Source organism: Suricata suricatta, chromosome 14 (assembly GCF_006229205.1).
Source record: "Suricata suricatta isolate VVHF042 chromosome 14, meerkat_22Aug2017_6uvM2_HiC, whole genome shotgun sequence".
NCBI classification, from domain to species: Eukaryota; Metazoa; Chordata; class Mammalia; order Carnivora; family Herpestidae; genus Suricata; species Suricata suricatta.
The window spans coordinates 80,019,584-80,137,628 of record NC_043713.1 but is presented as its reverse complement, the minus strand read 5'-3'; the positions used below and the strand labels follow the sequence as shown (position 1 = coordinate 80,137,628).

At 46.3% G+C, this 118,045-nt stretch overlaps 2 protein-coding genes and 1 pseudogene across 3 annotated transcripts; 1 reads left to right on the top strand and 2 right to left on the bottom strand.

The window, feature by feature from the left end:
- Nucleotides 1-653: 653 nt before the first annotated feature.
- RPL6 (ribosomal protein L6) lies at nt 654-4,193 on the bottom strand. Its single transcript, XM_029922627.1, has 6 exons — nt 3,933-4,193; nt 3,741-3,839; nt 2,521-2,664; nt 2,172-2,220; nt 1,156-1,340; nt 654-836 (listed from the first exon to the last, which is right to left on the bottom strand). Exons 1-6 carry the CDS (start codon nt 4,191-4,193, stop codon nt 684-686), a joined length of 891 nt encoding a protein of 296 aa, XP_029778487.1. The 3' UTR covers nt 654-683.
- A 16,649-nt stretch (nt 4,194-20,842) lies between these two features.
- Nucleotides 20,843-104,218, top strand: PTPN11 (protein tyrosine phosphatase non-receptor type 11). Of its 2 annotated transcripts, none has more exons than XM_029921750.1 (16): nt 20,843-21,071; nt 43,002-43,124; nt 47,719-47,913; nt 50,448-50,640; nt 54,838-54,954; nt 55,641-55,754; nt 71,053-71,149; nt 73,926-74,005; nt 74,129-74,287; nt 78,300-78,431; nt 82,850-83,004; nt 84,403-84,470; nt 84,958-85,109; nt 97,361-97,473; nt 99,252-99,353; nt 100,248-104,218. In XM_029921750.1, the coding sequence occupies exons 1-15, from the start codon at nt 21,058-21,060 to the stop codon at nt 99,319-99,321; spliced, it is 1,782 nt and encodes a 593-aa protein (XP_029777610.1). In that variant the 5' UTR covers nt 20,843-21,057; the 3' UTR covers nt 99,322-99,353; nt 100,248-104,218. The 2 variants fall into 2 exon arrangements, with proteins under 2 accessions (XP_029777610.1, XP_029777609.1); XM_029921749.1 differs by having other exon boundaries at nt 82,838-83,004.
- LOC115278537 lies at nt 46,416-46,500 on the bottom strand (annotated as a pseudogene).
- Nucleotides 104,219-118,045: the final 13,827 nt, after the last annotated feature.

The window sequence follows — 118,045 nt, the reverse complement described above, 5'->3', positions numbered from 1 at the left end:
ATGGGTAGATCCTTACTCAGCCAAAAAGGATTCTCATCAGCTACTCCTCTGTGTACATGCCTGAACTTATTTACTACCTCGTATATGATTACAAATGACAAACCCAAACATCCATATAATGGAAGACCATAGTCTATCAGTGAAGATGGGACTTTCTACAGAGTGACCAAAGCACACGGTTTGTCATCTGTGTAATAGCATGTACAGCATATTAAGTTTTCAGTAAAAAAAAAAAGATGGTAATTATATTCATTTGCTATGTATGCTTTTAAAAACTAGATACACAGGATTGCCACAATGATGGGGGAGGACTGGGACCTGGACTGATGGGGGAGAAACGGGCATTAATCATTCAAAGGAAGGAAAATTTGTGGCCTGAAGAGCCGTTTCTTGTCCACGTAGTCCAGCACTGACCTGCCCCGTAACGACTGGGGAAATGTTCTTTCACACTGGAGGGTGCTGGGGGGCTGGCCACAGCAAGGCAGGCATGAATGCTGACCCGAAGCGGAGGACAGAGCGGCGCTTCCCCTGCAGCTGGGGCCACTCTGCCAACCCCGAGTCCTCTTAGCAGAGCCTAAGGTCCCCACAAGCACCCAGAGCCAAACCACATCCCTGGGCAGATAAAAATTTTAAAAAAGACACAGAGATGGAGCTGTTATTTAATCCGGTTCTTTATAAGACACTTAGAACACCAGTTTGTGAGGGTAAAGCCCATTCGTGAGAGCAAACACAGAGCGGAGGTAGCCCTGAAGCTGAGGGACAGCTTTGATTTTTGGCAGAATTTGCGAGTCCACAGCTTTCTGATCCACCTTGCGCTGCTCTGTGATCTCATATTTCTAGGGGGAGGGAGAAAAAAAAGAAAAAGAAAATCATTTAAAAGTAGGGCACAAGTACCACACTCCAGTCCTCTCAGGAGTCCTGTCTCATGAGTACTCAATCCCAGGAATATTCAGAACGTAATTTTAATGATCTTTTCCTGGGAAAGCTGTGGAATAGAACCTGCATTGGATAGAATAAGAATGCAGCAGCATCGGAAACATTATTCCCCAGATATTCCTCATTACTGACCACTTTTCCTCATGGATTCTTAACTCCATTTTCACCCCCACCCAGGGGAGCTGGAGCGATCAGAAATGAAGACAGAAAAGAGCTTACTTCTTTTTCGGTATCAAAGATCTCCCCTTCCTGGTGTCTGGGTTTACGCAGCTTCTTCTTCTTAAAATAAGCATCTGTGAGGTGTTTGGGGATTTTTACAGTGCTGATATCAATTTTGGTGGACGTGGCAATCACAAATTTTTGATGTGTTCTCCGCAGAGGAACACGATTGAGGGACAGAGGTCCTAAAGGGAGGGGGAAAAAAAAATCAATATACTGGGGGAAAGAAAAAGCAAAGATTCAAAAACAGACTTTGTGTCTAAACAAACCCAGTGAGTTGAATTTTCTAATTCTTTTTCTCTGGATCTGGAGAAATCACAAACTGCTTCTTCTACTTCCAGCATCCAGACTTTTTCAAGATCTATTTGTAAAAGGCTCCCCGCTACTCAAATTTGAAGTCACCCAAATTAGGAGACAGCACAGTCACTCAAACACACTGGTCAACACCACAGGCTCCTGACAAATTTAAACTGAGCGCTGCTTTCCAGAGGGAACAGTTAACTTTCCCGTCTGGCAGCTGCACTTCGGCTCCACGCGGCGGATGAGCACGGTCTCCTGCGCAGTCACCCCTGGCGGCTAACAGCCAGCCAGCCTGCACTGCAGCTGGCAGAAACTCGGAGGTCCGCTGCCACCCGAAGTTTAAACACTGGCTTCCTTAGAGCTCAGGTAGAGGGATGATGATGAGATGAGACACAGAATCTCACTGCGCTGAAACTTCCAGGATAGGTGGTGCAAAAGTACACTTAAAAATGTCAAGTTTCAGGGCGCCTGAGCGGCCCAGTTAAGCGTCCAACTCTTGATTTCAGTTCAGGTCATGATCTCATGGTTCCTGAGATGCAGCTCCGTGTCGGGCTCTGCACTAACAGTGTGAAGCCTGCTTGGGACTCTCTCTCCCCCTCTTAAAATAAATATATAAACATTATTAAAAAAAAAAAAAAACAAGAAAAGAAAAAGAAAAAGACAAGAAAAAAAGAAAAGGCCAAGTTTCAGAGTATAAAATCCAAGGATTTTCTTACCAGTCACAAGCAGCAAACCACTGCTGAGTTGCTTCAGAAAAACCACCCTCTGTAAATAAAACAGAAATGTCAGACATTTTTGCAACTACACACTTCTGAGTTAATCAAATCATAGCTGTGTCTAAATTTAGCAGAGGAAAATTTCTAAATATGTATCTGCTTAGCAATTCTGGAAGCAACTATACCAAACTAGCAACACGGGCGACCCTTGGATACGAGCAATACTTTTGGGTACTTCTGGTCTTGTTCCGGGCCCCCCACCCACCGAGAACCAGTCGCTGCAGGCAAATAAAGAGCCCCTACCTGGGGTGGGACTCATGACAGCCATCACCGGAGGCGCTCTGCTCACCTTGCCCCTGTGGCGCCCGGTGAGGATGATCAGGATGGTCCCCGGCGTGATGCTGGCTCGCAGTTTCCTCACGTGCTGACTGAACGGTTTCTTGCCGTGGCTCAACAGCTTCCGAGGCACGTCTTCGGTAGGGTAAGACCTGGGCTGTAGAGGATCCACAGGTCCGTCTTACTGAAACAAGCTCGTCAGATTCGTAGGGCTCGTGGTCTCGGCGACCCTTCCCACCTACTTAAAACTCTTTATTTACGCTATCACTGTTCGCTTTCACTCCTCCTCAGTAGATCTTAAGTTTGGAAAAGGTCAATGCTGCTTATCCTTTCTGTGCAAAACACAGGATGGAATCCATTTAAAGTAATGGAGCTGTGAGTCTGGGCAGCAAAGATCTGGGATTCATCATCAATCTGGGATTAAACCAAACCTCAGGATCACACCGCAAGCTCCGCAGCAGTGATTCCCAAGCTTTCTGGGGTCCCTGGCCTTAACCTAAACCCCGCTTCTCCAGAAACCACACGTCCGATACACGTTTGAGATTATGAAGGAGACATGGCTTGTTTTTCAATTCGAATTGTGTTCACATCCTCCACATTAACACGCATTACTCCCATTTTACCCACAAAGGACAATAAGCCAGTTGAGATCCGGACCACCAGCTTACTGTAAAAGCAAGGCCCCCCACAAAAGGCGACTAAGGGTGTGACGAGGAACTCCCAACCACCCCTTGCTTTTCAGTATCAGCACCTAATGGGAAACCCAGCTCACAAAAACCGAGACAAGGAACCAAAGCACCACTTGCCCTCTGGGAAAGCAATTCTCAACCGTGGGGACTGTGACACATCCGGGAAGATTTCCAGAAGGAAAACTACAGAGCAAACAGTGAGAAAGAGTTGGGCCTTGTGTGGGACGACAGGAGGAGCCAAGAAACCGCGCTCGGGCCTGAAAATGTTCTCTGCCTAGCGGCGCCCTAGGCTTCCTGCCCTCAATTCTCACAACCGCCGCGGTGAGGCAAACCTTTATTCCCGCTTCGCAGCCGAAGAACCCAAAGCACAGAAAGTTAACCCTGCTTAAGCTCGAACAGCAAACGTGTAAGGCCCAAATGTTTACAGATGCTTGTCAACCCAGAACCCTGCGTTAGCGATTCTCTGGCAGGTAAACACCAACTTCTAAAACCCAGAAAGCCCCTCCAGCTATTCAAACATCCACCTGTCTCTTCCCAACCTTACCATCTTGCGGAGTTTAACCACTCGGGTACCACCATTCTTGTCACCACCGACTGGTTTTGTGACCGTAGCAAGAACCTTCTCCTTCTTTTTCTTTTCGGTCTATCAAGACACAAAGGCATCAAGGTCAGAGGCAGACAAACATTTCCAAGGTTAAGGCAGAAGTAAGGGCCAGGGACTCCCCTCCCCCCTTACCCTCGATTTAGCTGCTGAATACTTCCTCTTGTACATGGCCTTCCTTGAATACATAGCAGATCGGGAGTACCTGCCAATTCCTCTCACTAGGACTGGGTTTCGGCTGCAGTGCGGCTTCCCCTTCTTCGGCGTTTTAGCCTTAGGGTTACCCTTCTTGACCTTGCCACCAGCAACAGCCTTCTTGGCTTGGGGTTTCTTCTCCTTCGCAGCTGGCTTCGCAGCTGCCTTCGCCGCTGGCTTCTCGGCTTTTTCGCCCGCCATCTACCAACACACAGATTCAAACGAAAGGCATGTCACCAACTACCTTATAATAAAACAGCATCTGAACTGTGCACTGACAGGCTTCCGAGGAAATGAATCCTCACTTTCTCTGTCCAAGTCCGTCTAACCTTTCATCCCTCCCCTCTAAGACAGGTCTTCCTCCAAGACCACACACATCTGCAACAACCCTCTGAATGCTTATTTTTTGGGTCGTCTCCCTAATACACTATAACATTTGTTTTTTTTTTTTAATTTGAAGAGATCGTACAACTGTTTGCTGAATATTTAGTGGTCAAAAGTCCCCGTTCCATTACCTCACTCTTCCTGTTTTGGGAACTAGGAAATCTGACAAATCCTCACAGATAAGAGGCAGCAACGCTGGACCCTGAAACTGTTTTTGCTCTTTTCAGGCCACTGTCTCATTCAAGAAATTTGGCCTAGGCGTCGAGGACACAGAAACACTCAGCCCAAACTCAGGCCAGACTAAAAAGAAGCGCAAAGACAAGAGGCGACTTCCGGTCGCAGACGTGGTTAAAAGGAAAGGTAGCATTTGGCCTCAGCTCCAAATCCCAACGTGGCTCAGACATTTCAGCGGCCTATTTTCGAACCCGAATACGGGATTCCAGAGCGCGCGCTGGTCGCCGTGGCCCCTGCGGCCTCACTATTCCTGACGGATCCCGAGGGGTCCTGGATCCTCAGCCCAAGAGGGTGGCGAGCAGCCGGAGTTCCGGCGCCTCTACGGCCCTCCCACCTCACCCTCTCCGTGCCTCTCTGGAAACTCAAGCGAGAAAAATGAAGCGTCTGGGAGGCCTCTCAGTTAGCCCCGAGCATGTCCGACCCCTGCAGTCGTCTACTTGTTTCCCTCTCGGTTCGGATGGTGAAGGATTAGGCGTCCTGGAATCGAGTCTTACAGAGACGACTCGCCATACTTACCTTGCAAGATGGGAAAGAGAACTAAGATCCCGGCTTCCGGTCTATAAGGGAATCACGGGAGATGGCGAATCTCACTTCCTTCCTGCTCTGGGGCATTGTGGGAAGTGTAGTCTCTCCTTTGACAGTGCTACTATGGAGAGCTATTTTTCCTTTCACAGTCAAAAGCAAGGAACATTTTGAATATGTTTCACTTTATAGACCAATAAAATTGTCAAAATACTTCTGGAAGCCGACGTAAATTACAACGTTTTATTTTGCTTACTAAGGACTTTAGAAGGGATTGCCATTTTCAATATGAGAAGAGAAAGAGGAAAGACCAAATCTCCAAGGAAGGCGAAATATTTCCCATGGAAAGCTAACTGGCGCCTTACACGGACATTTTCTCTGAAGTTGACTTAAAGTCTATATCCCCTAATTAGACTATAGACTATGTTCAGTGGTGAGAGTCGTGGTGGCTAGAATTTTTTTTCTTGCTTTTTTTTTTTTTTTTTTAAGAATGTGAGCAGGGGAGAGGCAGAGAAAGAGAGAGAAACAGAATCCAAAGCAGGCTCCAGGCTCTGAGCTTTCAGCACAGAGCCAGACCTGGGGCTCGAACCCACAAGCCGTGAGATCATGACCTGAGCTGAAGTGTAACGCTTAACCAACTGAGCCACCCAGGCACCCCTAGAATTTAAAAATGAATAAAATAGCAGTGCCTGGCTGGCTAGTCCATGGAGCTTGCGACTCTTGATCTCGGGGTGGTGAGTACCAGCCCCACGTTGAGTGTGGAGATTACTTAAAAAAAAAAAAAAACAAAAAACTCATGGGGCGCCTGGGTGGCTCAGTCGGTTAAGTCTCCGGCTTCGGCTCAGGTCAGATCTCACGTTCGTGGGTTCGAGCCCCGCATCGGGCTCTGTGCTGCTCTCTAGCTCAGAGCCTGGAGCCTGCTTCTGGTTCTGTGTCTCCTTCTCTCTCTGCCTCTCCCCGTTTCATGCTCTGTCTCTCTCTGTATCAAAAATAAATTAAAAAAAAACATTAAAAAAAATCTTAAAAGGGGCACCTGGGTGGCTCAGTCAATTAAACCTCCCAGGACGGCTCAGGTCTTAATCTTGTGGTTTGGGTTCATGCTCCACATCTGGCTCTCTGCTGTCAGCACGGAGCCCGCTTAAGATCTTTGGTCCCCCTCTCCGTGCCCCTCCCCTGCTTGCTCGTGCTGTCTCTCAAAAATAAATAAACATTAAAAATTCATAAAATCCTTAAAAAAACTTAAAATAAAAAATAAAATGAATAAAATATATTCCTGCTTTCACAGAACACTCATTCAAAGGAAAAACAAGTAGAAAAAAAATAATTATAATCTATGTCTTCCGGGAGATTTAGGAAAGTTTTGCAAAAAGTTGGGTCTTGTGTTGTATTTGGAAGAATACATACAAATTTGGCAGATGAAATGGTAATTGGAAGAAGAAATGGAAGAGGTACAGAGGAAGAGCAGGGTTGTTCATTCCTTCTACAAGTATTTCTGGCTACTTTGTGCTTCATTTCTTTTCTTTTGGAAGTTGTATTCTACTTTATTTCATTTATTAAAGTCTAGTTGACACACGTTCATTAGTTTCAGGTATCGTACTCTGTTTCTTCATGTCTAAACGAGGGTAACAATATTACCAGCCCCACAGGGTTTTTGGAAAGATTAAGTAAGTTACTATATACAAAATCACAAAGAACAGTATTTAAGGCCTGATAAGTGCTAGATAAATGTTAGTTCTTGTTAACATCACCCCACCACCGCCGCCGCCACGTGCACCACTGTTGTCATCATCATCAACATTATAGTTGTGGATGAGATCTTACAATGTGCCAGGTATTCTGCTAAAGATTATGCACCAGGGATAATAAGAGCAATGTAGTGGGGGTGCCTGGATGGCTCAGTTGGTTAAGTGACTGACTTCAGGCCTGGATCCTGCTTCGGATTCTGTGTCTCCCTCTCTCTGCCACTTTCACACTTGGTCTCTCTGTCAAAAATAAATAAAAGACATTTTTTTTTGAAATTTGAAGAAAATCAAGGTGAAAAGCTCTAGCCACCAGCAGCAAGCACATTAAAGAGAACTGGAAAAATTCAAGCCAAAAGGTGTCACAAAAATGTACATGTTGCCTTTGGGGTTTTGATGCAGTAAAAAACTATAAGGTACAGTGCTTTGTTTATTTTGCAAATGTAATGAGTATCTCAGAGAGACAGCATGAGCAGGGAAGGGTCAGAGAGAGAGGGAGACACAGAATCCGAAGCAGGCTCCAGGCTCTGAGCTGTCAGCACACAGCCCAATGCGGGGCTTGAACCCACGAACCACGAGATCGTGACCTGAGCCAAAGCCGGATGCTCAACCGACTGAGCCACCCAGGTGCCCCTCTTAATTCTCATATGAGCAAAGAACTCTCTTATTCATCTTCAGTATATCTCTTTCATCCTTACAGAGGATGGTTAAAAGTGCAGTCTCTGAAATCAGATCCATGTTATGAACAACTTACTTAACCTCTTTTGTTGAGAGGATTATTGAAATAAAGCAAGGCACATAACAGTTCAGTTCTAAGCACGTAGTGCTGGAGTCCAGCTCCTGCAGGTCCAGGGTTCCCCCGAAGGATGAAGGAATATCAGCGGCCTCATCATTAGTTATTACCCTTCTAACAGCCTGGATCAGCCTGGATACGAAATCCTCCTAGCTCTCATCTGAGCGTTGCCTAACCTCGCCTAATGCGGCGGCCTTGCCCATGTGATCGGCAGGGCTTGCCATGCATTATAAGCACATTCTGTTACCTGTTGTAAGGTATCTTTATCAAGATACATTTGGGCCTGGGCTGTATCAAAATCGCCCTCGCCTAGCAGTTTGTCAATAGTTATGTCCCTTTTATTTGATATTTTATTAATTGCTGCCTTTTTTTTTTTGCTAGATCTTCATATTCTGCTCTCCATAGCAGATATTGTCCTCCCGACAGGCATGCTTTTGTAATCTGAGTCCAGTCATAAGGTGTCATCCAATGGGATGTCGAGGTCTCTAATAATCTAAGTGTATAAGGTGCAAGCAGCCCATACTCTGCACATGCCGTTTTCAATTCCTTAATAATTTTATACGGGAGGGGTTCCCAAGAGAAATTCTCATTAAACTCTCCTTTGAATACTACAGGGAAGAATCGAACAAACTCCATGTCTCCTTCCTTTTTTGCTTCCATAATGGCAGCCCGAAGGCTGGTCTCTTTTGGAAATGGCACGGGGGGAAGCGACCCACGTAAAGGGAGAGACCCAAGGGCCAGAGGGAAAATCCCAGACGTTTGAGCGGGGAATGCCAAATTGTTAGAGGTTAGATTTGAAGCTTCCATTGTGGACGAATTAGGAACAGCCCCAGAGTCCAATTTAGTCTCTTTGCGGGGGGGGGGGGGGGGGCTGTGGGCTTAGCAATAGCTCCAGAGCTGTCTCTAGTGGAATTCAAAACTTCTTTTAAGAAGAGTCCACAAGGAAATGGCCTCAATGGACACCTTTTGGGACTCCTGAGAGGCATAACACTGTTCGATCTTATCTCCTACCTTATTCCAAGTTTCTATATCCATAGTTCCCTCCTCTGGGAACCATGGACATTGCTTTCGTACAAAACCTAAGAAACGCGCCACTTGTTGGAGCGATGTTTTGACCCCTTTCTTTGAAAGCAAATTATGAATAACATCTATAAAGAGTCTTCTCTCTTTAGACTCTTTACGGCCCATAGCTTTGCTCTTAATAATGTCAAGAAAGAGTCCTCTTTCTTTAGACTCTTTATGGCCCAAAGCTTCTCAAAATCTATGCTCTTAATAATGTCAATAAGGAGTCCTCTTTCTTTAGACTCCTTATGGCCCCAAACTTCTCAAGTTCTGACTGTCCACCACTCTACCCCTGCCTATCTCTACAGGGGGGTCTGCAGCACCCGACGGTGGAGTCCTCACCGTCCCAAAACACTCCAAGGAAAAAGGGAAGGGGATTACCTTCAGGTCCCTGTTCAGGCGCCACTTGCCGGAGTCCAGCTCCTGCAGGTCCAGGGTTCCCCCGAAGGAACAATGCCAGGAGCCTTTTTACATAGGACGCATTAGAGCTCATTCTAAATTGCCTTGCCCCCTCTCTAAAAATGCTTTAGCTGACTTTCACACTAACATCGCTTGTTTAACTATGGATCCTGTGCATGAAGCCCAGGAGAGTCACAAAATTCATCATCAAGGCTCTAGAGCTCTGAGGCTACAATTTAAGGTCACTCAAGAACAGGCTCGACAAATAGTTAAGAACTGTCCTTCCTGCTCACCTACTAATTCAGGGGTCTCCCATGTGGGCGTTAACCTTAGAGGCTTAAAACCTAATGCTTAAGGCGGATGTGACTCATGTTAATTCTTTTGGAAAACTGTCCTTTGTCCACATCACGGTGGATACTTATTCTCATGCGCTTTTCACATCTGCTCGAACTGGAGAGGCTTTTAAGGATGTTCAACAACATTTATTTCAATGCTTCTCTGTATTAGGAATGCCTTTTAAAATTAAGACTGATAATGGGCCAGCATATACATCTAAAAGTTTTAAAAATCTCTGTGAACAGTTTCGCATTGAGCATGCAACTGGGATTCCTTACAATCCCCAAGGCCAAGCTATTATTGAAAGAACCAATCAAATTTTAAAAAATCAAATAGTCGGGGCGCCTGGGTGGCTCAGTCGGTTAAGCCTCCGACTTCGGCTCAGGTCAGATCTCACGTTTGTAGGTTCGAGCCTCGCATCGGGCTCTGTGCTGACAGCTAGCTCAGAGCCTGGAGCCTGTTTCCAGATCTGTGTCTCCTTCTCTCTCTGTCCCTCCCCCTCTCATGCTCTGTCTCTCTCTGTATCAAAAATAAATAAAACATTAAAAAAATCAAATAGTGAGAGTTCAAAAATCAGATTTTAAGTAGGCCCCACCTCATCAGATCCTAGCTCATTGTATGTTTGTATTAAATCACCTGACTCCAGATAATTCCGGGAAAACTCCAATGTTTCAGCATTGGCAAAACAAACTGACCACAAAGCTCCTGGTAACATGGAAAGATGGGCTCTCAGGAACTTGGAAAGGCCTTGATGTTTTACTAACTGCGGGTTGAGGTTTTGCTTGTGTCTTCCCACAGGAAAGTGATTTGCCTGTTTGGGTACCAGATCGTCTGGTCCGATATGCCTCCACGGCATCGTCATCGTCTGACCCGTCCCCAGACTACGTCAAGAAAAAACGCCAAGAACTTGAGGAGAGAAAGGGGGATAATTGATTTGAGTATCAGCCGCAGGCAACTCCCTCACATAACCGCTTCGCTCTCAATCGAATATCAAAGCTCTGCGACTCTTAAATGAAAAACTGTCTTGCAAAGAGATTTATTGCTGCCTTAATATTAGGAATAACTGCATTGACTTCTATTATTACAGCTGTTAACTGCTTCTACTGTTACACTGGTTAAGAAAAAGTACACACTGCTTCTTCTGTCAATAATTTATCAAAAAACGAGACTTTAGCTCTTACTACTCAGGAAATTATGTCCTAGAAAAAGCACTGTTGTACAGTGGCAAACCTTAGGTAATATTGCATGGGTAAATGCTGCAACTGCTCATATACATTTGCAGTCCCTAAAGTTTTAATGTTTTGGTATAAGATCATTACTTAACACCTTTAGTAATCAAAATGTAAGTATCACTAAGTTTCTAGATTTTGTCACAGAACGTGTTTCTTTTTCAAGGGAAGTTGTAAAAGGGACTTTTGGGACGAATATAGTATTTGACATCTTTTAGATTAATACTAAAATGGGTAGAAATTTCTAGAGCTAGAAGCTGCATTCAAGCTGAACAAGAATTAAGAATAAAGGATTAAGTGAACTGATAAAAATTATGGTTTTGTAACTCTTGTTGAAAATATTGTTGGTCCTTTAATGTTTGATTATCCAGATTAGGAAACTTTCTTTTAAGATATTTATGATATTCAGAAATATCAAAGTGTTTGTTTGTCTAGAACATTCAACTTTTCTCTCCACTTAAACCATCTGAAATTCAAAAACTTAGTGAATATTCTTTCTTTCATGGCCATTACAATTGTTTGCATAAGTTCAATAAGAATCTGTTCATTTTATAGTAGGACACCATTGGAAATACTGGTTACTTTACCAAGGCTTTGACTGGAATGTCCTGTTTGAGAGTCAGGCATAGGCTCAGAGATGACCTGACAGCTTTGAGGAACTAAGGTTGACTTTATGGAACATGGAGCCATAAAGCCTCGTGGAAATGTTGGCTGGATACCTTGCTCACAGAGTTCCAAGTAGCGTCCCCAGGTGAGTAAAGAAGGTCACTTCCTGCCGGGGGCAGGATCTTCAGCACATGTTGGGAACCTCAGGAAGAGGAGTTTGCCCAATTTAACAGGTATTGCAGGCCTGTCTGATGGAAAGTGCTTGCCTTGGCTTCTGGCCCAGAGCGGCTACTAAAAGTTCAACCTGGAGATTCCTTATAAAAGGACCCAGTTATAAAGTCCTCATGAACAATCTTTATTCTTGCTGAGCTTATGTAAATAATTAGGCCAGGGTTGTTAAGAATGGACTCGTTCCACCTGTGCATTAGTCTCGATTTGGCTATTTCTGATAATGGAGGTTTTTTTAGAGAGAAAACTATGTTTCAACAACACACCATTATAGATGTTAAATTCTAGCTCTGATTGTCTTTGAATGCTTGCTGTTTGCCTAAATTAGACAACTTGTGGTAAACTTACAAAAAATTGTTACAGTATTTCATGTATACACAGTCTTCTGTGATTTACTGTGGGGATACCTAAAGGATGGGGGTACCGCTTTCAAAAACTTAGAGGTGGACTTCACACATATGCAACTAAACAAAAAGTTCAGCCCTTATTAAAGTTTCAGATCTCTCTCTGGAGTTAAGTGGACCAACTCAGAAGAACCCTCAACCTGGTGAGGTGATCCAGATCCAGTCAATCAGCTTGAACTGATCCTCAAAAAAGACTCTTGACTCTGGAGAATCTCCGGCCCTGCTCCAGCCACACCCCGGAAGCTGGCTGGCCTAGCATGGCAGAAGCCTGAGGAATCACCGGCAGAAGCCTGAGGAATCACCAGTCCAGTAAAATAAACTGTCCTGTCTCTTTGCCATCGGACTGACAAATGTCGCCCCAGAAAGCTGGGGAAACAGCAAAAGTTCCTGATTGCGCTAACTTTCCTCTTATAGATAGGATGTTCTGTTGGTATTAATTGCCTCTACTCTGGGCATGGGATTTCAACTAGGCAAAAGGTAAGGAGAGCCTACGCCTCTACCACCAGACTCTAATGGGGGGGGGGTCCTCGAGTGGCCACTAGATGGCTCACCAATTTGGCTAAGGTTAGTAATGTAGAAAGAATCATAAAGGCGTATTGCACTTATATGCCCAAGGATCCTGAACAAATTGGCTGTCATTTTTACTTTTATAAACCAGACAGTGCCAGATATTAGAAACCCTAAAAGAGACCCTTACCAAATTAACCATGGAGACTGGCAGAAATTGAGTAAACTCTCCTCCAGTATGCCCTTTACAGGGTAAGAAATTCCCCTTACACCAAGTAGGGCTATGCCAGGCTTTAGGGGAACAATGTTACTTCTATGCCAATAGCCCAGGAATTGTACAGGATAGTCTAACCCTGTTACCTAATGTTAAAGTTAGCCCGATTGTTAACTAACTGGAATATAAATAAAAACGTAAAAAGAAAAAAAAAAGTTAACCCGATAGTTGCCAAAAAAGACCCTAGGCTCACCCTGTAGTTGATTGATTTTGCAAATCTCATCGGAAATTTCAGTTTTCTTTCTACGATGGTTACAATTGGCATGTCCATAACTATATTATTGTTGATCTTATTTCTTTCAAGTAAAAAAGGGAGAAATGATGGGGCCCAGTAGGCAAAAAATACCCTCAAACAATATTTGGCCTCCTGGGCCGCACATGTGGCTTCTGTTCATTCTATGATTTTCTCATTGCTTTGCAAAGAGGCATATACTTTTAGGCTTTGAATCAACTTGGGTCAGTCAGTGACCTTCTCTTACTTTATTTTCTGGCTCTTTGTCTGCTGTTGGGAGTGAACATAATCCTCTGCCAAAAGATTTGCTTATAAAAGGATGAGCATCTTACCCTTGAATAACTGATGAAGGGCCTTAGGGAATGTATATCTCCTCATAGAATTCTTCAGGCTTGTCTTATGCTTAAAACCAGACTATTATTAGGGGATTCCTCTTTTGTAATGACTTAATCCTGTTACTTACTACTGTCCTGATAAGAATGACTTTTTCCGGAGCATGTCTTTACTTCAAGGACCTTGAACTATGTAACCATTAAAGAAACAATGTAATCACCCATGGTATATAAGACCCTGGCTATCTTAATAAAGTGTGGCTTTCCCACCAGAAAAAAAAAAAAAGAATGGAAATGTCAGCAGCTTTATTTGCTTAGTTTCCTGAGCAAAACACTTCCTAGCAACAACACCTTTGGAAAAGGCATCAGAATTAACGAGTGCAGAGGTGCTCACTGTAGTCCTTGAAAATTGACAATCTCAGGGGCACCTGGGTGGCTCAGTAGGTTAAGCCTCTGACTTCAGCTCAGGTCATGATTTCACAGTTTGTGAGCTTGAGTTTGAGCCCCGAGTTGCACTCTGTGCTGACAGCTAGGAGCCTGGAGCCTCCTTCAGATTCTCTCTCTCTCTCTCTCTCTCTCTCTCTCTCTGTCTCTCTCTCTCTCTCTGCCCCTCCCCAGCTTGCCCTGTCTCTCTCTCTTAAAAAAAATGAAAAAAAAATTTAATTGACAATCTCAGAAACTTTTATCTAGTAAATGCACCAAAATGTTTGTTAAATGACCTGCCATTGAAATAAAACCATAAATGACCCCCCTCTAGTGTTTCATTATGGTACTGCAAATTTTACCGTTCATCACTTGGGATAAGTTTTATCAAAGCAGACATTTTTGTAGACACTAAATCATTTTAAGCCTCAAGACAACCTCCCCCCCCCCCGGGAAGTAGGAATTTAAGATGAAAGAGGCACGCCTGGCTGGCTCAGTCAGTGAAGCTGTGACTCTCTATCTCAGGATTGTGAGTTCGAGTCCCATGTTTGGTGTAGAAATTATTTAAAAATAAAATCTTTAAAAGAACTGAAGCTCATTTACAATAAATGATTTATTGAAGGAGCCTGGGTGGCTCAGTAGGGTAAGCTTCTGACTTCAGTTCAGGTCGTGATCCCACGTTTGGTGAGTTTGAGCCTTGAGTAGCTCTACAGGACTGACAGTGTGGAACCTGCTTGGGATTCTCAATCTCTCCCTTTCCCTTCCTCTCTCTTTGCCCCTCCTCCTCTCTCTGCCCCTACTCTGCACACGTGCTTGCTCTCCCTCTCAAAATAAATAAACTTAAAATAAATAAAATAAGTGATTTATCCAATGTCACACAGACACATTAAACCGTACATCTTTGTGCCATGGAAAGACAGAAAAGCAGCAGGCTGTTTATGCTGCAGAGAAGGTGCTGACCTTGTAACCTGGAGCTCACTTGCTATATGATCTTGTGAGAAGCTTCTTCACAAGAGTTTTCTTATTTATAAAATAGGGATGGGGGCTCCTGGGTGGCTCAGTCGGTTAAGCGTCCGGCTTTGGCTCAGATCATGATCTCACAGTTCATGGGTTTGAGCCCCACGTTGGGCTCTGTGCTGACAGCTGAGAGCCTGGAGCCTGCTTCAGATTCTGTGTCTGCCTCTGTCTCTGCCCCTCCCCTGCTCATGCTCCGTCTCTCTCTGTCTCTCAAAAATAAATAAAACATTAAAAAATAATAAAAATAAAATGGGGATGATATTGACCACATTGGTAATACCTCCCTACTATGTGTCAACATTGGGATTCACTCATTCACTCAATAGTTTTCTCATAAGAAAGTTCATGGAGGGGCACCTGGCTGGCTCAATCAGTAGAGCATGTCACTCTTGATCTCAGGGTTGTAAGTTTGAGCCTCACATAGGGTATAAAGATTACTTATAAATAAAACCTTTTTTTTTTTTTTTAAAGGAGGGGCGCCTGGGTAGCTCAGTCAGTTAAGCCTCTGACTCTTGGTTTCATCTCAAGTCATTATCTTGTGGTTCATGAATTCAAGTTGAACTCCCCACTGCTGACAAGGATTCTCCCTCTCTTTCTCTGCCCCTTCCCTGCTTTCATGCTCTGTCTCTCAAAATGAATAAAACTTAAAAAAATAAATAAAATAGAAAAAAGGCCTATGTGTTATGTATGTGAGTGTAGGTGTGGGATATATGTGTGTATGTTTGCATAGGTATAGAGAAAAGTGGAAGGGTGATGCCAAATTATTAACACTGGTGGGGTGTGGAGTAAGGAATGCATATACGTGAAGGAGCAGGGAAAAGTACTATTTTTATTTGGCTTGTAAGGAATTTGTATTGCTTTTGTAGCTGAGAAAGAAATAAAAATAAAAGTTCCTCTAAATGAGAATTTTTCTTTTCTTTTTTTAGTTTAGTTGTTTTCGAGAGAGAAAACACAAGGGGGGAGGGGCAGAGAGAGGGGAAGAGATGGAGAGAGTATCCCAGGCAGGCGCCATACTTTTTTCCTAAATGAATATTTCTTTTTTATTTAAATTTTTAATTTAAAATTTATTTGTTTATTTTTGAGAGAGAGAGAGAGAGAGAGAGAGAGAGAGAGAGAGAGAGAGATAGGAGAGACAGAGCACAAGTGGGAGAGGGGCAGACGGAGGGAGAGAGAAAATCCCAAAGTGGGCTCGAACCCATGAAACCGTGAGATCATGATCTGAGCCCAAACCAAGAGTTGGATGCTCAACTGACTGAGAATCCAGGCGTCATAGGCTCTGGGGATATGAAAAGAAAGAAGGGGACTCCTGGCTCACTCAATGTGTGGAACATGCAACTCTTGATCTCAGGGTTAGGAGTTCAAGACCCATATTGGGCATGGAGCCTACTTAAAAAAATAAATAAAATAAAGATGAAGAAGACAAAGGCTTTGTTCTAAAAGGAACTCACTGGGCGTCTGAGTGGCTCAGACGGTTAAGTGTCCAACTTCGGTTCAGGTCATGATCTCACAGTTCATGGGTTTGAACCCTGCGTTGGGATCTGTGCTGACAGCAACTCAGACTCAGAGCCTGGAGCCTGCTTCAGATTCTGTGTCTCCCTCTCTTTCTGCCCCTCTCTGCTCACACTGTCTCTCTCTGTCTCTCAAAGATAAATAAAAAAAATAAAAAATTAAAAAAAATAAATAAAAGGAACTCATAGTCCAGGGAGTCCAGGGAAAGAGACAGAAGAATCAACCAACAACGATGTTAAACTGTGTTAAGGGCCTATAGAGGGATGAATAGGGAGCCCCCAGAGCACAGGGGAGGGGGGCTCCATTTTATCCTCCCCTGGTTTTGGGGCGTGTGCAGAGAGGAGTTAATTGAATTAGAGCTGAATTTTGTCTGATGCTTAGTTTTCCAGATGGAGATGGGTTTAAAGGGTGTTTCACACAGAAGGAACTAAATTTAGGAAGGCAGGATGCAAGAAACAGCAAGAGGCCTTTGGAAACCGCCAGATTATGTGAGGGAGTGGGAGTAAATGGAGCTAAACAGGTAGGCATAGTTCATATTTAGAAGGGCCTGATGGGCTAATGGAAGGTTTTCATTACTAGTGCCAAAGGCTTTGGACTCCCTCATAGAACAGGAGAATGACAGGATTAGATTTGGATTCTCCCGTCCAAGTACTAACCAGGCCCGACCCTGCTTAGCTTCCGAGATCAGACGAGATTGGACGCATTCAGGGTGGTTTGGCCATAGACTAGATTTGTATTCTCGAAAGATCATCCCAGCTGCAGAGTGTACAGAATGTAGGCAAGACCGGGCTTACGGTTTACTTTGGAAAAGAGACTAGTGATAACCAGCATTTATCAATATTTATTTGACTGGCACTAAGTACTTTATACAAAGCAAATCTTTAATGCTTCACCACCTACCTGTGAGGAAGTCTGTTATTCCCTCCATTTTATAGAGAAGGGAATGGAGACACAGAGAGGTCAAGTGACTTACCTATGGACACCCAGGCAGCAAGGTTGAGCTCTGGAATCAAGAACTTAGCCCCCATATAAGATTGTGTCTTAGGCTTGCAGTGGCTTGTGTTCAGTTCTAAGCTAGGATAGGTGTCCTGGGGACCCTCTGACCCGGACCGGGAGAACCAGGTAAGTCTTCATATCCCAGAGGAGATGATTTCTAGCCCGAGATCTGAGGAGTAAATTAGGGTTCATGAGGAATGAGGTCAGAAAGAACCTCTAGGAAGAGGGAGCTGATTGTTTAAAGGCCCTGAGCTGGGAGAGAGTGTGGTATATTGAGGAGAGCCAAAGTCCCTCAGCAGGGCTGGGTCATCGAGTGGGGGGAAGAAGGGCCGGTGACAAAAGCAGGGGCCAGACTCAGCAGATTATTAAAAATTTTTGTGACTTCATCCTAAAAGCAATGAATAGTCACTGAAATATTCAATTAGGGAGTGGCTAATTTTGCATTTTAGATGATTCTGACTGTTATCTGAAGAATGGGTAGGAAAGACCAAGCCTGCAGGCCGAAGATCAGAGTGTTGTTTGAGTCATCTAGGAGGCCAGGATTTAGGGGATCTGGAAAGAAATAGACTGGGAAACTGCTTACGAAAGGCTCAGGACCTAAATGACATTGACATATATTAAAGACAGATTTTATAAGGATTTTTTTTTTTCGTATTACCAAAGCTAAAACAGCACACAAGAAGAGAGTTCTCTGTAGGCTCGCTCCACGTGGGTCCAGTGTGTTGTTGAAGTCTGTGAGCCCGAGTTTAGGTTGGCCGGGCCTAAATTCATAACAAAGCCCTTTGCTTTTGCATGTGTGATTCGGTCTCCCAGGTAATCTCTGGTTTTAGGGGGCGATATTAAAATCTGGGTACACATATGGGGGCTCTCCCGGGATGTCCCCCCCCCAGAGCTCCTGGGACCCCGACACGTTGGCCTAATCGCCGGCGGGTGAGTGCACTCATTTTCTTGTCAGTCTGTGACTCAGTCTTTCTTGTTTGTCTGGTCAGTTCTTTGTGTGCGCGGGCCCTTGGGCGCAGGGCCTAGGCAGGAGGTGGCCAAAACGACCTCTCTGGGGTCCCAAAGGAGCCAGGTGGACGCGCAGTGTTAAAGCTCGGGACCGCGGGTGCCAAGAGACGTCTGGACCCACTGTGGAGGAAGGGAGGTAGAGAATAAGTCCTCGTGAAAGACCGAGGCAAAGTGTAATTCCTCCTTGGCGAGGGGTGGCCGAAACAACCCCATTGTTGAAGCCCAGGGGGCCAAGGGGGGCAATTGGAGTTTGACTCCCTTGGTCCAGGGGGTCCCCACTGGTGGCAGCAGTGTGACCCCTTTAGGTTTCGAGTCCAACGCCTTAACCACTCGGCCATCACAAGCCCCGTAGTGTGACCCCTTTAGGTACAGGGGAGACTGGGGCAGGTCTCCTCTTATCGGATGGATTCCAGAGTATACACGGGTGAGGGCAGGTTCCGTGGCTCTGGTGTCAAAACGCCCTGCTGGCAGGGGGAAACTGGGGGTGGAGTAAGTAAGTCTCCTCTTGCCAGGATTCTGGTGGTGCGTGAAAAAAAAAAAAAGAGAGTTCTCTGTATGAGAATGAGGAGGGGAGCATTGGGAGGAAAAAAAATATGCAGATTTTGAAGCTACCTAGATGTGGGTTTGAATTCTGACTCTGCTACTTACTAGATCTGTGGCCTTTTATGAGTCATAAGGGCCGTCATCAGGTAAAAGCTCTACCTTCTCATTCTGGTCTCAGCTACCATCACCTCGAGCCTGGAATATTACAGCACGCTAGTATTCTGAACTAGTCTGTTCCCAGACTTGTTCTCTTGATCTGATTCTAACAGACTACCCTGACTTTATTACTTTTACTTTATTTTTTTAAGTTTATTCATTTTTGAGAGACAGAGACAGAGCATGAGTGGAGAAGGGGCAGAGACAGGGAGACAGGGAGGCAGACAGAGAGAAAGAGAGAGAGAGAGAGAGAGAGAGAGAGAGAGAGAGAGAGAGAGAGAGAGAGAGAGAAAGAGGCTCTGGACTGTGAGCTGTCAGCACAGAGCCCACCATGGGGCTTGAACCCACAAACTATGAGATCATGACATGAGCCAAAGTCAGATGCTTAACCAACTGAGCCACCCAGGTGCCCCTATTATTTTACTTTTAAAATAGGGATTATATTCCTTCTCTGCTAAAAATCTTTGAATGGCTCTCCATTTTACTGTTCATTTAATAGCCTGCAGGACTCTAGGTCATCTCTACCTTGTTCTCACCTCATCTCCTACTGCTCCCCCTTCCGCCCTCCCACCTCCTATTGTGCCCCAGCCAGAGACCTCTTCATAGTTACTGGAATACTGGAGGCAGCCCGTTGCCTCAGGGCTTTTGCACTTGCCTCTTCCTATGCTTGAAATGCTGAGTTATTCCCATTGAGTGCTCCAGGATCAGATCTTTGCTCAAGTTGTCATCTTCAGTGAAGACTTACCTAACTATCCTATTTAAAATGGTAACATAGGGGCACCTGGGTGGCTCAGTCAGTTAAGAGTCCAACTTCGGCTCAGGTCATGATCTCACAGTTCGTGGGTTCGAACCCTGCGTTGGGATCTGTGCTGACAGCAACTCAGACTCAGAGCCTGGAGCCTGCTTCAGATTCTGTGTCTCCCTCTCTCTCTGCCTCTGCCCCACTCATGCTCTGTTTCTGTCTGTCTCAATAATAAATAAACATAAAAAACTTAAAAAATAAAAAACAGTAAAATGGTAATATAAAGGGATATGGAGAAAAGACAAGAAAGGAAGATGGAAGTACAGTATTGAGTGTTTTGGCAGGGATTTTTGTCTTCTCAGTTCACTACTGCATCTCCATAGTTTAAAACACTGCCCACCACAGAGAAAATTTTCAACAAATGTTTAATTAGAATGATGATTCAGGGGCGCCTGGGTGGCTCAGTTGGTTAAGCCTCCGACTTCGACTCAGGTCAGATCTCACGTTCCTGGGTTCGAGCCCTGCATCGGGCTCTGTGCTGACAGCTAGCTCAGAGCTTGGAGCCTGCTTCCGGTTCTGTGTCTCCTTCTCTCTCTGCCCCTCCCCCTCTCATGCTCTGTCTCTGTCTGTATCAAAAATAAATAAAACATTAAAAAACACACTATTAGAATGATGATTCAGCTAACAATTACAAAGCACTTATTAAATAGGCCAGGGCTAGTTCTAAGCATTTTGCATATTTAATCTTAATGATAATCCCACGAAAAGAATACCATGACAGTACTATCTCCATGTTACAGAAATGGAGAAAACTGAAGCTCGACACTCAACAACTGAGGCTCAGCAACTTTTCTAAGGTTACACAGCTAAAAAGTGGACTGGCAGTTTGTGGAACGAAATGAATGAAATTGAACTTGGCAGCGCAGGGACGGAAATGGACACGGTGGGAGCGAATGCAAACGGGTCTGGGGAGTTAGCCCAGCAGTGGGGACGCCACGCGCCTTGCAGTCCAGGTCCAAAGGAGGGTGAAGGGGCTCTGGGAAGGGAATCGCGGCGGTTCCATCGAGCCTAGGAACTGCTACTAGCGGCCGCTGCTCAGTCCCGGGCGCCCTGGGAGCAGGAAGTGGCGGCGGGCGTCGCGCGGGATGACGTCACGGAGGCGCCGGCGGCGATAGGCGGGGGAGGAGGAGGAGGAGCGAACCGGGTTTGGGGGGCGGCTGCACAGTCTCCGGGATCCCCAGGCCTGGAGGGGGGTCTGCGCGCGGCCGGCCGGCTCTGCCCCCCACGTCCGGTCCCGAGCGGGCCTCCCTCGGGCCAGCCCGATGTGACCGGGCCCAGCGGAGCCTGAGCAAGGAGCGGGTCCGTCGCGGAGCCGGAGGGCGGGAGGAACATGACATCGCGGAGGTGAGGAGCCCCGAGGGCCCGGCCCGGGCCTCTGCCCGGCCCCCGCGGCGTTCGATCAGCCCCGCCCGGGAGGGGGCGCCCCGGCCGGGCTTCGGACTGCCGCCCGGGGTCGCGGTGGCAGGCTCTCTCCCAACTTCCAGTCCTCCCTGGGCGGGGGGCCCGGCGCCACCGTGCCCCCACCTCTCGGGTCCCCATTCATTTCCTGCCTCCCCGAGTTCCGGCTCCCGCAGCCCTGGGGATGCCCGTCACGGGACGGGGGCAGGTAGAGCCGCCCGGGGAACCGCGGACGCCAGCGGCCCGGCTCCGCGCCGCATTCCTGACCCATTGCCTCATGAGAATTGCCTCATGGTGATTCCGAAATAACCCCGCTCGCTTGGGGAGGCTCCTCGGCCCGGGACGCAGGAGGGGAGAGGAGGGAGTTGCTCGGGGCCAGGCCCCCGACGGTCGAGCCGCTCCGGGTCACTGCCTCTCGCGCGCGTTTGGGGGCTTCACTCAGGAACTGGACCCCTTTTTGTGGCTCTTTGCACCTCCTCTCTCCCCCACCCCTCACGTGCCAGAAATGGAAAAACTGACTGTATCTGCTGCTATTAGAAGTATTTCCTTCCTCCGCGGTCTTCGCTTTGGGAGATGGGAGGGAAGGGAGCTGTATCTCTAGTGAATCCTTAACCACAACCTTAAAAGTCAGGTAACGTTCATCGCCCCCGTTTTACGGATGTGGAAACTGAGGCTTAGAAGTTCCATGCTAGTCAATGACAAGCACCTAAGAGTCCGAAGGATGATTAGTGAATTAATGAGATCCTTTGAAAGTTCGGAGTAATAATACTGCTAATAGCTAACGTCAATTTAGTTGTTACCGTAAACCAAATACGTTTAATCCTCACTATAACCCTATGAGAAGAGGAGTTATTCCTCTTATTATTATTATTACTATTATCCTGGTTCTAAAGATGAGTAAACTGATTTTCAGAAGTTAGGCAACTTGCCCGAGGTCACTCGACCGGTAAGCGGTAGAGCCCGAATCGCACTTTAATCACCATGTTGCCATTATTTATTTTATAACTATTGTTAATCATTTGTGAACCTTATTTTGTTGCTAAACTTTAGTGTGACTTACTGTTTTCAGATAATGATCCTGTTATTTTGCATTGCCACTCTTTATATACGATTCCACATAAGACCCATTGTTTGGTCTTCTCCTTGATTGCCATGTAATCGTCACTATCTTCGACATTTGTGAACTGTCTCAAGCTGTTGGGGGTTTTTGAATGAGGGAACTTTCAAAATATTAGGAATGTCTTCTCAAAATACACCTGCACATTTTTCATTCATGGAAGGAAAAGAGGGAGAGAAAAGAAAACCAAAAACTCTTAGGAAGTGAGCGATTTGGACAGGTCTCTTGGCAAGTGCTTACAGATCTGGGTAATATGTGACTGCATTTCGACAGAACAGTGTATAGTCTCAAATGTTCTAATTCTTTAGGGAGCTTTTAAATAGAACAGTTGTCTATTCTTTAATCTGTCAAATAGTCATTGAACCTTTTGTTCCTTGTGTCTGCCTTTCCAGACAAGTAAGGATCTGCTTCTTTAGGAGACAAAAAAGACTGGGGGTTGGGAGTGGGGAAGGGGGCCGGGTGGTAATAGACCCTACATTGTCCAGCTTGGTCGTGTAGACGCAGGGAAGTGGGGGTATAGCCTAAGCAGCAAGTGGCAGACATCATTCCTTTTCTCTGGCCCTCATCTGTTATCGAGAAGAAATGTGTGCCACCGAAAAAGTCAGATTGGAAATTATTATTTTTTCAAACTGTAGGTCTCTTTCATTATTTGTAACCACCTTTATTGAGGTATAAATGACACATAATCAATTGCATATATTTAAGTGTACGGTTTGATGCTTTGACATGTGCATACACTCCTGAAACCATCACTACGGTCAAGGTCATGAACATATCCATCATCCCTTGTGATGTTTCTTTGTGTCCTTTTCAATCCCTTTCTTGTCAAGTGACCATGGTTCTTCTTTCTGTCAGGACACATTAGTTTTTACTTCCTAGAATTTTATAGAGGTGGAACTTTATGTCTGGTTTCTTATGCTCAGCATAATTACGTTGAGATTCATGTTGCAGCGTGCGTGCATGTGTCATAAGTTCATTTCTTTTTATTGCTTGGTAATATTCCATCGTATGGGTGTTTCACTGTTTGTTTATCCATCCACCTGTTGATGGACCCTCTGGGTTGTTTCTGGAGTTTGGCTATCATGAACTTGTGAATGTGAACAAGAGGTATTTAACAAAATACCTCTCAGGATAGGGGGCATGATTGGATCATACAGTAGATGTATATTTCACTTTTTCAGAAATTGCCAAACTGTTTTCCAGAGTGGTTATATAACTTGCAGGCCCCCCCCCCCCCCCCGTAACATATGAGAGTTACAGTTACTCCACATCTCTGTCAGCACTTGGTATGGTCAGTTTTTAAATTTTAACCATTTTAGTGGGTGTGTCACTGCCTCATTGTAGTTCTAATTTGTATTCTTGGTGACTAATAATGTTGATCATCTTTTCATGTGCTTTTTTTTTTTTTGCCATCTGTATATCTTCTTTGGTGATATGTCTAATTGATCAAGTATTTTCCTCCATTTTTTATTTCTTTGGTTTTTTATTGAGATTCAAGAATTCTTTTTTCTGGATACAAGTTCTTTATCAGAATTGCAAATGTCTTCTCTGAGTCTGTGGCTTGTCTTTTCATTTTTTACCAGTCTCTTTTGAAGAACAGAGGTTTTTAATTTGGAAGAAGTCCAGGTTTTCAATTTTTAAAATTTATTTATTATTTAAAAATTTTCTTATTTACTTATTTGTTTTTGTTTGTTTAATTTTGAGAGAGAGAGAGAGAGAGAGACAGACAGACAGAGCATGAAGCGGGGTGGGGGCAGAGAGCGAGAGGGAGACAGAATTCGAAGCAGGCTCCAGGCTCTGAGCTGTAAGCACAGCGACCAGATCATGACCTGAGCCGAAGTCGGACGCTCAGCCGACTGAGCCATCCAGGCGCACCTATCAATTTTTGTAAAAGTGGATCATGCTGAGGAAGCTTGGCTTACCCCAAAGTCTCAAATGTTTTCTCAAAGGTTTTAGGTGTATGACCCACTTTGAGTTAATTTTTGTATATTGTGAGGTGTAGAGACATATATGTATGTATACACATATATAAATTTTTGCATATGGATGTCTAGTACTTTTTGTTCAAAAGACTGTCTTTCATGAATTTTTACCTTTGTTGAAAATCTGTTGTCCATTGATGTGTGGGTCTGTGTCTGGACTCCAGTCTATGTTATTGATCCAGTTGTCTGTGCTTATGCCCATACCACATGGTCTTGATTACTGTAGTTTTATTATACAGTTTGAAATCAGTGTTAGTCTTCCAGCTTTGTTCTTCTTTTTCAAATTATTTTAACCTCAGTATTAATTCAGTCAACAAATAGTTATCGAACCAGGGTGGATAAAGCCAGAAGATTGGCAAAGATGCTATTCTTTTGGTTGAGAGAGAGAGAGAGAGAGAGAGAGAGAGAGAAAAGAAACATACGAATGAATATCACAATTTCGGGTAGTAAAAACTGCCAGGAGGAATAAAAAACAGCAAGTGGGGATAATGTGGTTAGTTTGATGAGTTTAGGGATGATCTTTCTTGGGGCGCCTGGGTGGCTCAGTGGATTGAGCATCTGACTTCGGCTCAGGTCATGATCTCAGGGTTTGTGGGTTTGAGCCCCGCGTCGGGCTCTGTGCTGACAACTAGCTCAGAGCCTGGAGCCTGCTTCAGATTCTGTGTCTCTTTCTCTGCCCCTCCTCTGTTCACACTCTGTTTCTCTCTGTCTCTCAAAAATAAATAAATGAAAAAAAAAGGAATGATCTTTCTGAGGCGGTGATCATTTGAGTGGAATCCTGCATGACCAATATTATTCTCAATTTTGCTTTGCTTAATTTAAATAAAAACAATTCTTTGTGGCATGCCTAGGATTTTGTATACATTCAGCAATTAAAATGTAAGTATATTCAGTATACTGGTACATCTCAACATCACAGGTAGGGAAATGAAGGCAGTGAATAGTGAAATGACTCCCCCCCCCTTAATTTAGCGGTCATGGTACCGAATTTAGCTTTTGAGGTTGCTTGTGTGCCCAATTTCTGCCTCGCTCAGCTGACAGAACTGTCTGTATTCTAAACCCTCTTTCAGCATATGGTGCATCCTTTACATTTACTTTTGTTTTTCTGAAAGATAACGTACGGTGACTTGAGCCGAGAGGAGCAGCAAATGGAGCTCGTTCTCAGACTCCAGGCTTTTGGTTTATCTGATGCAGGTCAAGTACATTTTGTCCCAGGCTCTCCCTGGTGGCCATGTTTGTTTATCTCCTGTGGGAGTAAATAAACTTGCCTTGCTGAAAAAATGACAATTCTGTGCCTCTCCGATTGCGCCTGGGGTGTCTTTATTAATGCCGTGTCCCCGTGTAAGCTCAGAATTTTGACCAGAGCTGCTCAAAAGCAGGGACCACCGCTAAGATTACTTACCCTTAGTGCACACGGTCAGCATGGAGACTGTTGGAGAGTCGCACAAGATCCTGAAAAAGCAGAGCCAATTCACGTTTGTGATTGTCGCTAGTGGGCCTTGGTGGACTTTGTTAGGCAGCCACAGAACAATAGGATGCTGTGCTTATTCTTCTTTCCCTTTGGGACTGAGGTGGCACTTGCCATCCAGTGCTGGCGTCTCTAAGGTGAGGCAGATCCTGCCTTACTTTTAGGGAAAGGCAGACGCTGATGCTGTGGGGGAGTGGAGTGCTGCAGCCGGAGCGCTGGGTCGCTGATCTAGATTCAGACGCCCTCAACTGCAGCTCAGTTCATGACGGAGTTTTGGAGGGCTGAAGTTGTGTGTGCTGCAGTCCTTGACAACATTGAAATATGGACAGTACGATTCATGTTTGCAAGGAGCATTGAATTCAGAGAGGGAGACAGACTCGTGTGCTGGCATCAAATGAGTCTGATAAAGCTAGTACTAAACTGAGATAGAAATTTACCAGTATAGAATATTCTGTTTAGAATACATGTGTACTTGTTTGCTGATATATATACACACACACACACACACACACACACACGCACCCCGTGGGTCTGTCTATACGACATAAATATATACGTACATACATGTGTATATATACATACAGACATATCATATGTTTTTGTAAAGGTGATGTATTCCAGATTCAAGTCTTTATCATCCCATTAAGCCATTCTGTTGAACCGTGGGCCCGCTCACTCAAGGACTGTTGTGGGACTGCTGCATGCCAGGCGCCACGCTAGGCCCTGGGGGGCTGTCCGGGCATTGGGTAACAGCAAGTGTGCAAGCGCTGAGGCGGGGAAGTTCTTGGAGCACTTCAAGAGCACAAGGGAAACTGAGGCGGAAGGTGGGGTCTGGACCACACAGGAACTTGTAAGGCCTTCCGATGTCGTGTGGACCACGGAGAGGAGTTTGGATTGTATTTTAAGAACAGTGTAAAGCCATAGAAGGGTGTGATCAGGGCAGCGGCAGGCGCTGGTCAGTTTAAAAATATCCCTCTGGCTAGCCTGAAGGAAGGGGTGTAGGAGACATGAGTGGACTGGGGGGGAGCAGACGAGTGCGAGAGAGGCTTTGAACTAGGGCAGGAGCCATTTGTAGAAGAACTCTGAGGCCGTCTGCTTTTATTGCCTTGTCATCAGAGTTGAGATGCTGACCAGTAAAATTCCATGAGAAGATATTATAAAGACAGAGCTATTCACTACCATTAAAAAGCTGCCTTAACTTTTTTCTAGCTTTTGTTACTTAGAATGCTGGTCCCCATTGACTGCCCTTTCTTCATGACTTATCCTTTTCCTACAGGATATAAAAATTTAATTAGAAAAGAGGAATATTCTTGTAATCTGCAGGAAGTACCAAACTATAAACTTTCTCCCTAAGGACAAAGATAATGATTTTTTTTTTTTGGAGCAGCTGGTAAGAAAGATATACCCAATGTCACTTTATATTTAGTTAAGAAACTGAAATTAGACTTTGGATCCCTAGTTTAAATTCTCTTCTTAGCATGGCAGTCTTGAGAATAAGTTCCTGAAATTATCAGCCTACTTGACTGTTGCCCCACACCACTGGGGGAAGAGGGTGCCTAGATAAAACAAAAAATTCAGCATCATTGTATTTTCTCTTTGGTTTGTCAGCATTTTTTTAAAAAACTCACTTGACATAAATAAGTTCCTAGCTGCAGAGAACTAAGCCTTTGTAGAATCTGCGTTCACGGACGGGGGCAGGGCGGCGGGAAGGGGGTGTTTAGATTTCTGGTGTGATTTCCCAGAAAATCATGTGGGTTTGCAAACTCTCCTGCAGGTAGGGATTCTGTCTTTTGTTTCTTGAGGCTCACTCAGGCTCATGTGTTTTAGGCATTTTGTTTTATTTTATTATTATTATTTTTAAAATTCTTCTAACGTTTACTTACTTTTGAGACAGACAGAGACAGAGTGTGAGCAGGGAAGGGGTAGAGAGAGAGGGAGGCACAGAATCAGAAGCAGGCTCCAGGCTCTGAGCTGTCAGCACAGAACCTGACGTGGGACTTGAACTCACGAACTGCGAGATCATGCCCTGAGCTGAAGTTGGAGGCTTAACCGACTGAGCCACCCAGGCGTGCCCCTATGCATTTTGTTTTAGACATGGGTTTGTGGTAGTGGTATGTGTGTATGTGCACACACATACAGTCTCAGCTCTTTCTAAGGGATGGGTGTGGTCCCTACCTAGAGCATGTATGAGCTGAGATCCTTAGTAAATAATAATGCTGGAAGCTGGCCAGTTAGAAGGTTTCATCAGGGGCCGACAGGTATGTGTGTTAGAACGAGCAAAAGGGGGACACTCTTCCTTCCCTCCCCCGCCCATGGGACTTTTTCTCTGTCCCCCTTTTCCCCATGTCTTTTATCCTACCTGTTTTTTATCCTTCCTCCAAATTCAGTCAACAGCCATTCATCAAATGCCTACTATATACAAGGGAGGACTGGAAATTTATCTGTTTCTTTTCATCTTGTCTGGACCCACGATATTAATCACCTTGTTGATAAACTCAAGTGGAGTTACAGTAATTTGCCTCCCGTAGCACAGGTGCATTTACATTACCTGTTTTTTTGATTTTTGATTTTTGTTTTTTGTAGACTAAACTCTCCCATTTACATCCATACCAGGTGGAAGATAGGGCCAGGCATAGAGATGTGTGGCCTTAGTTCCTAATATTTCAAATGTCTGTAATCCTCGGGCCAACCCTGTAATATTAGTCTTGTTAATTCTACTGTTTGTCTTTACCCTCACTAAGAATTAAGGGTTTGAGCGAACCCTACCTTCTCCTTATTTGTGATAAGCATCCTGCACACCACAGAATTTTCAGTGATTGAACACAAATATTACATGTAAGTAGGAAGAAGCTTTCAGTGATTACAAGTGCTTTTTGAAAAAAAAAAAACAGCTAAGGAAGAAAAGTTTAAAATGTATCAAAGCTCAAGTAGATAAGATATAGACTAGAACTTTTAATTTCTAATTATATGCTGTTTGAAATAATGCAGGGGCAGCCCCTGAACCCTGAAGTTACGTTTATTAAAAGGCAGAGTAACATAAATGATACATATGTCAACACGGCCTGCTGTGATACTGACATAATTATGCATGGGAAGAATCTCTCCTGCTGTGAACCACCAGTAATAATAGTGGTAACAAAGGTGAGAGCCGATGTTTATTAAGCCTCTGCTCTGTCCAGCCTTTGTGCTAAATGCCGGTTACTGAGTTCCCTCTGTAAACACCCCCCTTCCCTGTTCACTCTTAATAACATGATAGGTATAATTGTAAGTTGTAAATGAAATAAGAGTTTATTTAATAAAGGGGTTAAGAGACCACCATCGGCCTTATCTCCTGTTGCCAGTCTACCTGGCGGGTGGGGCGGTGTTCACCCGGCGTCACCTCCAGCAGGGGAAGTCACTTCCGTGATGTCTTCTGCATCCTCAGCATCCACAGGATGCCGCGTAAGCGTTATTCCTGTAAAATATGCAAAGGTGAGAACGTGCGGTGGCGATAGGACAGTGTGGGGGTTTAGATCCTGCTCTTAGAAATGGTTAGAAATAAGTAACAGAGGGGAGTGGTTGGAAGTTTGATTTTTGGAGTTTCAGAGTTGGCGCATGGCCGCCAGTAAACGTGGCAGTCATTTTTATCAGCCATAACACATGAAGGCAAATACTTCATTACTTGGCCCTTGCTCTCAGAGCTGGTGCACAAATGCTGAAGAAAGGCATGTGTGATCAACGTGGAGAGATCTTTATTCATAATTCGTGCGTTCTTATTTAAATATATAGTATTTTTGGTGGTAAAATTATAAATCTGTCCTCTTTCTGTCCCGACAGTCTATCTCAATATAAATTCTCATCTCTGTCTTCTTTTTTCTCTCTGTCATCCCTTTTTTGGTACCGAGTACAGCCACCTTCAGGGGTAAGGAGCGATAACTTACTGATGACGTAAGTCATGCTGGTGACTCTAGCACGTGGACATTCCAGCAGCATTTTAAACAATCTTTGTTTTCTTATTTGGGATTCATTTCAAACTTAGAGAAAAGTTATAAGAATAAGAATAGTACAATTCAGAATACAGATGTAGACGGCGTACCATTTACCCAGACTCCCTGCTGTTAACTTTCCATCCCATTTGCTTTACATTCTGTGTGTGTGTAAACACACATATAGAATATTTATAATTTTTCCCCAAACAAAATTTGAGGGTAAATAACATATATCATAATCCTTTACCCTTAAATACTAACGTATTTATTCTAAGAATAAAGTTATCCTGGGGGTGCCTGGGTGGCTTAGTCAGTTAAGCATCCGACTTCAGCTTAGGTCATGGTCCCACGGTTCATGTAGGGTCTGTGCTGACAGCTCAGAGCCTGGAGCCTGCTTTGGATTCTTTGTCTTTCTCTTTCTCTGCCCCTCCCTCATTCTCTCTCGCTCTCTCTCTCTCTCTCTTTAAAAATTTTTTTTTTTACATTTATTTATACTTGGAGAGATAGAGTGAGACAGAGCATGAATGGGGAGGGGCAGAGAGAGAGGGAGACACAGAATCTGAAGCAGGCTCCAGGCTCTGAGCAAGCATTCAGCACAGAGCCTGATGCCGGGCTCGAACCCACCAACTGTGAGATCATGACCTGAGCTGAAGTCGGACGCTTAACCACCTGAGCCACTCAGGGACCCCTCTCTTAAAAATTAAACATTAAATAGAGAATAAAGTTATCCTTTAAAAATTAAAAAAAAATTTTTTTAGTGTTTATTTATTTTTGAGAGGCAGGGAGAGGAGACACAGAATCTGAAGCAGGTTCCAGGCTCTGAGCTGTCAGCACAGAGCCCGATGCAGGGCCCAAACCCACAGAACGTGAGATCATGACCTGAGCTGAAGTTGGTCGCCACCCAGGTGCCCCTAAAATTTTTTTAAGTGTGTTTATTTCTTTTGAGAGAGAGGGAGAGAGAGAGCGAGAGTGAGCAAGAGCATAATGCAGGCACATGTGCGGGGAAGGGGCAGAGAGGGAGAGAAGAGAATCCCAAGCAGGCTCTGCACTGTCAGTGCGCAGCCTAACATGAGGCTTGATCTCGCAAACAGGGAGATTGTGACCTGAGCCGAAGTCAAGAAACACGCTTAGCCAGCTGAGCCACCCGGGCGCCCCTCTCTAATTTTTAACTGTAGGAATCTTCCCATTCATAATAATCCTTTCATCTGACCTGTTATATTGCAGCTGTGCCAGTTGACCTAATAATGTCCTTTATAGATTTTTCCTCTTCTAGTTTAGGTTCTGGTTGTTTTTAGTTGTTAGATCTCTTTAATCTGAAATATTTCTATAGCCTTTTGTTTTTTTTTTTTTATTTCTTGAGAGAGAGAGAAAGAGAGAGGGCAAGCACGAGGGTGGGGAAGGACAGAGAGAGAGAATCTCAAGCAGGCTCTGCACTGTCAGCACAGAGCCTCATGCAGAGCTTGAACTCACAAACTGTGAGATCATGACCTGAGCCAAAATCAGGAGTCTCATGCTTCCCTGAATGAGCCACCGAGGCGCCCCCATATGGCCCTTTATCTTTTGTGTTACTGATTTTTGGGAAAAGGACATCTCTTTCTCTTTAAAAAAAATTTTTTTTAATGTTTTTCATTTATTTTGAGAGACAGAGAAAGCACTGGCAGGGGAAGATCAGAGAGAGAGGGGGGTTACAGAATCTGGAGCAGGCTCCAGGTTCTGAGCTAGCTGTCAGCACAGAGCCCGACGTGGGGCTCGAACCCATGAGCTGTGAGATCATGACCTGAGCCGAAGCCAGACGCTTAATTGACTGAGCCACCCAGGCGCCCCTCCCGTGGCGCCCCTCCCTTCCCCTTTTAAAATAGAAGATTTCTCATTTTAGTATTGTCTGATAATTTCATCATTATTGGATGTCACCCTGAGAACTATGTAGATGATATTGTGTCCTTTTGATATTGTATCTGGAGGTACACAATGTCCACTGATGACGTTAGTCATCATCAGTGGTCACCTGGTTAAGAGTCTGTCCGATTTTTCCTTTGATTAGAATATTTTCTCACTTGTAACTAATCAGCAGTTGATGAGGAGACAGTGTGAGACCACGCCCGCCCGTATCCTCTCCTCCAATTTCTCCCTAGGTTTAGAATCCATTGATGATTGTCGCCAAATATAATCTTTTCTGTGATGCTTGCTGATTGCATAGTAGAAGCGTTTAACGTTATGCTTCAGCTTTTTACAAGGAGTAGCTTTTTAAAAACAGATACTGAAATGTTTTTACACATTTTGAAATATTTCTTTCCAAATTAAAGTGCAAGATGTAGAAACATAAACTTGTGCCTTATTCTGAACTTTTTCAATCCAAATAATTAGGAAGGGAAAGGAAATTTAATATTTTACATTTTTTTCATGCTATGATGGGTGGGCTTATTTCATGTTTAAAAAAATGCAACTCAGTGGCACCTGGGTAGCTCATTCGGTTAAGCGTCCGACTTCGGCTCAGGTCCTGATCGCGTGGTTCACGAGTTCGAGCCCCATATCAGGCTCTGTGCTGACAGCTCAGAGCCTGAAGCCTGCTTCAGATTCTATTTCTCCCTCTCTCTCTGCCCCTCCCCAGATGGTACTCTGTCTCCCTCTCTCTCAAAAATAAAACATAAAAAAAAGAAAGAAAAATACAACTCATGTTAGTGAATAAAAAGTTTTTCTTTTTTGATGTTTATTTTTTCTTTCAACGGTGTATGCTTATTGGCTTTGTTGAAGGGAAAAACAAATCCAGAACATATGTGTGATTTTAAAAAGAACTCATTTAATAGAAAAATTATATTTTCTTCTGACTCCTATTAAATTAAAGCTTAAAACTAAACAGTGTATATTCTATCCACCATAGACCTGGTAGAATGGTGCCAAACTTTGTAGAGATGTTTAGGACTTTGGTTCTTTTCCCCTAATGGCCCGATTAAATGTAAAATTTCATTGCTTTAAATGGGTTCTGTTTATAGGGCTACCCAATATGGTCTTCTTCAGCTTACAGTCCTGTAGAAAGAACCCTGAGCAGCTGTTTTCTCTTTTTTTTTTTTTTAAATGTGTGTTTGTTGCCCTGGTTACACACACCTGCACGTTTACAGGTGCGGGGCACAGAACACCGCTGGGTGAAGCGCTGTGCAGGTGCCAGGGTGGTAACAGAGATGAAGAGAGGTCGACCGAGAGTTCTTTGCCCACCGATATTAACTTTGTTCAGATATCAACATGTAGTGTTTTCAAGGACATGAGGAGGCTTTATGACAAGTTTTTGTCTTATGTGCTGGTGGACATTTGCTTTGGAAATTCTTACTAAAATTGCAAGAGCACATAGATTGGGGAAGATAAACTCCTTTACAAATTGGATAAGAATTGACTGAGTAATAGACATACTCATCTTTTTCTTCAAATGAAGAGTTGATGGGGCAGGTCTGAGAAGAGCCTTTGCCGTCTGACCCTTGCATTTCTTCTGACAACCTCTTGTGACACCACCTATGACCTGTGGGTGTGGGAGAGCGGTGACAGGCTCCCCCCACGCCCTCGTCCTTCCCTCGTAGCCACAGATATTTGAGGAATTGGGTGTTAGCTCCTTTGCTTGGAGCCGGAGGGACATGTTACACATTGGTGCTAAAATAGACAGGCTCCCTCCCTTGAGAGCTGCCTTTCCAGCCTTTAATCTGATGCTTGGAGGGATATGTGAATAGATTTCTTGTTGATACCACCTCGGGGAGGCTCGGGGTGCTGGAAGAAGTTCGGGCGGGAGCAAAGTGGGCTCGGCCGCACGGGCATCTTTGGGGAGAACAGAGAAGTCACCAGAGCAGGAGAGGTTGGGGCCACACATTGCAGGGTCCTGGGAAATTCTGTTCCTTTATGGTGAGTATTTTATTCTGACTAAAAAGTAAACTCCTACTTCCAAAGGTGAAACTATAAGGGCTGCTTCTGTGCTAAGCATTTTATGCGTCTTATTTTTATCTCACAGCAGTGCTGTGAGTTAAGTTGTTCTAAGTATAGTGAGCAACCCAGAAATCATAAAGGAAAAATCTGATACATTTCACCATGCCACGATGAATTTCTGTGGAAAAAGAATACCACAGAGTGAAAAGTGCAAAAGCTAAGATGAATATTTGCCACACATAAAATAAAGAATCATTTTCTGGTTGTATCACAAACTCCTTCCTATAAATCAGCCGGAAGAAAAAAATGCAAGAGAAAACGAGGTGTGACCAACTGACAACTCATAGAAAAGGAAGAAAAAGGGGCTTTGAAAATATGAAAAAGTGCTTAGTCTCATACGGGAATGCACACTAGAATGGTACTTTTCCCCCCATGAATCAGAGCAACAGAGATGAAAAAATTTGGTAACATATGCAGTCTTGTCAAAAGTGAGAGAAAACAGGGTCTTTCATGCTCAGTTTACAGGAGTCGAAACTGGTACCTTCTTTTAAGTGCAGTTGGGGAGATTTGTCAAAGTGAAAGGCAAACTCTTGCCAAAGCAGTTTTCTGAAAATGTAATTTGGAGATGTACTTGAGAAAGTGCATACCGGTGACTGTGAAGGGTATGTTGTGCTGCATTATTTGTAATAACAAAACCTAGGCATAAGGTAAATGTCCTATAATAGTGATTAGATTCTGGGTGGTATATTCATACGGTAGAATAAAGTGTAGCCATTAAAAAGAACGCACTGCTATTGAAGGATCTTGAAGGATCTTCAAGTTGTAGTAAGTGAAAACATTGGGGTATAGATCAGGAGCATGCTGTGTGTGTGTGTTTGTGGAGGCAGTAGATGAGTTAACAGTGAGACGAAATAGCCCGTGGCCACACGCAGCTGGACTGTGAACCAGGGCCGTCTAGCTGTGCCCGTGTTCCTACCCATAAGGCTTTGCCACCCCATGCCAGTGATTCCCAGCCTTTCACCCCACAGGGTCTCCTCTTTTTATTTTATTTTATTTTTTAATAGTTTATTGTCAAATTGGTTTCCATGCAACACCCAGTGCTCTTCCCCACAAGTGCCCTCCTCCATCACCACCACCTCCCTCCCCCTCCCCCTTCAGCCCTCAGTTCGTTTTCAGCATTCAGTAGTCTCTCAAGTTTTGCGTCCCTCTCTCTCCCCAACTCTCTTTCCCTCTTCCCCTCCCCCTGGTCCTCCATTAGGTTTCTCCTGTTCTGTTAGACCTATGAGTGCAAACATATGGTATCTGTCCTTCTCTGCCTGACTTATTTCGCTTAGCATGACACCCTCGAGGTCCATCCACTTTGCTACAAATGGCCATATGTCATTCTTTCTCATTGCCATGTAATACTCCATTGTATATATATACCACATCTTCTTGATCCACTCATCAGGTGATGGACATTTAGGCTTTTTCCATGTTTTGGCTATTGTTGAAAGTGCTGCTGTGAACATTGGGGTACATGTGCCCCTGTGCATCAGCACTTCTGTATCCATTGGGCTCTTTTTTTTTTACACATAAACTCAATATTCTGAAAAAAAAATGTTTCCAAACTTGCATTTATTATATAATAATTGGTTTTCCCTTTCTTCTTTTTTTTACTAGAAGGCAGCATTATGTCTTCTGAAAAAAATTGTTTCCAAATCTGCATTTATTATATAATAATTGGTTTTCCCTTTTTTATTTTTTTTGTAGAAGGCAGCATTATGCCACCCTGCTTCAGACTACCACACCAAGTAACATAATTGTTTTGCAGCCACAAGCAAAAGGCATTCGACATTTTAATTAGTTTATGTAGGTAGACAGGTGGGCAAGACTTAAAAAAAGATTTTTAAAGTAATCATACTGAATGCAAAAGTATGGGATGCTAGGATGATAGGTATATAAATTAAGGTTGGGTTCTCCATGGGTGAAATTTTATCTTGATTGTCTGACAGGCTCTCAGAGGGAGTAAAATACAAACTAGCATTTTTTCCTTTTGTTCTGAGCCCTGTGATTTTTTCCCCCCTAGGCCAGTGAGAATCATGTCCAGATTCTCCTAAAACACTAGTGAGATGGTACAGGAAAAATTAAAAATAAAATAAATTTCTGTTAACGTAAACAGCAGGCATGCTGATAGATTACGTGTGCATTCTTGCCTCTTCTGATTATTTGTTGTCAGAACAACCTTATTTTTATTAATATGGCTGTCAGTAATATCTAACATTTTGTACTTAGTGTGCTCCAACTCGGATAACTAAGCATCTCAAAGTCCACACGTACCATCTCTAACACTTAATTTTCTTCACCGCTTTCCATATCTCCAGTCCTCTAGTTGACTAGGATCCAACCTAGGAGTCATTCTTACTCCTTCCTTCCTTCCTTCCCATCCCATGTGTATCCCTTAGGAAATCCCATGGGTTCCCCTCAAGATATTCCTAGTTAGATTCTTTATCACTCCTCCTACTCTGCCCCCTTGGTCCTTGGTCCCATCATTTCTTGTCTGGGTTATTTATCACAGTAGCCTTCTTAACGGACTTGGGCGCTGTCCCTGCATGGTAGTTTGAAAGGCGATTTAAAAATATAAGTTACACCCTGTCGCTCCTCCACCTAAAACTCTCCAGTCCTTTCGCATTTTACAAAAAATAAACGCTGACATTTTTACAGTGTCTCCGAGGCCCTCCATCTTCTGGTTTTTCTTGACCTCACTGGCCTCATCTCCCGGTCTATCCCTTGCCTGTTCTGCTCCAGCCCCACTGGCCTCTTGGATACATGTCAAATAGTGTCCACCCCTGTGCCCTAGATCTTGCTCCTCCCCTTACCCAGCATGCTCCTCTCCTACACGTGGGCGTGTTGCTGCCTTCTTCCAGGTCTTGTCACATGTTACCTTATCTTTGAGGCGCTCTCTGTGTATTCTGCATAAGTAAAGTAGCATCCTCCTCGGGGCACCTGGGTGGCCCATTTGGTTGGGTATCTGACTCCTGATTTCAGTTCAGATCATGGTCTTGCGGTTTGTGGGTTTGAGACCTGTGCTGGGGACATGTGTGTTCTCTCTCTCTCTCTCCCTCCCTCTCTCTCCCTCTCTCTCTCCCTCCCTCTCTCTCCCTCTCTCTCCCTCTCTCTCTCCCTCCCTCTCTCTCCCTCTCTCTCTCAAATAAATAAATAAACATTAAAAAAAAAGTAGCATCTCTCTCATTCTCTATTCCCCTCTTGCTGCTTCTTGTATTACCATCTGACATTTTATGTATTTGCTTTTATTTTATTTTTTGGTTTTTGTCTCCTCCATTATAAAGAAACCATCTTGAGGAGAGAGATGTTATTCTATTAACTGGTGTGTCCTCGGTGCCTATATATAAGTATACAGTTCTGGGGCGCCTGGGTGGCTCAGTTGGTTAAGCGTTACACTTCAGCTCAGGTCATGATCTCACGGTTCGTGGGTTCGAGTCCCACGTCGGGCTCTGTGCTGACAGCTAGCTCAGAGCCTGGAGGCTGTCTTCGGATTCTATGGCTCCCTCTCTGTCTGACCCTCCCCTGCTAATGCTGTCTCTCTCTCTCTCTCTCTCTTATAGATAAATAAATAAATAAATAAATAAATAAATAAAAAACATTAAGAATAAGAGTATACTGTTCATTGGTTTTTAGTATATTCATATGCTGCATTATAATTTTAGGACATTTTCATCACTCAAAAACCCTGTACCTATTAGCTATCCCTCCTTTTTTTTTTTTTAAAGTGTTTATTTATTTTGAGAGAAAGAGAGAGAGCACGAGAGAGGGAGGGACATAGGGAGGGAGAATCCCAGGCAGGCTCCACGCTGTCAGCATAGTGCCCGACGTGGAGCTTGAACCCACAACCTGTGAGATCATGACCTGAGCTGAAATTAAGAGTCAGACACTTAACTGACTAAGCCACCCAGGTGTCCCTAGCTATCTCCCTTCCTAAAGCAAGCACTAAATCTACTTTCTGTCTCTATGAATTTGCTTATTCTGGACATTTCGCATCAATGGAATCTTCCAACACGTGGTTTCTTTAATTTAGCAGAATATTTTCGAGGTTCATTCAAATTGTAGCATTTATCAGTACTTCATTCCCTTTTTTTCTCTTCAATGTTTTTCATTTATTTTTGAGAGACAGAGAGAGACAGTACGAGCAGGGGAGGGTCAGAGAGAGAGGGAGACATAGAACCTGAAGTAGGCTCCAGGCTCCGAGCTGGCAGCACAGAACCCGACGCGGAGCTCAAACCCACGAACTGTGAGATCATGACCTGAGCCGAAGTCGGACACTTAAGTGACTGAGCCACCCCGGTGCCCCATTACTTCCTTCCTTTTAATGACCAAACGATATTATGTTGTATGGATTCTCAGTTTGTTGATAAAACAAACTTCAGAAGTGTTATTGCTGTATTGTGGATGATAGATCAGCGGTGGAAAGAACTTGCCCAGGTCACTGAGCTAGTCCGTGGTAGGGCTCAGTTTTGCACCTAGCTGATCGGAGTCCTAACCATACTGCTGTGGAACCTTCCATGTCCGTAGTGCACGACTTGCAACAGCTTTTCACCTTTGCTTTCTCTCTCTTTCACGGTTGTAAAACCCTCTCATTGGGCCAATGTTTATTGAGAAGTCTCTTGAAAGTTCATTTGAATATAAGTACCAGGACTCTATATTTAATAATTGACTTATATTCCTGGGAGTATTAAATTAGCCTCTAAAGGTCCTGGGTAGTTTGACTTCAGAAATTACTCTTTTTTACCACAAACATTGGTGACTTTTAGAATCCACAAAGGAAATCTTACTGGAAACTCAACGAGGAATTCTTTGAAGTGGGGGGCATTCATGGTGGACTTTGTTACTGGTATGTGTTTAAAAATTTTTTATTTTGAAATAATTTCAAATTTATACAACTACTGTAAGCATAATGTAGCTTTTTTTTTTTAGTTTTTACCCAGATTTTCCAGCTAATACTCTATCACATTTGCCTCCCCCCAGGTGTATATACCCTGTATAATTTTATTCTGAACCATTTGAGAGTAAGTTGCAGACATGCTGTCCTGTTACTATAAAATACGTCAGTGTGTAGGGGCTCTGGGTGGCTCAGTTGGTTAAGTGTGACTTTGAGCCCCGGGTAGAGCGCTGACAGCACAGGACCCTGTTTCTGATTCTCTGTCTCTTTTCTGCCCCTATCCCGCTCATGTGCACGCGCACGCTCTCTCTCAAAAATAAATAAACATTAGAAAAATAAAAATAAAATACTTCAGTGTGTGTTTCCTAAAAACATAGACGTATTTATAGTACACTTGTCAAAATCAGGAAATTCACATTATAATGATATCATTACATTATCCATCTGACATTGTCGAATGTCACTCATTTGGGATTTGTCTCATGTGCCTCATAATTAGATGAGATAATGCATTTTTGGCGGGAATATCACAGAAATGGCACTTGTTCTTCCCAGTGCATGATGTCAGGAGGCACGTGATGCCAGTTTAATCCATAACTGGTAATGTTTACCTTTATCAATTGGTTAAGATAGTTATCTGTCAAATTCCCCACTGTGAAGTTCATGAGTATTTATTGATTTTTATTGTTTTTTTTTTTTTTTTTTTTTTTAGAGAGACACACACACACACACAGAGTGTGAATGGGGGAGGTACAGAGAGAGAGGGAGACACAGAATCTGAAGCAGCTCCAGGCCCTGAGCTGTCAGCACAGAGCCCGATGCGGGGCTCAAACTCAAGAACCGTGAGATCATGACTTGAGCCAAAGTTGGATATGTTACTGACTAAGCCATCCAGTTACCCCTGAGTATTTTTTTTAATGTTTAAAAAAAAAGTTTTTTTTAAATTTATATTTGAGAAACAGAGAGACAGTGTGAGCAGGGGAGGGTCAGAGAGAGAGGGAGACACAGAATCGGAAGACAGGCTTCAGGCTCTGAGCTAGCTGTCAGCATAGAGCCCGATGTGGGGCTTGAACCCATGAACAGTGAGATCATGACCTGAGCCAAAGCTGGACGCTTAACCGACTAAGCCATCCAGGCGCCCCACCCCTGAGTATTTTTTATGTGTTAATTAACAAGTAATTAATAAACATTTCGTGGGGAGGTACTTTGAGTTGCTGTAAATACCCTATACTTCATGGAGCCCCTGGGTGGCTCAGTCGGTTGAGCGTCCAACTTCGGCTCAGGTCATGATTTTACGGTTCGTGGGTTCAAGCCCTACATTGGGCTCTGTGCTGACAGCTAGCTCAGAGCCTGGAGCCTGTCTTCGGATTCTGTATCTCCCTCTCTCTCTGACCCTCCCCTGCTCACGCTGTCTCTCTCTCTCTCAAAAATGAAGAAAAACATTAAAAAAAAATTTTTTTTTTAGTGTTTTATTTATTTTTGAGACAGAGAGAGGCAGAGCATGAGCTGGGAGGGGCAGAGAGAGAGGGAGACACAGAATCTGAAGCAGGCTCCAGGCTCCGAGCCGTCAGCACAGAGCCCGACGCGGGGCTCGAACACATGAACGTGTGATCATGACCTAAGCCGAAGCCGGACGCTTAACCGACTGAGCCACCCAGGCGCCCCAAATAAAAACATTTAAAAAAATTAAAAAGAAAAATACCCTGTACTTTCTGTGATGTTCACTCACTAGTTTTAGTGTCCTGTGACATTTTTGCCTGACCTATTAATGTTACAGTTACCAAATGGTGCTTTCCTAATTGTTACTCGTATATTTATTATATATCATTCTTTGTGATCCTACCTCCAAGAGCTCTCTCTTTGTCCCCATGTATTTTATTGCAGTTAAATATACATAACAGAAAATCTGTCATTTTAATTATTTTTTAAAACTTAAATTTTTTAAATATTTATTTCTGAGAGAGACACATACATACAGCGTGAGCAGGGGAGGGGTAGAGAGAGAGAGAGAGGGAGACAGAGAATCCAAAGCAGGCTCCAGGCTCTGAGCTGTCAGTATAGAGCCCCATGTGGGGCTCGAACCCACAGACCTTGAGATCATGACCTGAGCTGAAGTCAGATATTCAACCAACTGAGCCACCCAGGCATCCCTAAAACTTTAAAAAATATTTATTTATTTATTTATTTCGAGAGAGAGAGAGAGAGAGTGTGCTAGTGGGAGAGGGGCAGAGAGAGAGGGAGACAGAATCCTAAGCAGCGCAGAGCCCGACATGGGATTCAATCTCATGAACTGTGAGATCATGACCTGAGCCAAAATCAAGATTCGGATACTTAACCGACTGAACTGCCCAGATACTGCGTCATTTCAGTGATTGTTAAGTGGCAGTAAGCACATTCACATCGATGAGCAGTCACCGAGCACATCCATCTCCAGAGCATTTTCCACTTCGCAGCTGAAACTCTATACTTGCTAACGACTAACACTCCCATTTCCTCCTCCCGTTCCTGACAGCCACCCTCCTATTTTCCGTCTCTTTGGACTTGACTACCCTAGGTCCATCATGGAGAGGTAGCGTCTTAGCGGTATTCGTCCTTCTGTGACTGGTGTGTTTCGCTTAGCATAATGTCTTCAAGGTTCATCGTGTTGTAGCGTGTGGCAGAACTTCTAACTTTTTCAGGCTGAATGATATCCACTGATGTATGTGATCACATTTTGTTTATCCATTCATCCATTGATTGGCCCTTGGGTTGCTTCCATCATTTGGTGGTTATGAGTAATGCTGCTATGATCATGGGTATACACATATCTAAGTCCCTGCTTTTAGTTCTTTTGGGTATATATCCAGAAGTGGAATTTCTGTATCATATGGTTATTCTATACTTAACTTTAAGAAGAACCTTAATTAGTTAGAAGAATTAGTATCCATATGGACTCTTAGGTTTCTTATTTTATTCAGTGGTTTGTTATCTATTAATATCATTTTTATTTCAAAAAAAATTTTAGTGTTTATTTTTGAGAGAGAAAGAGAGACAAACAAAGCATGAGTGGGGGAGGGACAGAGAGAGGGAGACGCAGAATCGGGAGCAGGCTCCAGGCTCCAGGCTCCGAGCTGTCAGCACAGAGTCCGAAGCGAGGCTCGAACTAAAAAACCATGAGATCATGACCTCAGCTGAAGTTAGATGCTCAACCGCCTGAGCCACCCAGGTGCCCTTCACTTTTTAATTCTGAGGTACAAATTGTCTAATTTGGCAGGTAGGAGTCCCTTTAGGCTGGCTCTTGTGTCCTGACATGTCCTCACTGCAGCTGGATTCTGTGGCACAGAAAGGCGTTCCATGCTCATCGCTAGTGCCCCAGACCTGGCACCAGCTTTTTCTGCAGGGAACCCTGTTCCTTTCATTGGAGAACAGTATTTAGAAACCACGATAAGGGTGCTGGTTGTGCTGATGGCTACTGGGGTGTCATTGCTTACGGGCCCTTTTAGGAGAAGGAGCTAGGAAAACATGTATGCATGATACATATGCACATATACCTACCTAGAAACCTACATATGTATTTCTATACCTATCTCTATATGTGTATTAAAAACTAGAGTTTACATTACCTCTGATTCTTTTTTATTTAATTTTTTTAATGTTTTATTTATCTTTGAGAGAAAGGGAGACAGCATGAGCAAGGGGGGGGGTCAGAGAGAGAGGGAGACACAGAATCTGAAGACAGGCTTCAGGCTCTGAGCTGTCAGCACAGAGCCGGACACGGGGCTCGAACCCATGGACCATGAGATCATGACGTGAGCCGAAGCCAGATGCTTAACTGACTGAGCCACCCAGGTGCCCCACATTATCTCCGATTCTGATCTAACACCAGAGTTTATTTGACTTTTTCCCTTTCCATAGGTATACTGCCTCTCCAACAGTGAGAAGCTTGGCCCTCATTATCCTCAATATGTTTATTCATTAGTTTCTTTACTTGTTTAATTCTACTCCACGTGTTCAATCTCCTGGACTGTCTTTTTGGGCTTTGGGCTTGGCTTAATACCCAGACCCCCAGTGGGACTGGGGTCCCACTGACCGTGCCCCCAGCCCCGTCCATTGTGCCGGCAGGATGCTAGGCTCCTACCAAGAGGAAGTCAAGGAGGGGGAGTGACCAAGGAGAAGAGGGGGAAGAGGAAGGGAAGGGCTTGTATTGTATTTTTTTAAAGACTTCTTAAAAAGTTTATTTGTTGAGACGGGTAAGGTCAGAGACAGCTGGAGGAGAGAATCCCAAACGGTCTCTCCCTGTCAGTGCGTAGCCCAGTGTGGGGACTCCATCTTACGAACTGTGAGATCATGACCTGAGCCGAAATCAAGAGTCTGGACGCTCAACCGACTGAGCCCCCAGGCGCCCCTGGTTCTGTACTCCCGTTAGCTGCTCTCCCCCTCGGCCTTCTCGCCGCGGTGGTGTGGGCAGTCGTGCTGCCAGAGGCTTGGTCCTCATGGCTCTCTCCATCTTTCTCTCCCTCAAGATGGTTTCACCCAAACATCACTGGCGTGGAGGCAGAAAACCTGCTGTTGACGAGAGGCGTTGACGGCAGTTTTTTGGCGAGGCCCAGTAAAAGTAACCCCGGAGACTTCACCCTCTCTGTCAGGTAAGTGGCAAGAAAAGGGGAGCCCTGAAAGGGTTTTTCAGGTAAGAAATGTGGAGACCACTCCGGGACCGCTGGTACCCTCGCTGCTGGCCCCTGGCGAGGCCTGGCCTGCGTGTCAGCTGCGACTGGAGCTCCCTGGCCTCGGGCGAGGCCTCCTGGGACTGGGCGCCGGGAGACAGCAGAAGGGGCCTCCTGATGGCGTTTCTTCCCCCCGAGAGACCCTGCCGTCGAGGTGGCCAGAGCGTCCCCACTGCCACTGCGGGATCCTCATTCCCCTCCTCCTGAGCCTGTTGCCCGCATTTTCCCTTTTCCTTCTGTCGATTTCTTCATGGGAAAAATGCTTTTGAAGAGTTTTCTTCAGACCGCTTTTCTTTTTCAAGAAATTAAAAAACCGCTGAGGAAGTTGTGGTCCCGCTTGTCCCCCTGCCCAGTCCCATCCCCTCCCTCTGTCCCCAGAGGAAACTGCCATCGAGAGGTTCGCATAGATCCTTCCTGAGTGTGTTTTTATATTTGCACTGTCTTGCTGCTATTGTGAACAACATGAAGTTGGTTTGTGTGTTTTTAGAATTCACATACACAGGCCTTAGAATGTATCTATTATTCTGCAACTTGCATTTTAAGCTTTTTGAGGTCTGTGCTGGTACATAGAGATCTAATTTTTTATTTTTTTATTAAAAAAATTTTTTTAATGCTTTATTTATTTTTGAGACAGAGACAGAGCATGAACAGGGGAGGGGCAGAGAGAGAGGGAGACACAGAACCGGAAGCAGGCTCCAGGCTCTGAGCTCTGGGCACAGAGCCTGACGCGGGGCTCGAATCCATGAACGTGAGATCATGACCGGAGCCGAAGCCGGCCGCTTAACTGACTGAGCCACCCAGGCGCCCCAGAGATCTAATTATTAATTGTAATTTTAATGGCTGCATTCAAATGATGTGACCCTACCACAGTTTGTCCAGTCCTCTGTTGTGGGACAATTGAGTTGTTTTTATGTTTAAAAATTTTTTGAACAGTATGGCCAACGCATTTTACTCACTTCCTTATTTGAAAATATAATAATAAAAGCAAAGTCGTAAGGCAGGAGGGTTACACCTCCCCTGGAATCATCTAGAGTAAGCAGAATAAGTCTTTGAGAGAAATTCAGTTTCTAGAAAAACTGTCCCACCCGCTCAAAGAGACCTCTAACAGGATGTTGGCCACACTGTTTAAAAAGAAAAAAAAAGTTAAACAAAGTGAAAACAGTGTCCCACAGTAGAAGGTCGGATCTGTGGGGGGTTTGTTTAGGGTCCCTTTGGGACCTGGGAACTCTGTTTTTGGCCTAGACTGGTTTTTGAGGAGCCCCGTCCTTAGCTTTGACCTGTGTTTCAATACAAGGACTGGGTCTTGGTGAGTCCTCGGGGCTTGAGTCAGCACGGCCCTCTGCCTCCCACCGTGTGACCTTGGGGCTGTAAGAGCTTGGTTGGAGAGTGGGTGACGGTGATGATGATGGTGATCGTAGACACGATCGGGGACTTGACACAGGTGCCAGGCCCTGTGCTGCACGCTCCCCAGCAACCTGTGACTAAGCACCACAGTTACCGTCATCTTGCAGGGGAGGGAGCGGGGCCGGTCATAACCTGGTCTCACAGATCCTCAGCGAGAGCCGGGACCAGACGCACTTGGTGGGGTGTTGTCTTCCTTGCCCCTCAGCTTTTTATTTTGAAAATGTTCTGGCTCATAGAAATGTCGAAAGATGAATATACATTCTCTTCACCTGCCAGCATGTTGTCATGTTTGCCCCTTCTGAGCGTGTGTTTGTGTATATGTTTTTTTCCGCTGAACCTTTTCAAAATAAATTGCAGATAATCAAGATACCTATTTTTTACCTTACTTTTGTTTTATTTTAAAATTTTTAAAAAGATTGTAATTTTAAGTAATCTCTATACCCACTGAGGTGAAGAGTCGTTTGCTCCACTGACTGAGCCAGCCAGTCGCCCCTATTTTCACCTTTATTGTATTTTGTTATTATCTTAAGTTTGTTTATTTTGAGAGAGAGAGGGAGTGTGATCAGGGGAGGGGCAGAGAGAGAGAGAATCCCACCAGGCTTAAAGTGCAGGGATGCAGGGCCTGATGCACACCTTGAACCCGTGAACCACGAGATCACGACCTGAGCCAAAATCAAGAGTTGGACCCTCAGGTCTTGATCTCAGGGTTATGGGTTTGCGTCCGTGTTGGGCTCCACGCTGGGCAAGAGGCCTGCTTGAGAAAGACAAAACAAAAAAACTTCAGTGCGCATGTCTGATAAGCAAGAGCATTCCCCTGTTTAACTACACAATCAGTTATCAGGGGCGCCTGGGTGGCTCAGTCAGCGAAGTGTCTGACTGTGGCTCACGTCATGATCTCACGGTCTGTGAGTTCGAGCCCCACGTCAGGCTCTGCTCTCAGCCCTTCCAATCCTCTGCCCTCTTCTCTCTCCGCCGCTCCTCCGTTCGCGTGCACGCTTTCTCTTTCTCTCAAAAATAAACATTAAAAAAACTCAGTATCTTAAAAATAATCTTTTTTAGAGGTAATACATTTTAACCTTGCTTCAATAATATTATCTAATATATCATTCATATTCAGATTTCCCTGGTTATTTCAGTAATGGCTTTTGAAGTAATTGAGAGTGTCTGTGTCCCATTCCGTGTCCCAGCTGCCACCCCACACTAGATTCAGGAGGGTCTAGTCAAGGACCATTCATTGCATTCAGATTTTATGTTTCTAGTCTCTCTCTCCTGACCTTTTCTTTTTTTTCCTTTCTTCTGGCTTTTTGGCCGGTTTGGCTGTCATTTCGTGGGTCGTCCTTCCATCTCAATTTGCTGATCGTTTCCTCATTTTTAAATTCAGATGACACATCTCTGGCAAGTGCACCGCAGAGGCGGTGTGAGGCCCGCCCCGTCACCTCACAGCAGGAAGCACAAGGGCCTGCCCCTCCCATTTTTAAGGCTGTTCAGTGTTATTTTATTTTATTTTGAGAGAGAAAGAGAGAAGATGAGCATGTGCAAGAGAGCGGGGCGGAGCAGGGGTGCAGAGAGAGAGAGAGAGAGAGAGAGAGAGAGAGAGGGAGAATCCCAAGCAGGATGCAAGGCTTGAACTCACGAACCGTGAGATCATCACCAGCGCTGAAATCAAGAGTATAGCACGTCACTAACGGAGCTTCCCGGGAGCCCCTTGGGGGTGTTCAGTTTAATCACTTGGTTCAGGTGTTTGCCGGATTTCCCATTGTAAAGGCACCATTTTCTTTTTGTGTTTAGTAAGTGGTCTGTGAGATGGTAGTTTCTTTCTTTTTTTTTTTTTAATTAGCAATAATTGCACCTCGGATAAACCTCATTGGCTATGATACTGCCGCTGCGCAAAGCTCTTTTTTTTTTTTAAACATTTATTTATTTTTGAGAGACAGAGACAGAGCATGAGCAGGGGAGGGGCAGAGAGAGAGGGAGACACAGAATCCGAAGCAGGCTCCAGGCTCTGAGCTGTCAGCACGGAGCCCGATGTGGGGCTTGAACCCATGAACTGTGAGATCATGACCTGAGCCGAAGTCGGACACTCAACCGACTGAGCCACTCAGGCGCCCCAAAGCTCTTTTAAAAAAAAAAATTTTTTTTTTAAAAAGTGTTTATCTTGAGAGAGAGAAAGAGAGTGCAAGTTGGGAAGGGGCGGAGGAGAGGGAGAGAGAATCCCAGGCAGACTCAGCACTGACAGTGGGGCTCAAACCCATGAACCCGTGAACCATGAGATCATAACCTGAGCTGATATCAAGAGTCAGATGCTTAACTGACGGAGCTACTCTATACCCAGCACGGGACTTGAACTCTCGGCCCTGAGGCCAAGAGTCACATGCTTTCCCAACTGAGCCCCCTGGCTTCTTTCTCTTAATGTAATGTTTTTGAGATTCATTCGTGTTACTATATGTATCAGTGTTGCTTTGTTTTGTTTTGTTTTTAATTGCTGTGTAATGTTCTATTATATGAGTATACGACTGTTTGTTTATCCACTTTGGTGATAAATATTTGAGTTTCCAATATTTTTGTGTTCCAAATAAGGCTACAGCGAATATTCTATAAGTCGGCTGACAGCCATACAGTTTCATTTGGGGGGGAGCCAAATACTTATGAATAGATTTACTGGGTTATAAGATAGATGGATGTTTAAGTACATGTGTCTCGACTAATCAATGATGAGGAAAATTATTGTCACTTAAAAATGCAATTTGACAGGCCAGCCTTTCAAAAGATTTTATTTTAAAGTAATCTCTACATCCAATGGGGGGGCCTGAACTCCCAAGCCTGAGACCCAGAGCCGCACACTCCACTGACCCACCAAGCCAGCCAGGTGCCCCGGGTAGGTCAGACTTTCAGAATAGAAGCTGTACAAGGGAAAGGAACCCATAAACAGAGCCCTTTGTGTTGAAATGGTTGACTGTGTGGTTATTTCCCTCACTGCATTTGTTACAGGAGTGCAAACTGGTTTCTTGGGCGCGTTCCCCTGGTTAGGTGAACTCTGCTATCGAATTACGGGATCGGTTCACTAGGATAGCTGTTTATTAGTTTCTGTTTGTCCCCTGATGGGCTGTTTTAGAAGAAATGGAGCTGTCACCCACATCAAGATCCAGAACACCGGTGATTACTATGACTTGTACGGAGGGGAGAAGTTTGCCACCTTGGCTGAGCTGGTCCAGTATTACATGGAACACCACGGGCAATTAAAAGAGAAGAACGGAGATGTTATTGAGCTCAAATATCCTCTGAACTGTGCAGATCCTACCTCTGAAAGGTCAGTGACTTAGCGCCTGCAGAGTCCGTGCATCCCTCCCTTGCCGTGGGTGCTTTCCCAATGCATCATGGGGCCTCGGCTTGTTCTGCGTCTCACGCTGTAACCTTTTTAACTCAAGTTTTACTGAAGGAAGAGTAAGGGGATCAGATTATTTTCAGAGCGCCTTTTCTCGTAACGGCACCTGTCAGCCTTCCTTACGCTTACCCTGCAGGGGTCTCTGGTTCTTCCTGGACATACTTGGTCCATGCAGCAATTTTAAGATTATTGAACTTGAGCATTAGGATAGAAAGGGAATGATAATGGAGACGCCCAAACAGCAACAGTTCTCGTACTGGCTCCCAGCTGTGCGGCAGTGCCACCAACAGATGTCAGCTCACCCTCGGAAGCCGAAAAGCAGAGAATCCTTTCCTCAGTTCTTTCAGGTTGTGTCCACAGATGTGGAGAATGACTTTGCTTAGGGGGAATCCTATTATTTCAGAGATCTACTGCCCCCACCCCCCACCTTGTGTTGGAACTAAGCTGATGAAAGCCAGGGCTGTACTTGTTTTCATTGATTTTATTGGTTTTCTACATCCCCAGTCTTCTCTCTGACTCAGCACAAATTCAGGGTCCCTTGATTAGGTTTGTATATTTTGTGTCTTCAGGTAGGTTTCTTCAACTTGCACCTCTATGTCAATGCTATTATATGCCGATAATTTGTTTCTCCAGCTACCACCGTAGCTTCAAGCAAAAGGCTGTCCGCCAACTCAGTTTATTTCTAAATTTTACTTTGTTCAGTTGAGGGTGGATGAAACATAACTCAAAGTATATTCCCCTTGTGATGAGCCATTAGTACTGTCTTCCACGTGAGTGCCTGCTTTCTTACCAAGATCCTGAGGGGGAAAGCCATAATTAAAAAAAATTTTTTTTTATTATTTATTTTTGAGAGAGAGAGAGAGAGAGAGAGAGAGAGAGAGAGAGACAGCATGAGCAGGGGAGGGTCAGAGAGAGAGACACACACACAGAATCTGACGACAGGCTCCAGGTTCTGAGCTAGCTGTCAGCACAGAGCCCAATGGGGGGCTCGAGCCCACGAACTGTGAGATCATGACCTGAGCCAAAGTTGGATGCTTAACCAACTGAGCCACCCAGGCGCCCCAAAAGCCACATTATTAATATGACTGTTTTCAGATTTTTAAATGTTTGTTCGTTTAAGTAATTTCTACCCCTAACATGCATGGGGCTTGAACTCACTACCCTGAGATCAGAAGTTGCATACTCTTCCAACTAAGCCACCCAGGCACCCTATTAAGATGGTTTAAAATTTTTTTATTTTTAAATTTTATATATTTATTTTTAAATTTTAATGTCTATTTACTTTTGAGAGAAAGAGACAGAGGCGTGAACATGGGAGGGGCAGAGAGAGGGAGACACAGAATCCAAAGCAGGCTCCAGGCTCCGAGCTGTCAGGACAGAGCCTGTTGCAGGGCTCGAACCCACGGACTGTGAGATCATGACCTGAGCCAAAGTCAGACACTTAACCAACTGAGCGACCCAGGCACCCCTCCCCGCAATTTTTTTTTAAAGTATACTTATTTTTGAGAGGGACAGAGCAAGAGTGAAACCCAGAATCTGAAGCAGGCTCCAGGCTCTGAGCTGTCAGCAGAGAGCCCAACTCGGGTCTTGAACCCACGAACTGTGAGATCATGACCTGAACCGAATTGGACGCTCAACCACCTGAGTCACCCAGGCGCCCCATGTTTTTTTATGGTATCTTAGAGTAATGCTGTCTCAGAGAGACAGAGGACATCAGAGGACGGCCTACATCAGGACTCTCAAGTGCTGGGTAAAAATGCACTTTTTTGGGGGGGCTGGGCCCAAAAAAGATTGCTGGGCTGCCTTCAGACTTTGTGTATCACTACCTCTGGTTGTGAGGCATGGGAATTCACATTTTTTTGCAAAATCCCTCACCCCTACTCTAGAAGTTATGTGCATCAGCGTTTGAAAGGATAGCCCAGTATATGGTCCAAAGGTATTGACAGAAAGCTTGGAGGCTGTTGAAAGTATTGGCTGGACATATTAAACAATCTGGAATGCTTAATTTAGAGTGAAAGTCCTTTTTAATGTAATATTTACATGCCAAACCAAGGGGAAACATTAAAATGATTTTCTGTCTCTACCATTACTTTCTATTTTAATTTCTTTAAATGGTTGTGTTTAAACAGTTGGTCCTTTTACGGTAGGGCATGGAGAAATGACAAAATGCATTTTTAAAGGCTGGGAGATTAAAAAGAAAATAGGAAAGATTGAGGACATTTGTTTCCAAATGAAACAATGACTGTGGGCTCATTTAAAAAGTTCAGTGGTTATTCTTAACATCTTTGCCATTTCTCCTTCCTGCTTGGGCTGCAAATTATGTCTTGTGCAGGAGTGACTAGTCTCTTAGAGGAATGTGTCTTTTTTAGTTTTGGGAGCTTGCTGTGTATGATAGTTTTGTGAAAGAATGCTGGGAACTCGTGGCAGAACTCAGTTGGTTTTCATTTTAAAAATTTTAGGTGGTTTCACGGACACCTCTCTGGAAAAGAAGCAGAGAAACTATTAACGGAGAAAGGAAAACATGGTAGCTTTCTGGTACGAGAGAGCCAGAGCCACCCCGGAGATTTTGTTCTCTCTGTCCGAACTGGTGATGACAAAGGGGAGAGCAATGATGGCAAGTCTAAAGTGACCCACGTCATGATCCGCTGTCAGGTAAAGCCGCACTTGAACTATGAGTCTGGCAAAATGTCATCTTGGGGTGATTCCCCCCGCCCCGAAGAAGACAGACATCACTTCCGGTGTCAGATTTTCTCTGCTCATTTAGTTACAGGCTGATGTGCTTTTAGAACGTTATTTATTACAATTGTTTCATCATTTCAGGACTTTATTATTTATTTCCAGTCTGTCTCTGGCAGACTAAATCCTGCCTCTGCGCATCACCTCTGCCCTGTACTGTCGAATCTGTTTCTGCTTGGTTGTGGCTGGAGTTGGCCTCACGCTCCATGTTTCTAAGTGATGGCCTCGGCTCCTTAGGATTGTCACAGTCTGGCCTGTGACGCATTTGCCTTCATGTTACAGAGTTCCTGCATTAAAGCTCGGAGAACTGAACCCACTGTTTCTTGTTTTTAATGTGACGGGACTGAGGTTGATTCTTGGTGAACTGTGTCAAACTTCATTTTGACATCGTTTCTTAAATAGAAGCTGCTCACTTACGGCTTCAGTTTTAAAATTACATAAATATTTAAAAAAACAGCTACTTATTGAGGTACAACTCACATACCATATAATTCAGCCTTTTAAAGCAGACAATTTAGTGGGTTTTGGTATGTTCACATATGATGCAACCACGGACACATTCCAGAACATTCATCACCCCAAAAAGAAACCCTGTGTCCATTCCCAATCACTACCCACAATTTCCCCTCCCTCTGGCTCTTGACAGCCACTCATCTACTTTTCATTTTTATGGATTCGCCTATTTTAGATGTTTCGTATAGAAGGAATTATGTAACATGTAGTTTTTGGGTCTGGCTTACTTTGCATAATGTCTTCAAGGGTTACCCAAATTGTAGTGTGTGTCCATAAGCTCTATTGTCAAATATCCCATTGCGTGGCTAGAGCAGATTCTGTTTATCCATTAAAAATGGATGGGCATTCTGGCTATTATGAATATTGCTGCTGTAAACATTTGTGTACAGGGTTTTGTGATATTGTCTATTTGATGAGACAACGTTCTCATATTTTCTTTTAATTTATAAAGTACAGTTTCCTTGAGTTCTTTGAGCATATTTATACTAGCTGATTTCAAGTCTTTCTGTGGGCTTTCTCAAGGACAGTTTCTATTATTAAGTGCTTTCTCTCCAACGTTTGGTCCAGACTTTCCCGTTTCTTTGCATGTTTCATCATTTTTTTATTGGCAGCTAGACCTTATAAGTAATACAATGTGATGACTCTGGAAATCAGATGTTTTCTTTTCCAGGGTTTGCTGTCACTATATTTTTTTATTGCTGCTGTAGTTGTTACTCTATGTTTCATGATTTTCCTATATTCTTTGCTATGTGTGGTCTCTGAAGTCTTTGCTTGGTTTGCTGAGTGGTCAGCTGATCATTAGCCAGACATCTCCTTCAATGCCTTGAACCATTAAGTCTCCTTGCCTTTGGGGGGGCGGTGCTGTGTGTGTGTGTGTGTGTGTGTGTGTGTGTGTGTGTTGGGGCATACTTTCAGTGCTCTAGCGGATTGTAGCTCTGCCTTAGCCTTCACCTTTTGTTTGTGCAGAACCTCAAGGTCAAGGTCAACTAGGGTGAAGATGAGGGTTTTCATGGATCTTCCCTGGACTTCACACAGCACACAGCCCTGCTCAGTCACATAGCCTGCTGGGTTCTCAAGTATATGTTAGAGGTTTTTTTTTTTTTTTTTTAACTTTTGATTTAAACTCGAGCGAGTTTATATATAGCACAATATTAGTTTCAGGTGTACAATATAGTGATTCAACACGTCCATGTAACACCTGGTGCCCATCACAAGCGCCCTCCTTAATCCCCATCACCCATGTAACCTGTCTCCCCACCCACCTCCCTTCAGGCAGCCATCAGTTTGTTCTCTATAGTTAAGAGTTTGTTTCTTGGTTTGCCTCTCTGTGTTAGAGGTTTTCCAAGCCCTGTGTGGACATCATGTAGATTTTCCTTTTTCCTTTGGTCAGTCTCTTATTTGCTTTAATGGGTGTTGCTGTATTAAACAGTTGCTGCAGATTGTTTTTGACTTTTTTTAATGTTTTATTTATTTTTGATACAGAGAGAGACAGAGCACGAGAGGGGGAGGGGCAGAGAGAGGAGGAGACACAGAATCGAAACAGGCTTCAGGCTCTGGGCTGTCAGCACAGAGCCCGACGCGGGGCTCGAACCCACAAACTGAGATCTGAGCTGAGCCGAAGTTGGAGGCTTAACCGACTGAGCCACCCAGGCGCCCCCCTGCAGATTGTTTTTGGCAGGTCCCTTGAAGACAGGGCTCTTCCAGGGAGCTGCTAACCAGGCCTAAACCAGGAATATCTCCAAGATGTTACGGGTTCAGTTCCAGACCACTGCAATAAAGTGAATATTTGCAACAAAGCGAGTCAAATGATATTTTTGGGTTTCTCAGTGCATATAAAAGTTATGTTTGTACTGTACTGTAGTTTATTAAGTGTGCAGTGGCAATATGTCTAGAAAACAACAGAAAACATACATTTTTTTGACAACATACTTTAATGAAAAAATAGTTTATTGCTACAAATGCTGAGCTTCATCTGAGCTTTCAGCAGGTCATACTCACTGACCACAGATCCCCATAACACGTACAGTAATAATGAAACAGTTGAAATACTGGAAAAATTAGCAAAATGCAACATAGAGACACAAATATTTTTGGAAAAATGGTGCCAATTGACTTGCTAGATGTAGGGTTGCCACAAACCTTTAATTAAAAAAAAAAAACGATGTATCCGCAAAGCACAATGCAGTGCAGGGCAATAGAACAAGGTTTGCCCGTAGGGATTATTCTCTGGGGACAGGTCTCTTGAGAGAGTTCCAGATTCATTCTGTCCCCGCCAGCTGTGCTGTGTGGCCGGCTTTCACAGCTCCTGTGCTTATGAGGCTGTCGGTTTTCAAGGCTACAGAAGAGCTAAAGAGATGCACAGGAGCATAGGGTGAGTTAAAATGCCACGGTTTGCTCCTCACCAAGATTCAATTCTTTTTCTTGAATAAATGTTCCTTGGACTGGTGTAGGTTCTTGGTTAATTTTCAGAGTTCTGAAAAACATTGATGACAGTTTTTACCAATATTTTTGTTGCTTTTATGGAGGAATGGATTTTCAGAGGTCTGTCCTTTGTTATTCTTTTTTAAAGACTTTTTAAAAAATGATTTTATTTATTTTTGAGAGAGACAGCGTGAGTAGGGGAGGGGCAGAGAGAGACACACACACATAGAATCTGAAACAGGCTCCAGGGTCTGAGCTGTCAGCATAGAGCCTGATGCAGGGCTTGAACTCACAAGCTGTGAGATCATGACCTGTGCCAAAGTTGGACACTTAACCGACTGAGGCACCCAGGTGCCCCGTTCTTTGTTATTTTGAAAGTGCTTCTCCCCCACCCCCACCACTGCAATTTTATTTTTATTTTATATTATATTGTATTGTATTGTGTTATATTATATTATATTTCTTTTTGGGGGGAGCAGAGAGGGAGACACAGAATTCGAAGCAGGCTGTGCTGACAGCTCAGAGCCTGACGCAGGGCTCGAAGTCATGAACCGTGAGATCGTGACCTGAGCCGGATGCTTAACCGACGGAGTCACCCAGGCGCCACTGAAATTTTATTTTTAAATAAAAGACTGTGCCCAAACATCTTCATATGTAATTTCTAGGGTTTTGTATTTTCTGAGATTAATGTTTTCCTGTTGTTTCCTTGAAGTCGCCTATTCTGATCTTTTTGTCAGAAAAAACTTCCTGGTCTCTGTTTATAAATTCCCTTTTAAATTTCATTAGAAGAGGAAAATAGAGACATGTGTGTCGGGCTTCAGTGCTGCCTACCCAGCCTTGGAGTTCGTTGCATTTCAGAGAGAAATTGTTGTTTACCTTCTCTTGAGCAGCCTGCCATATGGTTGCTGAGCCTGGAGTGTAAGTAAATAGTGAATAATGTTGCTTTTCATTTCTTTAAAATACTTAGTTAACTTATGAAGGGGAGACGTTTTTGTGCCCCGTTTGCTGAGGCGTACGGACTTAGACCTCACATTCAGTTCCACCATCCTTGCTTTCTCTCCTTTGTGCGACCACAGCCATTTGATCTTCCGGGGAGAGTTAGTCTCTGTACCTCAGCTGGGAGGAAAAATAGTAATTTGATGTAAAGGTAATAGGATGATTTTTTTTTTGTCTTGAAAGGAACTGAAATATGACGTTGGTGGAGGAGAGCGGTTCGACTCTTTGACGGATCTCGTGGAGCATTACAAGAAGAACCCCATGGTGGAGACGCTGGGCACAGTTCTGCAACTCAAGCAGGTGAGCACGTTTGAAAGCTAACGCTCCATCTCCCTACCGAGTTTTAAAAAGTCCTGACACAGCATATTCTAAATAGAAGTAGAATAGTATTGTGAACCTCCACACGCCCATCACCCAGCTTCAGTGGTGATCAACTTACCAAATCTTGTGCCATTACTACTGCACTCAACTGCTGTCCCCCTGCGGCCTTTGGAAACGAATTCCAGGTATTACATCATTTCCATGCTTATCTCCATGTGTATCGCAAAGAGGCCGTGTAGAGTTTTTAAAGCAAGCTTTTACCAAGTGTTCCTTCTAGGCCTCCCTCTGGTTACCTTTGGGTGATTACACTTACTCACTTTGGAGTTAGTGTTACTTCAGAGTCCACTCTTACTTCCTAATGGCAAATTTTATCACCTCCCCAAATTATGTTGGCATCTGTTTATGAAGAAAAATAGGTTTGAATTTATATCAGCAGAGTGAAGTGTGTGTGGAGATTGAAGAAAGATACATTTCCTGACAAAACAGAAAAGAAAGCGAAACTGTATTTGAAAACTTTTATTGTGAATTACCATGTCCTTTGAATTTCCTGTCCTTGCCTTACAAATATCAACATGGACCTCTTTCTTTTTCTTTTTTTTTTTTGCATTAACACTTTTTTTTAATAATACTTTATTCATTTCACACCAACTGCTGAATTTGATTAGCCCCTCAACACAACACGCATCAATGCTGCTGAAATAGAAAGCCGGGTTCGAGAACTAAGCAAATTAGCCGAGACCACAGACAAAGTCAAACAAGGCTTTTGGGAAGAATTTGAGGTAAGTTATTAAAAAAAATTTTTTTTTACTTGAGTTATTAAATCCTATTTTTAATGAGAGAGAAGTTGGCCCTGTATTTGGAATTGGATCCAAAAGACTCGAGTCTGTATTCTTTCTTAATTCAGCTGTTGATTGACACGGAGCAAGTTGGTGAGGAGCTTTCTCTGAAATAGAAGGGCGTTGTGCTCCGGGAGGAGGGAGCTGGCGGTCATATTCACTGGATGAGCCAATAGCTCCATTTGGCTCTTTTGGTTTGGACTGCTGGCAAAACCCCAGAAAAACAAAAGGATCTAATTCCTTTGGACGATTTCCAGCATTGGCTGGCTTCTTCAGAGAGAATCTATAGCCTTACTGCAGTGAAAGTGAAATACCTCATGGTGGTTTTAACTTGGGAGTTGACATTTCTAACTTTGGGAAGTTAAGTGAACTGATTTCTTGCCTGAAACCAAGTTGGGTAGGAGAATGTCCCCAGGGGGAATGTGCTCTGTTGCTATTCTCCTCTGGGATGTCCCTTACCAATTGATATTGTGGTCGCGTTCTCTCTTCTCATCCATTTGACTGAAACCTTCCCCAAAAGCAAGGATTATACCGTACTTACCTGCCGTTATCCCTAGCATGTGGCGGTGCCTAGTACACAGTAGAAACTCCATAAATACTTGTTGAATGAGTATTTACATTTAGCTAATATTTATGTCACCTTATTATTACTGCTCTCTTTATGGGAACGATGGGCTATTCCATACATCCATACATTTCTGTAGGACGTTTAGAATTGATCGATGTGGAACCAACAAATGAATGGCCACATGATGTCCTTTAAACAACAGGCCAGATTAGCTTGTTGAGGCAGACTTTATTTCCATTTCACAGAGGAGGAGGCCGGGGCCTGGGGAGGTTAAGTGAACCGTCCAGTGCGATGCCACAAGCACCGGCTGTTCCGCAGCACTGAGGCTGGGTCAGGGAGAACAGTCACAGTCCTTGCTCCACATGGCTGAACGGGAACTTGAACTCAGCTCTAGTTCTTCATACCAGGCATTGGGGTAACTGCCCGGGACACTGTGGAGGACGAGATGGATAGGGTTCCTGCTTTTTTTTTTTTTTAATGTTTTATTTATTTTTGAGAGAGACAGAGACAGCATGAGCAGGTGAGTGTCAGAGAGAGAGAGAGAGACACACACAGAATCTGAAGCAGGCTCCAGGCTCTGAGCGGTCAGCACAGAGCCCAATGCAGGGCTCGAACTCATGAACTGTGAGATCATGACCTGAAACAGGCTCAAGGCTCTGAGGTGTCCGCGTAGAGCCTGACATGGGGCTTGTGCTCATGAACTGCGAGATCATGACCTGAGCCAAAGTCAGACGCTTAACCGACTGAGCCACCCAGGTGCCCCCAGAATTTTTTAAATTATTATTTATTTATTTTTGAGCGGAGGAAGCACAAGTGGGGATGGGACAGAGAGAGAGAGGGAGACAGAGATACTGAAGTGGGTTTTGCCTCCAAGCTGTCAGCACAGAGCCGATGTGGGGTTTGAACTCACAAACTGTGAGATTGTGACTTGAGTGCAAGTCGGACACTTAACCAGCTGAGCCACCCAGGCGCCCCAGTCAGTCAGAATTGTTAAATCTCAAGCCCCCTGCTTTCTTCACTGTGTCCCACCAGGGGGTGAAAATAAAGGGCAGCATTTCTATTCATTTAATTACATTCTCTTGTTTTCATTCATTTCATGTAGTCTTTATAAAGCCTCATGAGATAGGATGGATGAGTACAGAATTGGAATGGAAAACCTATTTTTCCAAACTTTTTAATATGCAGAATTTCAAATCTGTCCAAAAGCAGAGAGAAGAGTATAATCACGGCAATATGTCTACCGCCCAGCATCAGCAGTTGTTGATAGGCGGCCAGGCTTTTTTTTAAGTAGGCTCCGTGCCCAGTGTGGAGCCTAGCCTGGGGCTTGAATTCATGACCCTGAGACCAGGACCTGAGCTGAGATCAAGAGGCAGACGCCTAACCGACTGAGCTGCCCAGGTGCCCCATGGCCAGTCTTTTTTAACTCCCCCCCCGCCCCCCCCCGTCGACTCCCCCTGTCTTGGCTTATCTTGAAGCAAATTCCAAGTGTTTTTTCATCTGTAACTTTCATTTCAAAAGATCATAACCAGAATATCACTTCTGCTCTTAAAATTATTAACAACAATTCGTTCGCTGCTCACATGTTCCTGACCGCCACGCAGACACGTGCGCACACACATGCAGTTTGTTGAATTGTTTGAATTGAAAAGATGTTGAGGGCTCCCGGCTGGCTCAATCAGAGGAGCATGTGACTCTTGATCTCGAGGCCGTGAGTTCGAGCCCCACATTGGGTGTAGAGATTACTTAAATAAATAAAATAAAAAAAAATTTTATTGAATGTACTATATGAAGTAGATGTGCATAAAGAACCCCCATGCATCATTATTAACTTTGCCAATTACCCCTGATACTGTGTTACTTCCCTCATAAGTGCTTTAGTATCTATGGACTTTTTAAGAATTTATATTTTAGTTAATAGACAGTGCAATGTTGGTTTCAGCAGTAGAATTCAGTGATTCATCTCTTAAATACAACACACTCACTACTCATCACAAGTGCCCTCCTTGGCGCCCATCACCCATCTAGCCTGTCTCCTGCCTACCTCCCTCTGTCAACCCTCAGTTTGTTCTCTATCATTAAGTCTCTTGTGGTTTGTTTTCCCCTCCCCTCCCTCTGTCTGTTCATCTGTTTTGTTTCTTAAATTCCACATATGAGTGAAATCATATATTTCTCTTTCTGTGATGCACTTATTTCACTTAGCATAATACACTCTAGTTCCATTTTGTTGCATATGGCAAGATTTCATTCCTTTTCTTTTTGATGGCTAAGTAATATTCCAATGGTATATGTGTGTGTGTGTGTGTGTGTGTGTGTTTATACATACATATATACACACAGATACCATGTCTTCTTTATCCATTCATCAGTCGATGGACACTTGGGCTCTTTCCATAGTTTGGCTATTGTTGATAGTGCTGCTATAAACATTAGGATGCATGTACCCATTTGAGTTTGTATTTTTGTGTCCTTTGGGTAAATACCTCATGGTGCAATTGCTGGATTATAGGGTAGTTCTATGGAATTATTATTATTTTTTAAATTGTAGACCCTTTAGGAAAGGTTTAAGGGTTTTTAAACATTTTTTAACTAGAAAAAGAGGGCATGTGCAAGCCAGGGAGGGAGAGAGGAAGAGAGAGAGAGAGGGATAAGGAAAAGAGAGAGAGCATGTGTGAGAGAGAGGGGGGGAGAGAGAGAGAGAGAGAGAGAGAGAGGGAGGGAGAGAGAAAGAGAAAATCTTAAGCAGGCTCTGTGCTCAGCACTGAGCCCAGCGTGGGGCTCTAACCCACAAAACGTGAAATCATGACCTGAGCCCAAACCAACAGTTGGATGCTTAACCAACGGAGCCACCCAGGTGCCCCGATAGTGAGCGGTTTTTTCATCTAGATCCATGTTCATCTTACACTTTATTTTATTCATTTATTTATTTGTTTAATTAATTATTTAAGAGTGAGCTGGGGAGAGGGGTAATGGTGGGGAGAGAGAGAGAGTCTCAAGCGGGCTCCATGCTCAACACAGAGACTGACATGGGGCTCGATTCCACAACCCTGGGATCATGACATGAGCCCAAATCAAGAGTCAGGGACTCAACTGACTGAGCCACCCAGGCGCCCCATTACACATTCTCTTAAAGTGGTAGCTGAGGCAATCATCCGTACCCAGCACTTTCCTTACAGTGACTGTGACCTTTTTAGTAGAAGTGACCGCGGTGAGGTGGGTGTCTGTGGCAGTGGTGGGTTCTTGAACACTAACTTCCCTCAGGGAAACAAAGTCAGACCTTACCAGAGAGCCTGTGGCAGCAGGGGTGTTCCTCACGGTCCTGTCGGTGGGGTCAGGATGTGAACTTAGACTGTCTCCTAGCCTGACTTTTCTGGCCTTGGAAAAAGAAGGCTGCTTCTAAATGCTGACCTGATGGTTTCACGGTGGCATCTCTAATTCAGGTCATCTTTTATACATGACTCACAACAAAATGGGGGGATTGAGTTGGCTTTTGGGAGAAATGGACAAAACAGGATCATGTCTGTTCTCCATAAAGGTCAGGCTGAGGTGAAAAATTGTTATTCATCAAATCAGAGCACAGGATTAACATTTTATCTGGTAACTGAAGCTAGATCTAAAGAGTTGATGACCTGCTTCTCAAATCCAGTTAATTTTTTAAAATGCACTTTATTTTTTTTTAAGTTTGTTTATTTATTTTGAGAGAGAGAGAGAGAGAGCACGAGCAGGGGGGAGGCAGAGAGAGGGAGGGAGAGAATCCCAAGCAGGTTCCAAAGTCTCAGCACAGAGCCTGACGCAGGGCTCGATCTCACAACCCGTGAGATCATGACCTGAGTGGAAAGCAAGAGTCAGATGCTTAACCGACTGAGTTACCCAGACGCCCCTCCTCCCCACAAGAATTGCCCTTTAAGGTTGGGACCCAGAGAATGTAGCTAAGAACAGAACCAAACCGTTACAGAAAAAAATGAGACATGTGGAAGCAGAGACTCATCATAATCTAAATCCCCTGAAATGGAAGTTTGATTGCAACAGCAAGGCATTATTCTTTTGGCGCTTGTACTTTAGTTGTTTTCTGGGAGGCGATGAGTTGGGGATCAGTTCCTGCTTCCCAGGGTCTCTGATGGTCTCTCAAGGGAGCCCGAGCTCTGAACGACAGCTATGTGGTGTTTGCTTCTGTTGTCCGTGACGCTCTGTGAGTCCTTATGTTCCCCCAGAAGGCACTCATAAATTCCTTCTGCACTTGACACATCTTAAATACAGAATCTCTTGTGAAGCTGTTCCTCTCTTCTCTCCTTGGCCTCTTAAATGAATTCAGGTTGTTGATCTTCCTCTAGGCTATGATATGGTGTAGGATGAAGACATGGTGACCCCACGTCTGACTTTTTCCTGGAGACTGCCCATTTTTGATCTGTGTAAACATCTCGTGTCTCCTGCATCTCTCTGCTTATGAATACGAAGAGGCGGATGATAGTTCTAGCTTTGCTGGGATGGAGTAAGGTTCTGAAATGAGACACTCACTACACAAATGAAAAGGCAGGTTATGATCTTAAGATTTCGTGCCTCTTCTGAATCAGCCCTGTGCATCTCGCGAGGCACATAGCGCACGGCCGCGTGTATGGGGTGTTTGCGCGCGCTCTCAGCCTGCTCTTCTCTTTGGGGTCCCCTAGGCCCGGGCTGCCGGGGTGCACCGGGCCGCGCCAAGGTGCTGCATCTGACTGCAGGACCCAAGTGGCGGATGGAAGCTTGCTGTCGGCAGTCCATCCGCCTCCACGCTTTCCTTTCGCCCTCCTCCTCCATCCTGCTGCCTCTCTGTGTCCAGACTCCCCGCCCGCCCCACACCTCCGTCCTCCTCCTTTTCCTTCAGTGGATTCCTCTGCTCCTTGACTTACAGACCTTCCCCTTGCAGATACTGCAACCAGCCACCGCGTACCCACGTCCAGGACTCTCCCCGGCTCAGGCGCCACCCATCTCTGGTCTGAGGAGCAGTGCCAAGGACGTAGTCTGTTGGGGAAGTAGTCGCTGGAGACAAGTGCTGTAGGGAGTTGGGCAGAGGTCCTGAAACATTCCCCCAGCAGTGGGCGCTGGTGGTGGCATGATTTATTCCTTTTTTTCACTCACTAAGTAGTTAATAAGCACAGGCTCTAGGCTGGGTTCTGTTCTAGGGTCTGGGGATGCAGCGGGAAACCAATAAAAGTCATTATTTCTCCTTACAGAGCTTTATGGTCGCCTGGGAGAGACAGACAGTAGAACAAAGAAACGTGTGAGTGTTTGCTGCGTGAGAGGGTGGTGTGCGCTGTGGAGAAGAGGAGGCTGGGCCGGAAAGGAAGGGCGCGCTGGCGGGGTCATTACCATTTTACTCAGGTCTCTCCGCTGCAGCAGCGTTTGAGCAGGGAGTTGAAGGAAGTAAGGGAGAAGCCATACAGATAACCTCAGGAAGAACCTTCCAGACAGAGAGGACAACAGCACCAAAGCCCTGGAGCGGGAACGTGGAATGTGCAGACAGTGCTGTTGGAGGCGAGCAGGCCAAAGGGGAATGTGGGTAGAGTGGTGTGGACGTGCGAGGTGACACAGCGCGCGTGCCTCCCTGGGTCTGGGGAACGGCGCTGGCTTTTCCTGGTGAAAGAGTCCGCGGAAGGTTCTGAGCGCAGGAGGGATGTGATCGTGCTGGCCGCCACGTGGGAGGCTTTCTGTCAGGGGAGGGAGAGGTAGGAGGCCAGCAGAGAGGCACAGCACAGTAGCCCAGCAGATAGATGGCAGGGGCTGTGGGCTGGGGGCAGCAGTGGAGGGGTTGGGTTCTCAAGATATTCTGAAAGTAGAGTCACCAGATTGTGTGGTAAGACAGAGCTGAGGCCAGGCTTGAGCAGTTGGTAGGACGGAGTCATGATTTACCCAGACGGGGAGGCTGGGGGGAATGGGTGTGAGGGCAGGAGATCAACTTCCTTCCTTTCTTTCTTTTTTTTAATTTTTCAAATGTCTTTATTTTATTTTGAGAGAGAGAGACAGAGTGAGCAGGGGAGGGACAGAGAGGGAGACACAGAAGGTGAAGCAGGCTCCAGGCTTTGTGCTGTCAGCACAGAGCCCGACGCGGGGCTCGAACCCATGGACCATGAGATCATGACCTGAGCCGAAGTCGGACGCTTAACCGACTGAGCCACCCAGGCGCCCCTATCAACTTTCATTTTGGACATGTTCAAATTTGTGTGATATTCAAACAGTGTTATGGGTGGAATTGTTTACTGGAATGTTCCTTTCTCGTTTCTCCTTACTATACACTCAGTTCCCAGCCTCAGGGTCATTTTCTCAGGGAAACCTCCCTTGATCCCTGTGCCCATGCCCGGCAGGGTTCTTGTTACCGCTGCACCTAGCAGCAGCCCTTTCCCTGACACTGCCTGCTCTCCTTGGAGGTCCTGGGCACTCGGTGTGGCTGTTGTTTTCATGTTTGTCTCTTGTACCGTGAATTCGCAGAAGCAGATGGCGTTACTAGGTGTCTGTCAGAATAAAGAGAGGTTTTGCTCAGATGACACTAGTGGTGAACAAATAAAGAGATACACTCTGATCCTGCCGCTTTAGGTCTGTTGGGTACGTATTACCCGAGAAAAGAACCCAAAGCAGTCCAGGGGCCCCAGAGAGGCAGGTGGTCCTGTCCGGTGCCTGTACCCCCGGAGGGACTCGGGGGGCCTGGCGCAGAGTCGACAGAAAGGGTGTGTTTGGGCTGAGTGTTGAATATAGGTTGTTTTCAGGAGAGAGAGGGAGTGAGGGAGATGGAGAGAGGGAGGTGAAGACAGGGAGGGAGGAAGGGAGGGAGAGAGGGAAAGCGTGAGAAAGAGAGAGGGAGACGGAGAGAGTGAGAAAGAGGGGGAGAGGAGGAGAGAAAGTGGTATTGGGCCTAGATGCTTTGCATATATTCAATAGGGAGCAGCTCTCTGATGCTTAAAAAGCATGGAGGAATGTTCCTGGCTTTGCTTTGAGATGTTCCTCTTTCTTCCCCTGCTGTCTTCACGTGGAGGCCCTGCTTGAGGACTGTGAATGCACATTTCGGTCTTCCAGACCCTTCTACACACTTGCCCAAGAGGGTCTAATTTGGGGCGGCAGTGATGAACTTTAGAAAAATTTTAGCTCTGAATCTCCTGTTTCTGACTTTAAGACACACACACACACACACACACACACACACACACACACACACACAAAACCCCCACAACACACACCCATACAAGCCCCACACAGCATCATATTAACTGGGGTTATTTTCTCCCAGCTCTTTAAAGCTTGTTTTCCTTGGTAATTTGATTTTTGTTTTCAAAGCCCGTCCTCCTTCCGTTGCGCAAGCCTCTCTCTGTCGTGGTCTGACACGGGCATCGCAGTCCTCTCCCCGACAGCCTCGCAGATGTCCCGGGTCCCGCCAGCCGCCATACAACCCGTGGGTCTCCAGACTCACAGTCTGGTTTGATTTCTTTAAAGTGATTACATCCTGCTCAGGGGAGCTATACCTTCTACTTCGAGATGGTTAGGTTTTATGGAAACGAGACTTGAACTGCACCCCAAAGCCGTGTCTAGAATAATAGTTCTCACAGGTGATCTCTAGCAGAACAGCAGTCCCCAACCAGGGCTCCCGCCTCGTGCTTCCCGTGCTCCAGGTCGGCAGGCCCACGCCGAGGCCGGGATTTTCCGTGCGGCCTGAGCTCCCCGGGGCTGTAACAGAAGAGCTGCCGCCTTCCTGAAGGCAGAGCTTTGCAGTGGTCAGCGGTTCCATTCCGCAAGCTGACCGTTCCGTCCTGGAGAGATTCCTGTTTCCTTTGGGCTGTTTCCCTTCCAGCGTCTCTCTCTGTTCTGTTCTTTGCCCCTCCAGCATCAGGTTTTCCTTTTCAGAGTTGTTTCACTTTGCTGGGGCCACTCGTCTTTACAGAGACTAAGCGCTGAAGGTGCTTTCGGGTACTTTAGCATCTCTGCCTCACCTTTCCCTTTTGCTCTTGACCACCCTTGCTTCTTTCTGTGTCTCCCGTTGTCCTCTGTCTTCTTCACCAGGTGGGCCTGTGCTGTGGCCACCGTTTCTTCCGAGCTCCTGCCTTCCTTAACCTCGGACCGTGCTTTCTTCCAACATCACTGAGCCAACAACTGGCAAAAGAGCCCAATGGCTTTCTTACTGTGACAAGAATTGTCTTTGCTTTAGCCTCTTTCTTCCATGTGCTGCTTTTGAGACCAGTGGCCAGCAACTCATTCCCTCAGTGTTCTTTCCTTGGTTTCTCTGACCTGCAGCCGCACACGCCTGGTTTACTTCTCTTCCTCTTCTTGTGTGTCTTGCTGTTCGCTGTCTTTTCTTCTTCTGACCGGCTAACTCCGGTGGTTCTCCAAGACGTGGTCTGGGCCCTCCACTCATCCTGCTTGAAGTCCACTGTTCCTTGGGGAGCACATCCGTTCTCATGCTGTTCTGGTGAGCCCTAAGCGTATCTTGCTTCTTTTAAATTCCTTCCATATTTCTTGGCAGTCCTGTTTCTTCAAATTTGAGCATTCATACCAAGAGCATGTTATTTTCCCCTTTAAACCAAGTCCCTGTCCCCTCTCCCCTTTACCTCACCATCTCGGGCACTCATGCTGTTTAGCCTCCGGCGCCGTGGGCTGGGATCCTCCGGGCCCCTCTCAACTCCTCTTTGTCCGGCTTCCAGCGTACCTTACCGTTCAACAAGTGCTGTTGATTCTTCTTTCCTAACTTCTTTCTGCTTTTCGAGGATGGAGGGAAACTAGCATTTACTGTCTGCTTGGTGCTGCATTTTGGGCTAGGGAAATCATCTTATCGCATGCCCAGGTCTTGTGGGGTGGGTAGAATAACCCGTGGGTGCCCTGAGAGGCTGAGGCACCTGCTCAGCACCACCCACGTGGGCATGTGTGGAGACAGGAGTTCGTCTGATGCCAGAGGGGCAGGCTCTCATCACCCCAGAAGACACAAGCTGCCCTTTTCCCCTCTGCCCTTCTCCCTCCTCTCACCCTTCATGCAGGTCTGCCCTCAGCATCTCTCGTCTCCCTCTTCTGCTCAGCACCCATCACTGGCTCCCTGTTTCCCACATGAGACACAGCATTTTCATTTTGACGAAGAAACTAAAGCCCAGAAAGAAGTGAGAAACTTGTCCTCAGTGGGCAGATGGTTGGCTGTGGTTTGAACTTCCGGGTAGTGTGGTTCGTCACTCAGCTGTTGAAGATTCTTCTGCCTGGTGTTCAAGGCCTGCCATCATTTCTGTGACTCTGCATCTAACTCCATTTGCCTCCACGTCTTGGCACACGGCTTCTAGACTCATCGACCAGTCTCCTTCACCCTGAAGAACTCTGGCCTCTTAGCCACGTTGCTTGGCTTGCCTAACCTGCTGGGATATCTTTCTTTCTTCCTTGGACCTGTCTACTGCTGTTCTGGTGAGCCCTAAGCGTATCTTGCTTCTTTTAAATTATTCCTTCCATGTTTCTTGGCAGTCTTGTTTCTTCAAATTTGAGCGTTCAGAACAAGCTCTATCCTCCTCCTGCTCCAGGCCTCAGCGCCTCCCAGAAACCCGCTTCAGTGAGTTGGCGCGGGTCTCCCTCCCTAGACTGCACAGCGCAGAATCATTCCGCACGTAATTATAGATTTGTCTTGTACTGTTTGCTGCAGGGTCGTGTGTCAGAACCTGTTCTCCCCTGAGGGACCATGCCTTCTGGTTCATTTCCCTCCTTCCTCTCCACCTCCTTGGAGGAGGGGGCGTCTGGCCTTACAGCAGCATCGAGAAGAGAAGCAGGTCTTGGGTTGATTTTGTCCGTCCTCTTCCTAAGTGCTTATCCGTCAGCCGGGGCCTCCTCTGGCTCTGAGAGTCTGCAGCCGCCCCTTCGTGCTCGGGGGGTGCTGGGACGCCATCGGGACGGGCTGCCCAAAATCCACAGCAGAGAAACGGTGACAGGCTGTGCGGCGTGGTATCAGGATGCGAGGGCTTTCCCCCGCCCGCAGTGCCTGGCGACACAGCAGAGTTTGCGGCGGAGGGGACGGGATGAGAAATTGCAGTGTCCTCTGCACAGGCCAGTGCTGGAGGGACACAGAGGGTCATTCAGACCCGGCAGAAGGCCTGGTTTTGGATCCTGCCCTGGTGGTGATGCTGTCTTACTCATCACGGCTCAGAGCCGTGGAGCCTGTCGGGCAGCCGGCCTTTCTCAGCTCCCTCTCCGGCCTTCAGGGGGCCGCAGCCACGAGTGGGGGGGGGGCTCGTAGGAGCTTTTACACTTTTATTATTCCACTCATGAAAAACCTCCTTTTATCATTGAATCTTTCGAACACCCTACAAAAGTAGGGACCTTCTCTTTCCTCTGCCTGCAACTTTGACACTTGCAAACATTTTGTTAATCTTGTTTCCTCCATTTCCGCCCCTCCTGCCCCCGTCCAGTGTATATGCCCTTGTAGTTCTGTTCTTAAAGGCAAGGTCATTGTGCGGTTGGTTTGGTCTGGCCTTGGTGGTTAGTGGCGTTACTCGTGTGATGTGTCCCTGTTGCCCGGAGCAGCGCAGGCAGAATGGTCACTGGGCCGATGTCATTGTCGTGGTAGCTGGGGATGCGTGCTTCTGCCCGTGGGTTTGCTGCCTGCCTGTCTCCCCCGATCCTGCTCCTCCGTTTGGATTCCTGACATTCTGGTCAAGAGCCAGGTCCACTGGTTTTTGATCAGGGCTTTTGATGGCTCGTGGGGGTCCCATTCGGTCGTTTACCGTGACTGGGGACGCTGCCACTGGCTGCCATGGAGGCTGGCAGGGGCCGCGGGGATGGGAGGCAGGGGTGCTCCCTGGTCACAGATGTTGGGGTAGTTCTGCACGTGAACACTTGTCCCATCCACAGTCGGCCATGCTCCTGGGCACTTTTTTTTTTATCTTTAAAATTTTGTTTTTAAGTCATCTCTACACTGCATGTGGAGCTGGAACTCACAACCCTGAGATCCAGAGTCACACGTCCCCTTGGCTGGGCCAGCCCAGCCCCGGCTCCCGGGCACTTCTAAATAGGCAGCGTGGGTCAGGGAATTGGCTTCTCTTGACGCTTTTAAAGCCTTAAAATCTGACGCAATCCCATTGGTTCTAGATCTGCTTTGACTCCTGCAGTCAGGCAGCGGCAACTGGCCTCTGGCATTTCGAGGGTTTGTCATTTGATCCAGATTCTGTGTATGACTTGGGAAGACAGGATCTTGCAGCCCACATCCCAGCTTTACATTGTCCCTTTTCCTGCCTGTCATTACCATTCGCATCCCTGCCACTGCCTGGTGGAGAATGGCTGGAGACACCGTGACATGTAGCTTGACAGGTCGTCGGCAGCTTGTCTTGTGCCCCCAGGACTGCTGGTGAGGAGGCCGCGGCAGATGAACCATGGAGGGGCTGCGGCGCGCGGGGCCCCCCCTCGCTGGATAGTCCTCTGCTGCTTCCGGCCTCAGGCTGCGCCGGGGCGCAGCACCCCACGGCCGGTGGCAGCTGATCGCCTCGGGTGCACAGGGAAAGTCACCCTTCTGACTTCTTATATGTTCAGCCTCACCCTGGATGGAGGGCAGCCTTCCTCCGTGGGAAACGAAATGTGTTCAGACAGCTCGGGCCCCAGGCACAGATGAGAACGGGCTAACGGGCACTGAGGAGGGAGCCGGGGGGAGAGACACACAGTTAGTCCTTATTAGTTTGTGACAGCTGCCAGCCACTGCCAGTTAGCACCTACTGTGCCTGGGACCAGGCGCTCTGGGGCTTGTCCCTTCTGGAAGACTCTGGGGCCCAAAAGTCTGTCTCAGCCTTCATGCAGTTCCGACCCCAAATCCGCATGAAGGCAGCGATTAGTAACTTGATACAGGAAAAGGGAGCCCCTGACTGACCTGAGTAGATGGTCTAACCAACATGCCATGTTTTTGGACCTTTCATAGTGATCTCACTTAACTCTTACAATGACCCTGTGGGCTAGGTAATTAGGATTTTCCACACTTTCCACTTGAGGAAGCTGAGGCACAGACAGACCGGCTGAGGCTGGAGGCAGAGAGGAGGCGGCGTGTGAGTTCTGAAAAGCTGGGACTTGGTTGCAGGCAGGGGTGGATGCTGAGGAAACCGAACAGGGAGGGTCTGGGTGAAATTCGCCTTTTACGGAGCTAGCTCAGCCCTGTGCCTCCGTCAGCCAGTGTCACACGAAGTGTGCTTTGTAAGCGAGTGCTTGAAGGGCTCACCGTCAGGTTTGTTTTGAATCAAGCGGCTAATTATTTCCTAGCCACCCCCACCTCGTAGCTTTGGTTGATGTTTCTCTTCACTTGGTTGACTTTTAAGTGCTCGAGTCAGTTTACAGGGTTTGATCTTCTATTTGAACCTCATCTTAATGTCTGAAAATCAAGGTCGAGCCTTCTTCTAACACAGCAGTATTGCTCGGTAAGACTGGCTCACAGTACAGAGGAAATGCCACCTCAGAAGGCAGATGGCCTTCATGACTTAACCTGAGCTCACTTTAAGAATTGGAGTGACCGTCTCATCACCTGAGTTCTGTGTATGTTGTAGTTCAGTCCTTCCCAGGTTTCAGCTGGGTAACCACTTTTGTAATGAGCTGTGTGTCGAGACCAAATATTGCATTTTCAAACTGAGAGTCAAATAGCAATTTAAAATCCCGACTTTCATACCTGTCTGTGAAATTCAGATAAACGAAATGGAAATCTAGTGGGCCACTGTGTTATGAAATATTGACTGTTGCTCCTTATAGAAACCTTTGTGGGCTAACCATTTTGGAATTTATATATATATATATGTCTAGCACACATACTTTCTTAACCTTTATTTAATCTGCCTTCCTCTTTCTTGATTTGCCATTTTTTTTAATGTCTATTTATTTTTGAGAGAGAGAGCATGACTGGGAGAGGGGTAGAGAGAGGGAGACATGGACTCTGAAGCAGGATCCAGGCTCTGAGCTGTCAGCACAGAGCCCAACATGGGGCTTGAACTCATGAGCAGTGAGATCATGACCTGAGCCAAAGTCGGATGCTCAACCTTCTGAGCCACCCACGCACCCTTTGATTTGCCCATTTGTGATTTCCACTTACAAATTAGACTTTAGAAATTAATGGTCCCTCAAAGAGGTACTTTTTGTAATTTTGAAAATAAAATCTTACCTCTTGAACATGCTTCAGCCTGGCTTGTCCACCCTCATGTCTGTTTCTGTAGACAGTCCTTGTCCGAGTCCCCACAGCCCCTTGTCCGCTGGGACTGGCCCCGCGGTGGCCCTTCCTGATCGTGTTCCCCACCTCCTTTCCTTGACGAGGAATGAGTTCCTCCTGCCCACTTGCCCCAGGAGCCCTGCTACCTGGCTGGGGGAAACGTAGCGAGCCGGTGTTTGTGGAGGCGCAAGCAGACGCAGGCTGGCTGCCTAGGGCACTAACGTGGGCTTCTGGCATAGGAGGAACAACACTGGCATGCCCATGATCCGGTGGTACCCAGCACCACTTCTGGTGGATCCAAACTTGAGAGGTAATGTGAGTGGTAAAAGGAGGCAGCAGATCATAAAGTCAAGAGCATGATCACAGCTATTACTTACATGCTCATTGAGTTTCAATCTTTTTTTAATTTTAAGTTTATTTTTGTTTTTTTAGTAATCTCTACACCCAGTGTGAAGCCCGAACCCATGACTCCGAGGTCGAGAGTCATGAGTTCTTCCGACTGAGCCGGCCAGGGGTGCCCCAGCTTTCATTCTTAATCATTGTTATTTTAAAAGGTTTCTGGGGCGCCTGGGGGGCTCAGTCGGTTGAGCGTCCAGCTTCGGCTCAGGTCATGATCTCACGGTTCGTGGGTTCGAGCCCCGCGTCAGGCTCTGTGCTGACAGCTCAGAGCCTGGAGCCTGCTTCGGATTCTGTACCTCCCTCTCTCTCTGACCTTCCCTTGCTCATGCTGGCTCTGTCTCTCAAACAAACAAACAAACAAACAAACAAAAAACAAAAAAAAGATAAAAGGTTTCTTAGGTGCCCCTGGGGGGCTCAGTCGGTTAAGGGTCCCACTTCAGCTCAGGTCATGATCTCACAGCTTGTGAGTTCAAGCCCTGCGTCAGGCTCTGTGCTGAAAGCTCAATGCCTGGTGCCCGTCTTCAGATTCTGTGTCTCCTCTCTCTGACCCTCCCCTGCTCATGCTGTTTCTCTCTTTCTCTCTCAAAAATAAATAAAACATTAAAACAAAAATTAAAAAAAAATTATTCAGTGTAAAAAATTTTAGGCAAAAAAAAGTTTAAAAAATGAAATAAAGACTTCATAATCCCGGTACCCTGAAAAAAAAAACACTGCTTTTTTGGTGCATATTCTTTTGTCGTTTCTTATATATATAGGCGAATGCAAACATCCAGCTTACGTAACATACTGTTTTGGAAGTTTGACCTTCTTTTCACTTAACACTTCCTCTGATCACTTTTTCAAGGCATTAAAAATTCTCTTAAGAACATTTTTTTAAATGGCCGCAGAGCATTCGTTTGTGTGATTTAATGGTAGTGCTAGCCAAGCTGTCCTTTCTTCTTCGAGACGGTTCTTGGCACCGTTGACACGGCGTTAAGATGCGCTTTCCTGTAGCTGGCGCCCGCGGCTCTGAACATTTCTGAGGATAACGTTCCTAAAGCAGAAATGCTGAGCCGGCCTTTTTTTTTTTTTTTTTTTTTTTAAAGCTTTCGACATGCAATAATGTTGACTTTTTTTCTCTCCAGACACTACAGCAACAGGAGTGCAAACTTCTCTACAGCCGAAAAGAGGGTCAGAGGCAAGAAAATAAGAACAAAAACAGATATAAAAACATCCTGCCCTGTAAGTATTTAATATTCTGTTCGGTAATCGCCCCTCTTGGAGAGTTCGATTCCTCGGTGTCCCTGTAGCTTTTCCCAGGGGCTCCGTGACTTCTGAGCAGATCCGAGGCCTTAGGCTCTTTTAATTGTGAACGGTTTCCAAAATCATCAAATGTGACGGGGGTGGGTGGCGGTGTTCACGGAGTCCCCGTGATGCTGGCACCAGGTAAAAGTGCCCGTAGGCGGTCTTGAGCATGTCGTTTCCTTTGTTGATTAACTTTGCCTAAGAGTGAGAATCTCAGGGGTGCCTGGATGGCTCAGTCAGTTAAACATCCGACTTTGGCTCAGGTCATGATCTCAACGGTTCGTGGGTTCGAGCCCCACATCAGGCTCTGTGCTGACAGAGCCTGTTTTCAGATTCTGTGTCTCCCTCTCTCTCTGCCCCACTCATGGTCTGTCTCTCTCTTCCTCAAAAATAAATAAACATAAGAAAAAAAAATCTCAGGAGTTGCCATCTGCCAGGGTCAGACCACACCATGACCCTCAGTGGTCCCAGGCTTGTGTCCTTGCCCTGCACGACCCGGCCCGTGGGTCTTGGGGAAGGCACGCCTCTTGCTGGGCCTTCATGGCCTCTCCTGGGGAGTAGGCAGCCTCCTCCCACGGACCCAGACCACGCTGCTCCCTGGGCCTCTGAGCTCAAGGCACAGGGGCTACAGGTGCACACCTACACTTTGCTCTGAAGAGGACCCTGAGGGATTCATAAGACACTTAGTTTCCCAAGTGCTGCCTGGTGGAGCCCCAGTTGGGCCTCAGGGAACAAGAGGAAAGACGGAGGCCTCCGGTGGGGACCTCAGAGACGGCACTAAGCCGTGTCTTAACTCCCCTGTCCAGAGGGCTGGCTCTGTCCTGGTCTCTGCACCCGTGTCACTTTACACCACATGCTCACAGAGCAGGTGTCTATTCTCCCGCTGTCTCAGACCATTTTAGCAAGGTCACAAGCATGCGACCTGGAGTGGGAACCCTCGCGGTCGCTGCTCTGAGCGCCGTGCTCTTGGCGGGGTCTCCAGAGTGGGCTGTGCAAGGCAGCCCACTGGGGTGAGGGGAAGGAACACTTAGAACTTGTCTTGATTTATATCCTTTATCTAAAAAAAGAAAGAAAGAAAAATTTAAATCTGACATACAGATTGATGGCAGTACATGCATAATGTATTTACCAAACTTAAAAATAGGGTGTGTTTGTACATACGTGTGTGTGTATTTCGGTGTTCAGGAACTTCACAGAGTTTATTGCGATGCATGAGCCAATTGGGTGAGCATTGCTCTCGTGTCTCATCGGGGCCAAGCCATTCTGTCGGGTATCTGAAACCTGTTGTTAGTGTGCGTGTGTGTGTGCGCGCGCGTGCGTGTGTGTGTGTGTGTGTGTGATTAGCCGTCTTATCTCTCTTTGTACATACGGACGCATACCTGATACACAGTCACATCACATCCAAACGGTTGTTTGATATGTGTGTGGGTGAGGGTGGGAGAAAGCGGAGGCATTCCTAACAGTGAGAAAAGGCAATAGGAATTTTCGGAGTTCAGTCTGAGCCGCAGCACGGTCCTGATGACCTCGGGGCAGCGCCATCCTGTTTATGCCTGAGTTTTCCTCTGCTCAGGAGGCCTCATGGAACTCATTGGGGCGATGCAGGGATGTAGGAGAAGGTGACAGGAACAGTCATATGCCATATCTGAACAGAGGGCCGTTGCCTTTTCCTCTCTTAAAGGTCCCAGCCAGATGCTTCCTCTTAATTAACATCTTATTTCTTTAGAGATGGGGAGTCCAAGGCGTACAAATGTATCACTAATTCCCATTGTAAAACGAGTTGGTTAGGTAGATTTCTATACCAGTAATGTACTTTAAAAAAAAAATTTTTTTTTTAATTTATTTTTGAGAGACAGAGACAGACTGTGAGCAGGGGAGCAGCAGCAGCAGCAGAGAGAGAGAGAGAGAGAGAGAGAGAGAGAGAGAGAGACAGAATTCAAAGCAGGCTCCAGGCTCTGAGTCGTCAGCATAGAGCCTGATGCAGGGCTCGAACCCACGAACCGTGAGATCCTGACCTGAGCTGAAGTTGGACAGTTAGCCAACTGAGCACCCCAGGTGCCCCCCAGTAATGTACTTTTGTACAGAATTTGGTCAGTTGACACTATCAAAATCTTATCTTCTAGATGTTGTATTGCAATGTGCTTCACTTAAAAAAAAAGAGCCACCATTTTTATTATGGAAAGTTTCAAACATATTCAGAAGTAGACAGAATAGTATACAGAACCATACAAACCTGCTGCCCAGCTCCCAACACCGTCAACTCATACCCAGTTCTGTTTTATTTATACTCTGAGCTGCTCCCCCCCCAATTATGTTGAAGCAAATCTCAGACATCATGTGATTTATCTATACTTTACTCTTCCTTTGGTTTAAAAAAAAGTTTTGTTTTGAAATCCTTTTAGACGCACAAGAAGCTATAAAAATATACCGAGGGCTCCCACGTCCCCTTCATCCTGCTTCTCCCAGTGTGTCCACAGCACGTTCCCAAGACCAAGGAGTTGCTATTGCTTCTTTGTTCTTCTTAAAGACGGTATTATGTCCCTGAGACATCCTGTGGTCTTCAGATCATTGTTGTGCTCGTTTAGGATTTTATTTCTTACGTGGTTTTATTATTAAGTGAATAAAACTTGGGCCAGATTGAGGGTTAACTCGTTTGAAATGATTTGTCCTGAAGACGTGGGAGTACTTTTGTGACCGTGGTCTCTTTGTCTTGCAGTCGATCACACCAGAGTTGTGCTCCATGATGGCGATCCCAACGAGCCGGTTTCCGATTACATCAACGCAAACATCATCATGGTAATCCTTGCTCCCACAGTGGTTTTCTGACCAGGCGTTGCTAGCCGTCCTTTGTATTTTGCATCTCTTGTGACCCGAAAGCAACTTTCCAGCGACTGAAGGATTTTCTTCCTAAATTTCTAGCCTGAGTTTGAAACCAAATGCAACAATTCGAAGCCCAAAAAGAGTTACATCGCCACCCAAGGCTGCCTGCAGAACACGGTGAATGACTTCTGGCGGATGGTGTTTCAGGAGAACTCGCGAGTGATTGTCATGACAACGAAAGAGGTGGAGAGAGGAAAGGTACGCCCCGCGCTCTCTGGTGCAGTGTCTGTAAAGCATCAGACGCGTCAGGTCGACCACGTAAGGACTGAATGAACAAATTCGGCTTCCTCTGATGGACGCGCTGGGGGAAAGGGAGTAGAAGAAACGTGTCCAGCAGGCAGGTGGGGCTTTCATTATATTCCTTCTGCTTAGGCTGCACGGTGCTTCTCGGAGCTGTGGGATATATCGTTTTCTTCAAATTTGGAAATGTTGATTATTTCTTCAAACATGGGACACCAGGTGCATGTACATTAGGCTGCTTGACGTTGTCCTGTAGCCCGTGGCGGCTTCACTCATTTTGCTCCACTGGCTTCTTCCCCCTGGTTTCGTTTCAGACACTTCGTTTTGCTGTTATGTCTTCAGGTTGATTTTTTGTCTCCTGCAGTGTGTCATCTGCTGTTAGTACTATTCAGTGTGTTTTCTACAGCAGACACTGTCTTTTTCATCTCTGGAAGTTTTAATTTTTTTAATATGTAAGAATATTTTATTATTATTATTTTAATTTTTAAATTTCATTTGAATTCAAGTTAACATATAGTGTAACAATGATTTCAGGAGCAGTATTTAGCGATTCATCACTTACATATAACACCCAGTGCTCATCCTAACAAGTGCCCTCCTTAATGCCCATCATGCAATTGTTTTTGTTTAAAAAAGTTTTTTTTATTATCTAACATTTATTTGAGAGAGAGAGAGAGAGAGAGCGAGAGAGCGAGCATAAGCAGAGGAGGGGCAGAGAGAGGGAGACACAGAATCTGAGGTAGGCTCCAGGCTCTGAGCTGTCAGCACAGAGCCTGATGTGGGGCTCAAACCCACGAATGTGAGATCATGACCTGAGCTGAAGCCAGACACTTAACCAGCTGAGCCACTCGGGTGCCCTGGTTTTGTTTTTAATGCCATCACTCTTTTTAACTCAAACCTTTTGAACACACAGAATATATTTGTAATAACTGTTTTAATGTCCTTGTTACTAATTCTGTTATACGTGTCTTTTCATTTTTCCTGTTTTTTAGTTGTTCCAGGTGGAAGGGTAAATCTAACCCCTGTTACTTTATTGGATCCCGAGCAGAGGTCCAGGAGGGCATGTGAAAACCCCATCTAGTACCTTGAAAGCATTGGAGTACTAACAACCAGTGATTTCACTGGTCATGTAAAGCATACTTCTCATGACTTGTAGGCGTTTAAAAGTTAATTTGACCACATTATCGTTATGGTTAAAGTTGCCTTTGCCACCATCCCTTGTCCACCCATTGAAAAGCCCCCTTAGCAGTGCGATGTGTATTCTTCCATCCTGTCTTCTTGGCATTTACATACGTACGTGTATGGGAGGCGTTACTATAGGCATACACGTGTGTGCGCGTATTTACCGACCCGTGGGTGCCTGTGGAAGTATGTAGTACCAACTTCTGGAAAGTATTCTGTGTAAAAGTGTTTTCATACATGAATTTTGTTGTGCGTCTCGGCCTCTTTCTTTTCAGTAAGTTGCATGATTCTCCGTGGCAAGGATATACCGTGATTTATTTCACCATTATGTGCGAGCATTTAAGTGTTTCTGTTTTTGCTCTTAACAAGCCGCGCGGAAGTGAATCATCTTATTCCTGCTTGTGTAGGTGTGCGTGTGGCAGGTGTTCTCTAGGGTAGATGTCAAAAAAAGAGATGCTAGCTCCTAGGGTGTGCGTGTTGTAAACTCCAGTGAACGCTGCCAGACTGCCCCGAGGGTCGTCCCAGTGCACAGCGCCCCCAGCTGCGCATGCCCAGCACTCCTCTCCTACACCTTTCATGACCCTTCCGGCTTTTAAAAGCTGTAACGTCCCATACCTACAGAGAAGCGGACGGATCTCACTGAGGAACAGTCATGTGCCTTATTCCAAAGTGAGCACATCTGTGTGGGTTTTTACGTTGGAGAAGTTCTGTGTTTTTGTGTTCTAGTGAAAGTTCTTTGGTGGTTATACTTTAATTGGTTTCCAGAAAATTTTCAGGAAATAGAGCAGTCCTGTCTGTAAGTCAAACCTAAGACAGATGGGTGATTTGGATTTTAGTGCTCTTATGTTATTTTCCTTTCAGTTTTGAAGGGCGGTGTGATTTTGCAAGATTTTCATCATTGTGCTAAGTAGTTTCAGCACTTCTGACAACGTTTGAGGCTAGACCTGGTCAGTATGAAACAAAGGCTTCCTCCAGCGGCTCTGTGCAGTAACAGCAGATGTTCTCAAATTAATGGACAGGTTAAAACTTCTTAGTGTCTGCTTCAGGTGACTGTCACCTGCCCTACGTCTAGAATGGAAAACTGAGCCCTCTGTCCTGCTTGTTGTCCGGTTCATAGGAAGCTGCCTCTTCTCAGGGGACCGGGGGGCATGAAGAAAGGATTCTTGTGTCACTTCAGAGAAATTAGTTTTGGTCCCTTTCAGAAGAGCTGCCGGAAGCTCCTAGAACAAACAGACATTGGCCTAAATCACTGTCCGCCTCTCCTCACCTTCGCCCCCAGGTCTGCCCCTGCTTCCCAGTGATGCTCTTCAGTCCCAGACGGAGAAGATCGTGGACTCACTCTCTTCACAGGTGGTTCAGATAACCTGCTCCCCGGCCCCTAACATTGCACAGGAGAAAACCCAGACTATGGATTCCTTTTGATTCCTGGGCTTTAGTTTAAAAACTGAAGCATTAGCTCTCACATTTTAGAATTTGTCTGCCAAAGTCAGTATCAGAGTTGGAAAACTGGGAGGAGGGCCACAGTGGTCTGCTGATATTTAAAGTCCGCTGAAATGGTGTCAGAGTTATGATTTAATTTTTTGTTCTCTGTTGAGTCTCTTGAGCAGCCAACAGTCACACAATTGATCGGCCAGCAACAGCACTGGGTACCATTAATATTAAAAGTGCTTACTTGGGGGTAATAAAAATTGTATCATATCTGTCAAAGAGGTATTTGGATCTACAGAACGCTGGAGAGAAAGCTGAATATTATTTATTTGGAATAATAATAAAAGACCATGTAAGCTATTGCCAGGCAAAAAAGTTGCACCGTCTGTTAATACTTCTGGTCAGCTTCCTTCTGCCATCCCTCCGTCCCGACCCTCTGGCTTTCCAGTTAATCATTGACTGTGGAGATGCCTGTAACTGCTCTCTATAACCGAATTTCTTTGTCTTCCTAGCATAAAAGGTAAATTTCTCTTGCTGATGTCTCTTGGCTTTTCTCTTGGTGTCTTGGTGGTTGTGGAACGTCCACTCCCAGAAAAAAATCAAAACACAAAAGCCTCCTCTGCCCAGGACACATCCCCAAGTATATACAGACTCATCTCTCATTGAGCTAAGTATCTTCCTCTCTGGCAACAAGACTGATTTATTTGGTGCCATATTTTTCAATCTGTCTGCTCTGAAGCCAACAGCTCTTCCTGGCTTGGCGTTCCCAGGCACCCAGTCAAGCGAAGGTGACGTGTGTAGTAGGTATCAGATGGAGCTGGATATAGAAAAAGCAGCTGGTTCAAAACCGCATCGGTGCTGGAGTTGTTCACACTTGGGTTCGATAAGGCACGGAGCCCTCCTATGCAGGTGCGGAAGCAAACCAGACAGTGTGGCTCCCGGGGGAGCCCATCCGTTTCCAGAGTGATGGCCTGGGTCCCCTCGGAGTGACTGGCAGACCCCTGGGGTCCAGAGTTCAGTAGTGGGTAGCCAGCCCCTCCAGCTGGCCAGTCCCTCCCTCTGCGCCTTTGGTTCCTTAGACAGAAGTAGACAATCCTTGACCGTCCTTTCACGTGCATCCTAGACCGCACGACTCTGCAAAGGCTGACCTCTCTTCCCCCTTCTCTCACCGGCTTTCCAAGCACCTGCTTCTCTTATTTGAACTTATTTTTCCTTTTCTTTGAAATTCTAACAGATGCCACACAGGCCATTTTCTGTATCTTGTTTATTAAGCAGGGCTCAAACATTTATTTTCCGCTGGTTTGGGCTTTTCATTTCAGAGTTCACAGAGGTTGACTGTCTTTTCTCTGATCCCTTCCAGAGTAAGTGTGTCAAATACTGGCCCGACGAGTGTGCCCTGAAAGAATACGGGGTCATGCGCGTTAGGAACGTCAAAGAAAGTGCCGCTCATGACTATACGTTAAGAGAACTTAAACTTTCCAAGGTTGGACAAGTAAGTATATGGTCATATTCTAGAGACTTTGGTAGCTGATTATGGTATCCACCAGTCCTGGGTCCTGGGGTCACTCACGTGTGCACACATCCGTGCTCTTGTTCACTCACGGACCGAGTGTCTTCTGTGTGCCGCACGCGTACTGGGACCGTGGCAACAAGACAGCTGTACTTCATGCCCTCAGAGCCTAAGGAAATGGAAAGTTAAAAACCAGACAACCAACTAAGCTTTCCGATTGTGCTCAGCCCACCAGGGCTGCAGGATGTCATGTTAGAAGTGACTGGGTGCTGGAGGTGGAGTAATCAGGGAGATGACTGTGTCTGAGAGTCCGAGTAACGTCTCTGAGGCTGTATCCCTTCCGCTGAGGGTGGGGGACCCAGGCACCTAAAGTGTTCAGAGAGGAGAGTTCCAGGCAGTGGGAGCAGCAAGTGCAAAGGCCCTGAGGCCTGTTTAATGATCGCATTCCATGGCATCAGATCTTAACTGCACGTAGTTTAAGTTTGTTACTGGGGTGACTAACTTTACAAGATGGTGTTGGATTTGGATTCATTTTCATTTCATGACGAGAGGAGCCTTACTTTCTGAAGCCTTATTGGGGACACAGAGACGAATGAAGGCTTTGTCCTCAAGGAAGTAAAACCTCGTAGCTGTGAGAAGCCGCAGGTACAGAGAGCGCACTGCTGTGGAATTGCAGTCTGAGCGTCCTTCCGGCTGGGGCATCAGGGAGGCTGTCTCAGAAGAGGCAGGGCTTCTCTGTGTGGGTTTCCACCGGAGAAGGCGACAGAGAGAGGGCTCCCAGAGGGAGGTGTCCCCGTGAGCCCTGGCACTGCAGTGCAGACAGAAGGGGAACGGGATTTACGGGGAGCGAAGGCAGGTGGGGAATGAAGGGGACAGACGGGAGAGGGAGGCTGGCCCCAAGTTGGGAAGCGTCTTAACTCTCACCTTAAGAGTGCGAACTCCGTGCACTAGTTAGCCCGGAGCCGGTGGCGATGGTCGTGCCAAGCAACTGCACACACAGCCGCACCAGGGAGGGGTCTGCCGGCCTCCCCTCCGGCTCAGGCCCCGGGGACTCGTGCAGTTGCTCTTTCTTGTTCTGCTTCTCATTCCCGCCTTTGGAAATGACTAGCATGTAAAATGCCGGAACAAGTGGTGGAAGAGGAGCGACGGACATGACGGACGCCTTGAGGTGGCACCTGCGGGACGTAGGTGCAGTTGGGCTCTTGAAGGAGGAGGAGCCAAACACGGTGGGCGGCGGCGCTGTGACGAGGCCGGGGAGCTGGTGGAGGGTGTGGGGGGGGGCAGGGCGTGAGCTGCCCAGGGGAAGGGTGGCGCGGCAGGCGGAAGGGGGCTGCCTGGAGGTAACTGAGCAGACGTGAAGGGGTTTGGTGACAGCGTGGATGAAGGCCAGGGCTGGTGTTATAAGGACGACCCTCAGCTTTCTGACGGGAACGCAGGGTTGGTGGCAGTGGAGTTGAGGAGGGCGGGAGGGTCAGCAACCTCCTAGACGTGTAAATGGTGAGATGCCTTTGAGACATCAAAGCAAAGGGGTCAGGGAGGCAGGAGGGGGGTGGGACCCGGAGCCTTTCGGGGGGTGGAGGGTTAGTCCTTCTGTGGCGGTGGGATGGGAAGAGGAGAAGGTGGCCGCAGATGCAGGCAGAGGAGCCCAAGTGGATTTTCTGTGTGTTCTCTGAGGCCAGGCCATCACCTGGTATTCAAAGGGAATCAGAGACGACCTGTGCGGGGGGGGGAGGAAAGTACTGAGTGGTAACGTAGTAGTAACAGGGGTGGGCAGAATCCAGCCCGATTCGGGCAGCGCCAAGAGCCCTGCCAAGGTGGCAAACCTGAACACTTAGTGACACCAGTCCCCTGGTGTGATTCTTCTCCAAGGACACTTGAGTACAGAACAGAGAAGGTGGGTGGTTGGTTTTGTCCAGGCTTGGGGCTTTGCCCGGGGATGGAGTGGATGGAGCGAGAGTGGAGGGAGAGGAGGTATGCGGTGGAGGGCGGTTGTCAGAATAGGACGCAGAACCAAAGCCCAACAAGGGGGGGGAGGCGGGCGGAGGGTGTGGGAGGGCCCGGCTCTGCTGAGCTCCACGAGGTGGTTGGGGGGCCAGAGAGAGCAGGAAGCCTGGGTAGCTGCTGGGACTTCTTCTTCTTCTTCTTCTTTTTTTTTTAAAATGTTTTATTTATTTATTTTTGAGAGACAGAGAGAGACAGTGCAAGCAGGGGAGGGTCAGAGAGAGAGGGAGATACAGAATCTGAAGTCAGGCTCCAGGCTCTGAGCTGTCAGCACAGAGCTCGATGTGGGGCTCGAACCCATGAACAGTGAGATCATGATCTGAGCCAAAGCCGGACCCTCAACCCACTGAGTCACCCAGGTGCCCCGCTGCTGGGACTTCTGACGTCAGCGAGGGTGTGGTCCTGCCCTGGGTGGTGTCGGCGGAGGTCGGGGGAGGTTTCCTCCGCCGCAGGGATTGAGAGAGAAGCCGGGAAAACACGGCCGAGGCAGCAGACATGAAAGAGGTTTAGAGGACACCGGCCAGAGGCTCCGCGGAGGTCTGCTCAGCCTTAGAGCTCACTGCCATCTTCCTGTGACCAGGCGCGTCTACGAAGCAGGTGGATTTTTCTTCAGTTTTAGTAATAAATCATCCATCTTAACAGAGATTTTTGAACAGCAGGTATAGGAAAGGTTAGCATTTGGGTTTGTGTTTTATACCGGTGGATTCAGGTGCTGACACAGGACAGATTATTTCTCCAGAATTGCTGGTCATGTGTTACCTGCTTTTTATGTAACACATTACATTTTTTCCAAAGTGCTCTGAGGTGATCTCCTTTAAGCTTCCCAACTGGCCAGCAGAGCGCTCTTGGGACAGAGATTTACCAAGGAGGAGCAGCGTGGCCGTGCAGGGAAGCTGGGTCCCCTTCCCTGGCTGTTCTGTGACCCGTGTGGCCCCTGAGCGTTAGCCAGCTGGGAAGACAAATGTTTATTGTGACATCAGGAAGTTAAATGCATGTAATTCAAGAAAAGATCTTGATTCTGGTTTAGATTCCTTGGATGTCTTGGTGGTGGACACTGGCTTAATTACTCTCTCTTTTAAAAATCTCCATTAAAAATGTATGTAGCTTGGGCCACCTTCAGATCCACAGCACGAGCAGGTCACAGTGCACAGTGCTGGTGCGATGGCCTCATCCTGGTAGATCTGGAACGTGGCGCTTTTGGTCTTCTGTTCCCTCTCTGTCTCTCTTTTCTTAATGTTTGTTTATTTATTTTGAGAGACACAGAGAGAGCCAGGGAGAGGGAGGGAGAGAGAATCTCAAGCGGGCCCTGTGCTCTCCATGCAGAGCTACACGTGGGACTCGGACTCCCAAATCGTAAGATCATGACCTGAGCCGAAATCAAGAGTCATATGCGTGGGGCGCCTGGGTGGCTCAGTCGGTTAAGCAGCTGACTTGATGATCTCACGGTTCGTGGGTTCGAGCCCCGCATCCAGCTCTGTGCTGACCATTTGCTCAGAGCCTGGAGCCTGCTTCTGATTCTGTGTCTCCCTCTCCCTCTGACTGTCCCCCGCTCACGCTCTGTGTGTTTCTCTCTTTTTCTCAAAAATAAATAAACATTAAAAAAAAAAAGAGTCATACGTGTAACGAGCTGAGCCACCCAGGTGCCTGGTCTTCTGTAGTCTTGACCTTTATTAACAGTCCCTCTCCTCGGACGAGCACCTGAGGCAGAGTCTGCCGCCACCCCCGAGTAGCAGCTGTGTGTTCGGTCGGTCTTGTTGAATCCTCACGGGGGTGTCGTGAGAGAGCCTATTATTCCCATTTGCAAGGGAAGAAATTGATGCTTGGAGATGTCTGGAGACCACAGGGCCAATGCTGGGATTTGGGCCTAAACTCCACCTTCTCATCTCAAAGCCTGTCTTTTTACCTACTTTGCACTAAACAGAAATTTAAAATACCATGATATTAAAATAAAAGTGGGTGTTTGGGGGAGGGAAGGAGAGCTGGGTATAAAAAGAGAAAGAGGCAGGCGTGTCTGGAGGGATAGCTCCTTTCTCATCTGCTGGGGAGAGAGCCCCGGGACCCGGAGGCCTCCGTTTCACCCCCCCCCCCCCCACTGAGCAGAGCTCTGCGTGGTCGGAGAGGGACGGGGCACAGCCTACCGCGAGGGGCAGAGGTGAGTCAGGTTGTGGCTTCCTGAGCAACACATTGCTACACCGGACATTTTGGCTGATGACAGAGGCAGGAACTCGCCTCCAGGGTTGCTCAGCCAGATCCAGGAGGGATGAACTGGGAAACTTGCCAAGATGACCTTTAAATGGAGCGGTCGGCACGCATGGGCTCTGGGAGGGATCAGAACCGGGTGATTCCTCAGCCCCTTGGTTTATTTAATTCTTTTCTGGTTTTTCTTGGCTCTACTCCAGGGGAATACAGAGAGAACCGTGTGGCAATACCACTTTAGGACCTGGCCGGACCACGGAGTGCCCAGTGACCCCGGGGGCGTGCTGGACTTCCTGGAGGAGGTCCACCACAAGCAAGAGAGCATCGTGGACGCGGGGCCCGTGGTGGTTCACTGCAGGTGACCGGCCCCTGCCCCCTCCCCAGGCTGTGGCCTGGCTGTCTCTTAATGTGCCTATCCATCCCCAGCTCTTGACCGTGGAAGCATTTGCTCTCTGCCTGAGGCCTGCACGGACCGCGCTGAGGGACACGTGGCCCCCAGAGCGATTCTCCCAGTCTGGGGGGGCCGCGGGGCGCTGGTGGGAGCAGGGCAGAGGGCGGCGGCGCCATTCTCAGGGAGCCCTGCTGTCGTCTTGGAATGTCGGCATGGTTTTCCTTGTTTATTTATTTCTGTTGATTGAAAACAGATTTTTAATGTTTATTTGAGAGAGTGTGCGTGCAGGAGGGGGGAGAAAGAGGGGGGGAGAGAGAGAGAGTGTGTGAGAGAGAGAGAATCCCAAGCAGGCTCTGCACTGACAGCCATGGCATGGGGCTCAAACCTGGCCTCATGACCTGAGCCGAAATCAGAGTCTGATGCCCAACCGACTGAGCCCCCCAGCTGCCCCTGGTTTCCTTTTGTAATATAGTGACTTAGGACTCATCACTTTAATTGTGATTGGATTCTCTTCTGGCACAGAAATAAGGTTCATTTTCTCCCCTGATAATATATTTGTTTGCTTTCAAAGATTCGGACCACTCCCCACACAGGCCTCCGAAGGCCATGCCTGTGGGTTCTTGCCACAGTTTACAGCCTGCTGGTGCCCAAGTCTGGGCTTCACGGTTATACTGGGAAAGTTTAGTTTCCCAGATCTCACCCGTGTGTTGGACAGGTAGCCACATGTGAAACTTTATTCCCTTTTTTGAAAAGCTACTGTTGGGGCTCCTGGGTGGCTCAGTCGGTTAAGTGTCTGACTTTGGCTCAGGTTATGATCTCATGGCTCGTGAGTTCGAGTCCCACGTCAGGCTCTGTGCTGACAACTCAGAGCCTGGCCCCTGCTTCGGATTCTGTGTCTCCCTTTCTCTTTGACCCTCCCCTGTTCAGGCTCTGTCTCTCTCTCTCTCTCTCTCAAAAATAAACATTAAGAAAACAATTTTTTTAAAGCTGTTTATTGAGCACTTGCTCTGTGTCAGCCTTTGAGCTTCATGTTTTCCAAACATTACTAACATTTGATGCACATAACATCCCTGTAAGGTGTATACCACTGTCCCCATTTCACAGGTGAGGAAACTGAGGGTCAGAGAGTGTATGGGGCTTGCCTCAGACACATTGTACAGGAGAAGCTGAGCTCCAAGTATAGGTTGGACTCATTCCAAAGCCCTGTGTTCTTAGTTCATCTATTCTCAAATACAAACAGGCAGTCTTATAAATACTCCCCCCCCCAATGAGCAGACCTTGTTTCTGTTAATATTAATAACTTGGTTTTAAGTCTGAAACCCCCATGAATGACTCCATGGCCATTGCTCTTTGTCCTCCCCACAGTGCTGGAATTGGCCGGACAGGGACGTTCATTGTGATTGATATTCTTATTGACATCATCAGAGAGAAAGGTAGGTCATCTGGGGGGCACGAACCTACAGTTGCTGTTTTTAGTTTATGGAAGGAAAATGCTCGTGAAAAGAGCCTAGGGGAGAGAACTTGAATGTAAAACATTCTCACAGAAGCTAGGCTGAAGACTTTGACTGGCAGTATGTTTGCAAGAGAACAAAAGTGATTCTCTTTGAGCGCTTGACATCAACGGAGCCCAGGAGCTGGGGGTCCCAGAGCTGTGGTCTCCGCCCACGCACCGCGTCCTGGCTGACGTCATGGAGCGGTGCTGCTTGGAAAGTGGGGGGTTCCTGACCTCCAGCACCTTCTCAGGTCGTCATCTGGGGGCATTTGGACTGACCAGAGGCCAGCGTGGCCCTCGGATCACGTGCAGTTGGACCGTTAGAGACGGAGTTTGCGTTATCTCTGACTCCGCTAAAAGCTGTGCGTTAACCCCCTTCGTCCTGGCTCTGCAGCGTGTCCCAGCGCCTCATGGCGTTTGCTTTGCAGGTGTCGACTGTGACATTGACGTTCCCAAAACCATTCAGATGGTGCGGTCCCAGAGGTCAGGGATGGTCCAGACAGAAGCGCAGTACCGCTTCATCTACATGGCCGTTCAGCACTACATCGAAACCCTGCAGCGCAGGATCGAGGAGGAGCAGGTACGGCCTGGGCCGGCGTGCACGTGTCCCCGCCCCTTCCTGGGCGGCGCCGGCTCGCTTTCCCTTTGGACAGGGTAGGCCTCCGAGGGACAGCTGTCACTGTTTGGGAACGGGAGCCTCGTTCCCAGCCGGGAAAGGCCTCTCGGAAACCACCCCCGGCCTCAGTGCTGATTTTCAGTGCAGCGCACCTTAGGGAAGGGCGCCCGGCCATTGTCCCGGCCTGGCAGGCTTGGAACTGAAGGCCTCCAAGTCTCCAGCCTCCAGTTTTGATCCGGGCCGTCTTTATCCTGGTCCCATCCCTTAAACGGATGCTTCACTCTTCGTAGCACCCAGCAGTTTGAACATCAATTTGGTTGAGTTGGAAACAGTGAAATTTCAATTTTAATAAGCCCTGCATAATGAAGAAGAATGTGGAATTGGAGCCTTTCCATTTGAAGCTATTCATAACAGACACAAAGCTGAGTTAATTAGAAATCCACTGAGAGGAGGGAAATGAGACTGCTCTTTTGGGGATCTGTGCCTCCCCCCCCCCCCCCAACCACTCCGCTGCAGACTGGCCTGCTTTACCCTGCTCTTGCCTTCCAGAGAACTCGCTTCTCAAAATGGCCCCTGCCAGCGAACTGAAAGACTTGTATTCGCGTTATCAGAGCCTGGTTGGCTCAGCTAGCCTCGTGGGTGCTCAGTTCACTTGAAGACACTGGATGTTTCATTGTACAAAAACGGTTTCAGAAACAGTGTAGGTATAGAAACATAAAGGTCAAATAATCAACAGGTAGCTGGATTCGACCTTTAGTGCGTTAAATCTGACTTGGTGTTAGGAATATTTAGATGGATACTATAGGCTGTTTTCTCTTTGTCTTCCAGTTATAGTTAATTTGGACCAGGGAAGACTCTCATACTAAATACAGAGCGAATGTGGCAACAGTTGGTACAAACTGGAAAATATTCAGGAATGTCGTGAAGCACGTAATGTAACCGTGTGTGGAAAGAGCCAAGGAAGGAGCTCTCTTTAGTTCATTCAGAAGCTTCGGTGTCTTTCCTTGTTCCGGAGACTTCTCCCAGCCGTCTGAGGGCTTCAGATCTCCTCATTACCACATACAGTCTCTCTGACCCTAAATCTTGGGTTGTAATTTGGATTCAGGAGCTCCTTTAAACATGTCTTTATTGCTGCCTGTTTTGGGGGTCGGGAGGAGGCAGGCAGAACTGTTCCGTAATAATTGAAGTATTACAGAATCCAGATTCTGACTGCCCCTGGTCACCCGCCCCGAGAGTGCTCCCGTGCATCCACTCACTCGGCCCGTGTTCTTGACGCCGATACGCACCAGCACGCTGACTGCTGTTTGGGCTCAGAGCCTTCAGAGTTTAAGAAGAGTGTTGGCTTAGATTATTCATTTTTATTTATTTTTTAAATTTTATTTTTTTTATGTTTATTTATTTTGCGAGAGAGTGCACACCCTCTGGGGGAGGAGCAGAGAGAGGAGAGAGAGAATCCCAGGCAGGCTCCAGGCTGTCAGCATAGACGCTGCCTCGGGGTCAATCTCACAAATGAGCCACTTAACTGACTGAGCCACCCAAGTGTCCTAGATTATTCACTTTTAGAGACTTAAAATTTTTTTTAATATTTATTTTTGAGAGAGAGAGACAGAGACAGAGACACAGAGTGTGAGCAGGGGAGGGGCAGAGAGAGAGAGGGAGACACAGAATCCTGAGCAGGCTCCGGGCTCTGAGCTGTCAGCACAGAGCCCAAGGCAGGGCTGAAACTCATGACCTGGGAGATCTTGACCGGAGCTGAAGTCAGCTGCTTAACCGACTGAGCCGCCCAGGCGCCCCTGAAAATGAGATCCTATAACCTGTGGTTTTCTGCACTGTACTGTTTGATTCTGCGTGCGAACTTACCACCTGATTTCGTGGTAAAGTAAGAAGTACCTTCATCTGGTAGAAAGCGTACGTGGTAGACTGAAAAAACAGTAAAGCCACCCGAGCTTTACATTCAGCAGCAGGATGAAACTCGTTCAGGATCAGTGATTTATTCTTTTAAATACCATCATTTTCAAACTTCTGAAGAGTTAAGGACCTTTGGGAATGAAGGAATTTGCTGACAAAGGTAAATGAGAAAAGACCGAGAGTCGGGGCCGTGAGCCGGGGAAGGAAGCCGAAGCAGTGACAGCATCAGGAGGAGAAGCAAAAGCAGGTGGGCGTCCAGGGGAGGGTGCAAGTGAGGCGAGTTTGAGAACATTCTCAAGTTTTTTTTATAAGAATAAATCCTTTATAGAATTCTTCCCACACTCTGCCATTTACTTGAAAGTAGATTTCTTTGTTATCTTCCATTTACAGTATTAATTTTTTTATCTGCAAAAACTGTATGGAATCCCTCCACTCTGTTAACATTTTATCATTCGTTTGTATTTTCTCTCTTCTCTCTCTCTCTCTATGTATACATGTATATAATTTAAAAACTGAAATGTTTGTAAGCTACAAACATTTGTTCCCCTTTGCCTCTTAATACTCTGAGATGTCTGTTCCAGAAATAAAGACATTCTCTTACCTAGCCGCAGTGAAACGATCAAAATCAGGAAATAAACACTGATGCAACACTGTTTTCTTTTTAATGGTTTTTAAATTTTTATTAATTTTTAAATTTATTTTTAACGTTTATTTGAGAGACAGTGCATGAGCAGGGGAGGGGCAGAGAGAGAGAGAGGGAGACCCAGAATCCTAGCCGGCCTCCAGGCTCTGAGCTGTCAGCACAGAGCCCGACGCGGGGCTTGAACTCACGAGCCATGAGATCATGACCTGAGCTGAAGTCGGACACTGAACCAGCCAAGCCAGCCAGGGACCCCACTACAACACGATTTTCTGATCTGTAGACCATATTCAAATTTTGCCAGTTTGTCATCCTCATGTCTTTCTGTGGTCTCTTTCTGTGGCCCCGGGTCCCCTGGTGCATTTGCATATAATGTAACTTTAGTCTGGAATAGTTCCTTTTGTGACTTTGCCATTTTTGAAGAGTTCTGGCCGATTATTTGTTAGCCCCTCGGTTTGGATTGGTCTGAGATGTTTTCTTGAGTAGATTCAGGTCATGCATTTGTAACAGGACTGTCATGGAAGCGGTGTCACATCCTTAATGGGTCGCATCAGGAGCGCCCTCTCCAGGTGGATTTCACTGCTGGCAGTGTTATCTTTGATCACTTGATTAGGGTGTTGCCTGTCAGATTTCTCCACTATAAAGTGACCGTTTTTCCCTTTTTAGTTATTTTTATTTATTTTTCTATTAAAACAATTTTTTCTGTCTTTATTTTAAGAGACAGAGGCTGAGCGGGGGTGGGGCAGAGAGAGAGGGAGACACAGAATCTGAAGCAGGCTCCAGCTCAGAGCCTGACATGGGGCTCGAACCCGTGGAGTGTGAGATCATGACCTGAACCGACGTCGGACGCTCAACCGACTGAGCCACCCGGGCACGCCTCCCTTTTTAATTATCGTCCAGGCAGATATTTGAGACTGTATAAATATCCTATTTTTCACAATACTTTTTGCCTACTAATTTTATATATATTCCCTATTCCTGCCTGGAAAAACTACTCCTGTGATATCTGTCCAGTGGTGATTTCCTATTTCCATATAATTCCCTTTTCAGTTATTAGTTGGGAGTCTAAGGAAGAGCTTTTTCATTCATTCATTCATTCATTCATTCATTCTTTCATATCAGAATGAGTGAGGATCCATTACTAGTATTTACTTTATTGCTTAAATTGTCCCAAATTTGGCCAGTGGGAAACTTTTCAAATTAGTTCCTCTCTCCTTTTGATACTTCCCATTTTTGAGTACTTCCTTACACATTTGCTTTAGCTAAGGTTTCTTAAATTCCAGTGTAACATACAGCGTAGTATTAGTTTAGGTATAGAATTTAGGGATTGAATACTACGTACCACAGGCTGTGCCCATCACAGCAGGTGCCCTTGACCCCCATCAGCTGTATCACCCATCCCCCACTCCCTCTTCTCTGGCAATGAGCAGTGTGTTCTCTAGAGCTGTGTCTCTGCCCCCCTCCCGCCCCCCATGTCATGTTCCTTTGTTTTGTTTCTTATTTTCTTACACTTTTTGACACCAGCATACGAAGCCTCATCTTGTACTTTCCCAGGAGCCCCGATTCTGTTTTTGTAGAGTGGTGTTTTGAAGCCGAGGATTGGCTATGCTGGGTTGTGCTGGTATAGCATTATTTGTATTGCTAATTTGCTAATTGCTTACTGCTCTAGTTGAGTTCTTGCTATAAAACCATATATGCATATATATATATCTTCATATACAAATCTGGAACTCTCCTTCACCCTCTAGCAGTTTTTTTGTTAAATAAACATTTTATTTTGTAATAATATCTCGACTCCTAGAAAAGTCTCAAAGATAGCATAGTGTTCCTATGGATGTGTCCTCCAGTTTCCCCTGATAGTTAACATCTTGTATAACTGCAGCACCTTTATCAAAACTAAATCATTAACCCTGATAGATCACTGGTGTCTGAGCTCTAGAATTTATTTGTTTTTATTTATTTATTTTTATTCATCATTATTATTATTTTTTTAATGTTTATTTATTTTTAAGACAGAGAGAGACAGAGTGCAAACAAGGGAGGGGCAGAGAGAGAGAGGGAGACACAGAATCGGAAGCAGGCGCCAGGCTCTGAGCTGTCAGCACAGAGCCCGATGTGGGGCTCGAATCCACAAACCGTGAGATCATGACCTGAGCCGACGTCGGACGTTTAACTGACTGAGCCACCCAGGCATTCACTCTAGAATTTATTTGGATTTCACCAGTTTCCCCACGAATGTCCTTTATTTTGGTTCTAGGACCCAGTCCAGGATTCCACATAGAATTTAGTGTTCCCTCTGGTCTATAAGGGTTTCTTAGTCTTTGCTTGTTTTTCACGACCATGACACTTTTGAAGAGTACTAGCCGGATAGCTTTCAGAGCGCCCCTCAGTTTGGGTGTGTCTGATGTTTTCTCCTGATTCGACCGGGGTGATGGATTTGGGGGCAGAGCAGTCACAGGGTGAATGCTAGGTGCCCTTCTCCCTCAGGGGCCCCTGATGACACCATGGCCTGCGGATATGAACCTCATCGCTTGCCCGGGGTAGCATCTTCCCGATTTCTCTCCCCGTAATTGACTTTTTCCCTATCCTTATTCTGTTGTTCGAAAGCGAGTCATTTAGTGCCGACCGTACCCAAAGGAAGGGGAATTAAGCTCCGTGTTTTACTCTGGAACATAACTTATTTAGAATTCCTTTGTAAGGAAGATTTGTCTCTTCTCTCTGTTTATTTATCAAACAGTTATTTGTTTAGATATGGATGGGCTCATGTATATTTATTTTTTCCTTGGGGTTATAATCCAATACTATGCTATTTATTTTGTTGCTACATTGTTGCAGCTTTGGGCATTGGGAGCCCTTTCAGAGGGGCCCCCGTGTCCCTTTCACGGGTCCCTGTCCTTTTGTTTTTGAGCGCTCGCTCACTTTCTGGCATGCATGATGCTCTGGCTCATCTTCCCTTCCCTGTCCTGGCGTTTGAATTGGCCATTTCTCTCTGGACCCCTGGTTCTGCTTATTGAAGACAGGTATTTAAAATGGAAGGTTTGGGGCCTCCTGGCTCAGTGGATAGAGCATGAGACCCTTGAGCTCGGTGTTGTGAGTTAGAGCCCCATGTTGGGTGTAGAGATTATTTTTTAAAAAATGTTTAGGGGTGTCTGGGTGGCTCAGTTGGTTAAGTGTCTGACTTCGGCTCAGGTTATGGTCTCACGGTTCATGGGTTCGAGCCCTGCATTAGGCTCTGTGCTGACAGCTCAGAGCCTGGATCCTCCTTCAGATTCTGTGTCTCCCTCTCTCTCTGCCCCTCTCCTGCTCACGTTCTCTTTATCTCTCAAAAATGAATAAATGTTAAAAGAATTTATTTAAAAATAAAAGTTTTAATAAAGCTAAAATTGAAGGTTTGGGTGTTGGTTGGGTGTTTCTAGGTCCCCTCAGGTCACAGTGCTAGGAAAACTGTGTACTACTGCGTGTGCACGTATATATAGTGATTGTCCCTATATCTGTGCCTGGATATATATGTATAAGCTAAACCTCAGTGCGTAGCGATGTGTCCAGCTCTCATTCAGTACCCCAAGGCTCAGACTAGCCTACTCCTTGCTAATTTGTAACTTCTCTAACTGCGGGAAACCTGGTTCCCATGATCGATAACTTATTTGCTCATTCGCTCACCCCTAGTTTACACGTGAAATCGTTTCAGAGCTGCTTGCCTGTGTCCCCCTCAGACTTGAATTTACGATGTGGCAACTCTTGTTTGAAGAAAATAATTCCACATCCCGTCGCAAGCATCCTTTAACCGCAGTGTAGAGGCTGTGGCCGCATTCCCGGTGTAGAACAGAAGCTACCTGTAAGAGTTCTGTAGTCAGGGGCGCCCGGTGGTTTAGTCGGTTAAGCATCTGACTCTTGATTTCAGCTCACGGTCGTGAGATTGAGCCCTACATCTGGCTCTGTGCTAAGCATGGAGCCTGCTTGGGACTCTCCCTCTCTCTCTGACCCTCCCCTGCTCATGCCCTCTCTCTCTCTCTCTCTCTCTCTCAAAAAAAAAAAAAAGATAATAATAATAATAAACCACGGAGCCAGGATAGAAATACAGTGGTGCTAGATTTCAGTTGTTGCCAGTAAAACGGAAACCGGCCTGTGCTGGCATTTTCCATCCAGCTTCTCCTTTTGTTAACTGTTTTGTTGGGCATTACTCCTTTAAGAAATATTTGGGTGCCTTTTGTGTTCCAGGCACTGATTCGATGCTGGGGATGTAACAGAGCAAGATAGACAGGGCAGTTGCCTCAACAAAACCCAAGTTGCACCAGATGGAAAGTTTGAGTTTCCACGAGGCCCTTGTCTACATTTGTCCTGACTTTTTAATTTGTCTCCCTGGACTTGTGCTTTTTACGCTTCTTCCTTAAGCTCCTTGGTCCAATCAAGAGGCCTTCTCACATGTGTGCATTCACTCCCGTGTTCACTAATGCGGGCTGTGCTGCGTGCCAGGTGCTGGGCTGGATCCTGGGGCTGTACGTGGTCCTGTGCCTGAAACGGAAGGAAATCTGTGTGGTTGGAGTGGAGGGAGTTGAGGGTGGGGGGGTCATGGGTGGGATTGGGAGACAGCAGAGATCTGATTTTGAGGGGTAGGGGCATGCAGGGCATATTAGAGACTTTGTCCCAAGGGAAATGGGATGTCGCCAAGGGTTTTGAAGCAGGGGAATGACATAAAAAGATCCTCGTTTTGCAGTTGGGGCCGTGGCTTGAGAGTGAGGAGTGGGCGTGGGTAGTCGCAGGGGCCCAGCGTGGGCGAGAGCTGATGATGGTTTGGACAGGACGCTGGGCGCCAATGGTGAGCGCAGGGGGAACCGAACCGGTCCGATTTTGTGAGGACACGTGGGCAGGCGTCAGGGTGTCTGTAGTCCTGGCATCTGAGCCCAGAGCATTCTGCCCAGGTATCTTGTTGCTCTGTAACTCAGACAAGAGCAGTTTTCATTTGACCCTTTTCTCCCACTCCTGGCTTTTCGTCTTTTCTTTGTAAATTAATATATGCTTTATTTCATAGTCTTAATTTTTTTTCTTAATCAAAAAATGTTTTTTAAATGTTTACTTTTGAGGAAGAGGCAGAGAAAGAGAGAGGGAGACAGAGTATCCAAAGCAGGCTCCGAGCTGACAGCACAGAGTCTGACGTGGGGCTCAAACTCACGAACCATCAGATCATGACCTGAGCTGAAGACAGATGCTTAACCAACTGAGCCACCCAGGCGCCCCTTTAGGTTTTTTTTTGTTTTTTGTTTCTTTTTTTTAAGCTCTGTGCCCACTGTGGGGCTCAGACTCACAACCCTGATACCAAGAGCTAGCCAGGAACCTGGGGCTTTTTTGTAATTTAAAGTTAAAGAATGGACTGGATTTATTTCAAGATATTTAGTGCCAGACGGTTTTAGAGTCTTGTGGTTGAACTCTCCTCTCAACCTTGACTGTGTGTCAGCCAGCAAGGCTATACGATTTATTATAAATATTACAACAGGTTTGGTAACTGTGCCGTGTCACTGAATTTAGGTGAAGGGTAGATCCGTTTCAGATCATTTTTTAAGGCTCTGAAACAAGTCTCCCTCCAACCCCCCAAACCAAAACCACTCCTAATCCCTTGAGAATTTTTCTTATTCTCTAAGGACAGCCTGGGCTGGCGCAGTGCTAAGAAATAAAATCAGCTGGTTTGTGGATCAGTTTTATTTCTTGTTCTTTCTGATGAATAAGCCCGAGAAGCTCCAGCATCTTCATGCTTTTCCTTGAGCCACTTAATAACCAAATAATTCCTGTCCTATTTGTATTAATTATTCCCTGTTAGAAAATTCTTTGATCATCACTTTATGTAGAAATACTGTTTTGTTTTGTTTTTTTTTATCCCCCCAAGAAAGTAGTAGGGAGGGACGCCTGAGTGGCTTGGTCGGTTACGTGCCCAACTTCTGATTTCACTTCAGGTCATGATTCCATGGTTTACGAGATCGAGCCCTGAGTCGGGCTCTGCACTGACAGCATGGAGCCTGATTGGGATCCTCTCTCCCTCCCTCCCTCCCTCTCTCCCTCCCTCTCTCCCTCTCTCCCTCTCTTTCCCTCCCTTTCCCTCTCCCTCCCCCTGCCTCTCCCCTGCTCATGCTCTGTCTCTCTCTTCTTTTATTTCAAAATAAATAAGTAAAACATGGAAAAAAAAAGAAAGTAGTCAGGAGGGAGAAATGGGGGGTGCTGTTCGGTGGATAGAGTTTCCGTCACACAAGGTGAGAAAGTCCTAGAGACCTGCTGCCCGTCAAGAGCGTATCCTTGGGCGCCTGGGTGGCTCAGTCAATGGAGCGTTCAACTTCGGCTCAGGTTATGAGTTCAAGCCCCACATCTGTGCTGACAGCTGGGAGCCTGGAGCCTGCTTCCGATTCTGTGTCTCCCTCTCTGTCTACCCCTCCCCAACTCATGCTCTGGCTCTGTCTCTCAATAAATAAATAAAAACATTTTAAAAAAAGAGCATCTACTTGATAGTATTGTGTACACTAAAAATTTTGTCCGAGAGCATGCATCTTCTCGTATGTTTTCATTTGCCACAACTAAAAAACGTGAGTAGAAAGATTATGTTTCAAGTTATTGTGTATTTAAATTTTTTATTTAAAAAGGGATAAAGATTTTTCAACTCCAGAATAAGTTTTGTGTTTTTTTTTTTAAGTTTATTTGTTTTATTTTGAAAGAGAGAGCACAAGTCATGGAGGAACAGAGAGAGAGGGAGAGTGCGAATCCCAAGCAGGCCCCTCGCGTCTGAGCCAAATGAGATCACGGTCTAAACTAAAACTGGGAGTCAGACGCTCAACCAGCTGAGCCACCCCGGTGCCCCCAGAACAAGTTTTGAAATAAGAGCTGTTCTCTGTCAGGTCTTCCAGTTAATATTTAGTTTTAAATTATATCCTTTAAAAGATTGTTTCTTGTGTAGGTCAGTATTTCAGTGCTAAAAATCTGTGCCTACTTTTCAAGGCCTTTAGATTTTTTTTTTTTAGGTTTATTTTTGAGAGACAGAAAATGCGAGGTGGGGAGGGGCAGAGAGAGAGGGGGGCAGAGGATCTGAAGTGGGCTCTGCGCTGACCTCAGCGAGCCCAAAGTGGGGTCGAACGCCCCAACCGTGAGATCATGACCTGAGCCAAAGTCGGACTCTTCAACCGGCTGAGCCACCCAGGCGCCCCAACCTTAGATTTTTAAAAACAGTTGTTCAAAACATTAAAATACTGTGTCGAGTAAACAAAACATTTTCTTTTTGCATTTCTGTTTTGCAACTGCTTCCCTAGGTTCTAAGTTGTGTAACGGCTGCTCGATCAGCTAATAAATGGGTTGGGCTCCTTTTAACAGAGGCTAAATAATGGGGACTTAAACAAGATAGAAGCTTATTTCTCTTCTAACTTAAAAATCTGAGTTGGCAGGCATTGTGGGGAGGAAGTGGGCAGCTCTGCTCATCCAGGGTCATCCCAGGGCCCAGGCACTTTGCATCTTGTCACCCCACTGCCTTTTAAAAGGACGTTTCCTCTTGCACACGGTTGCAGGGTTGCAGACAGCACGAGGAGGCGGACCGCACACAGCGAGCCGCCTGCTGATGTCTAGCATTTTCTGTGGAGAGTCAGACAGTGAGTCTTCAGGTTATCCAGCCTCCCTTTTTTTAAAAATTTTTAAAAATGTTTTTAATTTATTTCTGAGAGACAGAGAGAGACAGCGCAAGCAGGGGAGGGTCAGAAAGAGAGGGAGACACAGAATCCAAAGCAGGCTCCAGGCTCTGAGTTGCTGTCAGCACAGAGCCCAAGGCAGGGCTCGAACCCACAAACTGTGAGATCATGACCTGAGCCGAAGCCGGATGCTTAACTGACTGAGCCCTCCAGGCTCCCCTGTCCAGCCTCCTTTAGATGTTGGTCCCAGGTTCACACGGGATGAGATGCTTTACAGTTTGTAGGTTAGTGTTGTAACCATTCTTGTCTGTCAAATAAGATTTTCTGCTTTTAATTAGCTGTTGCTTTGGGGTCAGCGCTGAGTCAGGAGAGCAAGAAGAAACATCGCCAGTGAATTTAAACTGTTTTATGTTTGATTCAAAGAAATGTAAATAATAGGATTATATCTGTAATCAACCATTTTGTTTTATCCCATTTCTTCCAAGTTTTTGGTTTTTTTCCCCTTGTAACGGCAATCACATGTGGCAGGTGCAGCTGTCAGCCCCAAGTGCGCGCCTCGTTTCTACCCCGGAGCCCCGGGGTGTTCACCGGACTTGCAGGCTTTTTTATATTTTCCAGTACAAGTATCAGTTGTAACATTGTTTTATATATTTAGAATGTTTAGCCAGATAGGATCTTGTTACCATTGATTACTTACCATTGATTATAAAGCCTGCTTTGATACACACACACACACACACACACACACACACACACACACACACACACAGTCTATCTTTCTCTTGTGCCTCTTCACTGTTGCATATTATTTCATGCCATGAGTACATCGTGTTGATTCATTCTCTTGTTGACGTTATGAAGACTAGCATGTCACTGGACACCCTTGTATAGCTCTTTTAGGCTTATTTGTATGAGTTTCTCAAGCAAAAGTTCAAGGTCGCAGAATTTATTTATTTACTTACTTATTTATAGACAGAGAGAGTGTGAGCAGGGGAGGGGCAGAGAGAGAGGGAGATGGGGAATCCCAAGCAGGCTCCGTGAGGGTACAGAGCCTGACATGAGGCCCGAACACGAAACTGTGAGATCATGACTTGAGCTGAAACGGAGAGTTGGACGCTTACCCGACTGAGCCCCCCAGGAGCCCCTGTAGGATGTATTGTTATTGTTACTGGATACTAACTGATTAGCACTTCCTGTTCTGACTAGTTGTGCACCGGTTTACCCTCTCACCGGTGGTTGAGTGAAAGGTCAGTGATACCTTTTGTGATAGTTGCTGTTTTTCTTAGATAATCCTGGAATAAAGGCAACATTCCATAACGATGACAACTTGGTGGGTTAGATTTTCAGAATTGGTTGTCCCTAGGTGAATTTAGGAGGGAAGAGCGACAAATCATCTGATTGGGACTCCTCCCAAATACCGTTCACTCTGCATCTGAGTTGAGATTATATGTTACTGGTTTTCTTTGCCAATTTATCATTTTTTTTTCAAAGTATCTTTGGACCCCAAAATAAAGTTTTAAAGGTGCCACAGTCTTTCCTGGGGTGGGGGTGGGAGACCGGAAGGTATGATGAGGCGTGGGATTGTTTCTATTCGGAGCGCTCCCGTCATTTGTACCTGGGTGCTGTTTTTATTTGGAGTGAATTTATTTCTGGAACTCCTTTCCCAACTGTTTATCCGAGAATCATCAAATGTGTTGTAAGTGAACTATGAAATGATTAGATGTTAATGTGGCAAAGAAAGTGTGAATTCTCTCTTCAGCTCAGAAATAGATACACTCAGTTTAATACAGTGAGTTGTTAATGTACGACTGTGCTTTTGAATTGGAAGATTCGAAAGTACTTTTCACTCGTGTGATGCATTTCCCCCAAGGAGGTGAATTCCCTAACATTTGGTCTACAAACCACCATACAGGGCCCCGCCTGTCTGCCCTTCTCTCTCTGGTGAAATGTCGCCTTTGCTTCTTTGTTCTTTTTAAAAAAGTCCAGTTCCTCATTGATGCAATTTCACCTTTCAGAAAAGCAAGAGGAAAGGGCACGAATACACAAATATTAAGTATTCGCTAACGGACCAGACAAGTGGAGATCAGAGTCCCCTCCCGCCTTGCACTCCAACGCCATCCTGTGCAGAGTAAGTAGGAACCAAGGAAATCCTTTCTGCCTGAGCACAGTCCTGTGGAAAAGCTTCAAAAATGCCAGGTCTCTGCAGCACACGCCTCGCTGGTGCTCATTTTTGTTGCCCACCCGATTTGCGAGCGTATCAGCTTCCTAAAGAGACGAAATTTTAATTTACCTGAACGGCAAGCTGATTGGTGCGCTGGCTACGGTTATTTGAAGTTATAAGTGTATCCGACGGTGGTTCGCTGAAACAACTGAATTTTCCTTTCGATGGGGAGGGGACGGCGTCTGCTGTTACCGGTGGACAGCAAAGGTAGGCGACGGCCCTCATGATGCGTTGAGACTCTGCTCAAAGTAAGTAAATTGATCATTAATGTTTCAAGGCCGCCATCGTCTGCTAATTTTCCAGAGTCAGCAGACCACAGAAATCTACTTTGGTCTTTAAGCCAGGAGTCCGTAAACCACCGCCCCTGAGCCAGATTCTGGCGTGGCCTGTTTTTGCACAGCTAGTGAATGGTTTTTAAAAGGTTATATTAAAAAATAACAACAAACCATCACAAAGAATATCATATGCCTGAGACTGAGTATGGCAAGCAGAAACTAAATTATTTACTCTCTGCTCCTTTACAGAGAAACTTTGCCCACCCCTGTTAGTGTTTAAGCTAAAAACATGTGTTAGGAAAACGTTAAATTGTTAGGTGAACAGCACTTGTAAGTTATTGGGTTTTTTTAATATATAGTCTGAAGTCAGTCTGTGGTATAACATTTATTTTTTATTTTCCCCCAAGAGTCTTCTCTCTATTTGCTTCTGATGTGGATTTTTAAACCCCTGCTGACTTTAATACTCTGTATAAACGTTTTAGATAGCAAATATGAGGCTTGTATTTACATTTGGTTTGTAGTTAACATCGAAATGAAATTATACAGCGCAAGTATTCTCTCCACCAAGTCGCCTGCTTTCTCCTTCCCCGGTGGACTGGCGGGGAAGGTTGATATTTTAAATTGCTGCCTGCAGCCATTTGCAGCGGCACCGGCACGCCCGGGCTCTAGGTCCTTGCCGGGCAGCTCTCCCGGAAGGAACGCGTTAAGTCTGTCCATCCCTTTACCAGTGGCCTGTCTGTGCAGCAGGTCCCCGGCCTCTCCGCTCCCCTCGTGTTCCGTGTAGGGCGCAAACCCAGGGCATCCCGGACCCTGGGCCCCTTCTGCTCGTTTCTCCATGTCTTGCCCAGGCTGGCCCCTGCAGCAGCTGGTCCCCCGTCCCCCCGGACTGCTCTGATCTCCGTCCCCTGCTCAGCAGAATGGAGTCTGGCCTCCGATGCACCGGCCCTTCCTCCTAACCCACCCCTGAGCCTCCCCTCCTTGTAGCTGGAGCCACGGCTGAGTGGAATGATAGCCCCCACCACACTGCTCCTGTCCTTCTTGGATCTCCTGCCCAAGATGTCCCTCTTTTTGAAATTAATCCCTATCCTTTGTGTGTGCACATGTCTCCCTATTCGGGGTCTTACTTAAAGGCCCCATTGCACAGGCCTCCCTTGCTCTGCCCGCGAGGAAGACATCTCGTTTTCCTCCAACCCCAGAGAGCATAGGAGCTCAAGATTCCTACTTCACTTTTAGCTTGATATTGCTGTCTGTCTATGTGTTACAGCCTGTCCTAGAACGTTAGCTCCTGGGGGCTGTGTCTGCACCGTGGCTGCTCCCCAGAGGATGCGGGCTGTGCTTTATAAATGCTCTGTAAGCTCGGAGAGCATGGTCTGCGTTTTTATTGACGCTTTTTCTTTTTTATCTTTTCAGAATGAGAGAAGATAATGCTCGAGTCTATGAAAACGTGGGTCTGATGCAGCAGCAGAAAAGTTTCAGATGAGAAGACCCGCCAAGACTTCAGCACAGAAATCGGTATTTAAGTTCTTTTTAAATGTTTATTCATTTCTGAGAAAGGACAAGAGACACGTGGGGGAGGGGCAGACAGAGAGGGAGACACAGAATCGGAAGCAGCTCCAGGCTTGGAGCCGTCAGCACAGAGCCCGACGCGGGGCTCGAACCCACGAACTGTGAGATCATGACGTGAGCCGAAGTCGGATGCTTAACTGACCGAGCCCCCCAGGCGCCCCAGAAATAGGTATTTAAATGGAAGTCCTCCCCAGTTGTTTCTATCACTTGTGGCATTTTTTTAAGCAGGGAGCCGAATTGTGAGTGTTCCAGCAAAGTGTACCGTCATTGAGTTTTACAGACCAGCCTCCTTTTTCTCTTCGAAACTTCTTTTTTCTCAGCTGGATTTATTTTAGAGTTCGTGAAGGCTTGGAGCCAAGTGCAGGGTTAGTTCTGCGAGGGGCACAGCTGGCACTCACCGCGCAGAGTTGTCGCTGTTGGTGACCAGGTGTCACCGTTGTTTGCATTTGTGGTAGAGTTGTTGACCTAAGCTGTGCTGGGGGTGGTCTGGGGGACCCGGGGATGGGTGGAGTCAGGATGCCCGGGTTTGCATCCCCCTCGGCCCCTGACCAGCGGTGTGACACAGGGCGCTGGCCTTCCCGGGCCCCCGCCACACCCCTTCCCGCCCTGCTGCTGGGAACTCCTCCCCCTTGTTGGTCTCTTCCCTGTCGGTCACCTTTGTAGATGGCGACCTAGGTGTGTGACCTGTGGCGGGGACTCACAGTTCCGACACCGCCTGTTGAAATTCCCATTTCAACAGGCGGTGCACTTAAAGCATTAAACCTACTTTAAAATACTTTAATGCCTTGAGAAACTTTGAGATGCATGCTCCTTAAACGTTCTCACTTGTTTCTTCCCCAGATGTGGACTCTCACCCTCTCCCTAGAAAGATCGAGAACAGATACAAGGAAGTTTCCGCAAAGAACGAATTTGAACTTGGAAGGCTTGTGTCGTGGTTGACTACCTTTTGGGCAAACAAAATTCAAAACCCTTTAAAGACCACTGTATTGTAACTCAACAGTACCCGGCTACCAATAACTCATTTCCTCACGTACGAAGAAATCCCTACAACGTAGACAGTGTTCTGTTTTATAGACTTTTATTTTGAATTGAGGAAGCAGTTAAATTGTGCTCTACATTTGCCAGATGATGGTGATTCAAATTCTCCTTATTGGCATTTCCCCCCCTTTTTATATAAAATCTTAAAAATTCAATTGTTTTTCTCTCTGTGGGGGATGACAGAGCACTTGTAAGAGGAAAGTCGTTTTGGGAAAGGCGGCGGCAGCCCGTGGGAGCGAGCACAGGTTTGGGATCACTGTGTACCCAGCAGTGGGGAATTCGCTTGATGGCCTCTTTTTTTGGCTAAATGATAATCTAGCCAGTGCCCCGGACTGTCAGAAGTCGACAACCTGTCTGCTTTTGCATTGCCATTAAAAAAATCATGGGGAAGAAGAATCTCGGAGACTTAGGATAAAAGCTGTGTTTTGTTCGTAGCAGATGACCAGTTACCATTCAGCCTGTTGACTGAGAAGGATGTGGTGGGAAATGTTGGTCATGTTTTCTTTTCAGTTGAGTGACTGTCTTGCATTCAGGAAAAAAAACCCCCGCATCTGTGGACACCTGGCAGTTTTGTGCCTGTGGATTGTCAGGCAAACCATCCCAAAACGTAATGGCTTAACACAATTCCTTTTTTTTTTTTTTTTTTTTCTTTTCCTTCTTCCACACTGTTCTTCAATCTGGGCCGGGCTCCATCGAGCTGTTTCTGTGTTCTCGCTGGTGTCGCCCATGCAGTCAGCGGGGTGGCCACGGGGACGGCCCGTTCCGTCTGTGTGCAGGCCCTCAGGCCCCCTCCCTGTGGCCGCCCAGGTGGCCTCACCAGCAGGGTCGCTGGACGGCTTCCGTGGCCGCTCGGAGCCCCAAGGGTATAAAGCAGTAGATGCCACAGCCCTTAAAACTTAAACCCAGGCCGTCCGCTGCCCTCGGTGGTTCCAGCAAGTCACGGGCCCAGCCCAGATCCAGGAAGAGGGGACAGCGTGGGGGCGTAGAGCCGAGGTGGGATTCATGGGGGCCCCCCAGGGTAAGCGGGTGTCACAATCAGTGTCACGGGAAGACAGCAATCGTTAGCAAAAGTAGCAGCTGCTGGTGACGCCGGGAACCCGAAGCCACATGTAGAGGGCCTTCTAGGAGCTTCCTGGACCGTTTCTGCTGGCTCGGAGCGTGTTTTCTGAGACCTGTCTCATAAGGATGGATGTGTTCAGGGGGCAGAACCTCCCTGTGACCGTGGCAGCCGCAGGGGGAGGCGACCGGGTGCTTTCTCCACCCCAGTGTTGGAGCCGGGCGCAGCGAAGCCTCCTCGTGAGGCCGCAGTCAGATGGAACCGGCAGTCGCCCATTTTTGTTCTAACCAAGCAGTGAGATTTGCTGCCATTCCACCTGAAGTGCCTTCTCCAGAGACGTCCTCTGCCCCGTAGTGGATCAGCACTCAGTGAGTGTGTTTCAGTTAAAGTATCATTGGTTGACTTCGCAAATATGATAAAACTGCCACGGCAGCTTTGCCGTTAGCTTACGGGCTCCTTAACTCAGATTCGTCCTGCTGTGGCTCCCGAAAGGAAGGGCTAGGTCCGGCCCCAGTCCTGCTTCCTTCCTGAGGCCTCCACCTCCCGTGCAGCCCTGAGGAAGTTTGGGGGAGAGCCTCCGCTGCCATTTTCACAGACAGAATGCACATCGACTCCACCCCCGCTTGCCCCCCGTCCCTCGAAACTAGAAGTGCTCTAGAACCCAGGCGAGGCCCACAGGGAATTACCTCATCAGAGGACCGTGCGTGACCACGGGCTTCCTGTCAGGCCTGTACAGAAAGAGGTTCCAGTTCAGTGTTTGCAACGAGGATCTTGAATCCTGTCCTTCCTGCTGCGTCGCCACATTGTTCTTGTTTGCCCTGATTTCGTGGTTTAGTTTAGACTCTGGACTTTGGGGGCAGAGTCCTTCACCAGCACACAAGGCTCTGATTGTACGGACACACCTGCTGCATTAGCGTGTCCGCCTGTAGCTCAGGATGCGGTTGTTCTGTCCTTGGGACGGAGAGGCCCGATCCCGGCTGGCTTTGTTTGTTACTGGACATTGATTTCATTTAGATTTCCTGCCACGACGTCCGCCAGCCATCAGGTTACGTAAGCTCACGCCAAGGCAAGACTGTGATCGTGCCCAGGTTGCTCAGGTCTGTTACGTGTTCGGTGCGCGGTGATGGTCCTCAGATGGGCTCGCTCTCCACGAGGCGGGATCAGGAAGGGAGAGCCGTGAAGACGTGGGGCACTTGAGGTGCAGGTGCTAAAAGTGGTGGAAACGAAAGTTCCAAGAAGGTGGTTTGTGAGGAAGTCGAAAGGCCCAGGGCCCGGGCAGTCCGCGTGTGGCCGGATCGGGCTGCCCAGAGGGTAGGTGTGAGAGGTGCACGCGTGCGGTCTGCTTCTGGGTTGCTGGTGAACGGTAAATTCGCACAATATCCCATAGCCGGTTGAGGATTTTAAATTATAAGCATAGGAGAGGGTTTTATATTTGGGGTGAAGAAATTCTCTGACACCTGGCATTAGGGTTTTTTTTTTTTTTTTAAACCAAATTTCAGATTCTTAATAGCTTTTTTTTTTTTTTAAAACAAATAAAAAGGCACCTCCTATCCAGTGTGTGGCCTTTCCGGAAAATTCGGGTCCTCTCTCCCACTGAAATCAGTGACATTTTGGACGCAGCTAAACGGGGGCAAGAAAAGAGATGTCCGACTTTCTTGGGGTTTGTATGTGCTTCGTGGAGCCTAGCGGCTTTGCAACAGCCAGGGAGATCATCGAGATTATTTTTAGGGGTTATTTGAGGGGGATCTGAAGAACTGATGTAACATCCGGGGTTATTGCTAGTTCAGGGGAAGGTGGAAAGGTATGCGGTTGTGTTTCGTTGTAGCTTATTAATCCATAAGGGAAACTTAGACTGTAGACGTTAGGTGCACACCCGGTGCAGTTGCTGTTTTCTGTGTGCTGTTGGGGAATCACGTTTTATATAGCAAGCACATGGCCTCCCTGATTTCAAGATGCCTTTATCAAGATCTGTATTAGCCCTTCATTTCGTTGAAATCTTTCTTCTTCCTCCTCTTGAAAAATAAGTTCCAAAATCTAGTTTATTGTCATTAAAACGTTTGTTCTTTTTCCCCCCCCCCACTATGGGCAGTTCACACAAGGCAAAAATATTAAACAGTTGGTTTTAGTGTGTTGTATAACTTTACTGTATATCAAACTAATTTCTACAAGTTTTCATCCTAAACCTCAAATCATGTAATTAATAATTTGCCTGTTTATTTATGACATTATTGTGATTCTTTTATTAATAAAAGCTAATGGAAAAGGATCCTTTTTTAAGCTGATGACTAGACCTACATTTAATTTTCCTGCAGTATATGAAGTATTGTACCAGAGTATTAAAAGATATGTAATATTTTATTGATAAATCTATCCTTTAAAAGGAATACGTTTTAGGATGTCATCATTTTGATGTGAATCATGTAAATGTTGATAATATGCACTGTTTATTATACATTTAGTGTTTCAAGAGATTCACTTAATTGCCTTTTTTGCCCATGTATTATGTAGTCTATTTGCAATTGTTTAAAAATAAAATGACCTGAAAAGAATAGTTTATGTAGGGAAACCTTAGTGGACGTTAATGGTCTCCCCACCTATGTTTATGGGTGTTAGTTCAACTGCGTTGCTAGTTGCAAAGCCGCATTATCAGAGTAAACGTGTATTTGTAAACTGTATGGGAACTAAAAATTAGGAATAAAACCATTTTCTTATATTATGGTATTTGTCATTTACTGCCTTGGAAATGCCCAGAAAAAACTGGGACTTTAGGCCACCCAGCCTCTTACACCGGCTCTGCGCTGATATGCACCGGCTCTCACCTAGAGGGTAACTCGGGAAGCAGCGCATTTATGGAGCGTCTGCTCAGAACAGCTTCGGGAGACGGAGAATTCTATTTGCAAGACCTTACAAGTGACAGATAGAAAGTATGTCTGTAAAATACACGGGAAATGACTAGGAAACACACAGAATGTCAATGGCACTGGGTGGAAATAGGGAGTGCGGACAGCAGAGAGGCTCAGAGGAGTGAATTCTATGCCACAGACCCCAGCTCGTCCCTTTACTTTTCATGTGTTAAAAATTAAGTGTATTTATTTATCTCGACACCCAACGTGGGGCTCAAACTCACGACCCCGAGATCAAGAGTTGCACACTCTTCTGACTGAGCCAGCCAGGCGCCCCCAGCTCTCTCCCCTTTAGATCTGGGCCATATACATACAAGGCCATTTGCTGCCTCTGACAGCAAGCACTGCCCTGACACTGGCAGAAGGAAATCCTTTCCTAAGGAACACAGCAGGCAGGTCTCCGTTCTCTATGTAAATCTAAGGAGAGATCCACGTTGCTGGTCTACACCGTGAAATGCTATTGTCCTCGGGTCTCAGCCAAGTCACCTAATGCATAGCAGTCAGATTCCGCTGGTTTCCTGGGTTAGCCCAGTCCTCTGGCCATTCAACTAGGGAGCACGTCTTCAGTGCCAGACGCTGCCCCCGTGCTAGATGCGGGCTGGGCAGGGACTGCAGCGGCCACCCTCCCCCGTGGGGACGTTCTCAGGCCCAAGGCAGTGATTCTAACTGGGATGTGAGCCGCTGCCGAGACAAGGCAGGAAAGCCAGATTCGATGGGACAACGGCTTCCAAATGGCGAGCATTGTGAAGAGCGGCCCCGCGGGTCTCTCCCTGGGAAAGGTGCCTTTCCACAGACGGAGTCACGTTGGTGCTGGCCGTCTGGCGCCTCGGAGGAGGTGCTTGTGCGCTGTGGGCCTGGAGACGCCTCCTCCTCACCGTCCTTCCCGAGGTCCTCGCTGGTACATTAACTAGAAGGCGGTGGCGGCATCTTGTCTTTTACGTGTTGTAAAAGAACCTTCTAGTTCTGGAATCCCTACTCATAAGAAAAAATCCCGAGAAAATGTGTAAAGACAAGACAGGAATTCCCATAACAAATCAAGTGTGGACAGAAAACTAAGGGTTTATTTGACTCTGTCATCTTGTCAGTGAAAAGCTTGTGAAAGAAAGTACCTACTTATTACTAGATTATGTTACATGTTTGCTTTGCATCCAGTCACGTGTTTAGCTCCATGAGAAGCAGTAAAAAGGGATGGTCATGACCTCGAGTGAATGGTTTTATTGCAGGTTTTCCCCCCCTTAGGAACTAGTTAAGCTTCCAAATATTGAATTTGCCAAATGATAAGGAGCCAGAAGTAGAGATTTGCCGTTTTATCAATAGCAGCAGTTACCAATGGGCTGACGTGCATGTCGTTTGAGGTCAGACGATCTAAATCCCAAAGTGACATCGTGATCTGAAATATTGCTACTAAAATAAGGGTTGCAAGAAAGTGACACTGCCCTCTAACACCTGTTGGTAGCTTATTTATGGACAAGGGACTTGCGTGCTCTGCTCGGACTTGAAGTCAGGTAGCTGATAAGACCATAGTTATACTGGGCAGGAAAGAATTTTGGGTTCAAATTCACTTCCATTCAGCAAAGATGAAACCCTCCTTCAGGGGCTGGGCACTGAGGAATCGGTGAACAAAAACGGTCTTGCTTTTGAGGAGCCTGGTGTGGTCGGCGGGGCAGATAGTTACAATCTGACTGGAGTCGACAGTCTTCAGGGTATGAATTTAACGTGATAGTTACATAGAGGTGAGAATTAGAGGGGAGTTAGAACCCCGTGGTGGGGGTCACTTGAGCTTAATTCTTGACCAGTGGGGAGCGTGTGTGTGTGTGTGGGGGGGTGTGTGTGTCTGGATCTCTTTCTAAAAATGAACGTGCGAGGCAAATAAGCTGTTTCTCCATTCATTCATCTGCATCACAACGTAGAATAATTCTCTTTATCATGATCTATAGGGATGGCCTTACTAGCTCTTTTTGGATACTTTTTGCAACAAAATATGGTACATATTTTAGGGTTTCCTCTCTGTGTGTCTATCTATTGCATTTTTAACTGAGTTTTTGATGATATATATTGACTAACTTCAGTGTTTTGGGTAATCTAAGCAGTTTTGCGAGGGCTTTCTAGTATAATTTAGAGTGTGCATTATGCTTCGGGATGAGACATTTCATTCTGAACATAATCATCACCAAGATCACATTTGAAAAAAATAGTTTATTACCAAGTTGGTTTCCATATAACACCCCGTGCTCTTCCCCACAAGTGCCCCCTCCATGACCATAAGATCACATTTTTAATTTAATTTTTTAAAGTTTATTTATTTTGAGAGAGTCCGAGCAAGCGGGGGAGGGGCAGAGAGAGGGAGAGAGACTCCCAAGGAGGCTTTGAACTGTCAGCACAGAGCCCAATGTGGGGCTCGAACTCATGAGCCACAAGATCATGACTTGAGATGAAACCAAGGGTCAGATCCTTAACCAGCTGAGCCTCCCAGGTCCCCCAAGGTCACATTTTTTAAAATGTTCATTTATTTCTTTTTGAGAGAGATTGAGACGGAGAGAGAGAGAGAGCAGGGGAGGGACAGGGAGGGAGGGAGATCAGCGAATCCCAAGCAGGCTCTGTGCTGTTAGCTCAGAGCCTGACACGGAGCTCCATCCTACAAACCGTGATTTCATGGCCTGAGCTGAAATTAAGTTAGACTCTTTAACCGACTGAGCCACCCAGGCGCCCCATCAAGGTCACATTTTTTTTAAGGCAAAAATCAATTTCATGTAGTAGGGCAAAGGATTTTTTTTTCCTGCATCATGTTTTCATAGAAACTCACAAAGAAAGTTACATTGTAATTTACTTTTACAGTGAATAAAGTTCCTTCATCAGGATTAGTAACATTGTACTCAATCAGGACTATTTATAGAGAGTTCAAGTGGTGTAAGCGCCTGCATTTTCACAGCGTGGCAGAGTCTTCTGAATGATGGCATTGAATGTGGCCTCGTGATTCAGTCTCATGTGCTTGTTTTGTTTTCAAACTATTTCTATTACAGTAAAATACATAAAACGTAACATTAACTGTTGTTACCACTCAAAAATTTTTTTTTACCATTTATTTATTTTTGAGAGAGAGAGAGAGGCAGCATGAGCAGGGGAAGGTCAGAGAGGGAGACATAGAATCCGAAGACAGGTTCCAGGCTCTAAGCTGTCAGCACAGAGCCCTACATGGGGCTCGAACCCACAAACCGAGAGATCATGGCCTGAGCTGAAGCCGAATGCTTAACCAACTGAGCCTCCCAGCAGACAGTGCAGTGGCATCAAGTGCACTGACACTGTTGTGTGACCACCACCACCGTCCATCCCCAGAACCATGTCGTCCTCACAACTGAAACTTTGTACCCACTCACCAACGTGGCTTTGCTTTTACAAAGTGTTTTCCCCCTTAGGCTTAAAGTTCTTCTGAATTCTGGAATTGTGTATATTTGTTTGAATAGGTAATATATTCACACAGAACAAAATATGAAAGGTTCAGAAGAGCACCCAGGGAAAAATCTCTCCGTGCCTTTTCTCCCACAAACAGCTTCCGGTCATGCCTGAGGACCGTGAGCAACTTTGAACATACATCGCCCCGTGAAAGTGCTGGCTCCAACGTGTCCCATGTCTTACTAGGACAAATTGTCCCCTGGTGAGCCTGAACCTACCTTGTGCCCAGCAGCCATGTCCCCACCCCTTCATCAGACCAGCATGTCATCAGACCTGTCCCCTTGCCCATCGTTAGGTAAAAAATGATAATGCAGGGTGACTAAGCTCACATTTCTCTAAAAAAGTGAGACCGAGCCTTTTTTTCAAGTGCTTTGTATGCCTTTCTGTGAACTCTCCAAGTTGCTTAACTTTTTTTTTTTTCTTCTGTTGAGCTCTGGATCTATCTTGTTCTGAGTTTAGGAGGAAAGACACGTCAGCCCCTGCGACTTGGCTGATGGGACGGGAGTGACTGTGTCCCCAGGATCAATGTCTGTGAAGGACCCTGCTGTAGGTGCGCGTGGGAGACAGCTGTCTGCGCGTGGTGGTTTAGGCCTTGCTGTGATTCTAATTCTCCGCGGGAAGAAGAGCAGCCTGGGAAGTGCACTCTCCACACCCCCCCACTTCCCTACACCCCCCCCCCCAGGGCTGCTGCAGCTCTAACCCGGCCCGTCTTAACTATCCCGGCAACCAGGATGAGAATTACTTCGGGTTTTGTTTGAGGTTCAAGAGTGCCGAACAGCATGCATGCACGCACACGTCCATTCAGCCACTTACTAACGAGCACGAGGAGTCAGGCGTGGGGCTCGGCGCAGCGGGGACTACCAAACAGGTGTCTGTCTTCATCTCCGCCTTAAAGGGCTTTACGGCCCATTTAGGGAAAGGAGACACAGGCTGAATAAAAGATGGAAAATAAACCCGCTGTGGGTGAGGCCTGGCACAAGAAAGACTGAGGCTTGGGGTAGAAGGAAATGACAGTGCCCTGCACGGACTAAGTGACAGTTATGCGTGAGACACTCCTGGAAGGTCAGTACAGATTTTACTGTGAGGAAGGTAGGGACCCCCCCCCCCTGCCACTGCGTTTAGCTCCTGGTTGTGTATCTAGTGCGTGGCTTCTGCGCGGCTGACATTCAGTGCTTGAAGGATGAATAGCCCATCTCCATGTGACAGATGAGGAATCTGAGGGTCAGGGACCGTAACTGCCTTCCCTAAGGTCCCACTCACCTGTGGAGTGGAGGTGCTAGGGTGTGAGCCCAGGTGGGCGTACCTGGCTCCAAAGTCCGTGCCCCTCCCTGTCACCACGCCGAGCCCTGCGGAAGCCTGGGACAGAGACAGGAGCCCCCAGTGAGGACGTCACCCTTGGCTGGGGACAGGGCTGTGAGGACCAGCGGGGGCCCCAGGTGAGTGTCCCTCGCACTGGAGGGAGTCTGCTGTGCCTGGAGCCAAGGCATCCAGAAGCCAGGAAGGAAGCGGGACGGGAAAGGCGAACCCGGGGCCCCGACCGAGGAGGCTGGCCTTTTTCAAAAAGGTTTTTGTTTAGGGTAAAAGATGGACAACTATTTTTTAAAATGTTTTTTATTTATTTTTGAGAGAGAGAGGGAGACACAGAATCCAAAGCAGGCTCCAGGCTCTGAGCTGTCAGCACAGAGCCAGACGCGGGGCTCGAACCCATGGATGTGAGATCATGACCTGAGCTGAAGTCAGGAGTCAGATGCTTAACCGGTTGAGCCACTGGCTGCCCCTCTCCTCCATGTTTCAGAATACTTTGCGTCTCTCATCCCTACCTGGAAAATGTCAATAGCGCCCTAGTCACTATGACAACCACAAGCACCCCACTTATTACCAAATTCCCCTGGAAGGGGCTGGTACCTCCCCTGGTGGAGAAGCTCTGCATGATTCTCTGGCCTCTGTCCGCCAGGGACATTCATGACATATGCCAAACGCTTTCCCTGGCCCTTCTCTCCTCCCTCACCACCCTTCCCCCCCCCACCCCTTTCTAGTCCTCAAATACGCTGCTACGTGGATTCCAGCAACAGGACATTTGCATATGCTCATCTTCTTTGCTGAAATGCTCTCTCCCTCCAGATCCTCACATGGCTGACTTCTTGTCATTTATATATCTTTTTTTTTTAAAACACTTTTTATTATTTATTTTTGAGAGACACAGGATGAGCAGAAGAAGGGCAGAGAGAGAGAGATACAGAATCCAAAACAGGCTTCAGACTCTGAGCTGTCAGCACAGAGCCTGTGCGGGGCCTGAACCCACAAACCGTGAGATCATGACCTGAACTGAAGCCGGACGCTCAACCACCTGAGCCACCCAGATGCCTCTTGTCATTTATATTTCAATTCAAGTGTCATCTTCCCCAAGATTCCCTTCTGAACCGCCCTCAGCGAAGTGGAGACCTCCCAAAGCACTCTGTCATGTCACCCCGTCTTGTGTTCATACAGCACATGCCACTACCTCCAAATACCTGCCTCGTTTGTTGGTTGATTGTCTTCTCCACTGGACTGTCAGCTCCTAGGGAACAGGGACTTTGTCATGTTACTCACTGGATCCCCTGTTGTTGCTTTTACAAATTAATACACAAACTTGGGGTGCCCTGCTGGCTCAGTCGGTAGAGCGTGCGACTCTTGATCTCGGGGTTGTGAGTTCAAGTCCCATATTGGGTGTGGAGATTATTTAAAAATAAAATCTTTTTTAAAACCCCACAGATTCATTACTTTATGGTTCTGGAGGTTAGAAATCTGAAATGGATGGGGCGCCTGGGTGGCTGAGTTGGTTAGGTGTCCGGCCTCGGTTCAGGTCATGATCTCACGGTTCGTGGGTTTGAGCCCCGCATTGGACTCTGTGCTGACTGCTAGCTCGGAGCCTGAAGCCCGCTTTGGATTCTGTGTCTCGCCCTCTCTCTGACCCTTCCCTGCTCACGCTGTCTCTGTCTCTCAAAAACAAATAAAAAACATTAAAAAAAAAAAAAGAAAAGAGGTGGTGGTGATGGAGGAGGGCACTTGTGGGGAAGAGCACTGGGTGTTGTATGGAAACCAATTTGACAATAAACTATTTAAAAAAAAAAGAAATCTGAAATGGATTTCACTGGAGTATCGTCGAGGTGTTGGGAGGAGTGCATTCCTTCTGGAGCCCTTAGGGGAAAATTCAGTCTCTTGCCTTTTTCACCTTCTAGAGGCTTCCCACATTGTTTGCCTCCTGGTTCTTTCCTCCATGTTCAAAGCCAGGAATGGCTGGTCGAGTCTGATGTGACTTTCCTCTGACATCATTCTAATTTCACTTATGTATAAGGACCCTGATGACTATATCAGCCCCCAAGATAATCCCGGATAATCTCCCCGTCTCAAAATCCTTGATTTAATCACACCCACAGAGTCCTCTTTGCCATGGAAGGTACTATAGCCACAGGTTTCAGGGATTAGGAGGTAGACATTTTGGGGGGCTCGTAATTCTGCTGTCCACTGGACACGTAGGCCTCAAGGACACAGGGAGGCAGGGTGATGTCCTGGACCCAGGTGGGGACCGGAGCCACGGGGAGGTCCCCAGCGGGTTGCTGCAGGCAAAAAAGGGCTCAACTGGGAAGGAAGAAATACCCTAGTCATTCTCTTCTCCCGCACTCTGATCTCATACTGTTGCTTCCCGTCGGCTCAGCCCATTGACCAACCTCCCATTGACCCACCCATCTGCAAGCCAGAGGGCGAGGTGTCTGGGCACCGTCTACCGGGCAGAGAATGGATCTAGGGTGGGTCTGGGGGGTAAGCGGAGAATAGCCAGCCCCCTGGAGCTTCGCCACTCAAGGTGCCCTCAGCCACCCAGCACCCTCAGCATCCCCCCGGGCTGGTGCAAATGGAGACCCTCAGGCCCCCCTTAGCCCCACAGAATCAGAATCTGCCTTTTTTTTTTTTTTTTTTTTACACAAGCTCCTCAGGGGCTGTAGAGGCACATTTGTGATTTGACACATGATGCACTTGGCGGATTTCTATGAGGATATAAAGCCCATATGGGAAATGATACCCAGGCTTGGGTCAGTTCAGGTCCGCGGACCCGGATTTAAGAATCCTCTGACGTCACAAGAGTAGCCGCACGGACTAAGAAGAATCCAAAGACTGGATTTCAAAGAACAGGCGTCATTCCACAGCGACTTGGAAGCAGCTTCGGATATTCTTAGACATCCCACCTACCAGGGCCGCGTTTGTGAAATCCCGAGCATATGTGAAATCCATCTAACTGGGAGGAGAAGGGGGAAACATTTTAAAGGAAGCAAACTCTAAAATTAACGTCTGTTCAGGAGGTGACAGATGTCTGGGTCCTGATAGATTTCTAGACTTGTAAAAGCAATTTTCCCCCTGTCTTCATTCATACATGTCTGATTGTTGCTTTTCATATTACCATGTTTTCCCTTCATGTTAAAATCAATTTCCTTCTTTCTAAAGGGTTGCTTTTCCCCAAGAGTTACTTTGTATAAAGCCTTTAGAAAATGTCTAACAAAGGTTTGGGTTATGGACAGAAACAACCCCTGAGATTCAGCCACACAATGATCCTCTAACCATGCCCTGTTGTGAATTGATTTATGATGTTTAATAGCTTTTCTGCCTTTGAAAATAGACTAAAATCCTTGCCAGGGACCATGTAATTCTTATCTTTATATTTTAGAATAAACCATTGGGTTTCTGCTAAGTGGGGGGGTGGCGGTCAGAACGAACGTTTTGGTGTAAGGTATTAAATACATTTGAATTTTAGGGTCCAGGCAGAGATGGACGATTCTGTCCTTGGTCCTACTTGGAAAAACAGGGCTTTGGGACCCCCACAGGCTTGAGATTGTTTCCTGGTTTTGCCCCTTACTAGCTGTGTGATGTTGGACAAGTCAGTCGAGGCTTTTGATCCTGATAAATAGAGATAATGGTACCTATTGTAGACTATTGAGTTTAATGGCAGTAGATGCTCCAGGACATAGTAGGTGCCCAATAAACATCGATGTTCTTCCCCTAGGGCTTGGGAAGGTGCAGACCCTGGACCTGGCCTGTTCCTGTGCTACACAAATTTAGCAGCTGATGGCACATCGCAGGGCAGATGTGAACAAAACTCGTGCTTTGCATTCCGTAGAAGAGGCAATTGTTGAGGAAAAATCTTTTACGATTATCACCGTCAGTCCGTTTTGTAAATAAATCCTCAGTGAGCCTTCCTCCCTGGCATGGAATGCAAAACTTGACTCAAACACACTTTGCAGGTGCCAGCATGTTTTTGTTTTTTTCCTAATGGCTTTTACTCTTGGGAACAGAAATGGGTTGATCATTTCCTCTGCTTCGGAAAAGTGGGAAATTCCTTCAGTTTGAGAAGGGGGTGATTTGAAAGAGGTGAGATTGAGGGAAGGCTGAGACTAAAGCCCCAGCCGTGAGTCTTGCCTGTGCGACTTCGGCAAGTGACTTAAGATTCCAGAGCCTCATGAGAAAGGGGCTGTCACAGTGCACTGCCCGTGCAACTGTACAGAATCAGTGAGTGAGCAGCCATTTGTTTGTAGCAGTAAAGCCGTGACAGACGCCCCAGATCCCCCCTCTGCAGAAGAACGGACGGACCCAATGGGGCATTTCCCATGTGCCAATGTCCGATACACAGAGGAAAGGAGAAGGTCACATCAGGGTGGATGAGACATGCAAAGCATGAAGCAGGCACATCAGGGAAGAAAATGAACAGAATGAGACCATTCGTTTTGCATGTTGGGCAACATGCAAAAGCAGGAACGCAGGGTGTGGAGAAAAAAAACCACTTGTAATGAAACCATAAAGGACAGTACGGGAATGATGGCCCCCATTTTCTGGATAGTTGTTGCTCTGGTCGGAAGAAGGGAGGTTAATGGGGTCAGAGGGGGCCAAGCGGGGTGCCAGTGGCTTCGAGAATGCCTAGTTTAGCTAAACGTTTCCATGCTCTTCATTTTTATAACTTATTACAGAAGATATATGTTTAAAAGACTATATGTTCCGTGTATTCTGTTGAACATTTGAAATATGTCAACATGGAACATCGAACACATTAACTAAGACCATAAATGTGACAAGCACCCTGTCCACAGAGCGCACTGTTGAAGTCAGCTGCATAACAGCCAGTACTTACCATTTATGGAGTGATTACTAAATGCAAGGTACTGTGTTCAGTGCTCAACATACATTTCTTTTTTTTAACTGTTTACACTTTATTTTAATTTTTCATTTTCTTATGTTTTTATTTTTGAGAGAGAGAGAGATCAAGCATGAGCAGGAGAGGGGCAGAGAGAGAAGGAGACACAAATCCGAAGCAAGTTCCAGGCTCTGAGCTGTCAGCACAGAGTCCGACTTGGGGCTTGAACCCATGAGCCGTGAGATTATGACCTGAGCTGAAGCTGGACTCTTTTTTTAAAAAATTTTTTTTAATGTTTTATTTATTTTTAATACAGAGAGAGACAGAGCATGAGAGGGGGAGGGGCAGAGGGAGAAGGAGACACAGAACTGGAAGCAGGCTCCAGGCTCTGAGCTAGCCGTTAGCACAGAGCCTGACTCGGGGCTCGAACCCACGAATGTGAGATCTGACCTGAGCCGAAGCCGGAGGCTTAACCGACTGAGCCACCCAGGCGCCCCTGAAGTTGGACTCTTAACCAACTGAGCCACCCAGGTGCCCCTAAATTTTATTTTAGAGAGAGAGAGAGAGCGCATGCGAGCGGGGGAGGGGGCAAAATTATCTTAAGCATCCTCCACACCAGCGTGGAGCCTGACGTGGGGCTTGATCCCGGGACCTTGGGATCACGACCTGAACGGGAATCAAGAGTTGGACGCTCAACTGACTGAGCCACCCAGGCGCCCCGACATGCATTTTCTTATTACATCCAAACAATCACCATACCAGGGAGGTGCTGTTATTATTTCCATTTCACAGATGAGTGCATTGAGGCAGAGAGCCAACACACATCCACTGAGTACTTGCTAAGAGCCATGCACCACACTGTTATAGTCGCATTATCTTATTTCATCCTCTGGCAACCCTGGGCGGTACACCAAAAGCATAGCTTTCCGCCAAGGGTTGGCACACTTTCTCTGTAAAGGGCCAGATAGTAAATATCTTATGCTTTGTGGGCCGTGTGATGTCTCTTACGGCTGTTCAGTTCTGCTCTTGGAGCAAGACAGCAGCCAGAGATAATGCCTGAATGAGTAGCACAATGTGCCAATAAAACTTTATTGGTGGACACTGAGGTTTGAATTCCATTTACTTTTCCCATGTCACAAGATTACATTTTCCTTTTGATTTTTTCCCAACCATTTGAAAATATGATAATTATTCTTTTAGTTCACTGGATCAGGCCTGTGGATTATAGTTGGCAAAGCATGACTTTAATTTTTTTAGATGTTTATTTATTTATTTTTAAATGTTTTTAATTTTTTAATTTATTTTTTGAGAGACAGAGAGAGACAGTGCGAGCAAGAGAGGGTCAGAGAAAGAGGGAGATACAGAATCCGAAGCAGGCTCCAGGCTCTGAGCTAGCCATCAGCACAGAGCCTGATGCGGGGCTCGAACCCATAAACTGTGAGATCATGACCTGAGCCAAAGCCGGACACTTAACCGACTGAGCCCCCCAGGCGCCCTAAATGTTTATTTTTGAGGGACAGAGAGAGAGCATGAACAAGGGAAGGGCAGAGAGAGAGAGACACAGAATCTGAAGCAGGCTCCAGGCTCTGAGCTGTCAGCACAGAGCCTGATGCAGGGCTCGAACCCACGAACCTTGAGATCATGACAGGAGCTGAAGCTGGACACCCAATTGACCAAGACACCCAGGAACCCTTCCCCACAATTTTGAATTTGAAATAATTCAACACCTGCAAAAGGCTTGCAAGAGTAATAGATTAGTACAACAATCATATATTTGTCCCCGTGATGGAGCCAGGATTATATGTATCTCTCTTTTTATCGAATACCTCTCTACCAGCCGTTATCATCATCTATCAGCGTTTTTCTAAGAACCAACCAGGTGCAGACAGGATGACACTTGACTTTCAATGCCACAGTGGGGAAATCCGAAGGGCACGCACATCCCTTTCATACTAAGAAGACAACGTTCACATTCGGGAAGCCGAACATCGATGCAACGCTATCCTCTAACACACAGTCAACATGTTAATTTCCCCAATTGTCCCTAATTTACAGCCTTTTTTTTTTTTGAACCAAGATCCAATCAAAGATCATGCTTAGCATCTAGTAGTCCTTTTTTTCAGTCACTTGGAATTCAGAACATTTCCTTTGCCTCTTTCTGTCTTTCATGGTGTTGGTATTTGAAAAGCACAGGGCCATTTGATTTGTACAAAGTCTGTCAATTCGAATTTGTTTGCTTGCTTCTTATGATTAGTTTCAGGTTAAATATTTTTGGCAAAAATGCCATGTGGGGGATGCTCTGTCCCCTGTGGGTCCCAAGGGGCAGTGCAATGTGTCATTTGTCCCATTAAAAAAATTATTTATTTATTTTGAGAGAGAGTGAGTGAGAGGGAGAGCAGGGGAGGGGCAGAGAGAGGGAGAGAGAGAATCCCAAGCAGACTCCTCACTGTCAGCACAGAGCCCAACATGGGGCTCGATCTCACGAACTGTGAGATCATGACCTGAGCTGAGATCAAGAGTCAGACATTTAACTGACTGAGCCACCAGGCGCCCCTCACTTGTCCCATTAGCGACGAGGTTAACTGTGTCCATGTGGTTAAGGCAATACCTCTGATTTTTCCCTGTAAAGGAATTTTTTCCCTTCACAATTAACATCTGCCATTGTTTAACTCGAAGGAAATGCCACGCAGGAGAAGAAACCGCTGGAGGGTGTTCAGTGGGAAAAGACGAACAGGTACGGGGGCCTGGCAGGTGCAGTTTGCCAGCTTCCAGGTTCTGACGAGCTGAAGGGTGACTGAACTCAACCAGTGGAAGAGCTCCTGGCTCCCGGCTTCGAGGCCATATGGGTGCAAAGCAGTGCGCTCCCTCAGCGACAGCACATTTATTTATTGTGTTAATTCTCCCCGATTCGGTGGTTCAGGCGGGCGGCTGGGTGGGGCAAATCTCCCTTGGTGGTTGCATCAGTTTTCAAATTTGTGGCTACAAACACAGGACGAGGCCAGCCTCCCCTCCTCCATCTACGTGGCCTTTCAAAGGGCAGCAATGGAACACGTGCCGCTGTGTTCCAGGACACCGTTTCTGTCACCTGGCCATCACAGCAGTCCCTTAGTGGTCCCGCCAACGTCTGCCCTGCTCGCTTCTTACCCCGGTCCATTCTCCTTCAAGCACCCCGCCCCGTGCCCTTGACAACATTCAAGTCAGATTCCTAACACTCTCCTTGAAACATTACCTGTTGTTTTTAGGATGAAAATCCTTAGAATAAGATGCCCCCGGGACGGTCTGGCCCTTCTCTCTCTCTCAGACCTCATTTTCTTCCGCTCTTGCCGGTCGTTAGTCTCTGAACCTCAGACACAATGGCTTTCTTTTTGTTTTGACAAAAATGTTTCTGCCTCAGGGCCTCTGCTATACTCCACTATTTTTAAATGTTTATTTTTGACCGAGAGCACAGCGGGGGAAGGGCACAGAGAGGGGGACAGAGGAGGCGAAGGAGGTTCAGTGCTGACAGCAGAGAGCCCAATGTGGGGCTCGAACTCATGAACCGCGAGATCATGACCTGAGCAGAAGACTGAGGGCTGTGCGGGGTGGTTCCCAAAAGGAAACAGGGTGCTGTTATCAGAGGAGAAGGAGGGGGTGCTGGGCACAAGAAACAAGGAGGATGCCAGTCACTGAGGTTGTAAGGGTTTGAAGAGATAATGCAGGACTCGTAACCCATTTTTCCCCCTGGACAGTAATAAAAACTGTATAAGTAAAAGCAAAAGAAAATAACAGAACTCGAGTCTGCAAGATTTGGTGTGATACTTGGATGTGTGTGTGTGTGTGTGTGTGTGCGCGCGTGTGTGATGAAGGAGATAGGAGTTCGGAGGTCTCAAGTCTGGAGTTTGGGTACTGGGTGGGCCCACCTCGGACTAAGACTTGGTGGGGGAGGGCCAAGTGGGAGGGAGGGGCAGGTAGTCGTCCCCTCAGACCTCGTGCGTGCCTGTGTGGACATGTGTGAGTGTGTGTGTGCCCACACGTGTGTGCGAATGGATGTATGTGC

Bases quoted from the DNA above. Each gene is read 5' to 3' on its own strand.
- PTPN11 (XM_029921749.1), top strand. The intron at 83,005-84,402 runs GTGACCGGCCCC...TCCTCCCCACAG, and splicing joins CCCGTGGTGGTTCACTGCAG to TGCTGGAATTGGCCGGACAG. The intron at 84,471-84,957 runs GTAGGTCATCTG...TTTGCTTTGCAG, and splicing joins TGACATCATCAGAGAGAAAG to GTGTCGACTGTGACATTGAC.
- RPL6 (XM_029922627.1), bottom strand. From the start codon at position 4,193: ATGGCGGGCGAAAAAGCCGAGAAGCCAGCGGCGAAGGCAGCTGCGAAG. The intron at 2,221-2,520 runs GTGAGCAGAGCG...TTTTATTTACAG, and splicing joins CCGGGCGCCACAGGGGCAAG to AGGGTGGTTTTTCTGAAGCA. The intron at 837-1,155 runs GTAAGCTCTTTT...CCCTCCCCCTAG, and splicing joins TCTTTGATACCGAAAAAGAA to AAATATGAGATCACAGAGCA.